The sequence below is a fragment of the Macaca fascicularis genome, chromosome 12, assembly GCF_037993035.2.
Source record: "Macaca fascicularis isolate 582-1 chromosome 12, T2T-MFA8v1.1".
NCBI classification, from domain to species: Eukaryota; Metazoa; Chordata; class Mammalia; order Primates; family Cercopithecidae; genus Macaca; species Macaca fascicularis.
The window spans coordinates 127,649,290-127,792,992 of record NC_088386.1 but is presented as its reverse complement, the minus strand read 5'-3'; the positions used below and the strand labels follow the sequence as shown (position 1 = coordinate 127,792,992).

The window sequence follows — 143,703 nt, the reverse complement described above, 5'->3', positions numbered from 1 at the left end:
GATAGAGTTTCACTCCTGTTGCCCAGGCTAGAGTACAGTGGCATACTCTCAGCTCACTGCAACCTCCACCTCCCGGGTTCAAGCCATTCTCCCACCTCAGCCTCCTGGAGTAGCTGGGACTACAGGCACGTCCCACCACACCTGGTTAATTTTTTTTTTGTATTTTTTTATAGAGACGGGGTTTTACCACGTTGTCCACACTAGTCTCGAATTCCTGGGCTCAAGCGACCTGCCCACCTCGGCCTCCCAAAGTGCTGGGATTACAGGCTTGAGCCACGGCGCCTGGCCTCATAACTTATCTTTTGTTTTCTAACATTTATATCTCAATTTCCTTTTTCTTATCTAATTTTATTGCCTGTAACATCTAGAGCTATTGGATAGTTGAAAGTGATAGTGGGCATGCCTGTTTTGTTCTTGATTTAATAAAGTTATCTATTTTTCCTTGATGAAGTACAACATTGGCTGTTGGTTTCTAATACATACTTTTAATCATGCTAAGAAATCACCCTCCTTTTTGGGGGGTTCTGAGTATTTTGGTCAGAAACGAATGCTGAATTGTGTCCAGTGTCTTTTCACCGCTTACCTAGATCAGTGGCTCTCAATACTGGCTTCACACTAGAATCACCTGGAATCTTTAAAAAATACTGTTGTCTGGATGCCCCTTCACCCAGATACTGATTTAATTGGTCTGAGGGGAGCCTAGGCACCAGTACTTTTTTTTAAGCCCTTCTGGTAATTATAACAGCTACCCAGCGTTAAGAATTGTTGAGCTAGATCATTGCTTCTGGAACTTTGATGTGCATGAGTCACGTGGGGATCTTACTAAATGAAGAATGTGGTTCAGTAGGGTCTGGGGTGGCTGGGGTGTGAGATTCTGCATTTCTTGCTACTAAAACTGAGATCCTTAAATCAGCAGCATTGGTATCAACCAGGAGCCTTTTAGAAATGCACACACTCGGCCAGGCATGGTGGCTCATGCCTGTAATCCCAGCACTTTGGGAGGCCAAGGTGGGTGGATCACTTGAGGTCAGGAGTTCAAGACCAGCCTGGCCAACATGGTGAAACTCTGTCTCTGTCGCCTGTAATCCCAGCTACTCGGGAGGCTGAGGCAGGAGAATCACTTGAATTATCCTTGAAGCCAGGAGGCAGAGGTTGCAGTGAGCCAAGATTATACCACTGCTCTCCAGCCTGGGCAACAAGGACGAAACTGTGTCTCAAAAAAAAAAGAGAGAGAAAGAAATGCACACACTCAACCCTGTCTCAGACGTAATGATTTCGAATATGCAATTTTTTTTTTTTTTTTTTTTGAGATGGAGTCTTGCTTTGTTGCCAGGACTGGAGTGCATTGGCGCGATCTCGGCTCGCTGCAACCCTCACCTCCTGGCTTCAGGTAGTTCTCCTGCCTCAGCCTGCCAAGTAGCTGGGACTACAAGCGTGCGCCACCACACCTGGCTAATTTTACTTTATTTATTTATTTATTTATTTTGAGAGAGAGTTTTGCTCCTGTTGCCCAGGCTGGAGTGCAGTGCCACAATCTCAGCTCACCACAACCTCCGCCTCCCAGGTTCAAGCGATTCTCCTGCCTCAGCCTCCCGAGTAGCTGGAATTACAGGCATGCACCACACGCCCAGCTAATTTTGTATTTTTAGTAGAGATGGGGTTTCTCCATGTTGGTCAGGCTGGTCCCAAACTCCCGACCTCAGTTGATCCACCCACCTTGGCCTCCCAAAGTGCTGGGATTACAGGCGTGAGACACCGCGCCTGGCTAATTTTGTATTTTTAATAGAGACGGGGTTTCGTCATGTTGGCAAGGCTGGTCTCAAACTCCTGACCCCAAGTGATCCACCAGCCTCGACCTCCCAAATGCTGGGATTACAGGCGTGAGTCACTGAGCCCTGCCATGAATATGCATTTTTTTATTCTTATATGCATCAAAGGATCCTTACATAATGCTTATATACATCAAAGTCTGAGAAGCATTGAAAATAATTATATTTTTTATAACCTTTTTCCTATTAATGCAGTAAATTACAGGACCAAATTTTCCAAATTTTTAACTTCTCTTACACTTCTGTGATAAAACTATGGCTTAAATATTGATGAATAGAATTTGCTAATATTTTATTTAGGATTTTTGTATCAATATTCAAAAGAAAGATTGATCTGGCTGGGAGGCCAGTAATCCCAACACTTTGGGAGGCCAAGGTGGGGAGACCGCTTGAGCACAGGAGTTTGAGACCTGTCTGGGCAACAAAATGAGATCCTGTCTCAACAAAAAATAAAAAATTTAGCTGAGCATGGTTGTGTACCTGCAGTCCCAGCTATTCAGGAGGCTGAGCTGGGAGGATCAATTTATCCCATAAGGTTGAGGCTGCAGTGAGAGGTTATAATATCACTGCACTCCAGCCTGGGTGACAGAGCAAGACCCTGTCTCCAGAAAAAAAAAAAAGAAGAAGAAGAAGAAAGAAAAGAAAAGAGGCCGGACATGATGGCTCATGCCTGTAGTCCCAGCACTTTGGGAGGCCGAGGTAGGTGGATCACCTGAGGTCAGGAGTTCAAGACCAGCCTGACCAACATGGTGAAACCCTGTCTCTATGAAATACAAAAAATTAGCTGTGCATGGTGGTGGGTGCCTGTAATCCCAACTACTTGGGAGGCTGAGGCAGGAGACTTGCTTGAACCCAAGAGGTGGAGGTTGCAGTGAGCCAAGATCGTGCCACTGCTCTCCAGCCTGGGCGACAGGAGCGAGACTCTGTCTCAAAAAAAAGAAAAGAGATCGATCTGTCTAATTTTTTGTGCTGACTTGTCAGGTTCTGGTACCAGGGGTTATTTCTCATTCCCAATTGTCTACACTTTTTCATGGTAAAACTTGTCAGGTTTCATATAATAGTATTGGTTTTTTTCAAGGAACGAGCTTCCTTTTCCCTTTTATTGTATGTTGACTTCCTATGTATCTTAAAGTCTATTTTAAAAAAAAATCTATTAGAACTGCTCCTTTTTTAATCACTTCACACTGTTTCAACTATTGTAGCTCTATGAAATATTTTATTATTTGTTACCAGGAGATTTTGGTAAATCCACTAAGCCTTCTAAAATGTCCTTTTTCTTTCCAGCTCCCTACAGGATACTGGTAGAACGTCAGGAGAAAATGACATCACCTTGGAAAGTTCTCCCTTTGTGCCGCTCAGTGGACCGGTGGCTGCTTGCTGTGTAGGTATGCGGGCTCCAATCTGACGGGCCTGAAACACACTTACCTTCGCAAATGTCTTTACCACATGCTAAGCGCTCCTGAAAAGGAGCCTGGGATTCTGGGATCAGTGCAGCCAAGAACACTCTGTCCCATCTTCCATCTTAATTACGAAATGCTGACTGTCTGCTAAAAGATGCACAATTTATTTTAAATATATGAGTAGGATGATTGTTTAAAAAGAGTTCCAGCTGGTTAAATTTAGGTTCCTGCAATAAAACTCTCCTCCGGCATTCTCTGGCTTCGGGCCTCGAAGGGTTGCAGGCCCTCTGCTCTGAATTGTGAACTGCGATCTTGCGTGTTCAGGTTTTCCGGTAGTGGCTTTGCTGTTCTAAGTCAAGGCGTCAGTGACTAGCTTGGCCTCAAGAGGACTTCTTCCATTATTTGAGCAATCTGCTTCTAGACCATTCTTGCCAGTTAGGAAAAGTTTTATTCAGTAAAATATTTTCAGTGAACCACTGGACAAAAACCAGGTGGCTGCTTTTCTTTGATCAGAGAGGTCCTCACTCCCTGTATGAGTCTGTTCTCACACTGCTATAAAGAACTACCTGAGACCGGATAATCTGTAAAGAAAAAGAGGTTTAATTGGCTCATGGTTCTGCAGGCTGTATAGGAAGCATGAGGTTGGCATCTGCTCGGCTTCCGGGAGGCCTCAGGAAACCTACAATCATGGCAGAAGGCAAAGGGGAAGCGAGCACTTCACATGGCTGGAGCAGGAGCGAGAGAGACAGCGGGGAGGTGCCACCCACTTTTAAATGAGATCTCACAAGAATGCACTCACTATCACGAGAACAGCACCAAGAGGGAAATCCACCCCCATGATCCAACCACCTCCCACCAGGCCCCACCTCTAACACTGGGGATTACAATTCAACGGGAGATCTGGCAGGACACAGATTCAAACCATATCTTTCCCCCTGTCCTTTGAATGTATTCGTTTCTCGACATCCACCTGCCAGGGGAGAATGGCCTTCAGGAGCGCGAAGCGGCCACAGGTGTCAAGTCAGGGCTTTCCCAGGCCTCCTTCGGCAGCTTCTCAAGTTCATTAACAAACGTGGCCTGGCCTGCAGGTCAGTCTCCATGAACACCTCAAGGCTGCCTGGACTCTTCTCTGTCTTTGTTGCCCCTGCAAGGAAATGTTCCCTCAGCTTCCAACATCCCCCTTTGTGCCAGGAGTCACCTGGGTCCTGCTAACATGAAGGTGGACCAGGGAGGGTGCCCAGAGCTGACATGGGGTGACAAAGGGCACCAGGACTGCATGTCAGAGAGATCTGGATAAGAAGCAGGTAGGTACCACATCCTACTTCTAATCCAGAGGGATGGAGTGGAGTAGGGCGAAGGCACCAGAGTGACGGAGAGGTGTGAGTGAAGCAGGGGTGGGCCCCGTTCCTCTCTGACAGCCTGTGTTAAGAGAAGCGGGAGATGAATGGGACGGCTGGTTGTCTTCATGAAGTTTAGGAGTTAGGTGGAGAAAAGCGGTCAGGAGCAGAAATGTACACATGGTTTCAGTATGGCTGCAATGGAAGATTTTTGTATTTGTTTTTGTTTTGGGTTTTTTATTTTTGTTTTTGTTTTTTTGAGCCAGGATCTCACTCTGTCATCCAGGCTGCAGTGTAGTAGTGTCATCATGGCTCACTGCAGCCTCGACATCCCAGGCTCAAGTGATCCTCCCAACTCATCCTCCCGAGTAGCTGGGACTACAGGCATGTGCCACCAGGCCTGGCTAATTTTTGTATTATTATTTGTAGAGAGAAGGTCTCATTTTGTTGCCCACATTGGTCTCGAACTCCTGGGCTCGAGTCCTCCCGCCTCAGCTTTCCAAAGTGTTGGGATTACAGATGTGAGCCACTGCTCCTGGGATGGAAAATTTGCTAAGGGAGGAGGGGACAGGTGAGGAAAATTTGGTTGCAATTCAAGTGAGAAGAGCCTTCACTGCAGAGCAAAGGAGAGTGGACTTAAGTATACAGGCAGCGGGGGAAGGCGTGATGTTAGAAGTTTATTCGGACAGCAGCTTATCGGATGTCTGGAACCAGGTACTCTGCTGTTCATGCTGTGATCACCTTGAGCCTAAAAACATTGTATCCACCAGGTTTCTGCTGTTATCCTACTGGATAACAAACTCCACAATCCCCGTGGCTTAGAGCAGCAATTATCTATATCACCCTCACCAATGTGCCTGCTGGCCAGAGCAGCTCTCCTTAGGCCCTGGGTTGCATTTAGTTCTCTTCATGTGTCTCTTTTTCTGAGGCCAGTGGCTACCTGGGGTATGGTCTTCCCAAGGTGAAAAGCAGAAAGTGCAAGAGGGGTGGGTGGCAGCATTGATGCTCTTTGGAACTCACATACTGTCACTCTGCCCACACTCCAATGACCAAAGCACGTCGTACAGCCAAGCCCCACATCCATGGAGCAGAGAAATACATTCTGCCTACTCCAGTAGGAGACACTTTATCGTCTTGCAGCAAAGCACGTGCACATAAAATTGGAAATAGATTGAAAGGCAACAGTTCATAGAATTCCTTTCAGCCATGATGCTTGGGAGAAGCAAAGACCCACAGACAGATGCCAGTAGGGATGCCTGCATGCCCCCAGACCAGGCAGCTCCAGGAAATTCCTTTTCATGCCTTTCTCTGGAATGGACAAAATGTCTAGGGTTGTTATCCAATAAAAATGCAACTCCTTTCTATCCTCTACTTCCCTGTAAAAGTAGCTAATATGTATTAAGCAGTTACCATGTGCCAGCCACTACAGTAATTAACATAAATCATCTCCTTTAACCCTCACAACAAGTCTGTTAGGTGGTTACTGTTCTTTTTTTGTTTTTTATTTTTCTGAGACGGAGTCTTGCTCTGTCGCCAGGCTGGAGTGCAGTGGCCTTATCTCGGCTCACTCCAACCTCCGACCCCCTGGTTCAAGCGATTCTCCTGCCTCAGCTTTCCGAGTAGCTGGAATTACAGGCACGCGCCACCACACCCAGCTAATTTTTGTATTTTTAGTGGAGACAGGGTTTCACCATGTTGGCCAGGCTGGTCTCGATCTCCTGACCTCGTGATCCGCCCGCCTCAGCCTCCCAAAGTGCTGGGATTACAGGTGTGAGCCACTGTACCCAGCCAGGTGGTTACTATTCTTATCCCCACTTTGCAAATGAAACCAAGGCATAGAATCTGGATCACACAGCTAGTAAAAATGAGAACAGGATTCAGACCCAAGTAGTCTTGGTTGGAATTTCCTCTATGAACCTCTTTTCATGGAGGAGGTTGGGGTACAGAGCTCTCCAACAGAACTTAGGGCAAATACTTAGGGGTCTTAATTAGGGGAAATTGGGACTATTGTGCAGGTGCCTGGAACAGGAAGTAACCATGAGACTAGAGGAAGAGAAAGAGGTTGGGAGAAGGCAGTTTTTAAAAACAAAATAAACCAAAGGAGCAGAAAGCTTTAAAAGCCCTTGAGGATTTCTCTGAAGTACTGAACTATGGAGTTTGAAGAGCTGCTAATATCATTGCATTCCTACTTCAGCCTCTACCTGGCGAGGGACTTGCATTTCCTGTGGGTTCTGGGATGGTTTTTATCCCATTCCCGGCTCATCTCTCATGCGGACGAGGCCGCGTGTGGAGCCAGGTGTGGAGCCGGAGCACAGCTGGCTCTAATTTGAGGGGCCTTCTGCCTTTTAAGATGACCTCACTCCATTCCCTTGACTTTATAAAGTGCAATTCATGCCACTTTTCCAAAATTTGGGTAATGATTTATTGGCTTTCTTTCCTGTATTATCCTGTAGCATGAGGGATTTTTGTTTAGGGGCTTAATAACTTCTTGATAGAAGGTTTGTAAATGTATCTTCTATAGAAGTGATCAAAAATAATACTTTTTTATTTCCACCATCTGGCCATATTTCAGTCTTGGCCAAAGAATTTCTTTCCACCCTCCTGTGTCTCCTACATCTTGCTCTGAAAGGCCAATGTAGAATAAAGGACAGATGGGTAAGGGCCTTTGGCGTCAACAGACCAAGACTTGAAACTTGCCTCTGACCCTTAACAGCCGTATGACTTTGGGCAAAATAGGTAGACGGTACTACTCGGTCCTTTCCAGGAGCAGCAAGGAATCTCACTCTGAGGGGAGCACTCACCCACTCAGCCCTTGGTGGAAGAAGCAGCGTCAGGTTGTTGCTAGTGAGGGCGGCCATGTTCCCTACTCCCCGGCCACCGCTGATTGGTCACAGCGGGAATCTGACCTCTGCGTGCCTGATATGAAAGGGGAGTGGGAACTGATTGGCCAGTCAGGTTCTTTCTCAGAAATCTGAACTGAGGAAAAGAAGGCGAGAGACACAGACAGTAGAGAGTTTATCAGGTCCTGGGATCAGGGTCCAGCCTATGCTGAAGTCCGAGGGGAGTGGGTGGATAGGCAGAAAGAAGACTTGGAGGGCCGTAGGCAGGTGAATATGGTTTTATTCAGCAGCAGCTCTCTTACACGGCTTACTCAAACTAGCTCTTTTACACTGTCTGCCCTGTCTCAGCTGCTTAGTCCTGTAGTTCCCATGCACACCTGTGCGGCCAGCTCTCCACTGCCTTCAGGGTCAGCAGCTTAACTCTTTCTCTCTCTGGGCATGAGAGAGCCAAGCTATGTCTTGGCTCCCTCCTGTCCATCTGTAAGACAGACAGCTTTGGCTCTCTAGCTCTTTCTCTGGGAGTCAGCACACCTGCACAAGAGCCATGTCCAGCCATGTTGAGCCAAGCCGAGCCTCAAGAGCCCCTGTACAGCATTAGCAGGGTAATTATACCTTCTACAGACAATAGTGGCTCAGAGCCAAGTATGAACTTACGCAAACGGGTTATATAACAAGTAGAGGTGTGCACCTGCGCGCCAAACTCATGGAGTCATGCGGACCTGGATATCCGCCTCCGCCTATTCCTTGACCAAAGCACATCCATGTACCTTACAGGGGTAGACCAGGGTCCAGGCCCTAGTGAGTACCTGGGTCTCGGTAGGTAGTAATGGAGCTGTTTTACTACAAAGATTCTTAGAGTCTTAACAATTTCCTAGGTCTCCATCACTAGAAACTTCCTCCTGCAGCTTCCTGAATATGTTCCATACCCCAACACGCCCTGCTTCCTTTTTTTTTTTTTTTTTCTTTTAGACAGAGTCTCGTTCTGTTGCCCAGGCTGGAGAGCAGTGGTGCAATCTTGGCTCACTGCAACCTCTGCCTCCTGGGTTCAAGTGATTCTCCTGCCTCAGCCTCCCAAGTAGCTGGGATTACAGGCATGTGCCACCATGCCCAGCTAATTTTTGTATTTTAAGTAGAGACAGGGTTTTGCCATGTTGGCCAGGCTGGTCTTGAACTCCTGATCTCAGGTGATCTGCCCACCTTGGCCTCCCAGAGTGCTGGAATTACAGGTGTGAGCCACTGCGCCTGCTCCCTGCTGTCAATTTTGAGGTCCTCCCTATGCCCCCTTCAAACTCAGCATCCTGGTGTGCTGAACAATGTGGCCCTCCCCGCACTGGCTTCCAGGCCTCCCTGGGCAACCCCCAAAATTCAAAAACATGCTCTGCTGAACAGAGATTTCCCCATTTCCACCTTTTGGAAGTACCAAAGAGCTTCCAGAGACTTCCAGGCTCCCCTGCTTTCCTTTCTCACTTCCCCACAAGCCCCCATGAGGGGAGGAGAGCTATATAAAGATGTATTTCCAGTCAGGCGCAGTGGCTCACACCTGTAATCCCAGCACTTTGGGAGGCCGGACGGGTGGATCACAAAGTTAAGAGATTGAGACCATCCTGGCCAACATGGTGAAACCCCGTCTCTACTAAAAATACAAAAATTAGCCGGGCGTGGTGGCATGCACCTGTAGTACCACCTACTCAGGAGGCTGAGGCAGGAGAATTGCTTGAACCCGGGAGGCAGATGTTGTAGTGAGCTGAGATCGTGCCACTGCACTCCAGCCTGGTGACAGAGCGAGACTCCGTCTCAAAAAATAATAATAATAATAAAAAGGTGTACTTCCCCGGTGATATGAAATGGGTGGCCTCCTTCGTTCCCCTCCCCATCCCAGGCACAAGTGGCTACAGTTACCTGTTTTCTTTTACTTCCTCTGTGGTAAAATATACATAACATTTACCACCTTAACCATTTTATTTATTCTTTTTTATTTTAGACGGAGTCTTGCTCTGTCCCCAGGCTGGAGTGCAGTGGTGAGATCTCGGCTCACTGCAACCTCCGCCTCCCAGGTTCAAGTGATTCTCCTGCCTCAGCCTCCCAAGTAGCTGGGACTACAGATGCCTGCCAGCACGCCAGGCTAATTTTTGTATTTTTAGTAGAGACGGGGTTTCACCGTGTTGGCCAGGCTGGTCTCTAATTCCTGTCCTCAAGTGATCCACTCACCTCAGCCTTCCCAAGTGCTGGGATTACAGGTGTGAGCCCTTAACCATTTAAATTGTACACCGGCCCTTAATCATTTTAAATTGTACAGTTCAGTGGCATTAGATTCATAATGTTGTGTAACCAGCACCACCATCCACCTCCATAACCCTTTAATATTGTAAAACTGAAACTCTACGTCTACTAAATAGTAAGTCCCCATTCTCCCCATCCCCCAACCTGTGGCAACACCATTCTACTCTCTCTCTTTATGATTTTGACTACTGTAAGTTCTTCAGATAAATGCAATCACAGAGGATTTGTCTTGTTTTGTTGTTGTTGCAGAGACAGGCCCACACTCTGTTGCCCAGGCTGGAGTGCAATGCCACAATCACAGCTCGCTGCAGCCTTGAACTCCTGGACTCAAGCAATCCTCCCACTTCAGACTCCCAGTAACTAGGACTACAGGCACCCGCCACCACGCCTGGCTAAATTAGTTGTCCTTTGGTGACTGTCTTATTTCATTTAGCATATGTCCTCAAAGTTCATTCATGTTGTAACAAGTGCCAGAATTTCCTTCCTTTTGTAGACTGACCAGTGTTTCCTTTTATATATAATCACAATTTGCTTTATTCACCCATCAATGGACAGCTGAGTTGCTTCCACGTGTTAGCTGTTGTGCATAATGCTGCTCTGAACACAGGTGTGCAAATATCTCTTCAAGACCCTGTTTTCAATTTGAGTATATACCCAGAAGTGATGACAATTCTCTTTAATTTTTTGAAGACCCTCTATACTATCTTCCACAGTAGATGCAGCATTTTCTTTTCTTTTCTTTTCTTTTTGAGATGAAGTCTCAATCTGTCGCCCAGGCTGGAGTACAATGGCACCATCTCGGCTCACTGCAACATCGGCCTCCCGGGTTCAGGTGATTCTCCTACCTCAGCCTCCCGAGTAGATGGGATTACAGGCACCCACCACCATGCCCAGCTTATTTTTTTTTTTTTTTTTTTTTTTTTTTTTTTGTATTTTTAGTAGAGACAGGGTTTCGCCATGTTGGCCAGGCTGGTCTCAAACTCCTGACCTCAGGTGATCCACCCGCCTCAGCCTGCCAAAGTGCTGGGATTACAGGCGTGAGCCACCATATTTTTTATTTTTTACCTTTCTCCCTAGACTATTCAGCAGAATGTACCATTTTACATCCCTACCAACAACACACAAGTGTTCCAATTTCTCCACATCCTCACGGACACTTGTTATTTTCTGAAGTTTTTGTTTAATGGTAGCCATACTAATGAATGGGAGGTGATATCTCATGGTAGTTTTGATTTGCATTTGTCTTTTCATTATCTGACACCGTTAGTAAAATAGCACAAAATAGCCATTTACAAAATGCCCCAGAAGCCAGAGAACCTGGGGGTTTCTGGACCACTCAAATAGACCCCCATCGGAGCCGAAAGAGTCTACTGCAGAGCCCTGCCCTGCAGGTGGCTACTAGAACGGGGGATCTAAAGCCTAATGAGTGCCAGCACAGTGCCCAGACACTGGATGCTGATCAGTACGGACGCTGGAGCAGCCACGAGGCAGAGCATGCAGCAAATGAGGAAACAAAGAAAGTACTTCTTATTGAGATGAACAAAAAGCACCCTTGTTGGTCCAGGGGTTGAGAGGGCACATGTATTTGTCAGGAGAAAATAAGATGACCGTGAAGGAGTCACTTCAGCTGTAACAAACACCGACATCACCCTCTCAGCATGGCCTTCAATGCCTTGGACACCAAAGCAGCATGAATGCGATGTCACCGGGTAGATGACACTTGTGGGGTTGTGAAGGATCCCCAGAACAATGGTTCCAAGGTAAGGGTTACAGAATGTGTCACTGTGCTCCTTGGCACAAACTCTCAGAACGACTAAGATAGAAAGGCTACCAAGAAAGACAGGCCAGGCCCAGTGGCTCACGCCTGTAATCCCAGCACTTTGGGAGGCCGAGGCAGGTGGATCACCTGAGATCAGGAGTTCAAGACCAGCCTGACCAACATGGTGAAACCCCATGTCTACTAAAAATACAAAATTATCCAGATGTGGCATCAGGTGCCTGTAATCCCAGCTACTCAGGAGGCTGAGGCAGGAGAATCGCTTGAACCCAAGAGGTGGAGGTTTCAGTGAGCTGAGATCACACCACTGCACTCCAGCCTAGATAACAGAGCGAAATTCGCTTTGAAAAAAAAAAAGGCTGTCAAGGAAGAGAGTCTGGTCCAAAGATCAGAATCATACATTCCCTCCCCTTCAACAGAAGTGTGCTTTTCACTTATTCATTCAACAAGCATGTTCAAGGACTGTGACATTTCCATGCTGAACTTGACATTTCCAATTCAACGTTTGCGAAGGGCACTCTGGGTCTCTTGTGATAATCAGTGTGATAGCTGGGGCATGAGGGAATCAGTAAATGCCACCCTCAAATGTGCCACTTTGGCATAAGAATTATTTTGTGACAAAGTCATTTGAGTTCCTGAAATCCCTTGTCTGCCTAAAAGCAGAAGTTCCCAAAAGAACTCAATTGCCATAAATCTCCTCCCCAGGAGTACCTCTAATCTTCCCTTCTCAGAGACAAGACTCAGCACCACACCCAGGCAGACACTGGTACAAACTATTCCATCTCACATTTATTCTCCTAAGGGCTCACTTATATTTCCAAAATGTCATTTGCTTTTCCCTAAGTGCCCCTTCCCTCCCTCTCTTTCTCCTGCTAAGTTGGATATAGTATCTAGACTCCAACTTCTACCCCTTTGAGTTACTCATCTCCAAATGCTCCCATGTGCATGCATGATACACATGCTAATAAACTTTTTTTTTTCTGCCTATTAATCTGTCTTCCATTAGTCTAATTTACAGAGCTCTAGCCAGAGAACCTGGAAGAGTAGAAGAAAAAGATTTATTTTCCTTCCCTACAGGCACAAACTGTTATCTGTTCACCAACCAATTTCCTCTTCTTCCCAGGCATTGCAGGACTTCATTTCCCAGCCTCCTCTGCAGTTAAGTGTGGCCATATGACTGAGTTCCAGCCAATGGAACATGAGCAGAAGCAACCCGTGCTACTTCCCAGCACATGAAAAGTTTGTGTGTGTGTATGTGTGTGTATGTTCATTCCTCCATGTTCTTCACCCTCAGACAGCTTGATGTGAACAAACATGGTGACCCTGGAAGCAACATGCTGAAGATAACAGAGCCATAAGATGGCAGGATCCTGGGTCCAAGAATCAGTGCTGAGAGCCACAGTATGTGGCCACAGCTGGCCACAGTATGCACTTTGAACTCCCTATCATGTATAAACAGGATATACTTTGAGGTTTATTTGTTACAGAAGCTAACATTGCCTTAAGTAAAGCCCTTTAGAAGATATATTTAACCACTACAAGAAAATATAATTCTGGCCAGACATGGTGACTCATGCCTGTAATCCCAGCCCTTTGGGAGGCAGAGGCAGGTGAAACACTTGAGCCTAGGAGTTCAAGACCAGCCTGGACAACATGGCAAAAACCCCATCTGTACATAAAATACAAAAATTAGCTGGTATGGTGGCATGTGCCTGTGGTTCTAGCTACTCAGAAGGCTGAGGTGGGAGGATTGCTTGAGCCTGGGAGGTAGAAGTTGCAGTAAGCCAAGATGGCGCCACTGCACTCCAGCCCTGGGCGACAGAGAACCTGTCTCAAAAAAAAAAAAAAGGTAATTCTGTCACCCAGGCTGGAGTGCAGTGGTATAATCTCGGCTCACTACAACTTCCACCTCCCGAATTCAAGTGATTCTCCTGCCTCAACCTCCCAAATAGCTAGAATTATAGGCACCCACCACCACACCCAGCTAATTTTTGTATTTTAAGTAGAGACAGGGTTTCACCATATTGGCCAGGCTGGTCTCCAACCCCTGACCTCAGATGATCCACCCACCTTGGCCTCCCAAAGTGCTGGGATTACAGGTGTCAGCCACCGCGCCCGGCCCTGTTTCTTTTCTTAAAGCTACCCAGACTAACTTGATTTTGCCAAGTGCTGAAAATTAACATACTGCTAAGTGCATGGAGAAGAACAGTAAACTGCTTCACCTGCTTAGCATACAAAGGAATCACATCTCTGAATGTCCAATCACATGTCTGTAAGCTTCTGTTACCAAGAAGGTCAGTGCTTCCAACCAACTTGAGTCCTCCCCACACCAGGCAGGTAGATTCCGCTGCCATCTTTGCCTCTACTGCTGCCCCCCAGTGTCACTGCTGAAAATTCGTCCCAAAGTCTGCAGGACACCTGTGGACTATTGCGGTGATGCCCCTGCTGTTCATACCTCAATGGTAGCCCTCATTTGGGTTCCCAGACCTCAGTTTCCTTAGGTCACCTTCGCAGACTTGGGAGTCTCCCCAAACCTCCATACCAGCTGGGTGGGCGAGCCCTGGAACTGCCAGCCTCAGCTCACATTGTGCCAGGAGTGGTGCAGCCCTTTCAGCCAGGAGACCTTGGCCAGAGCCCTCCCACAAATCTCCTGACTTCAGATCTTGACCTGGAAGAGACGAATAGGGTCTTCATTCTTCCCTTCCAGGAGACTCTAGTTTGCTTGTGCCAGAACTCAGCTCACCAGGGAGCCAGTGCCTGCTAAGCCGTTTTGACACTGACTCCCACCTGGAAAATGGGAGCTGATTCCCTTTCTCTTGTAAAACAAAGAGGCCATCCAGCGATTATAAGCAGAAACCAGATCGATGCCAAGATGTCCTTCTGTCCTTCTGTTTGTTCAGAAACACAGCTGGGAGCTTTGTCTTCTCTATTAAAAACAATTGCTGCACATTACATTGAGTTGAGAGGAATAGATGTCGAGCCCCTGGGAAGATAACAATTTCCATTTGGTTACAAAAACATACAAGCAGACTGCTGAGAAGCTGATTCCCTCATTTTGCTTGTAAGACATTTTGTATTAGTTCATTCCTTTTTCAGAGTGTATTAATTTGCATTTGCTTCTTTTTAGAATTTGGCTAATGGCTTATGAATTTTTTAAAGACCAAGTGTAAGGGAGTTTTCCCTTTAAAAAAAAAAAAAAAAACAGCATTGTGTTATTTCTAGACCATCTCAGATGAATGAAAAATAAACATAGCTTTAAATCCTCCAAGCAACCACCCCAAAAAGTAGTTGGGGGCCCAGCATAACCAGTCTTCCCACACTAGCCACCTGTGCCCTCTTCCACCCTCCCTCATCCCCAAATGTTCTGGCCTGAGGGCAAACAAAACCAACAACTTGCCTTTTTCTCCATCAGGGTGGAATTCTGAAAAGAAATTTGAAGACAAGACAGAGGGAAACAAGGACCCTCTAAGTAGCATGAGACCAGATGGATTTACAAAGTATGATGTGAGGCCCCTATGCGGCACACTCACTGCTCACCCCAGCTTAGCACCTTTTTCTCTCTGGAGGCCGCAACTGCTCGGATGCATTCCTGATTTTGGGCATTCTCTACCCCACCCAAGTATTTCCAGAGTACTGGTTCCAGCAAATACTCCCCTCAGAAGTCCGTGGCCAGTGGGTGGGCCATGGGTTCAACAGAGCCTCCTGCCTCAAACCCACCCACCTTCCGGTACATGATGAGAAGGAAGAGCCAGGCTGCCTGGAAGGACCTGTTCCCACTTCTCCATGCGGTCCCACCCTGGCCTGCTCTGCAGAAGGGCCATTTCCTCCCATGTGCTACTGATTAAGTTTATCAATTATCTCTTCTTCCTACATTTTGTTTAGATTTATTACTTCCTTTTTCTCCATTCTCTTGGTTCATAGCTTAAAGGGAACAAAGTTCATTAGGTATCAGCTTGATTTATTGTTTCTCGTTTCTGCCTCTTTAATATAAGCACTGGGAGCCATAAATCTCCTCTAAGTACTGCATTGGCAGCATCCCAGAAGTCGAGGTGTGTCACTTTCATGGTTTTGTTCTTTAAATATTCTGCGGAGTCCTGAATGTCTTCCCTAATGAAAGGTTTATTTAAGAGAAGATCTGCTTTGCTGAATGCAATAAGGAACAGCTGAAAAAGACATACAACTCGAGGAAGAAAAGGGAAAGAGAGAAAATTACCATTTGTCGATAATGCAGTTTTATAGCCCTGATAACCAATGAAAAATTCTTAGAATTATTAAGAGTGAAATTAGATAAAATGAATAGATACAAAAGAAACATTCACAAATCACTTCCTTTCCTCTATACCAACAATTAGAAAATAAAAAAGGAGGGGAAAGACCCCCCTCCACACACACACACACAATAGCAACTGTAAAAATCAAACACCCTAGAACTAAGCTGAACAATAAATACGCAGAAACTCTGAAAACTACAGAATTTTACTGAGGGTTTTAAAGGAAGAAAAGAGAAGTGTGCTCATGGTGAGAAGCCTCAATGTTGTAACAATGTCTTTTCTTTTTAAATGGAGGTGCACATTTAATGTGGTGTCCACCAAAATTTCAGTGGAACTTTTTGGGAAACAAGCCCAAATAATTCTGAAGCTCATCTGGAGAATAAAGAGACAATGAGACAATCTTCCCCTCCTTTCCCCCTGGGAAGGTGGCTGGAGCCGGCAGAGGAGGCCTGGGGTGTCGGGGAGACAGACGGGGGGCAGAGGACTGACTGGCCACCACCCCAGCCCGGTGGTCCCATTTTGGAAGTGGTCCTGGAGCAACTCCTGGACAAGACTTTGGGGGCCTCCCATTGAGGAGGATGTGAGTCGATTTCACTCGTTCACCAAATACTCAGGCACGATTGTAGGAGCTAGGGCTGGGGCAGTGAAGAGGACAAAGTCCCTGCCCAGGGGGATCTTAGGTTCTGGTTGGGGAGGCCGATAAAAGATTAATAAATATGAAATTTCACATCAAGGATGCTGTGAGGAAAACTAAAGCAGAGTACAGGAACAGAGGGTTGCTAGTTTAGCAGAGTGGGTAGGCAGGCGAACCACTCTCAGGAGACGGCAGAAGCCCCTTCGTGATGGGATGGGAGCAGTGGATCATGCAGGTGAGGGCACCTTTAGAACTGGATCCATGGGACGAAGTGGGAGGACCCGGTGGGAGCAGCTGCACCCTAGACACATTACTGCCTCCTTCAGAATGTCCTATAAGGTGTGGCTCCACGTGGCTCCATGCAGTCCCACCTGATTCGTGAAACCCCTGCCCGGAGCCAAGTCAGGCAATTCCTCTCTCTAATAATTTGAAATTCAGGCCGGGCACAGTGGTTCATGCCTGTAATCCCAGCACTTTGAGAGGCTGAGGCAGGCAGATCACCTGAGGTCAGGAGCTCAAGACCAGCCTGGCCAACATAGCAAAACCCCATCTCCACTAAAAATACAAAAATTAGCCAGGTGTGGTAGCACAAGCCTGTAGTCCTAGATACTCCGAGGCAGGAGAATCACTTGAACCGAGGAGGTTGAGGTTGCTGTGAGCTGAGATTGCACCACTGAACTCCAGCCTGGGCGACAAAGGGAGACTCTGAAATTCGGACACAGGCCTGAGTGGAGTCCTTCAGTAAACAGGGCACTGAGTGGCAGGGTAGGGGCACTTAGGCTCTGAGGGGGAATGGGTAGGCAGGACACCCTGGCCAGTTGAAGAATGGGGCAACGGAAGACAGGAGCTGGTGTGCAGAGAGGAGCTGCAGCACGGGAGGGGCTGAGGAGAGACAGACGAAGAGACAGAGCAAGACACCAAGAGAGACAGACAGACAGAGGAAGATAGCGACATAGACAGAGACAGACAGAGAGGGACAGAGACAGACAGAGAGGGACAGAGAGATACAGGGAGACAGAGACAGAGTCTGAGACAGACACACATCCAGAGAGAGAGAAGCTACCCATGGCTTTCTTAGGGCAAGTCAGTGGTGGGTTTCACAATAAATTCCATGAGAATCCATCTTTTATCAATTTGTCACTAAATGACCAACTCACTAAGCCTAGTCAGTACACCGATTTTCCAGTCACCATTTTAGGGAATATGCTTTTAACATATTTAATATTATTCTTTACTATCTTATTGACATTTTAAGAAATGTTTAAATTGTTGAGAACTAGAGGGTCAACTTAACTTTTTTCTGATCACACTCTTTATATAATGATATTCCAAATTCGTAATATTTTTGATATAAGAATCTTTCAGTTTATACTGATTTCTCTTGAATTCTTTTAAAAGTCATTTTCTGTTTTGCCAACATTTCGTGTTTTTAGAATTCTTTTTACCAGTTTCTCTGAATGACCAATTTGATGAATTTAGCAAATGGACAGCCGATTCATTGCTTCTCGCTATTTATAAAGTTGACAAGCAATTTATATTTTATGTAATGGTTTTAAAAGAATTTGAAAGCGGTTTTGATTTTGTCTTCAGATGGCATTTGAAGGAATGTTCAGTTCTGTCCCAGAGCTACAGAGAGAGGGGAGAAAACAGGAGAATCAGCACCCAGCACATTTGGGCTGCAGATTTCAGAAAGGGAGGCCGGGGCAGAGAGAGGGAGAGCGGGCTTTGTTAGCTAGGAAGAAAGAGGCAACGGACCTTGGGTCTTGGCCACACGAAGGCTGTCAGGAACAAATGAAGGTTAGAGCAGATACACAAAGAAAGGGGAGTAGTTGTGGGGTGAGACCTGCAGGAAGGCCCTGGAGGAAGGAGAGAGACCCCAGGTGACTTGGTCTGGGCAGCTTTCCTGTCTCAGGCTTGGCATCCTAGCAACGAGTCCTACGTGAGTCATTCTTCCTTGCAATGGGAAAAAACCAAGTACAGCACAGGTAATTAAATAGTTACCAAACCCCATGCACAGATACGATTCGATTGTTTCTGCTTTTATCCCCCTCTATAACAGTGTTATAAGTTGGGCATGGTGGCTCCTGTCTGTAATCCCAGCACTTTGGGAGGCCAAGGCAGGTGGATCATTTGAGGTCAGGAGTTCGAGACCAGTCTGGTTGACATGGTGAAACCCTCTCTATTAAAAATATAAAAATTAGCTGGGCATGATGGCACACACCTGTAGTCCCAGCTACTTGGGAGACTGAGGCAGGAGAGTCACTTGAACCCGGGATGCAGAGATTTCAGTGAGCTGAGATTGCACCATTGCACTCCAGCCTGGGTGACAGAGCAAGACTCTAACTCAAAAAAAAAAAAAAAAAGAAAAGAAAAGAAAAGTTATATTGAAAATAATTGGGCATTGAGCTTTTACCATGTTTAGAATTATTTTCTTAGGATAGAATTCCTAGAAATTAATGGGTCAAAAAGTTAAAACATCAGCGTTCATGCCAAATGGCTTCCCCATTTCGGGGAAAGGAATTTTACCAGTTGATCCCAGCAATGTCTGAGAGAGCCCATTGGCCTATACCCTCAATGCCCACTGAGTGTTTGCTCCTTAAGAAAATCCTGTGGTTGGCCAGGCACGGTGGCTCACACCTGTAATCCCAGCACTTTGGGAGGCCGAGGCGGGTGGATCACGAGGTCAGGAGATCGAGACCATCCTGGCTAACACGGTGAAACCCTGTCTCTACTAAAAATACAAAAAATTAGCCAGTCATGGTGGCAGGCGCCTGTAGTCCCAGCTACTTGGGAGGCTGAGGCAGGAGAATGGCGTGAACCCAGGAGGCAGAGCTTGCAGTGAGCCGAGATTGTGCCACTGCACTCCAGTCTGGCTGACAGAGCAAGACTCCATCTCAAAAAAAAAAAAAAAAGAAAATCCTATGGTTGGCTGGGCATGGTGCCTCATGCCTGTAATCCCAGCACTTTGGGAGGCAGAGGCAGGCGGATCATGAGGTCAGGAGATCAAGACCATCCTGGCCAACACAGTGAAACCCCGTCTCTACTAAAAATACAAAAAATTAGCCGGGTGTGGTGGTGGGTGCCTGTAGTCCCAGCTACTCGGGAGGCTGAGACAGGAGAATGGTGTGAACCTGGGAGGCGGAGCTTGCAGTGAGCTGATATTGTGCCACTGCACTCCAGCCTGGGCAACAGAGCGAGACTCCATCGAAAGGAAGGAAGGAAGGAAGGAAGGAAGGAAGGAAGGAAGGAAGGAGGGAGGGAGGGAGGGAGGGAGGGAGGGAGGGAGGGAGGGAGGGAGGGAGGGAGGGAAGGAAGGAAGGAAGGAAGGAAGGAAGGAAGGAAGGAAGGAAGGAAGGAAGGAAGGGGGGAGGGAGGGAGGGAGGGAGGTTTAGTGATCTATAGCTGAGAACTATGGAGGATAGTTTTCATTTCGCTCTTGAAACATATATCAAGCCCTTCTGCCAACACAGTCTTTCCTGTCACATATCTCACTGATTCCAACTCAGGGAGGGAGCTAGGTCTTCTGGCTGGCAGCATTACTGCATTTGAATCTCTTCTCTTTGAAATCCAATCTCCAATCGCTAAACCTGGAGATCAACATCAGAAAAAAAAAAAAAAGGCAGTGACTATCATAATTGTATGCAGTTAACATTCTCAGGAGGTAGACTGACCGGGAAAGGAGCTCCTATCATGAAAGGAAATAATCGTGGGAGAAGCCTGGAGTATATTTTCTTTTTTTCGAAACAGAGTCTAGCTCTGTCACCCAGGCTGGAGTTCAGTGGCACAATCTCAGCTCATTGTAATCTCTGCCTCCCGGGTTCAAGCAATTCTCCTGCCTCAGCCTCCCAAGTAGCTGGGATTACAGGTGCCCACTACCACGCCTGCCTAATTTTTGTATTTTTAGTAGAGACGAGGTTTTTCCGTGTTGGCCAGGCTGGTCTCCAACTCCTGACCTCGGGTGATCCACCTGCCTCAACCTCCCAAAGTGCTGAGATTACAGACGTGAGCCACCACGCTTGGCCAGTCCAGAGTATATTTTCTAAAGTGGGAAGCCTGGGAGGGGAATTACAACAAAATCCTTAGGCACATTGATTTTTAAAGTGACGAAAGTGGATGAGAGACCTTTGAGTCACCTCCCATCTCTTGATTCTACTGTCTCTCTTCTGCACCAAAGAGGAACAGGTGTGTATGTCGGTTAAGGGGTTGGTGGTGGCCTGAATGGGGTCAAGAGGGTGGGGCAGGGCAGGACCTCGTGTGGATCCTGATGTCTTGGTACAAGTGACTGTCCTCAGCCAACAAGGGACGAGTTCAGAAACTAAGTCTCAGTCTAAAAAGCCACATTGTTTCCTGCTTTGAAATGCTCTTAATTTAATAATCTAATTTAAAGACAGGGCAGGGCATCGGGGCTCACATCTGGAATCCCAGCACTTCGGGAAGCTGAGGTGGGAGGATCACTGGAGCCCAGGAGTTGAAGACCAGCCTGGTCAACATAGTGAGACCCCCATCTCTACACAAAAAGTACAAACAAATTAGCAGAGTGTGATGGCACACGCTATGGTCCCAGCTATTCGGGAGGCTGAGGTGGGAAGCACTTGAGTCTGGAATGTCGAGGTGGCAGTGAGCTGTGACTGCGCCACTGCACTCTAGCCTCTAGCCTCAAAAGAGGGCAAAACCCTGTCGGAAAAAAAAAAAGTGTGTCAGTGCACATGAGTGTGTGCCTATTCCAATCGTGCACCTGTGCACCTGTGAGTGCAGGGGCTTAAGTTACAAATTCAGCATTGTCACTCAGTTACCAAAACACCCTCACACTCATTGCCCCTCTCAGCAGAAGAAAATACTCTAGGGAAAGCTTTTGCCTTCACGCTGGTACAGACTGAGAAAGCACTGTCAATATCTGGGTGGAAAATCCCAACATTCCTAGGCCTGGAGCAGGTCTCTGCTGGAATCCTGAGAACAGGCTTTGTTCCTGCATCTGGCCGGCTGCCCAAACACTGACAGTCTACTATTCTAAAATCCTCAGGTATCGCGAGGCTCTGGGTGATCAGCAGGAGTGCTCTCAGAGTTTGATATCCCCAAAAAGGGGGCAATAAGGTCTCTTTGCAGGGCCCAGACCTGAGCACCCAGGATCCCACCAGGGCCTCCAGGCTCTCTGCTCATCCAATCCGGGCTCCACCTCCACCCTAATAGGGGAGGGCTCCTTCCCATCTCCTGGAGGTCCTGTTGCCTCCTGGTCTTACCTGCCCTCTGGCAGAGTCCTGGAGGAAAAGCCAGGAGCAGCAGTTGGGGAGGCCGAGTGCCTCCGCAGAAAACTGCAGTTGGCCTGGCGCGGTGGCTCACTCCTATAATCCCAGCACTTTGGGAGGCCAAGGCGGGTGGATCACCTGAGGTCAGGAGTTCAAGGCCAGCCTGACCAACATGGTGAAACCCTGTCTGTACCAAAAATACAAAAATTAGCCGGGCGTGGTGGTGGACGCCTGTAGTCCCAGCTATTCAGGAGACTGAGGCAGGAGAATCGCTTGAACCCAGAAGGTAGAGGTTGCAGTGGGCCAAGATAGCACCATTGTACTCCAGCTTGGGCAACAAGACCGAGACTCTGTCTCAAACAAACAAACAAACAAACAAACAAAAAACTGCAGTCATAGCAGGCAGCACCAGGAGCTGGTAGTTTGTTCCTTAAACCCAGGCAGCTCAGGGGAAGTCTGGCTCTCCAAAAGGAAGGGATTCAACATTCATTCATTCTTCCATTCTTTAATTCATTGAACACCTACTGTGTGCCAGATACTCTGGTAGCTGCTTGTATAACAGTAAATACAATTTTTTTTTTTTAATGTAAAATTGGCCAAGCTCAGTGGCTCAAGCCTGTAATCCCCACACTTTGGGAGGCTGAGGCAGGCAAATCACCTGAGGTCAGGAATTTGAGACAAGCCTGGCCAACATGATGAAACCCTGTTTCTATTGAAAATACAAAAAATTAGCCGGGTATGGTGACGGGTGCCTGTAATCCCAGCTACTCTGGAGTCTGAGGCAGGAAATCTCTTGAACCCGAGAGGCAGAGGTTGCAGTGAGCCAAGATCGCACCATTGCATTCCAGCCTGGGCAACAAGAGTGAAACTGTCTCAAAAAAAAAAAAAAATTAAAATTTTCCCTGATACCAAAAGTGAAAGAGAACTTTCCTCTAGAAAACATGAAATTTTTTTCCTCTAAAAAACATGTAATTTCAGCATTTTGGGAGGCTGAACCAGGTAGATCCCTTGATACTAGGTGTTCGAGACCAACCTGGGCATCAAGATGAAACACTGTCGCTGCAAAAATTAGCCTGGTTTGGTGGTGCATACCTGTAATCCCAGCTACTCAGGAGGCTAAAGTTGGAGGACAGATCGAGCCTCAGAGGTTGAGGCTGCAGTGAGGCAAGATCGCACCACTGCACTCCAGCCTGGGCAACAGAGTGTGAGACCTTGTCTCCAGAAAAGAAAAAAAAAAAAAAAAAAGCCAGGTACGGTGACTCATGCCTGTAATTCCAGCACTTTAGGAGGCCGAAGCCGGTGGATCACGAGGTCAGGAGTTCAAGACTAGCCTGACCAACATGGTGAAACCCTGTCTCTACTAAAAATACAAAAATTAGCCAGGTGTGGTGGCGCATGCCTATTATCCCAGCTACTCAGGAGGCTGAGGCAGGGAAATCGCTTGAACCCGGGAGGTGGAGGTTGCAGTGAGCCAAGATTGCGCCACTGCATTCCAGCCTGGGTGACAGAACGAGACTCTGTGTCAAAAAAAAAAAAAAGTAAAGAAACACGATTGGAATGCTTTCTCTGTCTCTTTGAGGTGCAGGTAAATCTCTTTTATTTTATTTTATTTTATTTTACTTTGAGATGGAGTATTGCTGTTGCCCAGGCTGGAGTGCAGTGGCGCGATCTTGGCTCACTTCAACCTCTACCTCCCGGGTTCAAGCGAATCTCGTTCCTCAGCCTCCTGAGTAGCTGGGATTATAGGTGTGCCCTACCATGTCCAGCTAATTTTTTTGTATTTTTAGTAGAGATGGGGTATCACCATGTTGACCATGCTGTTCTCAAATTCCTGGCCTCAAGTGATCTGCCTGCATCAGCCTCCCAAAGTGCTGGGGTTACAGGCATGAGCCACAGTGCCCAGTCTTTGTAAATCTTTTTAAAAGCCAAAAATGTAGGCCGGGCACGGTGTCTCATGCCTGTAATCCCAGCACTTTGGGAGGCTGAGGCAGGTAGAAAACACGGTGCTTTCTACCTTGCTATCTAACGTGTAGAATAACTTTATCAAAAACAGAATTTGGCTTCTGACTTCACAATTCCTTTGCCCATTCTTTAATTGGGTTGTCTTTTTATTACTGAATTTAAAGAGTTCATTACATATTCTAGATTCTGGTCCCTTATCACATATATAATTTTCAAATATTTTCTCCCACCAGTTGGTTGTTTTTTCCTTTCTTGTTGGTATCATGAATGCTTTTAATTTGATAAAGTCCAATTTACCTATTTTTTCTTTGGTTGCTTGTGCTTTTGGTATCATACCTAAGAAACCACTCCCAAATCCAAGGTGGCAAAGATTTACCTCTAAGGTTTTTTTTTTTCCCCTAAGAATTTGTTTTAGGCCAGGTGTGGTGGTTCATGTCTGTGATCCCAGCACTTTGGGAGGCCGAAGTGGGTGGATCACTTAGGTTAGGAGTTTGAGACCGGCCTGGCCAACATGGTGAAACTCCGTCTCTACTAAAAATACAAAAATTGGCCAGGCAGGGTGGCGGGCACCTGTAATTCCAGTTACTCAGGAGGCTGAGGCAGGAGAATTGCTTGAGCCCGGGAGGCAGAGGTTGCAGTGAGCCAAGATGGCACCATTGCACTCTGGCCTGGGTGACAGAGCGAGATGCTGTCTCAAAAAAAAAAAAAAAAGAATTTGTTTTAGCTCTTACATTTTGGTCTATAATAGCTCTTACAATTAGCTTTTTGAGCTAATTTTTGTAGATGGTATGAGGAAGGTATACAACTTTATTATTATATTTTACATGTAGATATCCAGTTGTCCCAGTGCCATCTGTTGAAAAAACTATTCTTTCCCTCGCTGTTTTGGAACCCTTATCAAAAATCAATGAACTGTAAATGTGAGGGTTGATTTCTGGGTTCTTCCGTTCGATTCCACTGATCTTTATGTCCAACCTTATGCCACTACCACAATTTTGCTTACTGTTGCTTTTTAGTAAGTTTTGAAATCAGGAAGTGTGACTCCTCCAACTGTCTTCTTCTTCAGGATTGTTTTGGCTGCTGGATTATTTGATTGCTGTTGGTAACTCTGGGGACCTTGAGTTTCCACATGCATTTTAGGAGCAGCTTGTCTATTTCTGCAAAGAACCCAGCCAGAATTCTGACGGGGACTGCACTGAATCTGTAGATCAGTTTGGGGAGTCTTTCCATTTTAACGATAGTTAGGTCTTCTGATCTATGAACATAAGGTGTCTTTCCATTTATTTACATCTTTTAAATGTCCACAATATTTTGTAGTTTTAAGAGCATACATTTTTCACCTCTGTTTTTAAATTTATTCCTAGGCTTTTTTTTTTCTTTTTTTGAGATGGAGTCTCGCTCTGTCGCCCAGGATGGAGTGCAGTGAGTGGCGTGATCTCGGCTCACTGCAACCTTTGCCTCTGCCTCCCAGGTTCAAGTGATTCTCCTGCCTCAGCCTCCCAAGTAGCTGGGATTACAGGTGCCCGCCACCACACCTGGCTAATTTTTGTATTTTTAGTAGAGACAGGGTTTCACCATGTTGGCCAGGCTGGTCTCGGCATTTTATTTTTTTCTTGCTATAAATGAAATCACTTGCATAATTTCATTTTCAGATTTTAGATCACAGGTGTGTAGAAATATAACTGATTTTGTATACTGATCCTGCAACTTTGCATCCTTTCACCTTGCTGAGCATGTTTTTTAGTTCTAAGAGTGTGCCATGTGTTTTTAACACTATGTATATAGAGAAGCACTGTGAGGTTGAGAAAGCTTTCTCAACCCACTTCATTCTGAAAGTTCAAGAAAATGAATTTTGTATAAAAAATGGGGAATACAAAGTACCAACATCAAATCACATCCAAGTGTCTGTGAGAATGAAAGAAAATATAGAGCAGAATAACATCCATACAATGAGTAAAACTATACTAACGATTTCAAATAAAGAAAAAAGACCTTAAAAGTATCAGAACTGGAAAAACGAAGAAATGAGATGATGGCAGCTGGGACAGATTTTGAAATAAAATGAAAAATGATTTCAGATATAAATATTAAATTAGAAGACACATAAGTGATTCAAATGATGCTTCATGAGAAACAGAATGTGAAAAGGGGGAAATTTTTTAAATAAAAAAGAAATGAACACACATAAGGAATTCAAGAAAAAAATGACAAATACTGGAAATGGTCAAAGAAAATCCAACACGTAGATAACAGGAGTCCCTGAAAATGAAAATCAAAGCAAGAGAACAGGAAAAAAAAATACTAAAAGCTATCATTTTAGGAAACTCTCTTGAAATTAAAAGGAGAAATTTTAAAAAATTTTGATACCACATTGCATTACTCAGGATCTATTCAGGAGAGAGAAACCACAAAGTAATTTGAAAGATGAATGTTTAATATAAAGAATTACTGCCAGGTACAGTGGCTTATGCCTATAATCCCAGCACTTTGGGAAGCCGAAACAGGTGGATCACCTGAGGTCAGGAGTTCGAGACCAGCCTGACCAACATGGTGAAATCCTGTCTCTACTAAAAAGAATACAAAAATTAGCCAGGCATGGTGGTACACGCCTATAATTCCAGCTACTTGGGAGGAGAATCACTTGAATCTGGGAGGCAGAGGTTGCAGTGAGCTGAGATCACCCCACTGCACTTCAGCCTGGGTGACATATCGAGACTCTGTCTAAAAAAAAAAAAAGAGAGAGAGAGAGAAAAGAACAGAACAGAACAGTATGATGAATTCATGGTTATTCTGTCTATCATTCTATGTTTGTTATTTCTGTCCACTGAAAAGGCTTCGAAACAATGACCAACCCAGTAACAGTGAGCATCCCTGGAGTTCACATGTGGTCATGAAATGTCCTTTCCACTGACAGGGCTGCAGGAAAAAACATACAAAAGGAGCTTGGAACATCTTGATTACATGATGGCACAGGAACCATCATTCTCTACTGGGCTTCTGTCAAAAGAGACAACCCAAAGAGGAGCCGGGCTTGGTGGCTCATGCCTGTAATCATGGCTCAGCATGTCAGGAGGCTGAGGCAGGTGGACCACTTGAGGTCAGGAGTTTGAGACCAGCCTGGCTAACATGGTGAAACCCCATCCCTACCAAAAAATATAAAAATTAGCCAGGCATGGTGGTATGTGCCTGTGGTCCCAGCTACTTGGGAGGCTGAGGCAGAGGAATTGCTTGAACCCAGGAGGTGGAGGTTGCAGTGAGCTGAGATCTCACCACTGGACTCCAGCCTGGGCAATAGAGTGAGACCCTGTCTCAAAAAAAAAAAAAAAAAAAAAAAAAAGCCAACCCAAAGAGGCTTCCATTGACCAAAGACAGGACAATTTGAGCTCTGAAACAAACTGAAATCAAATATACTTAAATACATGAGTTCATAATGATATTTAGAAAAATGAATTGGTTGCCTCCAGAGGATTATAAAGAGCCAGTATATTATTTTGCAAGCTGGTAAATGTAGGGACAGAAGGAGGCATTTATCCTGCCTCTCCTATGTGAGCAGTACCACTGTGCAATCTCATTGATGAAAAGAAGCATCTGTTTATAAAGAATTCCAGCAAATAAATGAAAAAAAAAAATGGAACTAAAATATCATCATTTGGTAGTGGTGGCGGCTGCAGCTCTTTCCATTACCTTATGTAAAACACTGGAGCCATCTCACTAATGTTGCCATCATCTGTCTAGCACCCGTAGTCTATTTTCTCAGTCTATTTACTTACAAATTGTGTGGAATGACAAAATTAAGAAGCAATAAAATCTGAATCATGGCACAATGAAAAAAAATATGTCACTATTTTGCAACTCCCAGTAAATTAATGGACCTAGGTATTGAGCATTGATAGTGAGAACACCACAAAAAGAAAAGCAGCTGGAAATTATGCCTCCTCAGTGAAGGAACACGTCACCACCCAGAGCTTGGCCAAAGACGTGGAAGCGGAGTCTGATCAAGCTTCTAGATCCAGCTGACACGAGCAGGAAATACAGAGAAAGGAGCATAAGTGGGCGTGAGTGGGCAGTCAGCAAAATACAGCAGAAACACCACAGTCAAATGGCCCAGGTTCTTCAATAGATAAACTGAAAGGAAAAGAAAACAATGAAGGGAGAACCCGTGGATTAACAGAGAGGTAAAAGATATATTTTCAATGGGAGGCTGAGGCGGACGGATCACCTGAGGTCAAGAGTTCGAGATCAGCCTGGCCAACATAGTGAAACCCTATCTCTACTAAAAATGCAAAAATCAGCCAGGTGGGATGGCGGGTGCCTGTAGTCCCAGCTGCCGGGGAGGCTAAGGCAGAAGAATTGCTTGAACCTGGGAGGCGGAGGTTGCAGTGAGCCGAGATTGCACCACTGTATTCCAACCTGGGCGACAGAGCGAGACTCCTTCCAAAAAAAAAAAAGATATATTTTCTATATTTTCAACGTGGCAAGACTGAACTAGAGTATCTAGGGATGCCCACTTGGGTGATGAAACACAAGTAAGGAAGTGGTTACCGTGTCAGCCAGGCAGTAGTTGCTTTTGCAGGGAGGGAGGAGGCTGTGATGGGGACAAAGAACTCTCTGGCTCTTGGGCTTGGGGTGTTTGCCTTGTAATATTTATACTACTACTTTCAGCATTACATCTTCTGTATGTTTTCTGTCTTTATTTTATAATAAAAATATTTTTTAAATAAGAAATGCTTAAAAATATATATATAAATTAATGTACACTTATACATGTCTATTAAAAGAAACTATGTCACATACCACAGTAATACACATGGCATACTTTGAGTAACATTGACCTTTTCCTACACCTGAGTATCATAGGACACTAGAAGTCACCTTGGCCCAGTTCTCTCTACAGAAACCTCTGTGCCCACCTGGAATGGAAGAACTTCATGGTGGGAGTAGGGAACAGTGTGGGAATAAACTGATGTCTGTGCTGGACAGCTTGAGGACACAAGCCGGTGGGCATGGGTAGGTACAGGGCTCCTGTATAAGTACATTCTAAGCCCTACCCAGTGTATGCAGCTGCAACCCAGGAGGCTGCTTCAACCACAGCATTTCCTTGGCCGACCCCTGGGCCCCCTACAGACATGCACCAGGCCAGTAAAGACGGCTAGAGAAGCATGACCAGCTGAATGGTCTGAGGCACCTGGCAATCACAGCAGCACAGTGTCTTGGAGCCACAAACCGTTAACAGCAGTGGTGGAGACATCCTGAGATATCTGTCCAGCCATCATTACCCTCATGTGAGAACTGCACCCCCATTCCAGTAGACTTGCCTGTACTACACGATCCTGCCCTTCTTGTCGCAGCTGATTTGTTCAGCAAGGGACATATGCTGGAAAGGATACCTGTGGTTTGCCGTCCAACATCTATTTCCCCTCCATTCTGCTAATAGTACCTCAAATTTCTTTTCGGAAGCCTCCCCTCTCTCACGTGGTCAGAGTGGGACAACCCCACCTCCAGCCTGAGAGTATGCCAACAAATTACCCCTGCCGCCTGAAGTTCCTGGAGAGGTTGGGAGTCCAGACATGTGTCAATCAAAGTATCTCACTTTGTCTGTGATTGGTTGAGAGATGGGCACTTGACCCAGGCTGGTCCAATCACAGTGAAACTCAGGACTCCTCTAAGGAAGAACGAGAGCCCCTCCCCCGCTCCCTCTCTTGTTCTGTGGTATGTGGAGTGAAGGTGAAAGGTCCCGAATTGCCATAGTAAGTGTTGGGATCTTGAGGGAAGGGAGACCCTGAGGATAGAGTCAAAACTCAGAGGCAGGCAGAGCCATGGAAACTGCAGAGAAATGGAGCACATTCTCTGATGACCTCCTAAGCCCCTGGGGTCAGTCTGGTCATGCCTCCGAATTTTATAACATGAACCAGTCTTCCTTCCCCTCCTTTTTTATTTAAAATTGATCCAGTTTGCATTTGGTCTCTGCTCCTTGCAACTGGGTTATGTTAGGAATGTTATGGCTACAAGTAACAGAAAATCCAACTAATGATGATTTAAACAACATGAGTACACTTTTTGCTCAAACAAGAAGTCCAAAAGACGATGCCCAGGACTGCTCACATAGCTTAGCAGTATCAATAAGGATGCTAGCACTTTCCATTCTTTCACTCTACCATCCTCAACATGTTGGCTTCTTGTCCCTATGGTTGTCACGTTGTAATGTCATAGCTGCTGTAGCTCCAGAAATCACATCTGATATTAAGAAACTGAGACCTTTTCCAGGAGGCCCCCAGTAGGAACACACTGATGCCTCCTTTACCAGGACCGAATCACACAGTTGCACGGAGGCTGTGGAATCAAGTATCTGGCAAAAACAATAGAAAATAAGATTGTCTTAGACCATCACAGTCAATCACCTGGGGTGGGGCACACTGGTTGGCACCTGAAACAAAACTGGAGTTTTTCTTGACAAGAACGAAGGGGCAGGTGACTTTTAAGCAGGCAACCAGGACTGTCTGCCAGTTAGATTCTCTCTCCCAAAAATGTGGAATTGGGACTCAAGGACACTAGTCAGTGGTGCAGTTAAATGCCTCTGACAAGCCCAAGGCTGGTGTCCCAGTGAAGTTAGCTTTAGGCTTGGCAGCCTGTGCCTGGAGAAGCTGGGAAGGGACCTACAGAGAGAGAAAGAGAAGACGCAGATGGACAGGAAACTGAGAGGGAAGAATAAATGGCCTCCAAGAGAATGCAAGAGACCGAGATACTTCAGTTCTGAGGTCCACCACCCCAGTTACTGGTCCTAGCCCTAGGAGGACTGCTGCACACTATGCGTAGGAGTTTCATGGGACGCGTCTGTATCCTCCAAATCCTCCTCTCCCCTGCCACTCTGCCACAACTCCTCCCCTACTTTTTTTTCTCACATTAGTTGTAGAGGGTCTTGTCAATGGCAACCAAAAGTGCTTTGAGGCCAGACGCAGTGGCTCACACCTATAATCCCGGCACTTTGGGAGGCCGAGGCTGGTGGATCACTTAAGGTCAGGAGTTCGAGACCAGCCTGGCCAACATGGTGAAACCCAGTCTCTACTAAAAATACAAAAACTAGCTGGGCACGGTGGCAGATGCCTATAATCCCAGCTACTCAAGAGGCTGAGGCAGGGGAATCGCTTGAACCCAAAGGTGGAGGTTGCAGTGAGCCAAGATCACGCCACTGCACTCCAGCCTGGGTAACAGAGTGAGACTCCATCACACACACACACAAAAAAAGGCCAGGCGCGGTGGCTCATGCCTATAATCCCAGCACTTTGGGAGGCCGAGGAGGGCAGATAACCTGAGGTCGGGAGTTCGGGACCAGCCTGACCAACATGGAGAAACCCAGTCTCTACTAAAAATACAAAATTAGCTGGGCGTGGTGGCACATGCCTGTAATCCCAGCTACTTGGGAGGCTGAGGCAGGAGAATCACTTGAACCTGGCGGAGGTTGCGGTGAGCTGAGATCGCATCATTGCACTCCAGCCTGGGCAACAAGAGTGAAAATCTGTCTCAAAAAAAAAAAAAAAAAGTGTTTTGAATAAGACAATGATGTCCTGAGATGCAAGGAGATCTCCAGGATAGGTCCCAGAACTATGGGGAGACCACAGACCCTGACTCTGACTCCCTTGGGAGATAGGAACCCTGAAACTCAGATCTCCCCCAGCAGATCTGCAGAGCCATATTTTTCCTGGACAAAAGCTAATGAAGATGATTCCAGGCCACACATGGCTTCAGCTCTGGTGCCTGGCCCCCACTCCATCAGGTCTGATCACGAGTTCTAGGTCAAGTCCCAGTTTCAGCACACTCAATTCAAGGCCTTCATGTGCAAATCCACTCGTCTGCTGCCCACCCCCTTAGACCAGTGTAATCAGATACGGAACCCACAGGGCTGCCTGATCTTCAGCCAGGATACCAGGGTCACCTGACTTCCAGGGGTGTTCACTGTAAGTAACCATGGATTGCGGTACCATTATTAGAATAATAGCAGCTAGCATTTATTTAGTACTTAGTATGTGCTATGTACTATGCTGATATGGTCAAATTGTGTCCCCCTCCTAACCCCCCTACCTCAGAATGTAACCTTATTTGGAGATAGAGTCCTTACACAGGTGATCAAGTAAAAGTGGGGTCATTAGGGTGGGCTCTAATCCAGTCTGATGGGGTCCTTATAAAAGGGGACAATCTGGACACAGAGGAAAGACGAAATGAAGATACAGGGGGAAAACCATGTGAGCATAAAGACAGCCATCCACAGGCCAGCAAGAGGCCTCCAACAGATCCTTCCCTCCAGCTCTCACAAGGAACTGACCCTCACAACACCCTGATTTTTGACTTCTAATCTCCAGAACTGTGAGACGGTAAGGTTATTTTAAGCCATCCATTTGGTGGTACAGTAAGTCCTCATTTATCGTCAGTGGGTCTTATAAACTGTGACTTCAAGTGAAACAACTTATAACGAAACCAATTTTACCACAGGCTAACTGATACAAACAAGAATTAAGTTCCCACAGCATATTTCTGGTCACAAAAGCATCACCAAACTTCAAAATAAAGACCCCAGGCACTTCTAATATTAAAAACAGAGATAGGCTGGGTGCCTTGGCTCACACCTGTAATTCCAGCACTTTGGGAGGCCAAAGGCGTGTGGATCACCTGAGGTCAGGAGTTCGAGACCAGCTTGACCAACATGGTGAAACCCCATCTCTACTAAAAATACAACATTATGCCCAGTGTGATGGCTCACACCTGTAATCCTAGCACTTTGGGAGGCCGAGGAGGACAGACCACCTGAGGTCAGGAGTTCAAGATCAGCCTGGTCAACATGGTGAAACATTATCTCTACTAAAACTACAAAAATTAGCCAGGAGGGCCGGGCACGGTGGCTCATGCCTTTAATCCCAGCACTTTGGGAGACCAAGGCGGGCGTGTAATGAGGTCAGGAGATCGAGACCATCCTGGCTAACAAGATGAAACCCCATCTTTACTAAAAATACAAAGTATTAGCTGAGCGTGGTGGCAGGCACCTGTAGTCCCAGCTACTCGGGAGGCTGAGGCAGAAGAATGGCGTGAACCCGGGAGGCGGAGTTTGCAGTGAGCTGAGATCTTGACACTGCACTCCAGCCAGGGCGACAGAGCGAGACTCTGTCTCAGGAAAAAAAAAAAAAAAAAAAAAATTAGTCAGGAGTGGTGGCATGCACCTGTAGTCCCAGTTACTCAGGAGGCTGAGGCAGGAGAACCGCTTGAACCTGGGAGGTGGAGGTTGCAGTGAGCCAAGATCACGCCACGGCACTCCAGCCTGGGCTACAGAGCAAGACTCTGTCTCAAAAAATAAATAAAGAAAGAAAGAAGAAAAGAAAAAGACAAAAGAAAATTAGCTGGGCATGGCTCACGTCTGTAATCCCAGCACTTTGGGAAGCCGAGGCGGGCGGATCATGAGGTCAGGAGATCGAGATCATCCTGGCTAACATGGCGAAACCCCATCTCCACTAAAAATACATAAAACAAATTAGCCGGGCGTGGTGGCGGGCGCCTGTAGTCCCGGTTACTCAGGAGGCTGAGGCAGGAGAATGGTGTGAACCCGGGAGGCGGAGCTTGCAGTGAGCCGAGATCGCACCACTGCACTCCAGCCTGGGCAACAGAGCGAGACTCTGTCTCAAAAAAAAAAAAAAATTAGCTGGGCGTGGTGGTGTGCACCTGTAATCCGAGATACTCAGGAGGCTGAGGCAGGAGAATTGCTCGAACCCAGGAAGCAGAGGTTGCAGTGAGCCGAGACTGTACCATTGCACTCCAGCCTGGGCGACAGGAGTGAAACTCTGTCTCAAAAAATAAAATAAAATAAATGTGAGCCACACATATCTTTAAGAAAAATTAATGAAAACAAGTAAGACAATTTTCCCGTTTCTGGTTAGTCAGTGAGTGATGGTGGTCCCAGTCATGCGGGTTAAATCAAGGAATAAATGTCTGCAAAGCAAACATTGGAAGGAGCACCTCCTATCACCATGTAGTTCAGAAACAAACAATCCTGTACACCGTGAGCTCAATGGGCCCTTTCCTACCGCATCTGCTATGGCAGTGCATCTCTATGATTATTGCAGATTTTATTAATTGTTTTCTTGAGACGGAGTCGCGCTCTGTTGCCCAGACTGGAGTGCAGTGGCATGATCTAGGCGCACCGCAATCTCCACCTCCTGGGTTCAAGCGATTCTCCTGCCTCAGCCTCCCAAGTAGCTGGGATTACAGACACACACCACTACACCCAGGTAATTATTGTTTTTATTATAGAGACAAGGTTTCACCATGTTGGCCAGGCTGGCCTCAAATTCCTGGCCTCAAGTGATCCACCCACCTCAGCCTCCCAAAGTGCTGGGATTACAGGTGTCAGCCACTGTACCTGGACGATTTTATTAATTTTTATTTCACAATCAGTTGCATTCATTCATCCTTTCACCTTCCGACCTGCTGATTCTTGTTCAAGGTCTCAGGTGGCTGCAGCCTCTCCCAGCAGCTGAGGACACAGGGCAGGAACTAGCCCTGGACAGGATGCCATCCCATTTCAGGGCCATTCACACACACCCACACTCACTCAGACCGGGGCCATATAGACACGCCCATTCACAGCTTTTGGGGTGTGGGAGGAAAGTGGAAACCCAGAGAAAACCCATGCAGACAGGGGAGGAATGGAGGTTTCTCCCCCTCATTGACATTGTAACGCAGTGACATACAGTGAAGTGACGCCCCTCAGGGACCTGCGTGCTTTGTTATGGCAGCCCTAGCAAACTAAGACACATGCTAAAGTACTTTCATTCATCATCTTAATCTTTACAATGAATCCTTACATCCTGCAGTACTATTATTATGCCCATTTAACAGATATGTGAGCTGACGTTCAGAGAGGTGAAGTAATTTGTCCAAGGTCATGTGGCACATAAATGGTAGAGCCCAGATTTGAACTGCTCTTGACCATTCTACCACCCTACTTTCCAAGACAGCATCTGTCCAGCCAACCCAGAGTAAGCAAACTTTTCTCCTAGCCATGACCTTCCTAAAAAGTCCCCTAAGGAAGTCTGTGTCAGCCAGGTATGGTGGCTCACACCTGTAATCCCCGCACTTTGGAAGGGTGAGGTGGAGGGCCACTTAGGCAAGGAGTTTGAAACCAGCCTAGGCAACACAGTGAGACCCTGTCTCTTCCCTGCCTTATAAACATATCCAGGCCTCGTGGTGCACACAGTCCTAGCTACTCAGGAGGCTGAGGCAGGAGGATCACTTGAGCCCAGGAGTTCAGGGTTACAATGAGCCATGATCACACCACTGCATTCCAGCCTAGGCAACAGAGCAGATCACTTGAGCCCAGGAGTTTGGGGTTACAGTGAGCCATTATCATACCACTGCACTCCAGTCTGGGCAACAGAGCAAGACCCTGTCTCAAAAAAAAATTAGAAAAAGGAAGTTTGTACAGAGGAGATACAGTGGGATAAAATGAAGATTTCTCTTCCCATCACAGTCTTTACTCCACATCATGGGGAGCTGGGCAGGGCCCCCAGGAGGGCTCTCATTGCTGAATGTGGCAGGCCACAGGGAGGGGACCCAAATGAGGCCGAGTCTGCATTCCACTGTGTCTAAAGTTGGGGTGCTTTGGTCACTGGTAAAAGACCCAATGCTGGCCAACTTAAGCAAGAGGAAGATTGGGAGGATCCTGGGGACTCCCAGAATTGATGGCTTGAAATTGAGCAAGAAATGAGTGTATCCTGGGCTAGGGTGGGGAAGCCTGGGCCACAGCCTAAGTCCAGGGACACATGGCCACCAAGGTGGTGGCTCTGCATTAGGTCTAAGCCCCACAAGAGCTGTCGAGATGACAGCTCTGTGGCCTCCCTGCCCCATGGGGTGGGCCGAGATGGGTCTGGCTCCTAAGTTTTCAGGCTTTTGCAGCTGGAATTACCCCCTGCAAGAATATATAGATGGAAGAGAGGTAATCCCTGCAGAGGAAAATGGGGTAATGATAGAAAAAGGAGATGTGGGCCTCAGAGCCTACGGCCATGAATGGCCACACAGACTCCAACAGGAAAACTGGGAAGAGACCCATTTTTCCCACCTCAACAAGAGAGGAGCCCAGATAACAGGCAGACAGAAAGAAAAACCATCCCAGTGCACACCACAGCGCTGGTCCCCAACTCCAGCCCCAGGCCTTTCTTTTGGGGAGAGGAAGTGAAGTACCCTAAGGCTCATGCCACCTGGTTATACAGGAGAGGAGAGGACAACCAAAAGGCACGAGGTGGAGGCAGGAAGTGGTGACAGGGACTAAGGGAGATCGGCCTGGCTTTCTCCAAAAAGTGCCCCAACTCATGTGCAGAACTTTGACCAAATTTAGTGAGACATCCACCACTGATTAGTAGCCAAAAAATGTCCAGTGCCAACCATCTACCACTGTCGGCCAACTCTACTACCTTCCCATGATAATTCCATCTGCTTTCCCCACACACACATACTTACTGGACCACCAAGTACGGTCATGACTTGGGAAGCCACTTAGCATTTACAGGAAGTTGGTGCCACCAGGACACCAGCAGGCCACCCTCTGGCAAGCCATGGCTCAGCCATCCTGGCCAGCAAGCTCCCTTGCCAGAAGCACCCAAAGGTCTGGTGCTCGCCTAGTCACATCTGCAGCTCCCAAACCTCCTGCTGGCTCAAGGACTGGTTTCTGGACCTGCCTGGGTTTCTGTGACCAGCCAAGACCTTCCATGCAGACGCATCTCCCATTTCATCACTCCCGTGAAAGCAGAGGGGCGCAAAGAGAACCAGGTTCACTCCTGCTCTGCCACTTGCTGCCGTGTGGCCTCGGGCAGGTTACTTAACATCTTTGAGCCATTGGTGCCTGACACATAGTAATCATTCAACAGAGGCTGATTATGATTTCCTTACACCCAGAGAACACCTGGCACTGCTTGGCAAGAGAATAGGATCTGCTGCTGTTCAGCTTCTTGTAGAATTCACGCCACGCTCCTGCAATCTCAGCACTTTACTGTGGATGCCTTTGAGAATATGATGTGGGCTGTGGATCCCTTGTAAAAATACATATAGGGCCGGGCGTGGTGGCTCACGCCTGTAATCTCAGCACTTTGGGAGGCCGAGGCGGGCAGATCACTGGAGGTCAGGAGTTCAAGACCTACCTGGCCAACGTGGTGAAACCCCATCTCTAATAAAAATACAAAAATTAGCTGTGCGTGGTGGCACACACTTGTAATCCCAGCTACTTGGGAGGCTGAGGCAGGAGAATGGAACCTGGGAGGCAGTGGAGGTTGCGGTGAGCCGAGATCATGCCATTGCACTCTAGTCAGGGCAACAAGAGCAAAACTCCATTTCAAAAACAAAAAACAAACAAACAAAAAAAACCATACAGGTCTGGGCGCAGTGGCTCATACTTGTAATCCCAGCATTTTGGGAGGCTGAGACAGGCAGATCACTTGAGCTCAGGAATTTGAGATCCAGCCTGGCCAACATGGTGAAACCCCATCTCTATAAAAAATTTTTAAAATTAGTTGGGCGTGGTGGTGCACACCTATGGTCCTAGCTACTTGGGAGGCTGATGTGGGAGGATCACTCTAGCCTGGGAGGTTGAGGTTGCAGTGAGCCGAGATCACGCCACTGCACTTCAGCCTGGGCAACAGAGTGAGACCCTATCTCAAAAAAAAAAAAAAAAATATATATATATATATATATATATATAACATTCTTGAAATGACAAGATAATAAGGACAGAGAAGAGATTAGTGATTGCTAGGGGCAGGGACAGGGTGGGGAGGCAAGGGTGGGTGTAAATATTAATATAAAAGGGTAGCATGAGGGATCTTTGGGGTGATGGAACAGTTCTGTATCTTGATTGTTGTGGGAGTTACACAAATCTATACATGTGATAAAACTGCATAGAACTATATGCACACACACACACATAGTGTGTGTAAAACTCTCTAAGTTCAAATAAGGCCTGGATCATACCAATGTCAATTTCCTGGTTTACCTATTGTACTTAAGTAATGTAGATGTTACCATTGGGGGGAACTGGTCAAAAGGCACACAGAGCCTTGCTACTATTTTTACAACTTCTTGTGAATCTATAATTATTTCAAAATTAGTAGTTTTTAAAATAAGCTATATAAGTGCATGCACAATTCTGCATCTGACCCCAGGGACTTCAGAACTCCCCAAGGTTCCTCTGGCTTCCTAGGGTGAAAGGAGGCCCGGGGCTGCATTCTCAGGCCCTTTGCCCACCATAGTCCACATTCCTGCATCACCACCCATGCCCTTTTTATTCAGCTGCCTCAGGTCCCCAGTAAGATGGAGAACTAGACAGCTCTAAGAGAGAGCGTGGCATACAGGAAAGATGATTCAGCTGCTTTTCTGGAGGGCGGGGTAGACATTTGTGCATGCACACACACACTCTCACTGTGTTCTGGGGGGGTGGGCGTTTGTACACACACACACACTCACACTCACCATGCTCTGGCGGATGGACATTTGCACGCACGCACACACACACATACACACACACACCCTCTCATCATGCTCTGGCAATAGCCTGGGACTCGTGTGGTGCCCTGTATCTAAGCACTCTCGGAGGTCTCCCCTCAGTCAGACTTCCTCCATGCACTGGGACCACCAGTCTTGACTTTCCCAAGTCTTTTTTTTTTTTTTTTTTTTTTTTTGAGATGGAGTCTTGCTCCGTTGCCCAGGCTGGAGTGCAGTGGCACAATCTCGGCTCACTGCAACCTCTGCCTCCCGGGTTCAAGCGATTATCCTGCCTCAGCATCCTGAGTGGCTGAGATTACAGGCGCACACCACCACACTCAGCTGATTTTTATATTTTTAATACAGATGGGGTTTCACTATGTTGGCCAGGCTGGTCTCGAACTCCTGACCTCAGGTGATCTGTCCACCTTGGCCTCCCAAAGTGCTGGGATTACAGGCGTGAGCCACTGCGCCTGGCCCCAAGTCATCTTCTTATTCCTAGTCCACACCATAGACTTTCAGACAACTAACTCCAATTTGGAGAGAAAACTAACCACCTTGTCTGTGTTCTAAATTCCTCCTGAGTCCACTGATGCCAGTGCCCCAGGGCCCAGGCTCTGCCTTTGCCCAGAACATACCACGAAGCCTAAGGTTCCAGCGTCATTCCTTCAGCACGCTAATGTACTGCTGCCACCTGCTGGTCATCTCAGGATAGTACTTAGAAATCAGTATTAGGCCGGGCACGGTGGTTCAAGCCTGTAATCCCAGCACTTTGGAAGACCAAGGCAGGTGGATCACCTGATGTCAGGAGCTGGAGACTAGCCTGGCCAACATGGTGAAACCCCATCGCTATTAAAAATACCAAAAATTAGCCGGGCGTGGTGGCGGGCGCCTGTAATCCCAGCTACTTGGGAGGCTGGGGCAGGAGAATTGCTTGAACCGGGGAGGAAGAGGTTGCAGTGAGCTAAGATTGTGCCACTGCAGTCCAGACTGTCTCAAAAGGAGAGGAGAGGACAGGGGAAGGACAGGGGAAGGACAGGGGAAGGAGAGGGGAAGGACAGGGGAAGGAGAGGGGAAGGAGAGGGGAAGGAGAGGGGAAGGAGAGGGGAAGGAGAGGGGAAGGAGAGGAGAAGGAGAGGAGAAGGAAGGAAAAGGAAGGGAAATCAGTATTAAAAAGCCACTGAAGCCAGGCTCACACAATGGCTCACACCTGTAATCCCAACACTTTGGGAGGCCAAGGTGGGCGGATCACTTGAGGTCAGGAGTTTGAGACTAGCCTGGCCAACATGGTGAAACCCCATCCCTACTAAAAATACAAAAATGAGTCGGGTGTAGTAGCAGGCACCTGTAATCCCAGTTACTGGGAGGCTGAGGCAGGAGGATCGCTTGAACCTGGGAGGCGGAGGTTGCAGTGAGCCGAGATCGCACACACACACACACACACACACAAAAGCCATTGGCCCTAGTGGAAAAATGAGTAAGGGCAAGAACAAGAAAGCCACAAAAGAAGAAATGTAATGGGATAATCAGCACATTAAAAATAATTACCTTCATCAGGAATTTAAAAATTGCAAACTAAAACACCAAGGAAATGCTATTCCCCCTAAATCAGACTGATGAGACAGAAAAGAATGACAATGTCTAGTGCTGTCCTGGGCTGGGGACACATGACCTGTCACAATAGGGCACACAGAGAATGAACACCCAGCAGGGTACCATGGGGTCAATATGAGCCAGTTTCTATGGCCCTGGAGCAAAAAGGAACAACGCTCTTGGCACCTGGAACCCATTGGGGTCCTGACACCCCATTGTGGAAGCTCTGGCTTGCACAGCTGAGGGTAATGTAAGTTGTCTAGGCCTTTTGGAAGAGTAGTTTGGTTCTGTGTACCAACAGCCTTAAAAATTCTAATTAGTTTGACTTTCAAACATTCCATTTTTAGAAACTTTTCCTAAAGAGGTTACCAGACCATTGCAATCAGAGAATGAAATCTTCATACTGCCATCTTCTCAGGCAAGGTATCCCCGTTCTGCTCCCAGAAGCCAACCAAGCAGCCATTTCAAAATCTAAGACAATGCAGACCTGTGTGTAGCCAGAAGCTGACTTGCTTCAAACCCTTTCCCCGCTCCCCTCCACACTCCTAGCAATGGGGCCAGTTTTCAACCATTTTACTCTTCTGTTTTTCTATCTCCCCACTCAAACAAAAGCTCTACAAAGTCAGAGATGGCATCTGTTTTGTTCACGGTGTTTAGAACAGTGCCTGACATTGTAGGCACACAATACTTATTGAATGAATGAATGAATGAGCCTATGGGCTTTAGGCATGGTCTTGAGGCAAGAGGGTGAGTGAGTGATTTGCTGCTCTACATAACAATGGCAGTTGCCATCCATCCTGGAACTCTGTTGGGTTTAGGGGAGTATTTTTCTTTAGTAACAGATCTTGAAACCAACCTAACAGTCGCATAGACAGGGGTCCCAAACCCCCAGGCTGTGGACGGGTAGTGGTCTGTGACCTTTAGAAACTGGGCCGCACTGCCGGACCAGTGGCTCATGCCTATAATCCCAGCACTTTGGAAGGCTGAGGCGGGTGCATCACTTAAGGTCAGGAGTTTGAGATCAGCCTGGCCAATACTGTGAAACCCTGTCTCTACTAAAAATACAAAAATTAGCTGGGCATGGTGGCACACGCCTTTAATCCTAGCTACTCAGGAGGCTGAGGCAGAAGAATCGCTTGAACCCGGGAGGCAGAGGTTGCAGTGAGCTGAGATCGTGCCACTGCACTCCAGCCTAGGTGACAGAGCGAGACTCTGTCTCAGAAAAAAAGAAAGAAAGAAACTGGGCCGCACAAAAGGTGAGCGGAGGGAGGGTAAGTGACCATTACTGCCTGAGCTCCACCTGCTGTCAGATCAGTGGTGCATTTGACTCTCATAGGAGTACCAACTCTATTGTCAAACTGTGCATGTGAGGTTGTGTGCTCCTTATGAGAATCTAATGCCTGATGATCTGATGGAATAGTTTCATCCCGAATCATCACCTCCCACCCCATCTGTGGAAAAATTGTTTTCCAACAGTCCATGGTGGCAAAAACGTTGGGGACTGCTGCCATAGAGAGTTCTTTTGGATAAACATAGAAATGGGCCCTTCTGGTCTTAAAGCTTGAAACTTACATTTGTTTTCTCTGAGTTCCTTCCTTAGGAAAGGACCAGTAGACCTCTCAAAAAGCATCAAAGAAGTGAAACTCACCAGATCATGGCATCCAGACAATGAGATGCCAGACCCCCGATTTTGTTTCCTTACTCCTCCCTAGGTCCTATTTTCCAATACATTGTTACATTTCTTCTCTACTATGTAAACCCCTAAGTTTAGTTAGTCAGGGAGATGGGTTTGAGACTGATCTCCCATCTCCTCTGCTGCAGCACCCAAATAAACAAAGCCTTCTTCCTTGGCAATACTCATCCTCTCAATCCCTGGCTTTCTGTGCCGCAAGCAGCAGACCTCACCCGAACCCCCGGTGTTTCAGTAACAATTTTAGGGAGGCAGTGCTGCAGATCAGGTGAGAGCAGAGACCACTTTCTAGCTGTGTCACCTTGGAAAAATCATGTCATCTCTGACCTTCAGTTTCCTCATCGTAAAAGACAGAGAATGATACATGTTTCCAAGGGTTACTGTGAGAACTGAAGGAAGTGATCCATGTCAAGTGTGAAGCGTGATGCCCTAAACAGAAAAGGCATTCAATGTTAGTTGCTAGTGTGGGAGTGTGTATACAGTTAAAAGAAAAAACTTTCTCCACTCACAATACTTCTGACCCAAATGTGTGGATTTTCTATGCCATAACAATTTTCCAGTTCTTGGTGGAAATCCCAACTGGGTGTCTTACAACTTAATTCAATGCTGACACTAACTACCTGGAGTTAACACAGCTCCTACAGGTTAAGGGCTCAGCCCTACAAAATTGACCCAACTTCAGATGTCAATTGTAAGTAGTGCATCCCCACATTATCCACACTTCCACATCTGACCTAGCTACAAATTGGGAGCTTCCATATCCCCCTCATTAGGTTTGAAAATTTGCCATAACAGCTCATCTGTGAGCTCAGAGAAACACTTTACTATTACCAGTTTACTAGAAAGGATTTTTTTTTTCTTTTAGTGACAGGGTCTTGCTCTGTTGCCCAAGCTGGTGTGAAGTGGCATGATCATAGTTCACTGCAGCCTTGAAGTCCTGGGCTCCAGCGATCCTCCCACCCGCGCCTCCCACCCAGCAAGTAGCTGGGACTACAGGTGTGCACCACCACACCTGTAGGATATTATAAAGGATATAAATGAACAGCCAGATGAAGAGGTACACAGAGAGAAGAGTGCAGGGGTCCCTAAACAGCAGCTTTTGTCTCCGTGGAGCTGGGGTGCCCACCTTCCCAGCATGTGAATGTACTCACCAATTCAGAAGCTTTCTGAATCCCATCAGTTGGGGGTTTTATGGAGGTTCATTCCATTACACAGACATGATTGATTAAACCTCTGGCCAATGATTAACTCAATTCCCGGCCCCTCTCCCCTCCCTGGAGGCAGGAAAGCTGAAAGTTCCTAATCACATAGTTGATTGCTCTGGTGGCCAATCACCATCCAGAGGTGATTGAAGAGCCACTTTATTAGCATCAACTCAGGTATGTTAGCAAGGGGCTTATAATGAATACAAAAGATGCTCCTTTCACTGCTATTATTCAGGAAAGCCCAAAGGTTTTAGGAACTGTATGCCAGGAACTGGGGATGAAGACTAAATATATATTTCTTACTGTGTCACAATATTACAACAGCTGAGAGTAATAAAGGGGCTCTGCACCTCACCCAGGTAGAAGGACCTCTGAGAAGATGTAGTGTGCGGAGAGCCCTCCAGCCTGGGTCCCCTCAGGATGTCAATCTACAGCAGGGTTTCTCACCCTGGACACTATTTCTATTTTGGAGCAGATTATTCTCTGATGTGGCAGCTGGCCTGTACACTGTAGGGTTTCTAGAGCAGGGTTTCCAGAGCCTGTACACTGTAGGGTTTCTAGAGCAAGGTTTCTCACCCTGGGCACTATTTCTATTTTGGAGAAGATTATTCTCTGATGTGGTGGCTGGCCTGTACACTGTAGGATGTTTAGCAGCATTCCTGGCCTCTACCCACTAGGTGCCAGTAGCAGACCTCTTCCCACCCACCCCATGGTGATAAACAAGTATGTCTCCAGATCTGATAAAGGAATAGTACCCAGAATATATAAAGAACTCTCAAAACTCAACAGTAAATAAACAATCCAATTAGAAAATGAACAAAAGACATAAAGAGTTATTTGACCAAAGACGATTATTTCACCAAAGAGATGACAAATAGGGACATAAGATATTCAACATCATTAGCTACTAGGGAAATGCACATTAAAACTTTAATGAGGTTTTGTGATAGGTACACACCTATCAGACGAGATGTGATATGTTCAAGGTGGTATGGCTGAAGACTACACACCTATCAAATGGCTAAAATACAAAACAGTGATAACACCCAATGCCGGCAAGATGTGGAGAAACGGGATCATTCCTACACAGCTGATGGAAATGTAAGATGACAGTCACTCTGGAAAAGTTGGCAGTTCTTTTTTTTTTTTGAGACGGAGTCTCGCTCTGTCACCCAGGCTGGAGTGCAGTGGCGCGATCTCGGCTCACTACAAGCTCCGCCTCCCGGGTTCACGCCATTCTCCTGCCTCAGCCTCCCGAGTAGCTGAGACTACAGGCGCCCACAACCGCACCCGGCTAATTTTTTGTATTTTTAGTAGAGACGGGGTTTCACCGTGGTCTCGATCTCCTGACCTTGTGATCCGCCCGTCTCGGCCTCCCAAAGTGCTGGGATTACAGGCGTGAGCCACCGCGCCCGGCGGCAGTTCTTACAAAACTAAACATACAACTACCATACGACCCAGCAATTGCTCGCCTGGGCAATTCTCTCAGAGAAATGAAGACTGTGTTCACACCAAAACCTACACACATGTTTATTGCAGCTTTATTAATAGCCTTAAACTGGAAACCATCCAGATGTCCTTTAACAGGTGAATGGTTAAACACACTGTGGTACATCCATACTGTGGACTACTACTCGGCAACGAAAAGGAGTGAACTACTGATACACACAACCTGGATGAATCTCCAGGGAATTATGCTGAGTGAAAAAAGACAATTCCCAAAGGTGACATGTTGTATAATTCTATTTTTTTTTTTTTTAATTTTTTGAGATGGAGTCTTGCTCTGTCCCCCAGGCTGTAATGCAGTGGCATCATCTCTGCTCACTGCAAGCTCCGCCTCCCGGGTTCACGCCATTCTCCTGCCTCAGCCTCCCGAGTAGCTGGGACTACAGGCGCCCGCCACCTCGCCCGGCTAGTTTTTTGTATTTCTTAATAGAGACGGGGTTTCACCGTGTTAGCCAGGATGGTCTCGATCTCCTGACCTCGTGATCCGCCCGTCTCGGCCTCCCAAAGTGCTGGGATTACAGGCTTGAGCCACCGCGCCCAGCCGTATAATTCTATTTATATCATAATGGTGGAATGAAAAAGTCACAGAAATGGACAACTGTTTCGTGGTTGCCAGGATTATGGAGGGGGTGAGGGCAGGAGAGAAGTGGCTGTAGCTATTAAAGAGCAACAAGAGGGAGCCTTGTGGTGATGGGAATGTTCAGTATCTTGACTGTGGCGGAAGCACAAACCTGTGCAGGTGGTAAGATTGCACAGAACTTAACACACATGCACACATACACAAATAAACTAGTATCCTTGTTGTCATATGCTAGTTTTGCAAAATGTTACCATTAAGAGAAACTGAACAAAGTATACAAGGGATCCCTCTGTGTTATTTCTTACTACTGCATATGAATCTACAATTATCTCAATAAAAATTACCAATAAAAAAGTCTCCAAATATTGCCAAAGGTCCCCGCGGCAAAACCGTCCCTGGTTGAAAGCTACTGTTCTAGGCCGGGCATGGTGGCTCACACCTGTAATCCCAGCACTTTGGGAGGCTGAGGCAGGCAGATCACTTGAGATCAGGAGTTCAAGACCAGCCTGGCCAACAGAGTAGTCTCTGCTAAAAATACAAAAATCAGCTGGGTGTGGTGACAGGCACCTGTAATCCCAGCTACTCAGGAGACTGAAGCAGGAGACTCACTTGAATCCAGGAGGCGGAGGTTGCAGTGGAAGTTGCAGTGAGCCAAGATCGTGCCACTACACTCCAGCCTGGGCAAGAGCAAGAGCCCGTTTCAAAAAAAAAAAAAGAAAGAAAGAAAAGCTAGCTACTACTCTAGAGAGTAATCAGACTTTAACCCAGGTCAGGGAAGAGGCTGACCCAGGGTGAAGAGTACTGCACCGAAGAAGACAGTGGTCCAGCAGTTCCAAGGAGTGCCCAGTAGGAGGGGAGTGAGCTGGGGCCTGGAGGGTCCAGGACACTGCTGAGGAGCTGCAGTGCAGAGCTGACCAGCAGTGGACGTGAAACAAGGCTCTGCCCTCCCAACTATGCCAGAGGAAGGTAATAACCCTCAAAACAGTAGGCTGACAACTGGGTTACACATGTGGTAACGTTTATGTGAATTGAGATACTTTTCTCAGGGTTAGGAGAATGGCTGTACAAACTGACACATCCACATGATGGTATTAAAGAGGTAGCACCATTCTTATTGATATCAATTCTAGTTATCTCATGCAGTGTGATAAACTACTCCAAAACGTGTAGCATAAATCAGTAGCAGCGTTTATTTTCCTAAACAATCTGCAATCTGGCGGAGGGGTGGCTGGGCAGGGTTCTTCTCTGTTGTGTTTGACATCATCCTCTATGGCTGGGGCTGGAGTCGCCTGCAGGCCCGCTCACTCCCACTTGGCACCTGTACTGTGAAGATTCCTTGGGCATCTCTCCTCCCCAGCCCAACTGGACTTCTCACAAGTCAGCTCAGGGATCCCAAGTCTGGTCTCGAACTCCTAGCCTCCACTGATCCGCCTGCCTCAGCCTCACAAAGTTCTGGGATTACAGGCGTGAGCCACCCCACCCAACCTACTTTTCTTAAACTTTCTTAAGCTGTATATTTTTTAAACTTCTTTGGCTGCATCCCTAGCATATAATGTGCATGCAAAGAGTGTACTGGGCCAGGCACAGTGGCTCACGCCTGTAATCCCAACACTTTGGGAGGCAGAGGTGGATCACTTGAATCCAGGAGTTTGACCCCATCCCTGCAAAAAGTAAAAAATTAGCGCCGGGCATGGTGGCTCATGCCTGTAATCCCAGCACTTTGGGAGGCAGAGGCGGGCAGATCACCTGGGGTTGGGAGTTCAAGACCACCCTGACCAACATGGAGAAACTCCGTCTCTAATAAAAATACAAAATTAGCCGGGAGTGGTGGTGCATGCCTGTAATCCCAGCTACTCAGGAGGCTGAGGCAGGATAATTGCTGGAATCCGGGAGGCAGAGGTTGCCGTGAGCGGAGATTGCACCACTGCACTCTAGCCTAGGCAACAAAAGCGAAATTCTGTCTCAAAAAAAATTTTTTTAATTAAAAATTAGCTGGGTTTGGTGATGTGTGCCTGTATTCTTAGCTTCTTGGGAGGCTGAGGTAGGAGGACTGCTTGAGCCTGGAAGGTCGAGGGGCTGCAGCAAGCTATGATCCCACCATTGCACTCCAGCCTGGGCAACAGAGCGAGATCCTGTCTCAAAAGATAAATAAAAATAAAAAGTGTACTGAATGAATAAATTGTCAAATGCTTGAGGTGGCAGAGGAGATGGAAAAAGGATGGGTTCAAACAATAATAAAATACATACACAGCTTGTTTTATTGTGCATCACTTTATTGCCTTTTGCAGATACTGCACTCTACAAATTGAAGGTTTGTGGCAACCCTTAGTCAAGCGAGTCTGTCAGCACCATTTTCCCAACAGCATGTGCTCACTTCATGTCTGTGTCACATTCTGGTAATTCTTGCAATATTTTAAACTTTTTCATTATATCTGTTATGGTGACCATGATCTTTGATGTTACTACAGTAATTGCTTTGGGATGCCTGAACCACCCTACATACGACTGCAAATTTAATCAATAAATGTATGTTTGTTCTGACTGTTCCACCAACCAGCTGTTCCATCTCTCTCCCTCTCCTTGGGTCTCTCTATTCCCTGGGACACAATATTGAAACTAGGCCACTGAATATTGAAACTAGGCCTGCAATGCTTCTACATGTTCAAGCAAAAGGAAGAGTCGCACAACTCTCACTTCAAATCAGAAACTAGAATGATTATCTGCTTAGTGAGGAAGCCTGCTGAAAGCCGAGACAGGCGAAAGCCAGGCCTCTTGCACCAGTTAGCCAAGTTGTGAATATAAAAGTTCCTGAAGTTAATTAGAAGACTACTCCAGTGAACACATGAGTAAGAGAGCAAAACAGTCTTATTGCTGATATGGAGAACGTTTCAGTGGGTCTGGATAGAAGATTAAACTACCCGCAACACTCCCTTAAGCCAAAGCCTAATCTAGGGCAAGACCTTAACTCTCTTTTATTCTACTGAAGGCTGAGAGAGGTGAGGAAGGTACAGAAGAAAAGTCCGAGACTAGTAGAGGTTTAGTTCACGGGGTTTAAGGAAAGAAGCGATCTCTGCAACATAAACAACAGACTTTCAATGGAGATGAAACAGCCTTCTACTAGAAGACAACGCCACTTAGGGCTTTCATCGCTAGAGAGAAGTCAACACTTGGCTTCAAAGCTTCAAAGGACAGGCTGATTCTCTTGTTAGGGGTTAATGCAGCTGGTGACTTTAAGTTGAGGCCAATGCTCATTCATCATTCTGAACATCCTAGGGCTCCTAAGAATTACACTAAATCTCCCCTGCCTGTGCTCTGTGAATGAAACAATAAAGCCTGAATGACAGCACATCTGTTTATAGCATGTTTTACTGAATATTTTAAGACTGCTGTTGAGAACTACTGCTCAGAAAAAGATTCCTTTCAAAATATTACTGGTCACTGACAATGCATCTGGTCATCCAAGAGCTCTGATGGAGATGTACAAAGAGATTAATGTTTTATTTATTTATTTATTCAGACAGTCTCACTCTGTCCCCCCAGGCTGGAGTGCAGTGGCGTGATCTCAGCTCACTGCAACCTCCACTTCCTGGGTTCAAGTGATTCTCGTGCCTCAGCCTCCCAAGTAGTTCGGACTACAGATGCGCACCACCATGCCTGGCTAATTTTTTGTTTTAGTAGAGACAGGGTTTCACCATCTTGCCCAGGCTGGTCTACAACTCCTGAGCTCAAGCAATCCACCCACCTCAGCCTCCCAAAGTGCTAGGATTACAGGTGTGAGCCAAACCATGCCTGGCCAGATTAATGTCTTTATGCCTGCTAATACAACACCCATTCTGCAGCCCATGGGTTAAGGAGTAATTTGGACTTTCAAAAGTCTTATTATTAAGAAATATATTTCAAAGGCTACCGTTGCCATAGTAATTCCTCTGATTAATCTGCACAAAGTAAACTGAACAGCCTTCTGGAAAGGATTCACCATTCTAGATGTCATTAGAAACATTCTTGATTCACAGAAGGAGATAAAAATATAAACATTGGGCCGGACACGGTGGCTCAAGCCTGTAATCCCAGCACTTTGGGAGGCCGAGACGGGTGGATCACGAGGTCAGGAGATCGAGACCATCCTGGCTAACACAGTGAAACCCCGTCTCTACTAAAAAAAAAAAAAAATACAAAAAACTAGCCGGGCGAGGTGGTGGGCGCCTGTAGTCCCAGCTACTTGGGAGGCTGAGACAGGAGAATGGCATAAACCCGGGAGGCGGAGCTTGCAGTGAGCTGAGATCCAGCCACTACACTCCAGCCTGGGCGACAGAGCGAGACTCTGTCTCAACAACAACAACAACAACAAAAATAAACATTAACAGGAGTTTGAAGGAAACTGATTTCAACTCTCATGGATAACTTCGAACGGTTCAAGACTTTAGTGGAAGTAGTAAACGCAGATATGGTGGAAACAGCAAGAGAACTAGAAGTGGAGCCTGAAGATGTGATTGAATTACTGTAATCTCATGACAAAATTTTAGCAGATGAGGAGTGCTTCTTATGGATGAGCAAAGAAAGTGGTTTCTGGCCTGTCGCAGTGGCTCGTGCCTGTACTCCTAGTACTTTGGGAGACCAAGATGTGCGGATCACTTGAGGTCAAGAGTTTGAGACCAGCCTGGCCAACAGGGTGAAACCCCCTCTCTACTAAAAATACAAAAATTAGTCAGGCATGGTAGTGGGTGCCTGTAATCCAGGCTACTTGGGAGGCTGAGGCAGGAGAATCGCTGAAACCCAGGAGGCAGAGGTTGCAGTGAACCGAGATGGTGCCACTGCACCTCAGCCTGGGTGACAAGAGCAAAACTCCATCTCAAAAAAAAAAAAAAAGTAGTTTCTTAAGATGGGATCTACTCCTGGTGAAGATGCTGTGAACACTGTTGAAATGACAGCAAAGGATTTAGAATATTATACAAACTTAGTTGATAAAGCAGCAGCAGGGTTTGAGAAGACTCCAATTTTGAAATAAGTTCTACTGTGGGTAAAATGCATCAAACAGCATTACATGCTACAGAGAAATCTTTTGTGAAAGGAAGAGTCAATTAATGTGGCAAACTTCATCACTATCTTATTTTGAGAAATTGCCTCAGTCATCCTTGTCTTCAGCAACCACCACCCTGACTGGTCAGCAGATATCAACATTGAGGCAAGATCCTCCACCAGCAAAAAGATTATGACATGTTGAAGGCTCGTTCGTTAGCATTTTTTAGCAGTAAAGCATTTTCAGTTAACGTACGTACTTTTTTTATATATATAATGCTATTGGGTACTTAATAGGCTACAGTATAAACACAGCTTTTATATGCACTGGGAAATCAAAAACTTCATGTGACTTACTTTACAACACTATTTGCTTTATTGCAGTGGTCTGGAACCAAATCCACAGTATCTCCAAGGTATGCCTGTAGAATGGTCAAGATGTGGTGAATCAGATACACGACAGAGGAGTTAAGGATGAAACCCCAGTTCTTGCTCAGGCAAATGGCTGTTATGAACTGAACTGTCTCTCTCCCAAAACTCACTGTTCAAGTCCTAACCCCCAATGTGACTGTATTTAGTGACAGGGCCTTTAAAGAGGCAATTCAGGTTAAATGAGGTCCTAAGGGTGGGGCCCTAATCCAATAGGACCAATGTCCTTATAAGCCGAAGAGACACCAGACGGATGTGTGCAGAGTGAAGAGGCCTGGCCTGGTGCAGTGGCTCATGCCTATAATCCCAGCACTTTGGGAGGCCAAGGCAGGCAGATTGCTTGAGCTCAGGAGTTCCAAACCAGCCTGGGCAACATGGTGAAACCCCATCTCTACCAAAAATACAAAAAATTAGCCAGGCATGATGGCATGCACCTGTAGTCCCAGCTACTTGAGAGGCTGAGCTGGAAGGAATCGCTTGAGCCCAGGAGGTTGAGGGGGCAGTGAGCTGTCATTGTGCCACTGCACTCCAGCCTGGGTGACAGAGCAAGACCCCGTCTCACAAAAAAAAAAAAAAAGAGAGAGAGAGAGAGAAAAGGCCATGTGAGGACACAGCAAGACAGCCATCTGCGAGCCAAGGAGAGAGGCCTCAGGAGAAATCAAACCTCCTGACACTGTGATCTTAGACTTCAAGCCTCTAGAACTGTGAGAAAAGAAATTTCTGTTGCTTTGGCCTAGTCTGTGGCATCTTGTTATGGTAGACTTAGCAAACTAATATACTTGGTGAATGGTGGGCACCGATTACTGACTACAGGAGTGGACCTGGGAGATGGCAAGCAGAAATGTCCAGGTGGCTGCTGACTATTCATGTTGGCAGAATAAGCCAGAGGTAGAGATTTGGGCATTATAAATGAAAGTGAAACCATGGCAGTGAATCATATAACTTCTGGAGATCTATAAAAGTAAAATGAGAAGGTCACAACGGAACCGTAGAAACACCTCTGACTCCAAAGGAAGAGATGCCCCTGAAGAAATTTTAAAATAGGCCAAGGAAGACAGGAAAATCCGGAGAGACTGGAGCCATGAAAACTAAGAGAACACTTAAAGAAGTGGGCCCAACAGTGCCAAGTGTAACACAAAGATCAAGCCAGATAAAAACTAAGGATAGCAAGTCGGAGATTAATGGTCCCCTTGACAAGAAAATGATCAGCGGCTGGGTAGCAGTAGACGTCACATGTCAGTGAAGGAGAAGAGAGGGACAGAAAGGGTAGACAATTCTCAAGAAGCATGGTCATTAAAGATGAAAAAGGCAGTGGCTGGAAAGGGACATGAGGTTCAGGGAGGGTCCCTTTAAGTGTGAAATTATTCATCACCTACATCCATTAGAGGAGAGGCTAAAGACACATAAGTGAAAACTTTGGGGAGAAAAGGGTAGACTGAAAAACAGAAAACGAAATGGCACAGGGGAATGACTGATACTCACATGGAAGGACAGACGTCTTTTTCTCCCTGAGGAGGTAAGGACAGATGCAGATGAGTCTGTAGGTGGAAGATGACAAACTGAGGGTTTCTGCTTTCACCAGGAAGAAAGGACAGTCATCCAGTGAACACGAGAGGGTATGATACGGCAAACTATTTTAAGAAAATAGTGAAACTTTTTAAATGTTTTTGTTACGTTTTGGTTTTTTTTCAGCAAGTCAAACCAGAGAAAATGATGAAACTTTTAACAGTGACAGCTGACTCGAGACAGATGGCCCTACAGCTGAGGACCCAGGTCAGGTTAGATGATGAATGTGTAGCGGCACCACTCCGCAGCTCTGAAACTTCTCCAGAAGTTGTTCGAGGAGGAAAGAGAAGTCATTAGAGCAGCCCACAGCGGTGTCTGCTGAGGTAAAGTCGCAGACCAATGCAAGGATGGCATAAACAACCCCAAGAAGAGCTGGGCTGCCGCCTGTCTCTGCATTCCCATCACTTCTTTCCTTGTTGGTTTCATCCTTAACCACGAAGAGCAGTTCTCACCCTTAATACTAACTCAACACTTCCTTTTGATAATAAATACTTGCTTAGCATCTACCTTTACTGCCCGACAAGTCACAGACAATCTACTTAACAGACATAAGTTTAAAAGACCCACTGAATGCTCTAAGGGTAATATAAGCTAGATATAAAATGAAATTTACAATAAAATATGCGTTTCCATCTGCATATCCCAAGCATAACTGCAAGAAACATGGAATGAAGCAGTGAGATGCTCCTGGCTATGTGCAGAATCCAGGAAGAAACAGGTACAATCACAGACTACTCAAGCCATGCTAGACTTGAAACTCAGATACCACGGGTAGTGTGATAGGTCCTTCGGGACCACCAAAAGTCAGCCAATTGCCACATTTTTAAAAAAGTGAAGTCTCAGTCTGCCAGAAAAACAACTTTAGTACACAAACCAAAACACTCTGGTTTCAGGCAACCCAGCACCTCAGAGGTGGAGAAAACAACAAACATGTACACATATCACCAGCAGTTTATCACTTGAGCTTGTTTGGTCGCCACCCCATTTCCTGTGACTGAAGTGGGGAGAAGAGAATCTTACTATCAATGATGACCATCTTGGATTAGGACCACAGGAACGGGCTGTCCTGGGGGCTTTGACCACCTCCCTAATGTTACCCAAATAGGAACCATAACGCCTCTCATCTGAACAGAAAGAGCAAAAAGGGTTGGAGGAGGCAGAAAGCTCAAAGGTAAAGAATGTGGCTTAAGCAAGCCCACAGGCACTGCCATCGAGGTAATTCTCTTTAATACTGTGGTGTCTCCTTCCCTAAGATGTCTCACTGTTGATGAGGACATCTCTTTGGAATGTTCTAGTTATGTATAAAACACTTCTGCACATTTTAGACCTGAGCCCAGCTGCCAGGATGCCAGACAGGAAACTGCAGAGCTTGAAGGCCAAGCCTCCCACCAGAGTCCCAGCAGAGCAATGAATATCTGGCTGGGCCACTATTCCCACAATTTCTGGAGGTCTCTATCCTATACTCTCTGCTTCCTTATTAAGTGGCTGGGTAGGTTTGGCAAGTAGAAATGAGGTGTGTGAAAAGCGAGATGGCTGCAGGGACTGGGCCCTGGCACGTCAGGTTCCAAGTTGGGGTTCTATCTGCAGCAAGAGCGCCCCCACTACAACCTCCATCACTGCCTTCACCACCTCCAAAGGGGGCCGAGTCCTAGATGTTGGCTTCGGCATGGCCACAAGAACATGGAAGGTGCAGGAGGTCTCCAACCAGGAACACTGGATCATGGAGTACAATGACAGCGTCTTCCAGTGGCTCCAAGACTGGGCCGAGCAGCAGACACACAAGGTCATCCCCTTGAAAGTCCTGTGGAAGGAGGTGGCACTCACCCTGCCAGGTGGTCGCTTTGATGGGATCCTGTATGACGTGTACCCACTGTAGAAGGAGACCTGGCACACACACCAGCTCAACTTCATCGAGAACCACACTTTTCACCTGCTGAAGCTGAAAGGGGTATTGTCCTCACCTACTGCTACCTCACCTCCTAGGGGCAGCTGATGAAGTCCAAGTACTCAGATGTCACCACCATCCGAGAAGCAGGTGTCTGTGCTATTGGAGGCAGACTTCCGGGGGAAGAACATTCTCAGGGCAGTGATGGCATTGGTCCTGCATATGATTATGTTGTCCCTGGTCACCAAGCCTTCAGACCACCCAGACCTGGCCAAACAACCCTCTGCCACCCCTCCTTAGTGGCTGGGAGCCCCGGCTCTGGCCTGTCACGGCTCCATGACTGATCCTGGCTGTGTCACTGTGCAGCTTTTCTGGCCTCTACAATGGGAACACTGCTGCTTCCCTGCCAGGGTCCTTGAGAGCAAAATCAACACTAACACTGGTCTTGCCCCTCCCTCCCTCAAAATAAGGGCAAGATGAACTCTCAGAGGAACAGCAGTAGGTAGAGGGGTAGCAAGGGTCAAGTGTGGATAGCAGACTGTAGATGAGAATGTAACAGAGCAGATGACAGGATGTGCAAGTCACGAGATCTAAGAGTTCTCATTTTGCCACTTACCACCGCGACACTTCAAATCTTTGGGACTGTCTTCTCATATGCAAAGCGAGGATGGTTGCCCTTACCCACCTTAGAAGACTGTTTGGGTGGAAGGGACTGAATGATTTATTGTATGCAAACATACTTTGTAAAGCACTTTAGAGACAAGTTACTATTGTTGCCATCATTATTTTTAAGGAAGCTGAATCATGGAGAGGACCCTTAGGGCCTTGGGGCAATCAAATAAGGAATGGCCACAGACTTCATACAAGTCAAACCATGTCTCCTAGTCTACTTGCCAGTGGGAAAAACAAGGATGAAAGAAAACTTGCTGAGAGTGACTGTGCCTGTTTGAAGTCTAGAAAGAATAGCTGGGAAAACCTGTAAGGTTGAAAGGTGTTTCGCTTCTCTTAGGGTTTTTATCTTTCTCTTAGGGTTTTTATCTGTAGCAGAGACGGGATCTCACTATGTTGTGTGGGCTGGCCACAAATTCTCGGGCTCAAACGATCCTCCCACCTCAGCTTCCCAAAGTGCTGGGATTATGGGCATGAGTCACTGCGCCCAGCGCTCTTAGGCTTTTTAGGAAATATGCTTTCCCCAAAATTTTCCTAAGATTTGTTCCACCCAGATATCACCCAAAAGGATTTGGTGGTGAAATCGGTATGGGTACAGGCTTCTTCACCAAGGAATGCTTGGACACCTGAGTAATGAATTTCCAATGAGGACATGGGATGCAGGAAGTGCCATATTTATTTCATAACAGAACCCCTTTTCCACAGAGTATCTGACAGGAGGTTTCATGAAACATATTTTGGAAATTAAAGTGAACTCTCCACTTGGGCATAATGTTATATGGGCACATGGATTGGCTTAAAAAGGAAACAAGAATACTTCAACATTTGATCAACAGTAGGCAGTTGCTGGACATTTTAGAAAAAGGAGAAATCCATTGTTTGACCATGGCTAAACATGGGGAAACAGTATCACATTTTCCTGAACCACCCTAATCCCAGCCCTTCAAGATCTTATGCACCCCAAACCCCAGTCACATACATTAAATCTACACTTTATTTGTTTGTTGTAAAATGTGCTTTTTCCTCAATGAACTTTAATTTCAGTCCAGGATCTCCACCTCCCCTTACACACACACACACACACACACGCACGCACGCACGCACGCACGCACGCACGCACGCACGCGCCACCCTCCAACCATGTGAAAAATCCCCGGCGATTAGTCTATAACAAATATTGACACGAGGAGGGACAAAACCATGTTGAAATGTATTAGAATCAGAACCTGTACAAAAAAAAAAATTAAAATATAACCTGAAACTGTTCAAGTTCAGAAGTCTAGTTAAGTCCTTTTCTCTTGCCAGGAGAATGCCATCATCAGAGGGCTCTGGGTCATCAGCCAAGGAGGGGTGAAAAGACAGAAGCAGCAACAGGTCCTTCAGCAGACAGAGGGGCATCGGTGCCACCATCCCTACCCAGGTGCAGCCAGGAGGAGTTAAAGATCTCGGGAGAGCAAGCATTAGCCAGCAGTTCCAGTGGGCAGCTGGGGCCTACACACCGAAAACAAGGCTGAGTAGTCAGAGGCAGCAGGAGGAGCGGCCAGAAGAGAACGCCACGCTGGAAGGAACCATTTCTGCCACCCAGCAGACCCACAGCACCCTCTGTCTGTGCTCAGATACCAGAGGTTAGTCAACCCAGCGCTCCCAACTAATTGGAGATCGGAGCTGGGCTTAAGAGGCTGAAAACCCGTGGGTTTAGTAAACATAGCCCAGCATCACGTCCCTCCACGGCCTGAACTGGAGCTGCCAAAAAGGGATGAGGCAAGAGACGGAAAGCAGCGCATCTTGACGCCTGGCTAGAGATCGCTGCACCATCGTGAGGACTGTGGTACGAGGGGCTGGAGAGGAGCGCCCCCTCCTCACAAGGGGAGGGGCCTCCTTCACAATCATCCCTGGGGGCTGGTTAAAGCTGCCTCCAGCTTATAACCAGCCTGACAAAATGACATGGAGCAAAAGAAAAACTGGGAGGGACACAAGCCCTTACACAGAGACAAGAACCTCCTGGAGGGAAGCTGGGCAGTGTCTGACCCTGTTGGGATGGCATCGGTGGAGCCCCTGAGTCTGAAGGGAACAACTGGGGAAGGAGGGAGTGGGTGAGGGGGAGTTAACAGTTTTTCTGGAACAGTACCAACAGGGTGGGGAGGCGCTGGTGAGGGGACGGGCAGGTCTGGAACTCACTGTAGGTAGAGAGGGGAGGAAATGGGCCCTTGGTGTCCCCTCCCCACCTGACCCAGGCCTGGTGAGTGCCAGCTGCCCCAGCCGGCCCTAGTGGCGGCTGGAGACCAGACCTTTCACTTTGGACATCTTCTTGGTGGGCTGCCTCTGCTCAGCGTGAGGCGGACACTCCCGTTCAGCCAGCTGCTGCTCCATCTCCTGAGCCGAGGAGGATGCGGTGGCTTTGAGTGTCTTCTTGATGTTGGTAACCTGGTGGGGAGACAGAGAATTGGAGTGCTCAGCCTGTATGTGCTCACCAAAACTTGTTCTCACTATGTCTTCACTTCAGACAGGAACCTAAAATCCTCTACAAGAAAACCTGAAATTCTCTTCAGAAATCCAGATGAGGAGAAACAAGCCTGGGCTACTCACAGCAGATCTGTGGAAATGAATCAAGCAAAAAAGTGGGACTAATGCTCTCCTGGTTGAAACAAATGGAAGGGGACCATTTAGCAAAGAGGCACAATACCAACAGTGAAACAAAGTCATGATTAAAATGTCCTCAGAAAAAGAAAGAGAGACCCAAGAATTCTGCACTCCGCTGTTATTCATGTATAAAACCACAAATAGTTTCATAAAAACTTTGGGAATACAGCTCCATGAACCCTTCTTGAATAAACCAGTAGAGGATGAACTTCAGCCAACTAAGCGAGAAATGAAGAAAATGTAATAAAAGTACTAGCAAAATGCTATGACACTACTGTGTGCAGTATACGTATCTTTCACTTAACGAAGTACAGACTGGAAATACTTAAGCAGCTCTTGAACATTTTTCCACGTCAGAACAGATATCCTCTGTGACATGTGAATCCTATTCTACTGGGAGGGTTCTCCAGTTTTTTGAATTGGTTCCTAGTTTGGGTTTCAGTGCTACTCTGAACAGCCCTCTATGTTTACGTTTGCATACTTCTGTGAACATCTATGGAAGATACTCCTAGAAGTGAGCTTTCCAGATCAAAGTGGATTTACATTTTACATTTGAATCAGTACTGCTATATTGCCTGCTGAAAGGTGACTGCTCCAAACCGTTGCTCCTCAGTTCGTTGAGAGGAAGAAACAGCAGGAAGAGGATGGTGGTGGTAGGGAAGAACTGTGCAGTCAAATAAGTAATAGCTGTTTTAGTCTTTTTTTTTTTTTTTTTTTTTTTTTGGAGACAGAGTCTTACACCGTTGTTCTGGATGGAGTATGGTGGCTCAATCACAGCTCACTGTAGCCTCAACTGCCCTGCTTAAGTGATCCTCCCACCTCAGCCTCCTGAGCAGCTTGGACCACAGGTGCTTGCCACCATGCCTGGCTAATTTTTAAAAAATTATTTGTAGAGACAAGGTTTCACCATGTTGTCCAGGCTGTTCTCGAACTCCCAGGGTCAACTGACCCTCCTACCTCAGCCTCCCAAAGTGCTGGGGTTACAGGCATGAGCCACCACACCCAGCCAGTTTTCCACACAGTGAAAAGGAGCTGTCAGGGTCAAAACTTCTGAACAGTCAGAATATCTCATGAGCTTGAGAGTAAGAGACAGCCCAAATGGAAAGACAAAACAATGCTATGAGAGTGAGACAAAAATTGGGTTCCTGGAGGAGAGCCATCATCTACAGAATCCACCTTAACTAGATCATAAATTATTTTCTGTTGTCACTATTTGGAGACGGGGGGAAGAGCCATGCCCCAAACTTCTGTAACCTCAATCAACACTGTAGCCTTTCTGAAGAGAGAGTGACAGAGGACTGTGGGCTGGAACAGTCATTACAGAGGGCAGGCTGGGCATGGTGGCTCACACCTATACTCCTAGCACTTTGGGAGGCTGAGCAAAGAGGATTGCTCAAGAGCAGGTGTTCAAGACCAGCCTGGGCAACATAGTGGGACCCTTAAAAAAAATATATATATATATACACACACACACACACACACACACACACACACACACACACACACACATATATAATTAGCTAGGTATGGTGGCATGCACCTGTAGTCCCAGCTACTCAAGTGGCTGAGGCAGGAGGATCGCTTAAGCCCAGGAGGTAGAGGCCACAGTGAGCCATGTCTGCACCACTGCACTCCAGCCTAGGTGACATTCAAGTGAGACCTTATATCAACAACAACAAAAACAAATTAAAGACAAAAACAATTAGCCTGGTGTGGTGGCACACGCTTATAGTCCTAACTATTCAGCAGGCTGAGGCAGGAGGATCACTTACATCCAGGAGTTTGAGGCTGCAGTGAGCTATGATTACACCACTGTACTCCAGCCTGGGTAACACAGCAAGACCCAGTGCCTAGAAATAAATATATATATAAAATAAACAGAGAGGGGAGTCATCTCTGGGTTTATCCAGTGTCCTGCCAGACAAGAAAACACCATCTGGGAACCCAGAATCTGAGGCATCTCGCCCTCCCAGCGGCTCACTGCTGCTTTGGTGTATCTTATTCAGTGAGTCACCTGGCAAGGTGGTGAGTGAATGATCTGGAGCAAGTCAATGGCTTATCTCTTTCTCTGATAAAAGAGATATTATTTGTTTTACTTTAAGGCATTTTTTTTTAATAGAAATAGGATCTTGCTATGTTGCCCAGGCCGGCCTCAAACTTCTGGGCTCAACCAATTTGCCTGCCTCAGCCTCCTAAGTAGCTGGGACTACAGACACATACTGTCATCCCAGCTAAGGCATATTTTTATGACATTGGAGGAAAAATTAAGAAATCTGATTTCTCAGGAAACACCACTTTATAAAATAACATTCTAAGGCTTCTTCAATTTGATATATTTTCGAAATATCCAGAAGATTATACGAGGTTAAAAAGGGCGTGACTTGACTTTATTTGCATGTCAGTTACCTGTGCCTTCCAAAGAAGATCCTGCAATTTAACATTACCGAGGGAATGTGTTTTAAGGTTTCCCCAAAAGCTGACAAAATTTTAATCAAGACAGACATTAGAAAACTAACAAGTTTTTATTTCAAGGACTGTATTTCCAAAACGGTATCTTTCCAAGCAAATAATTACCTTTCCCATTTGGCAAAACAGCTTTATTAGAAATTTAAAAACAAAACCAAAAAAAATTCCTAATTTCATCTTGGCTGATAAACACTATTTAGCCTTATTTCCTCAAGTTATTTGTATAATAATTTTTACTAAACAATCAGCTTATACTACAAATAGTTTTCTACATTATTTAACATGTCTTAGATTTACTGACAGTCTCATAACCCCTGCATGAGTAAGGAAAAGACATTAATCCCCAAATAATGGTTATATTTTCAATCTGCTTCACCTGTGTTTTTGTAGCATAAAGTCATTACCGGTCTATCAGAAAGTAACACCGGCATTTATTTCTCTCTTTAGAGTGGCCCAAGGTGATCTGGACTAGGTTTGGACTCAGAGTATCTATGGCTGGGCTGAGTGATGAGTCCCTGACCTGCCAGCCAAGGAGCAAACTCTGCCTGTGGCACATTCACCAAAGGCAATGCTCCGCTGCCAGCCTCTCAGCAACTGACCAGTTCAACCGACCCCCAAAGGCTTTGCTGTTTTACTCTTTTTCTTTTCAAAGCTCGACACTTCCAATGCCTCTCCTTCACAAAGCCACGAACTCACCATTCTCACTCTGGTCCCGAGGGAGCCTGCGCATCACCCTTCTGCAGTCACAGAAGGGTAAGCCTTCTTCTTTTCTGTACTGCCACTCCTTACCATAACGCAGCCTCCCTCTCTCATGGTGACTCGATTCTGTTTAAAAGCCTTTGAGATTCAAGATCCTGTCAAAAGCTTTTGAGCAAATAAGTAGACAGAAGCATGGACGCTTTCCCCTGTCATTCAGATGCCTATTTACTTCCTCAAGCAATTTTGTCCTGTACAAACTGCTCTCTCATTCAGCTTTTTTAGGTGTCAGTAACCCTGATATGCAATAAAAAGAAATAAGACTTGGCTCAGGGAAAAACTCGGTTTTTTCTCCAATTCTGAAATACCAAGATCAGGTACCTTCCTTCCTACTCCTCAACACATGCCCCGCACTCAAGCCATCTCAGCCACACTCGTCCCCCACACCACACTTGGAAGCAGTCATTCCCCCTATGCCCTTCTGTTTTTATGTACCCTGTGGGGGGTGTTCTGCTCCTCCCCAGGTCGCCCCTCTGATCCTGCCTGGAGAGTTGAGCACCAGGTCCACACAACCTGCCCTGACTGCTGCAGCCCACACTGATCTGCCACCCTTCAACCTGTACTTGCCTGGCAGTGCCTCTCACTCTTCAATGGCCTCCCACACCACTGCATCTCCTTCGTGTTTCAGATGCATACACCTCATTCCTCCAATAAGACTGCTGACAAATCTAAGTCCTCTACAGTTGTTACCACTTTGAGGCAAAATGTAAACATCCTGCAGAGGAAAGGAGGGCTTCTTGGGCAAGTCTCTAAGCCTAGGAAATGAGCCCTTTATCCTCCACAAAGGCCCGGCCTGGGCCGGGGCAGGGCCATGGCCCTCACACTGGGATCCATTACAGAGACACTTTGCTCAAGTCAGCTTTACCGCTGCATTTATAACACACAACTCATAAATGAGACTTCTGAAGCACTGACAGACTCTCCTAGTGAAAGGGGATCTTAAAAGTCAACTAGCTTCGGGCCGGGCGCGGTGGCTCACGCCTGTAATCCCAGCACTTTGGGAGATGGGCGGATCACGAAGTCAGGAGATCGAGACCATCCTGGCTAACACGGTGAAACCCCGTCTCTACTAAAAATACAAAAAATTAGCCGGGTGCAGTGGCGGGCGCCTGTAGTCCCAGCTACATGGGAGGCTGAGGCAGGAGAATGGCGTGAACCTGGGAGGCGGAGCTTGCAGTCAGCCGAGATTGCGCCACTGCACTCCAGCCTGGGCGACAGAATGAAGACTCCGTCTCAAACACACAAAAAAAAACAAAAAACAACAACAAAAAAAAGTCAACTAGTTTCTTCCAGTAGCTGGGCAGTTGTAAGTGCAGACAGCTCCTTCTAGGACTCCAAATTGGCCACTCCGGTAGGTCAACCAATTAAACGCATTTTGGCCTTGTGGACTTTCTTAAGAATTCCAATTCCTCTTCCACAGAGCCACCCTTCAACTGACAACAAATATCATCCCCACAGACTTGTCTTCTTTTATCTAAATTTGGTAGAGTCCTTAATGACTTTCTTCCTCCAGTGGCCTAGCTTACAGGCTCCTCAAAACATGAACCTCAGAAATTTTCAAGTAGGATTGCACTGCTAGCAAAAATGCAGCCTAGTTCCATCAGAGACCTTAAATATTTAGGCAAAAGGAGAAAGAGGTTCCTGTGACAGGAAACCTTCCTTCAGTTGAGGCACAAAGAAAGGCAGATGAGAGGAAATGCAGTGCACAGTTGGAAAAGTGCTACAAAGAAAAAGAGAACTGGGTGATGGAGAGAGCATCCCTCTCCAAGAGGCACCAGGAAGCATACTTTTGGTGCACTGTATAAACCTCAAGATTGTCACTAACTCCTAGGGGATTTTCTACATAATGGAAAACAGAGCTTACTTTGTCCAGTTACACTTTACAAACTCCATGACTGGAATATAGCCTACTTTGTAAACGTAGCAATAGTTATAAATTAACATTCCATATAACATCAGACATAGGCACATCCAAATATAAAGAAAAATGAGGCCGGGCGCGGTGGCTCACGCCTGTAATCCCTGCACTTTGGGAGGCCGAGGCGGGCGGATCACGAGGTCAGGAGATCGAGACCATCCTGGCTAACACGGTGAAACCCCGTCTCTACTAAAATACAAAAAATTAGCCGGGCGCGGTGGCGGGCGCCTGTAGTCCCAGCTACTCGGGAGGCTGAGGCAGGAGAATGGCGCGAACCTGGGAGGCGGAGCTTGCAGTGAGCCGAGATGGTGCCACTGCACTCCAGCCTGGGCGACAGAGTGAAGACTCCGCCTCAAAAAAAAAAAAAAAGAAAGAAAAAGAAAAATGAGGCCGGGTGCAGTGGTTCAGGCCTGTAATCCCAGCACTTTGGGAAGCCAAGGCAGGCAGATCACTTGAGGTCAGGAAATTAAGAACAACCTGGCCAACATGGCGAAACGCTGTCTCTACTAAAAATACAAAAATTAGCTGGGCGTGGTGGCAGGTGCCTGTAATCCCAGCTACTCAGGAGGCTGAGGCACGAGAATTGCTTGAACCCAGGAGATGGAGGTTGCAGTAGTGAGCCAAGATCACGCCACTACACTCCACCCTAGGCAACAGAGTGAAACTCCATCTCAAAAAAAAAAAAAGAAAAGTGGGTTTGGCATGGTGGCTCACGCCTGTAATCCCAACAAAGAGGGAGCCAGAGGTCGGAGGATAGTTTGAGGTGAGGCGTTCAAGACCAGCCTGAACAACACAGCAAAACCCAGTTCTCCATAAAAAAAAAAGAAAAGAAAAGAAAAGAAAAATATCAGCCAGGTGTGGTAGCATACACCTGTAGTCCTAGCAACTTGGGAAGCTGAGGTGGAAAGACTGCTTGAGCCCAGGAGGTTGAGGGTGCGGCGAGCTGTGTGTGCACCACTGCACTCCAAGCACTCCAGCCTGGGTGATAGACTGAGACAGTCTCTCAAAAAGAAAATACTTTCCAAAATCAAATTTAAATGTGGAAGTGCTTTGTAATGTTCTAAGTATTACCTCCCCACCACAGTGCTTTCTCAGAAATAATGAAACAGCTCATAATGGTCCCCCAGGTATGCTGGAACTAGAACTAACATGGGTTTCCACAAAAGCCTAAACGGAGAGAATATTCTTCCACAGTCTGCAATAGGGCTGACTTCAGTAAGGAGGGCTCTTAAAGCTACAACTCACCAGAAGAAAGCTGTTGTTATAAGATTCAGGAGGGGGACTTCACGTTTTTCCCTCTGAAAACAAGCAATCTAATTTAACGACAAATAAAGAAAAGATCACCAATCAGTTGACAAAATCGGCTTTTAAAAGTTAGGCCAAGGGTAACAGAAGCATAAATACAAACAGAATACGACAGAATCACCCTGGTGCTTCGTAGACTTCTTTTTCTTTCAAGTCAGTAGCTATTTGGTGAGTACCTTCCGTGTGCCTCAAGTAGGTGGCAAGCAGCCTCCACCACTTAGCAGCGAGATCATGCATTTGCTAAATGGGAAAAATGACAAGGCCCTAAGCTTTGGCCATGCTCAGGGAACAGACCATACTGGTCTGGTTCAGATTTTCTAAAAGATTATTACGTCAATAGATTGTTTTAATTGGTGGTGGAGGTGGCCTTGGCCTTTTCCTCAGATTTCTTTTTCTCAAACTTAAATCCTTACCGCCACCTGCTAGCAGCACCAGGCTCTGCTAGTGCACACACCCATCCTCTGTGTTTAAATAACCAAAATTTAAAGAGTCTACACTGTTGTGTAACTACATGGTGTGCCTCAAACTTTAGTCAGTGTCTCAAACTTTAGCCAAGTGTCTACAATAGCTCTGTGCACACCCACCTTTCTTTTGTTGGATGCTATTTATCATGAAAATAAACGTGAACAGTTCACATTCTAAAACTAGTATCATTCACCTTCGTTAATGACCTTGATACCAAATATTCGGTAGTGTGGTTAGCCTCCCAACCTCACTTTGTACAGAGTTTGATTTATAGGGAAGAATAAACAGAAAGGAGAGAGTGGTCAGCCCTTCCTACTTTGTTCAGACCTCAATCCCAAGAGAAAAGGCCACCATCATCAAGAGGGTGGCTGCACAGCTTATTAGAAAAACAGCAGGCTGATTTTCCTAATTGTCTTAGCTTTGGGCTGTTAAATGTAGTTCATACTTCCTTGCCCAGGCTGGTCTCGAACTCCTGGACTCAAGCAATCCTTCCTCCTCGGTCTCTCAAAGTGTTGGGATTACAGGTGTGAGTTACTACACCCAGCCTCATACTTCCTTGGCCAGTAGGATTAAACATGGTCTATGAATTGAACATCCACAGAGTATACGTATATAGGGTGGTGTGTGTGTGTATTCAAAAAAATTAGCTCAAGTTCATGAAAAGCAGAGTGCAGCAGTCCACTGACACACTTTCATGGTGTGCCAGAAATAGTCAGTTGAACATCTGAGTACCTACTATGGGTTAGGCATGGGACCAGAAGCTCGCCTTACAAATAGGATACAGGTTTTATTTTCAAGAAGTGCATATAACAGTACAGGGAATCACTCCAAATTTCACAAATCCCCCTTTGAAAGGCACATCTACTCATCTCTTATGCTTCCTAGCTGCAATTTCGGGTCCCACTCTGCCATACTCTTAGACACCTGATTTTCAAAATTCATTAAGCATCATTAATACTTCAAACCCCATCCACCCTAGAAAAGAACTTCCAATGCTACGGAAAATCAGTGCTTCTGATCTTCAGGGCTCCAAATAAATTCTGAAGTGAGGTCACTTCATGTGTCAGGTTACACGTACACAAATGCCCATAACGCAAAGGCTGGGGCCTACATCTGTCCAAGAAGCTAAAAGTTTCCTCAACAGCCAGGTGTCATAAAACCACGCTTACATCCTTTTAACTTCACTTGCAGCTCATCTGCCAAATTTTATCCCTTTCTTCTTTCCATATGAAATATGTCACGCATTTTACACATTTATAATATATATGTACAGTTCAGACAAAAAGAATAAAATGAAACTAGGTGCCCACCACGCAACTTAAGAAGCAGAACATTCCCAGGGCCTTGAAGCCCCACATGCCCCTGCCCAGCTGTACCCCTCCCTCCACTCTACCTGGTAACTTATCACCATCCTTCTATCCATTTTTAAGATCCATCCCCAAACTCATTTTCTTTTGCTCTACAGCTGCAAAGTACATGTGTACTGAAACTACAACATTCTCTGTTCTCAAAGCCTGATCGATCACCCTATGCTGACCAGGAATCGGAAAAAACAGAGAACACCAAGAGTAGGAGCCGTGTCACACTCATCCCTGTACCCCAGCACCTAACCCAGGCCCATTTGTTGGCGACTGCTCGTTTCATCTACAACAAGACTCGCAAAACAAAAACATAAACACTGCAAAGGAATAAACAGGTATGCCCTGGAGAGAGAAACAAACGTTCCTTTCCTTCCTTACCTCTGCTTCTACCTGCTGCTGAGTTCGGTTATGGTTCTCTTTGTACTGGTTGGCTCTCAGAACTTGCTGCTCGATGCCCAGCAGAACTGCTTCACAGCCATCACACCTACAACGGAGAACACCAGCCCTGAGCTGCAGAATGGCCTGGGAAGTCTCTTCCAGGCTCCGAAATCTTCCTCCCCAATAGCTCTCCCCAGTATCTTACAGGGACCTCCTTTAATACTCCCTCTGCCACATCTCTTGCCCATTCACACGTGCCCAAAGACAAGTACTTCTAAATACATAATGCAGGACATTAGGAGACAAATATGATAGTCTGGGGCTAGTTTCTTAGAATACAGTTTTAATTCTCAACTGTGTATCTCATGGAAGATGGCTGTGTAGCACATACGATTAAAGAAGGTAGGACAGGCCGGGGGTAGTGGCTCCCACCTGTAATCCCAGCACTTTGGGAGGCCAGCGGAGGCGGGGGAGTGGATCACCAGGTCAGGAGTTCAAGACCAGCCTGGCCAACACAGTGAAGCCCCGTCTCTACTAAAAATACAAAAATCAGCCAGGTGTGGTGGCAGGCGCCTGTAATCCCAGCTACTTGGGAGGCTGAGGCGGGAAAATCGCTTGAACCCAGGAGGCAGAGGTTGCAGTGAGCCAAGACCACACCACTACCACACTCCGGCCTGAGTGACAGAGTGAAACGCCATCTCAAAAAAAAAAAAAAAAGGTAGAATAGATTTTATAGATGGCACTGAGTAGTCCTTTTCTCAACAGTTTTCTCAACAGAAAAAAAAGATTTTCTAAAAACATCCTGTTTTGAAGTTTCCTCCTTTTCTCAGAAGTTGCTTCCTAATTGCCATAACCCTATTTTATCTTCTCCACTATTAATTTTTTTAAAAACGAAAAAGTTGAAAGACTACAATGAATATCCCCATTCCCTCCACTTAAGATCCAACAGTGTGAGCATTTTGCCATATATGTGGTACCCCTCAGCCTATCAATTTTGTTTCAATCTACCTCCAGCGCCTAAACATGAGTTGTAAGAGTCTCTACTAGTAAACATCCTGTGGTAACCAGTTAGTCTGGCACCTCCATGTTAAACATTTTGGGGGCTTAAAAACAGGAAACCAGACTATGGACATAAAAAGCTGTGTCAGCCATGTCAAAAACAGAATAGGACAGCCAATTTTTTGGCAGGTTCAGAAACTAGATTTCGTGTGCCAGACCATTTTCGTGTTGGGGTATTTCTAAGTTTATTTCTTATTTATCCTAAGTTTTGTAACCTATTGAAAACTTCCGCTTGTGTCAGATGTTGTACAGAGGTGTTTGGGGCTACACTTGAGACAGAAATTGGGGTGAGGAGTGAGCAACACATGTCCTGGGGTGTAAGAGTAGCTGAAGTGAGGGAAACTCAGGGGGCATCAGGCCCCAAGGAGTCAAAGTGGCACTGCTCCTCTCTGGATATGCTTCCTCGGGGATAAGCAGAGATTCTCTCTCTCCCAAACCTGTGCATGAAGCTCGCTGGCTCTGCTTCACAGCTCCCAACATGCCATGTGCATGCCTGGGAACACACTCTCCTCACCTCCAGGTATACTCTAACCCTGGTACTCCTTCAAAACTGAGCTAAAACTTCTCCAATCAGTCCATCTGACTTTATAAGCCCCAAATAATTTAAATCATTCCACAGTAAATCCTCATAGAACGTGTGACAGCTCTTGTAAATATCAAATTCCATTAAAACAGAGAAAACGCAAATGTCCCAATGCTTTTTATATACCAGAATATAGTTATCAAACATTCTTTGTATGAGTTGTATTCCAAGTTAAAATGACCTACTCCTTGTCTTCCATGTCCCTCATGGTGTTTCACAAACATTAGCCCAATATGTTATTGATTTTGAACATAAGTTCTTTTATCCAAAGAATCTTATAAACATGTTAACTTCAACAGGGATAGAAAAAATAATAATAAAAACAAAGAATTTTACAAACACTAGCCTTCCTGAGTTTGGTCAAACCTGAGTGTGAGTTTGGAAAGGGCAGGACTAGCCTCACACAGCTAGGACACACAGACTCCACCTGCTAACCCTGGGCGTTTTATAGCCCACTTTTAAATAGCTCCCAGTTGCATTTAAGGCAAGAACTATTTCACAACCAAGGCACCAGGAGGCCTGAAATGACTCCTGTTGTTGCACAGCTGTGATCACAAATGTAGCCCCACTCTCTGGCTCACTAAGCCCCAGCTCCCAGGTAGCCACAGGCCCACCCCAAACCCTCAGCTGACACCAGGAAATCACATTTTTGCAAGGAGAGGCACAAAAGACATGCTAGATATCTCCCTCCTCCTTTCAGCCTCACCATTCATGCAGGGTCTTGACAATATTATTGATATCCTTCTTTCGGATGTCACGGCCAATGCAGAAATCCACTTCCAGCAGCTGGTTTCGCTGGTCCAGCTTGCCCTGGATGATGTCAGTGTAGACAGCCTCAATGATGAGGTCTTCTAGTTCCCGAAGATTCCGCATTTCCAGGTCTTTCAGCAACACGGAGTAGGGGATACACTGTAGATAAGGCCATGTGATCATTATAAAAACCATCTGGCAAGCATTCGCGAAAATGCAGGTATTATTCACATAGCCAACAGCTGCCTCTAGGCTCGGGAAATGCAGACTAGTGGTAATTATTAATAGCTAGGGCAACAAGAGGTGGATAAATGAACCATGAGACCTAGAAGACCCAACGACATCTAAGAAAGCAACCTCCTGGTTCTCTGCCTCCTTGGCTTTCCCCAGCCTTCAGATTTCACATGCTGCAGCATACTTGCAGAGATCCTAAAAACTTGTACCAGTGGAGAGAAAGGGAACTACTGAGTATATGCCACTCTGCCACCTTCGGGAATCTTTCAGACTTTGTCAGATCACCATAAATCTCCAGCAGATCCCAGTCACTGGAAAGAACTGGCTACTTGCCCAGCAGAGTGCAAAAACAAAAAAAAAACTTGCAGGCCAGCACATCTACCTATAGGTGGCCAACAGGTACTGCCAGCTCAGACATCATCCTGAAGTTTGTATCTGTTTTCTCAGACACTTACAACCAATACGAATTCCCCAACAATAGTTCTTTATTGGGCTGTACCAACATTCTACATGACTCCAAGACTCCAGTTTTCTGCAAATCCTTTGCCACATCACTACTAGTTTGAACATTAACACAATGATCAAATCTGTAGAAACAAACACGAGGAAGATACATACAGAGAAGAGAGCAAATATACCTAGAAGGGTTTTCTATGGCTAAAGGCACAGATATCCATGGGCGGTGGGTGGACTTACAATGACAGGTTGCAGAAATGAGGAAAAGGGTCACTGTTACTTCTTTACTACACTTGAGAAGTCCACAATCAGGACAAGAAAAAAGGTCAGGTCCTCATTTCCCAACAAAATAGCCCTCCCACCTGAAATGCTAGGCTGAGAATCAGAAATGTGTCATTAGATCAGATAAAATGATTTCAGCAACCGAAATTGCAATCCAAGAACAAGACAGACCAAGTGCAGTGGCTCACACCTGTAATCCCAACACTTTGGGAGGCTGAGATGGGAGGATCACTTGAAGTCAGGAGTTTGATACCAGCCTAGGCAACATGGTGAGACCCGTGTCTCAATTTAAAAATTTTTTTTAAGTTAAAAAGGCTGGGTAGGTGGCTCATGCCTATAATCCCCACACTTTGGGAGGCCAAGGCAGGCAGATCACCTGAGGTCAGGAGTTTGAGACCAGCCTGGCCAATATAGTAAAACCCCGTCTCTACTAAAAATACAAAACTTAGCCGGGCATGGTGGCAGGTGCCTGTAATCCCAGCTACTCGGGAGGCTGAGGCAGAAGAATCGCCTGAACCCAGGAGGCAGAGGTTGCAGTGAGCCAAGATCACGCCACTGCACTCCAGCCTGGGTAATAAGAGCAAAACTCTGTCTTCCCAAAAAAAGAAAGAAAGAAAGAAAGAAATATATTTATCTCTGAAGCTCAATCATGGAGGGGAAATGCTAAAACCAAATTTTTTAAAAGGCATAGTCCCACAGAAACTTAGACACTTAGACTGGGATTAGGCAGAGAGCCAAAATCAACTATAAATTAACTAAATCTGGACCTTCATTGTTAATGGCTGTGAGCAGCTGGCTGCAAAGCTTCTTCTAAATCAACTGTGGGAGAGGACTTAAAGGTATAGGGGAGTGGTTGGTATCTCATACAAGGTTAGGGTCTAAAGTTAGCATATGAGGCAAAATTCCAATTAGTGTAATAAACCCTTGAAAATCCCAGAGAAAAGCAGTATATTAAAAATCTAACTGGGCATGGTGGCTCATGCTTGTAATCTCAGCACTTTGGGAGGCTGAAGTGGGTGGATCACCTGCAGTCAGGAGTTCAAGACCAGCCTGGCCAACGTGATGAAACCCTGACTCTACTAAAAAATATAAAAATTAGCTGGGCATGGTGGCAGGTGCCTGTAATTCCAGCTACTCGGGAGGCTGAGGCAGGAGAATTGCTTGAACCTGGGAGGTGTAGGCTGCAGTAAGCCTAGGTTGCACCACTGCCCTCCAGCACGGGTGACAGAGCAACACACTGTCTCAAAAAAAAAAAAAAAAAAAATTTAGCTGGGCAGGGTGGCCCATGCCTGTAATCCCAGCTACTTGGGGCTGAGTAGGGGAATTGTTCAAACCTGGGAGGCAGAGGTTGCAGTGAGCTGAGATCACGCCACCGCATTCCAGCCTGGGTGACAGAGTGAGACTCCATCTCAAAAAAAAAAAAAAAAAAAATTCTAGCTAGTCTAATATAGCAAGTTTTTCCTCCAGGATGGGCAGTTCACTGTGCACTGAGCAAGAGATAAAGTTATTAACTTGCCTTGAGATGCCTTGCTATTTGAAAAATGTATATCTTTACCAGCAGTCTCCCCTTAATATGGCAAAATGCTCATGCCACATGCAGCACCATAGCATGCCAGGACTGAGACCTGCTGAGTCAATCACTGCTGGGCATACTTTTCCTGTATGGAATGGAGAGTACTTGTCTACACTATTTTATCTTTTCCTCTGTTGAGCAAATCTTACGCATTTATGATGTGACTCTCCTATGTGCAGCTGGGACTTCCCTCATTGATGCCAATGAGACAGCTGACTTGGGATAAGGAGGAAGACAAGCGAGGGCTCAGGACCGTACCTTCATTCTTGATGCCAAGCTCACGATGGTAAGATGCTTCAGCTTGTTCTGCTGAGCTGTGCTCAGTTCTGGCAGGCTCTTCTTGTTGGCTGCTCAGTCCCACCCACCACAAAAATCAAGACACAAAATAAAATTAGGATTTCTTTTATGGAATAAGCTCAACAACTCCCCAAACCAAATCTACTACTGAATCACTATCATGACTTTGCACTTATTCATTTGGCAAATATTTCTGCCTTCTTTGGAAGATTATGTACTTCCAAAGAAGAAAAGACTCAGTTTCTACAAACACAGAGTTTAGTCTCCTAAAAAGCAAACAAGCAAAATGATGTGGCAATTATCTTAACGGAGTACTATTTGTGCCCCTTGTGACATTCAGCTAAGTTAAACATATCTTCATCGAGCATCTGTTGTGTGCATACTCTGTCCTGAGAAGAAGCAAGGATGAATAAGATGGGCTTTGCCAGTGTTGCTGCATGGCACAGCTCCAGGGCCACCAACCACCTAGAGGTGTGCAACTTCATGGCCCTGGACTTGTCCTCGGTCTTACAACCAGATGTTTCAATAGCTACAAATGCAAAGCAGAACTACCAGAAGAAAGGTACAAGCTACCAGAAGAAAGGAGAGGGAGGAGGTAGGGGTAAGAGAAAGAGATGAAAGGGGAGGGGGAGAGAGAAAGAGAACAGTATCATTTGGGAGGTACGGGAGATAGAATTCATGGACAAGATGGAGTTTGAGTTGAGCCTCGAGGAAGAGACAAAATTTCAATAGTAACCATAAATGATAGTAACAGCAAGGGCAGCAGCTGCAGCAGCTAACATAAATAGCAAGCTTTACATCTTATGGATCACATAGGTCCACACATACATACACACATCCAGTTCATCTTAACAACCACCCCACAAAATTCCAAGTGTCCTCAATTCCTTAACCATAATTCTGGATTCCAACAAACTAAATACAAACTGATTTTTTTTCCTTAAGCATGGTGCTGAAATTCACCTGGTGAGAATTTTGGACCTGAACGGAGACAGGCTTTTTATCCCACTTGTTTCCACGTTCCTCTGAAAATGTTACATAAAAAGGCATGCGCATATTACCTTTTTAAAGTCCCAAAAATTCTAAATTCTGAAACATGTAGCTTCGAGGAATGTAGGTAAGGAATAACGGACTTGTATTGTTACTCCCATTTTACAGACGAGGAAATTGAGCTGCATAAGGTTACTTAATTTGTCAACGAACACACAACTAGTAGAAGTGGAGCCAGGCTGGCTACACGCAGTCTGGTAACAGAGTTTGCAATGCTGCCTCTTTAGTAAGCGAGGACAGAAAAACAGAACACACTCCCTGGAACAAAGGGAAGGTCAGAAAAAAATGTGGTGTACCAGGAAGTGGCAAACTGTCTAGTCTGAGAGCCGCACAAAGTAGAAGTGACCAGGGAGAAAGAAGAAGTCAGGGATATCATAGAGAAGACCCTGAGTATCAGGCTACTGTCATACCATTAAAAAAGGGTAGGAAAGCCAGAAAAAAATGGTTTGGGTAGAAGGTAAGTTAGTGTTTGGACACACAAATACCTCATCCTAATATTTAAGATTCTAATTTAAAATGACTCAAATGCCCTACAACAGAAAATGGGCTAAGTAGATTATGAAATATTAGGTTGTGAAATATTAAAAATATTACAAAGACTTAAAATATGGATAAATGTCTATAAGTGGGAAACAAGCAAGACATAAAACTATATACATAGTTATACCTATGTAATACAAAACACAAACTTAAGGGGCACAAGAAAGTCCAGCATCCAAATGTCTGATGGAAATACAACTATGAGTGACATTTATTTATTTGTTTGTTTGACAGAGTCTTGCTCTGTTGCCCAGACTGGAGTACAGCGGTGCGATCTCAGCTTACCACAATCTCTGTCTCTCAGGTTCAAGTAATTCTGCTGCCTCAGCCTCCAGAGTGGCTGGGATTACAGGTGCCCACCACCACACCCAGCTAATTTTTGTATTTTTAGTAGAGACAGGGTTTCACCATGTTGGCCAGGCTGGTGTCAAACTCCTCACCTGAAGTGATCTGCCTGCCTCGGCCTCCCAAAGCGCTGGGACTACAGGCATGAGCCACCGCGTCCAGCCTATGAGTGACTTTTTAAAAATCTATTTTCCAAATTTTCTTCAATATGCTGGTATTATTTTGATAATATTTAAAATGTTGAAATATTCTACAGGTGGGTATTCTGACACTTCATGGCACTCCAAGAGCCCTACAAACACCAGTCCTCAAGAATCTCGTCTGGAAAATAAACAAGGGCTACATTTGTGGATGAGCACACACAGTCCCCATTTTACCCACTAGAATACAAAAGGTGAGAAGGAAAATTCCCTTTGTGAGGTCACCTACCAGGCACAGCAAAATGGGAGGCAGCCAGGTCAAGAAGTCTCCCCCCTACCCCATGCTTTATATCTCAAACCTTGATGGTCTTCCAAACTGAGCAACATAATTAAGACAAGTCTTTTGAAGGATCTTCACCAACTCACCTATGTAATCTGGGTATGTCCCATAGGCAAACAGGTTCAACAACTGCAAATAAGCAGCATTAGCTCCTTCCGCAAGCTGAGGAGGGAAAAAAAAGTTCACCACAGACCAAACTGTCTACCAATCACTGTAGTGTTCAAACAGAGGACGGGTGAGCATGTGTCAAAGATGCCATGGCTGTTTATTCTGTACTATTTGATTACTTGGCCCCTGGGGTCTCTCTTCCAACTCTGATTCTTTGGGAAAAAATAAACAAGATTATTAAAGCCCCAAATTTAATATCTCTCCCTCGGGAATGTTTTACTTTCTACACAGCATGCCCAAGGAACTGCTTTTCTCTCTCACACACATACAAAGCATTAAGCATTGGAAGGAGTTCAAATCTTCTCAAGATTCTATTTGCATTAAAACAAAGACTGCAGCAGCCATATCTACATACTAGCTTGGTAGGTATGGCATGAGCCACCACTAACCCAAAGTGAACAAAGCTCAGGGTTGCTTCCAAGTTTCAGGACTACATGTGGACTATGAACCCTGGGAGAGACCAGCACATCACAGGGCATGACAGAAAGCCAGGCTGGGACAGAAAACCAGTGTATCAGTCTGCTCCAAATCAAAATGTTCATTAAAATTACTTACTCTTCACTGATGCTGATGGCAAAAAGCCATGTGTAGAAGAAAAACGAAAGAGCCACTGTTCTGCCTGTAACTTCTCTGCTGTCAATTACGTTAACTGGTGAGTTTTTTGTTTTTTTTTTTAAATCACAAACGTGCTCCTGTTACCCTTCCAACTTACCAAGCCCAGTAACCTCTAAACAGGAATAGCGGTACTACTCAATTTTAGCCTTTAAAAAAATAAAGATTCCAAGAAATGCATCTATAATTTCAGATCACTGAAAGGCAACCAGCTTATTCTCAGCTCACATAAGGAAAAACGCAATGTATGGAGAGATAAAGGCGGTCTGCCAAGCACCCTATGGAGAACTCCAGCATCCTAATACCTCAGGCTACTTTCTCAGGTTACCACAAACCTCCTGAAGTCCCTGAATCAGAAGGGGAAGAAACCTGGTAAAGACCATCCAATCTAGCCCCCACTTTTCAGACACATAAAACTAGCCGGAAAAGAGTATTTTCTCCAGAGCAGATACTCCAACACTTCTCCCCCTGGCCTAAATCAATAAAGCCTTTCTGGCTTTACTTTCCAACCATCTCCTCTTAGCCAATCTTCCACAGTTACAAAACAACTACTTGGCATATTCATGCAGGCTTTTCATGAACCTGAAGGAACATATTACCCTTTGGTCATCTCTTGTGTTGAAAAACGAACCCAGTTCTCTCAAATTTTCTTCATAAAACTCATTTTCCACTTCTGGCAAATTAAATTTTTATTGAAAACCTACTGTGTGTCAGGCTATGTATTCAGCTCTAAAGAAACAATGTTGAGCACTACAGACCTCCTCACAGAGATTACAGTTTGGCAAGCAAGCCTGAAATTAAATAAAAATTTACAATGAAAAAGTAAAAGTGGCTCTTCTCATCTCTGACCATCACAGGTAGAGGAGTCATAAGTGGGCACCTGAAATGGCTGCGCTGTGGGGAACTGCTGCAGTTTCCCCATCAAGAGGAACAGGAGGACACACAGCTCCGAATCCAACAACCTGAAGGCCGGCAACTCCTTTTGTTAAAACTGACTGTGGATGTGGAGCCAACAGCAAAGGTGTTGTAGTGGTCACGAAGGTGATAAACTGCCTAACAAAAGCAAACCACCTCCTATATGCAAATCGCCACCACCAAGAACTGCAGGGCCACTCTCAACAGCATCCGGCACATGCTCCACAAGAGGTACCACCACCCAGATCGGTGCGTGGCAGCCTTCCACAGAGCCAGCACCAGCCTGCAAAGCCAGAAGCCTGTGAGGATGAAGAGGAAGGGGACCTGCCCCACCGATCCACCAAAAGCTCCTGAGTATGACCCTCCACCCTACAAAGCAATAAAGATGCTCACAGACTTTTCTCAAGTAAGTGAATATAAACAAATAAAAATGTTCAAAGTGGGAAGTAGAGGTGGAGAAGTATAGATTGCTTTACATCTCTTTGTTCCTTCTGTTCAATGGATCTTCTCATTTTTGAGGCACAATGACCAAAACTGGATACCCAAGGTTTTAATAACAAGCAAGCAAACACGTAAAATGAACTACGTCCTAGCTTTTCATGTCATATCTAACACATTTAGCATAGCACTGTCCTTTTCCACAAGAAAAATACACTCCTATTCATGTCCATTTTATGTTCAATAGCAGTAAGTTTCTGCTGTGTGTCCCTGACCAATCCTCCTTATCGATAATGCACTGGAGGTTTCTGGTCCCTAAGAATGCCTGAATCTACCCCTATTAAACATCAGCCCATGCTTATAGCACTTTTCTAATTTATCAGGATCAACTTGACTTTTTTACTATCTTTTAGATTATTATTAGCAACAATCTAATTTTACCCAAGTTGAGATAAAAATACTGGATAAAAGGACCCAAGGATATCCTCTCAATCTCTTCCTCTGCCCCACCAATTCCCATCCCTCTCTCAATAGGGTACCTCACAGGTTCACAATACTTCAGCATTGAAATTCTTTGGAAACCTGGAGAATTACAGAGAGTCTCAGAACAAAGACAGAGAAATTGTTTGAAAACCGTTCTTACCTCCTGCACGTTGGCCAGCTCCAGAAGTTCTCCAAAGACATACACTCCAGGAGCCTCTAAGACCTGGCTTATGAGAGCAGTGAGGGCTGAGCCACTGGTACCTTTGGCTAATAAAATAAACTGCTCCAGGAGGTTACTTGAGGGTTTCTGTTCCCCTGCCATTCTCTGGCCTTGAAATCTGTCCAAAAGAAAATTGTGTCATTCTTCCTTCTCCTTTGCAAAGTCTATGCCTATTTAGTGCTGAATCAAACACCAGAATACTTTAATTTTATAGTGTTGATAAAGAAAAACCAGGCCAGGTGCAATGGCTCATGCCTGTAATTCCAACACTTTGGGCGGCTGAGGTGGGTGGATCACCTGAGGTGAGGAGTTCGAGACCAACATGGCCAACATGGCAAAACCCCATCTCTACTAAAAATACAAAAATTAGCCAGGCTGGTGGCAGATGCCTGTAGTCCCAGTTACCCGGGAGGCTGCGGCACAAGAATTGCTTGAACCCAGGAGGTGGAGGTTGCAGTGAGCCAAGATCGCGCCACTGCACTCCAGACTGGGCAATAGAGCGAGACTGTCTTTTAAAAAACAAAACAAAACAAAACAAAAAAACAGTTCCTGAGTCCAGATGCAATTACCACCTTGGGAGATGGGTGGAGTTCAACCTGGAGTTAAAAGGATCTTTTACTAAATTCTGGTGTTTGAAACACACTCTGTAAAAGTCATTTCACTTCCACCTGCCCCTCCTCCAGAGGCAACACCTTCTAAGTCCTTAAACCTGACCAGGAGCTAAAGAAAAACACAGGAGTTTCTCAGCAGCTGTTTTATATCCACCTCGTTTACATATTCTGGTTAAGAAATAAAGGATACTGCCTATACCCAGAGGCACCAGACGTAAGCAAAAGCAATCAGTTACAGCTCCCACTGTGTCATCAGAATCCCATCTACAGCCAGAGAGATAAGGAAAACAAAAAACCAAACAAGAAAGATGTCTCATTTAATCAAGTCAGGTAAGCACAGGTAGAGGGAGACATCATTTTGAAAGAAAAACAGCGACATACCCAAACTAAGAACATGCATGCTGTGTAAGACCATGGGGGAAAATCCCTGTATTCGGCCTCCTCCTGATACGACATTTTAACCAAACGTGACTTCAGAATGTGTAAAAAGAACTCAAGAAAACAATAAAAAGATTTGGGAAAACAGTGAAAATATTCTATAAGCGCTCCGAAGACATTAAGTACAGGAGGGTCCCTCAACTGTGTAATCTAATTACAAGCTGAGTGTACAGGAGTTCCAGGTAAGATTTCTCCTCTAAGAATGATACATATTACAGCAGCGTGACAAAATGAACGAAAGACGGTATAGTAGAGTGGAGCAAAGAACAATTCGAAGAATAGTTTGGTGAAAGAGAAACTAAGTTTTGTGTTGGCAGGCACACATAATAGTTAACCTTCCACAGTATTACAGAAACAAGTATGTCGCCTCACTCAGGGTTACCTAAGAAGGTCCGGTCAGACACAGAAAAAAAAAGTGACGTGCTGGGGAACAACGGGTTTTGAGGAGGGAAGGGAAAGGGAAAAGAGAAGAGGAGAGGATATGAGGCAGAAGGGAAGGAATAGGTAAGAAAGGAGGGTCGGTGATGGTCAAGAGAGGAGGAGCGAAAAGGTCCTTCCAGGAGGACCCGTGTGAAGAGACAGATAGGGATCTCTGCCAAGAGACTGAATGTTAGGAGGTGGGGGTGGAGAGCGGGTAGGGAAATGGAGAGAAACTTGTCCCTTCAAAAGCTCTCGGCTTAAGGAGCAAAGCCTGTGGGCGCAGAGAATGTAAAGAGATGGAGACAGTCGCTTTCTTCTGGAGTGGGAGGGCCAGAGGCTAGGCACAGAGCGGAGATAAATTCCCGTCAGGGGAGGGCGCTATTTGGATGGACCGGAGTGGGGCAAACGGGCAGCCTTTGGGGATGGGAAAGCGAAGACAGCCACAGCACTGATGCTGAGGGTCGCAAGCTGCAGCAGACCTCGCCGCGGGCGGTATGCTCCAAGCAGGGCCGCAGGCGTGGAGTGAGGAGCCGCGGGGCGCGCTCCTCAAGGCGGGGGCGGGGCGGGCACGGCCGCGGGCTTCCTTGGCGGCGGGCACTAAGCCGGATCGTCGGGCCGAGCCTGGAGCGCCGGCCCCGCTCGGCCCACCCTCTCGCTAGCTCCTACCTGTCCGAGCCACCTCTCGGTCCTCTTAGTCGCTGGCTCGGCCTGCCGGCGAATGCCCGCAGGTTGTCAAGCGTCCATGATCACCCCGGCGTCCGGCGCTTTTCTGCCTCCGCCGACCCGTCGCCCGTGCAGCTCCCCCGGAAGCCTCCCACCGCTGCACTCGCGTTCCGCCCACACAAGGTTCCACCCGCCGCGTTTACCCCCTTAGACCTCCGGTGGGGAAGTGGGGGTGAGGGGGCGGAGAAGAGGCTGCAGCCCGGGAACCAGGCGGGGACGGGGTGGCTAGGCGCCCGAGGAGACGAATGCGGCCTAGTCGATACTGCAGCCCAACCGTCGCCATCGCCCTCCCGGGCCCCAAATCCTCCCCTTAGGCTGCGTTTTGTCTCTCAGGAGCTCCCCATGGTTATTGCGCTACACCTGGGCACGGAGATACATTAAGTCTACTAACTACCACTTATTGAGCGTTTTTCCATGTGCCAGGTGCAGTACATGCATTATCTCGTTGAATTCTCATAACTATGGCTTGTATTATTGTTCCCATTTTTCAGGTGAATTAACTACGTCCTAAAGTCAGAAAGTGACAAAGCTTGCTTTGGAACCCAGGCTATTTGAGGCCGAAGACCATGTTCTTTACCTCTATTCAGAAAATGTTTTAAAATAAGCAAGAGATGGGTTAAGCCAACAAGGTTCTATGACCAAAATGTTATTGATAGCGTTGCATCTGGTGCTTACCAACTCCCCGGGGAAGATGGCTAAGAAATGCCACATCATTGAACACTTAAACTGATTCCTGTATACATTCCAGTCTTTCAGGTCTTGAAAATGAGAGAGAAAAACAGCCCTATTTGCCTGTCGTGCATTAGAATGCAGAAATTAGGACAAAAGCAAAGGAGCCTAGCACCAACTAATTCATTCATTTATTCAAAAACATTTCTTTAGCACCTATTATGTCCTGGAAAGTTATATGAAGATAAAACGAAGTTCTTCCCCTCAAAAGCTCCAATGTGTTAAATGCTATGAGGAAGATATGACAACACTTTGGAAGCACAGAAGACAAGAGGTTGGGGAGGAAAAAACAGGCAAAAAGGGGAGTAGTGCCCATTGTCACAGAGGTTTGCACTGTGCAGCATATACTGATGTCAAAAAGAAACCCAGAGTGGTTTGACCCCAGGGTTTTCAAGAGTGAGAAATGATGGGTACAGAGCTGGAGTCAGATCATCAAGGGTCTTGGAATCCACATGCCAGGTACTGGGGAACTACTTAGGCTTTTTAAGCTAAGAAGAGGTATGAATAATTAATTGCCTTTTTAGAGTGATCATGCTAGGTGCTTTAGGAATGGATTGGATGTGGAGAGAATTGGAGGCAGGGAAAACCTCCAGTGAGGGGACCGATTTATTCTAGATAAGACATTGTGAGATCTCGAACAAACGTAGTGGCAATTGCTGGGCGCGGTGGCTCACGCCTGTAATCCCAGCACTTTGGGAGGCCAAAGCGGGCAGATCACCTGAGGTCAGGAGTTCGAGACCAGTCTGGCCAACATGGCGAAACTCCGTCTCTACTAAAAATACAAAAATTAGCCGGGCATGGTGATGCACTACTAATCTCAGCTACTCTGGAGGCTGAGGCATGAGAATTGCTTGAACCCAGGAGGCAGAGGTTGCAGTGAGCCGAAATTGTGCCACTGCACTCCAGCCTGGGTGACAGATTGAGACTCTATCTCAAAAAGACAAACAAAAACAAAGGGAGTAGCAATTGGGGTTGAAAAAGAAGGGACACTGTTGGAGACATTTAGACTGTAGAATTTATAAGACTTGGTGACCAGCTGAATATAAGGAGAGGGAGGGAGCATAACACCCAGGATTCTGTCCTGGGAGACCAGAGCTGTCTGGAACTGGTGTTAAGTGAACAGGGCTATGGACGAGGAGGGACAAATATGGGATTGAGAGGAAGACAACAGAGTTTAGTTTGACTTCATAGAAATTCCAGCAATGCCTCTACTTCCTCCAGAATAATGTCCAGACTCCATGGCTGCAATTTGGACTTAGTATTTTGGGTTTTTTCCCTTAAGAGACGGAGTCTTACTCTGTCACCCAGGCTGGAGTGCAGTGGCACTATCATAGCTCACCTCAGCCTTGAACTTCTGGGCTCAATGGGATCCTACCACCTCCACCTTCCAAGTAGCTAGGACTACAGGTGCAGGCCACCACACCTGGCAAATTTATTCTTTTTTTTTTTTTTTTTAGAGATGGGGTCTCTCTATGTTGCTGAAGCTGCTCTTCCCTGATCTCAAGTGATCCTCCCACCTTGGCTCCCAGAATGCTGGGATTACAGGTGTGAGCCACCACACCCAGCCCATGGCTGCAGTGAAAGCCCTTCCAAGTGTGCCTCCCTCCTAAGTCCTCTAGCTTTGTCGCACCCCACCCCCTTCACAGTCCAAACTCCCATGCCCGGCACAACTTATACCATCCCTCTCAGACACCAGGCCTATGCTCAAGCTTGCTCTTTTTTGGAATGCTCTTTTATTAGCCTGTAAAAAACCTACCAACTCTAAAAGCAAGGATTTCTGAAATCCAATGCAAAAAACACTAACCATAATAGAAAACATGGAACTATTGCACTATGTTAAAATTAAGAATTTCTGCTTGGCAGATGCAGTGGAGTACACCTAAAGTCTTACTATAGCTACTTGGGAGGCGGAGACAGGAGGATCACTTGATCCCAGGAGTTCGAGGTTGTAGTGGGCAATGCTGGTGCCTGTGAATAGCCACTGCATTCCAGCCTGGGCAACATAGCAGAGACCCCATCCCTCAAAAATATAATTTGTTTCAAAAGTCACCAGTAAGAGAGTGAAAAGACAAGCCACGCCTTGGAAAAGATATCTGCAAAGCATGTATCAAGGAACTCTATATCCAGACTGTAAAGAACTACAAATCAATAAGAAGACAGCCCAATTTTTTAAAGTTGGGAAAAGAATAGGCACTTCAGGAAAGACAACGTTCAACTAGCCAACAAGCATATTGAAAGGCGCTCAACATAAGGAAAAATGTAAATAAATACCTTAATGAGATACCACATTCAGCCAGAATGGCTACAATTAAGAAGAATGACAACAAAAATCCTGTGTTGACAAGGATAAGAGGCACCTAGAACTCTTTCATATTGCTGGCAAAGGCGTAAATTGGTACAATCATTTTGAAAAATTGGCAATGTCTACTATCACTGATCATGTTCATAACCTCCCTACACACCGGCAATTCCTCTCCTAGAAATGGGTGCAAGTGTCTACAAAAAGAAACATGTAAGAATGCTCACTACAGCTTTGCTAGTAATAGTCCAAAAAATAGCAACGCAAATGCCCACCAACAGTGGAAAGGTAAATTGTGGTATATATATACAACAGAATACTATTCAGCAGTTAAAAGGCTACACACAACATGGATGAATTTCACAAAAATATTGATAAAGTAAAAAAGCCAGACACATACTGTACATACTGTATTATTACATTTAACTGGAATTCAAGAACAGACAAAACTGATCTATGGTGATACAGTCAGAAGAGTGATTATCTCAATATGTAAGGAGGTAATACTGATTGGGAAGGAGCACTAGGCGTGCTAGAAATGTTCCATATCTTGATTTGGGTAGTGGGGACAAGGGTGTATACCTATGCAAAAATTGTTCCCATACTGTATGTCACATCTCATTTAAAAAAAAAAAAAAAAAAACTTTTTTAACACGGAAAAAAACTTCAAGTCCAAATGCCACCTTCTCCATTAAAGTTTTGCCAGCTGCAATTAACCTTTTCATCAGGGCCTCCTTAGCATTCTGATGTCGTTTCTTTTATGCCATTTTATCACACTCCATCTTGAATCTCAGTGGAGTCTCCTTATTTCCCTAAATAGATGTTTATCTTCCTGGTGGCAGTGACCATGTCCTTCACCTTTTACCCACTCAGTGCCTGACAAATAACAGGCTGAAAAGATATTTATTGAATTACATGGAAGAAAAAATTGGGTGAGTTCCCAGATGGGTGAAAGAGGGGACAGGCAGAGGAAGGAAGGCCAAGAGAAGGACAGAGGAGGTTTCCAAGGAAACCGTGGCTCACACTGCAATTTTACCTACTTCCTGAAATCACATTAAATGTCACCTTGAGTGGCAAAAAACAAAACACCAAGTCCTACCTAGGCTGAAAAAAAATATCACACTCCCTCACTTGAAAGAAATCCACCAAATAAATGCTACCTAATTCTGGGTGTTTCAACACTGGATAGGAAAACTGTTCAAGGAGAATAATTCACATTGCTATGCTGCTAAAAATATCACCTCCTTAGTGTGGTGCAAAGAGTCCAGACTGCAAGTCAGCCGACTTAGGGCTGAATTCTAACTCTGCCCGAATTTGCTGTGATCTGTGGCCAATCCCTTCGCCTCTCTGGGCCTCAATTTCCTCATACGTAACAACGGGGTAGATTAGCAAAGTCCCTTTATGTTTTGATATTCTGAGTATACAATCCATAGCTCTCCCGGTCCAAAGCAGGAATACAGCAAAACCCCCTGAAAAACACGTAAAAGGCGCCTCAGACCAACAAGCACGATTTGAAGAAGTCATTTTGTTATCTTTCACGGTTTAATCAGTGTTTTTGTTTGTTGTTAGCAGCCTTACCATGATTTGCAGAAGATGTCTGAGTTCCATGTAAACAGAAGTTAACTCTCTGCGGGCTGTCATCTTCTTTTGACGGTGAGAAGGGTCTTCCCGCTGGGTTTCAAGTCTCGGGATTCCGAAACCACCAACTCAGCGGGCGGGTTTGTGAATTTGCGCACACTGCGCGGCACACTGGAGTCTAAGTTACAGAGGAACCGAGTGCAGAGGATGCTGGGATTTGTAGTCTCCGGACCTCTTTGTGGTGCGCTGGGATCTGTAGTCCCCCGAGTGCGCCGCTGGAATGCTGGGAAATGTAGTCTCTGTCGCGTAGCACAGTGCAACCAGCTGCCGTCTCGAATGGCTAGTGTGCTCAGCTGCGGGAGCAGGTCCCTAAAGCCTCTGCAGATCCGAAGCCAACACTCCGCTGGGACAAACTCTAGGCAATAACACCAGATGAATATTGTGTCCTATGGGACTTCCCGGGGAGGGCCCTTCCCATTGACGTTAACAGTCCCCCTGCGAAGGCGCAGCGCGCTCCTACTGGCTGGTTGGGATGCCAATCGCCAAAGCTGGCTTTCCATTGGTTCCAGGGGGGCACTGCGAGGCTAGGGGGAAGGAGAAGGGATCAGGAGCGGGAGCTGAGGGGAGAGAGAGGCCGGTCCTGGTCTGGCCGCTGCGGCTGCTCGCCCGAGGTCTCCAAGCCGGGCTGCGGCTCCATCCTCGGCTCCTGGGCACCGTCTGCGAGGCTCCGCCGACCAGAGTGAGAAAGCCGCGGGCGGCGAGCGCCGCATCATGTCAGCCAAGGACGAGCGGGCCAGGGAGATCCTGAGGGGCTTCAAACTGTATCCGCCCGGGAGCGGGGCGGGGCCGGGAGGACTTGGGAGGCGGCCGCTCACTGAGGAGACTGGCTGGGGGCGGGGGCCGCGCCAGGTGGGCCCCGCGGAAGAAGGGCTGCGGGAGAGGAGAGGAAAGGAAAAGCGTGCCGTGCACCCGGCGGGACCAGGCGCGAGAAGCGCCCCCAGGGGCGTCCTGAGGGAGGAAGGGGACGTTGACGGGAGCCCCAGGGGGTGGCGGGTGGGGACGGAAGAGCTTGGGGTACTGGGCTGCGAGAGGTGCCGGGCGTCGCAAACGCTGTCGGAGAGACCGGCTGGGTTCCAATCCCCGGCCGGGACCCAGAGGCCGGGAGGGGGCTGCGGCCCGCAGGGAAGGGCTGAGGGGGCGCGGTGGGCTGATCTTAAAGTCTAGAAGCCTCTTTGGCTATAAGCCTACCCGAGGAGCGGGGAACAGTGACTTGGAGCGGGCGACCTTGTGTGGGACAAATACCAGTGCTTTTAAAACTCTCTCAGGGCCCCCACCGCACCGCACCCCACCCCCGTCTGGTTTCCACAACTTCTCTTCCAAACTTGTGGCTTCTTCCAGGGCTAGAGTAGTTGGGGGAGGTGGGGAAAGAGAAGTCCAAGATCAACCTCGTCTTAACACTCTTGGTCTTCTGAGGCATTGGTCACTGCTTCCCCCTCAGCGCCTCAGTTTCCTTTCCAGCAACACGAGGACCATAGGCTTAGGTGTGGGGTGCCTCGCGCTGGGGCTCCTAGCCGAGGTGTCTTTGCTCGCTCCTGTTGGTGCGGTTAATGCCTAGCTGTGGTGGAGCTGTCCAGCAATAGTGTGATGTCGCCGGGGCCACGGTAGGATAGTGGGGTAGAGAAATCATTGCCTCGGGCCTGTTGTGATGCCGCTCTTGCAACCTCTCCTTAATGTGGTAAGGAAGCTTTGTGTTTTCGTGGAGTGTGTTAGTCTGTCACCATATGATGCAGATGAAAAAATGCAAACTTGTATATTCAAATTTTCCATTCTCCTGCCGGCTTTAATCTCTGCATACATCCTGTCTGTAATCTATAGTACGGAACGTTCTTAAATTGCTCCCTCAGTGAAAAGGTAGTCACCGCTTTAGGACTCCTCCCTTGGAGGTTTAGTAAAGCACTGTTTTCTTGATATTCTGTTGTGTTTTCACAATGTCCATGTCACCCTTGCAAAATTTAATTGCTTTGCTATAATCAGAAACCAAGTTGGTAATACATTTTAGACCACAGTGCAAAAAGGAAGTTTTGGATGTACAAGTGAGATTTTTCAAGTGAAAATTGATCTAGGCTTTTAAAAAAACCTAAAGGCTGTATCACCTTTGCATACTACCATTCAGGATAAAGTTTCAGTACTTTCATGTAGTGATTTAGTAGCAGCCTCTTTAGAGCTCCATGTGCCTTTCTGTGTTTCTCTCCATAATGGATCATATAGGTATATAGGGATGACTGAAGTGCTGGAAAAGCTATTACATGAATTTTATTTTTCCCTCAAGTAATTTGTATTATTACTTAACATATAACAATGTAATAATATTGTTACTTAACATGCTGTGTAAGCAGTAAACCAGAAACTATGGAGAACTGAGAGATTTCAGAAGCAACGTTTTCATCTGATTGGAAATACCATATTGCTGAAAAGAAGAAATACCTTTTTAATGGCTTTTGAACAAAGCAGAAAAGTTTGAGCTTCTCACCTTCAGTCTTGGCTCTTGAACCTGTTAAGAAAGAGGATAAGAGACAAATACGGAAAAGAGTTTCAGAAAGCAGAATCTGTGTCAGCCCACTAGAAGGAAAAGCGAATCAACCAATTCAGTGATGTTAGTGCATCCAGAAACAGGCTTTCGGGGAAAGCTTGACCTGAGCTGATTAAATCCTGAAGCACCAGGGAAGCAGCCACATCAAAAAGTTAGCATGAGAGCAGTGGCGTGCTCATCCTCTGGTAGCCTTTATTGGGCATTTGTGGAGTAAGAGGGAAAAGAAAAGCAGGAATGTTAAGATATGCTACTACCTTCAGGAAAAAGTAAAATTAATGTTTTAGTAAGAAACTGACTATTGTCTACCTTTTATTGGGTAAATAGATTTTCCGAACTTTCTTTCAGAGTATCTGTTTCTGTAAGAATAGTTTATCACTACAAAAAGAGCACCATTATGTTCTCCCACCAACAGTGTTGATAGTACTCAGTTTTCCACGTTGACTAGGTCGGTCTTTTTTGTTTGCCAGTTTAGATAACAAATGATATATTGTTTTAATTGGTATTCTCCTGGGATCCCTACATCCATGAAAAGGTAATGTAGCATAGTGGTTAAGAGCTATACTGGACTATGTCGCTATACTGCCTGCATTGGAATTCCAGCCCTGCACTCCTAGTTGTGTGTCCCTGAGCAACTGCTTTAACCTTGCCTCAATTTTCTTATCTGTAAAATGCAGAAAATAATAGTATACTACCTATCGCATGGGGCTTTGAGAGTAAATGAGTTGATATCTAAAGCATTTAGAAAAGCACCTGATCTACAGTAAGCATTATGCTTTAGCTAGTGTTATTCTTGTTGTTATTAGATAAGTTGCACATCTCCTCTATTTGGCCATTTCTTTTTCTTCTGTAAATTGTTAATTTTGTTTTTGCCCATTTTACTATTAAATTGTTTATTTTTCTTATTTGTAGATGTTCTTTACATATTGTAATATCAATCCTTTGCCTATTATATATTTTGCAAATATTTTCTTTCAATGTATTGTCTCCTTTTTTGTTGAACAGAATTCTAAAATTGTCATTTCAAATTTATTTTATTTGTTTGAGATGAAGTCTCGGTCTGTTGCCCACATTGGAGTGCAGTGGCACAATCTTGGCTCACTGCAACCTCCGCTTCCCAGGTTCAAGCAATTCTCCTGCCTCAGCCTCCTGAGTAGCTGGGATTACAGGCACATGCCACCATGCCCGGCTAATTTTTGTATTTTTAGTAGAGACGGGTTTCACCATGTTGGCAAAGCTGTCCTCAAACTCCTGACCTCGTGATCCGCCTGACCTCTGCTTCCCAAAGTGCTGGGACTATAGGCGTGAGCCACCATGCCTGGCCTCAAGTTTATTAATATTTGCCGTCTGGCTTTTGCATTTTGTATCTTGTTTAAAAAGATCTTTCTTATCCCAAGATTAACTAAATATCCTATCTTTTCTTCTCTTTTTAATGTTTAGCTCTTTAATCCACCTGGAACGTATTTATACATTTGGTATAGGGTGGATATCTAAGTACTTCTGCTGTTTGAATAGCCAGTAGTTCCAGTACTAAGTACTAAGTCCGTCTTTTCCTCACTGTTTTGAAATGCCATCCTTGTCATATACTAAATTTTCATAAGACGTAGGTTTATTTTTTGATTATTTCTCTTTCATTGATCTATTTGTCTCTTCTTGTGCCTATACACATTTGGTTGAATTATTATAGCTTTATGATGTGATTTAGTACAGTTTACAATAGGATTGGTCTGTGACTAACATAATATGTGTGTTTAAGGTCCCTATAAATATTTATGCCCCTTTTATTCACATAGAAGCTTGCCATATGCCCATAGTAGATAGAAACATGAGGACTTGGCTGGGCATGGTGCTCACACCTGTAATCCCAGCACTTTGGGAGGCCTAGGTGGGAGGATGGCTCAAGGCTAGGAGTTCAAGACCAACCTGGCCAACATAGTGAGACCCCCAACTCTAAAAAAAAAATAATTTAAAGATACTCCGTAAGAGTGATGCATAAATCAGGCATGGTCTGAGTGAATTCAGTATAAGCCTTTGTATTTGCCATCAGTTGTTTCAAAAACAAAATCTTACAAGATTTTATTCTCATATCACCTTCACCCCATCTCACCCTACCTCTTTCAGAGTATCTGTTTTTGTGAGAAGAGTTTATCACTACAAAAAGAGCACCATTATGATCTCCCACCAACAGTGTTGATAGTACTCAGTTTTCCACGTTGACTAGGTGAATCTTTTTTATTTTTGCCAGTTTGGACAACACATGATACCTTGTTTGAATTTGTATTTTCCTGGATCCCTAGATCCATAAAAGGTAATATAGCATAGTGGTTTAAGAGCTATACTGGACTGTGGCGCTATACTACCTCTCAAGAAATGCAAGGCTCTCATACACATTAAGAACCTTGCATTTCTTTCTTGTTTGTTAAAAGCATAACATTTCCTAATTGTAAATTAATGTTATGAATGAAATGTTACTTGGGGAACAATATGATTCTCCTGCAAATATTTTGGATTTGATTTTAAGCAGCTGACATAGAGATTGATATTTGTAAATCCCACGTTTCCCGTTTCTTTTCTTCAACAAAGGTCTGTTGGGTGACTGTTATGTATAGGGCACTCTACACTTGAAGGATACAAAAATGAATGACTTACAGTCCCTTCTTTCCAGAAGCTTAACCAGCTTTATGTCTGTGTAAAAGGAATATCTTCAAAAGCAATGCATTTTTTAAAATTCTATTTAATTTTCCTATTACAAACTCCAGCTACCTAGAGTCACTTTTGTAAGTATTATTTAATATAGCCTTCTAATGTAGCTAATTTTTAATGTGTTTTTTATAAAAACGGAATAGTAAATATCACTTTGTAACTTACTTTGTTCACTTAATAATAGATTTACCATGTTTATGATTTCCAAAGATAATTACTTTCAGTTATTTTCACTGACAGATTTGTCACCGTACTCTTTTTTTTTTTTTTTTTTTTTTTTTGAGATGGAGTCTCACTGTTGTTGCCCAGGCTGGAGTGCAATTTTAACTCAAAATGGACAAAGGATATGAACAAGCAGTTCCTAGAAGAAAAAAGCAGATGACCAATGAATAAATGAGGAAATGCTCAACCTTGTTAAAATAATAGACTATCTGCCAGGTGCAGTGGCTCATGCCTGTAATCCCAGCACTTTGGGAGGCCGAGGTGGCGGATAGCTTGAGCCTAGAAGTTTGAGACCAGCCTGGGCAACATGGCAAGAGCCTGCCTCTACAAAAAAAAAAAAAAAAAAAAGCGCACACAAAAATTAGCCAGGTGTGGTGGCGCATACTTGTGGTCCCAGCTACTGGGAGGCTGAGGTGAGGGGATCACCTGAGCCTGGGAGGTGGAGGTCTCAGTGAGCCAAGATTGTGCCCCACTGCATTCCAACCAGGGTAACAGAGTGAGACCTTGTCTAAAATAATAATAATAATAGACTATCTCTTTATTCCCAATTAATTGACACAAATTTAAAAGATTGATAATATATATATCCTGAGAGTGGCACTGTATGAAAATAAAATTAAAAAAAAAAAATAGGCCAGGCACAGTGGTTCATGCCTGTAATCCCAATACTTTTGGGAGGTCATGGTGGGCAGATCACTTGAGGCCGAGAGTTTGAGACCAGCCTGCCCAACATAGCAAAACCCCCTCTCTATTAAAAATACAAAAAATTAGCCAAACATAGTGGCACACGCCTGTAATCCCAGCTACTCAAGAGGCAGAGGCAAGACAATCGCTTGAACCCAGAAGGCAGGAGTTGCAGTGAGCTGAGATCACACCACTGTACTCCAGCCTGGGCTACAGAGTGAAACTGTCTCAAAAAAAAATACATAAAAATTTATTTAAAAAAAAAAGATGCCAGGCACAGTGGCTCACACCTGTAATCCCAGCACTTTGGGAGGCCAAGGTGGGCAGATTACTTGAGGTCAGGGGTTCGAGGCCAGCCTGGCCAATGTGAGGAAACCTCATCTCTACTAAAAATACAAAAAATAGCTGGGCATGGTGTGGACAGCTGTAATCCCAGCTATTAGGGTGTCTGAGGCAGAAGAATCACTTGAACCTGGGAGGCCAAGGTTGCAATGAGCCGAGATTGCACCACTGCACTCTAGCCTGGGTGACAGAGAGAGACTCAGTCTCAAAAAGAAAATAAATAAATAAGAATATTCAGTGTTCACAACATTGAAGGAAAAGGGCACTCTCATTTGGTTTATATGTGTGTATAGTGTCTATAGAACGTAATTGGTATCTATCAAATGTTTACACATAACTGCAGTAGAGCATATAGCATGATGGTTTAGAGTATGGGCTCACTTCCAAGGTTTAGACTCTGAGCCTCAGCATCTGTATCTCATATCATCAGAGGGTTGTTTTGAGAATTAAATGAAACTGCATAAAAAATGTTTGGTTCAGTGCCTGGCATATAGTAATATCTGCCGCCATTCATTTTATTAATAATTACTAATAATAATGACAGGCTGGGTATGGTGGCTTATGCCTGTAATCCCAGCTCTTTGGGAGGCTGAGGCGGGTGGATCACCTGAGTTTGGGCGTTCAAGACCAGGCTGGCCAACATGGTGAAATCCCGTCTCTACTAAAAATACAAAATTAGTCAGGCATAGTGGTGTGCACCTGTAATCCCAGCTACTCGGGAGGCTGAGGCAGGAGAATCGCTGGAACCTGGGAGGTGGAGGTTGCAGTGAGCCGAGATCACACCACTGCACTCCAGCCTGGGCAACAGAGACTCCATCTCAATAATAATAATAATAATGACAATAGTGTTAATATGATTGTAAAGCCACTTATTTCTCTGAGATATAACTGATGACTTCATTCTAGTTATATTTTCCTACTGAAAAAAACTATGGTATTCCCGTTTTGCCTCTGAATAAATGATTCAATAGACATTGATGTATACCTCGTGTTTATCTTGTCTAGAAAATGAATCTCATTCTAATTTATGGCAGGTTAGTAAAAAGAGTTTGGGCTCAGAAGGTTTCTGAAAGCACCTTTCACTTGTGTTCTTACATTTCTTCTCCCATAGTTGGGTCCTGGAATCCCTGTATCTTCTTTCTCATAGTACCTTGATCCTTGACTTTGCTTCCAACCAAAAACTAGTTGGCTTTACATCTTCTATTTACTCACTTAAAATAAAGAATAAGAATGGTCGACTTATTAAGAAAAGTCGACTGTAGAACTTCTCTTGAATGTCAGTATTCCCTAGTACAGTTGCCTGGGCCAAACATCAAAAATGAATTTGAGGTTTATTATTTCCCATAATATAGTTTTTGTCTATCAACCCAAAGTCTTGGAAAGCAACCAGATATACCACTCATATAGCCCAATTTCATGTAGATTGTGATTGGTAGCTTGTTTCCTCATGCATGGACTCTTGAGAGTTTGATTGTTATCTTGAATGGATTAAATGAATATAATGTCCTATTGATTATCTTAGGATTCTTTTTTTTGTGTGTGACAGGGTCTCACTGTCACCCAGGCTGGTGCTATCATAGCCCACTGCAGCCTTGACCTCCCAGACTCAGGTGATCCTCTGCCTCACCCTCCTGAGTATCTGGGACCACAGTTGTGCACCACTATACCCAGCTAATTTTCATATTTTTTCTTTGTAGAGAAAGGGTTTCACTACATTGCCCAGGCTGCTCTCGAACTTCTGGGATCAAGTGATCTGCCCACCTTGGCTTCCCAAAGTGCTAGGATTACAGACATGAGCCTCCATACCTGGTCTTACTTAGGATTCTTTTTTTTTTTTTTTTTTTTTTTTTTTTTTGAGATGGAGTCTCGCTCTGTTGCCCAACGTGGAGTGCAGCAGCGCGATCTAGGCTCACGCCACTCTCCTGCCTCAGCCTCCCGAGTAGCTGGGACTACAGGCACCCACCACCACACCCGGCTAATTTTGTGTGTGTGTGTATTTTTAATAGAGACAGGGTTTTACCATGTTGGCCAGGATAGTCTCAATCTCCTGACCTTGTGATCCACCCGCCTCGGCCTCCCAAAGTGCTGGGATTACAGGCATGAGCCACCGCACCCAGCCCTTAGGATTCTTAAACAGGCATTCCTGCTTTTGCTTTTTGGAAGGAAGTTAGAGTATAATTAGATATTTATGTAGTCTTCTACTGACCTTCTAAGTTTCTTCCCAGGGTTGTGTATATGGTTTATAATGAAACATTATGGTAACTTCTGGAGAAATGGGACAGAACACGGTAAAACTCTCATGAAGAATTCCAGTTGTAATTATCACTACATTTGATAAAGGACTAGCAGTGGTTCTGAGGCTTGGAAGCTCTAGGTTCTTACTAGGGTTGACCTCAGTTTTGCCTCCCAGGCCTCACTTGTCAGCATTCTGCATCCACAAATCCTCATGTTATGAGAGGATTTGACTTATAGATCTATCCCTCCCTATTCCTGAGCTAAAGCCTAGCATCATAAGAAGGAATTTTAAAGGCCATCTTCTCCAGCAGCCTGACTATTCTAATAATTGCTTGAATGCGTAAAACTCAAATTGTCAAAGTTTTGAGAGCAGCATTCTTTCTTGCTTTTGACCTGCTTATAATTTTGGAGCTGGGAAGAAAAGCAAATATATTTTCTTACAGTCCAGTATCCACAAAGATTTCAATGGATTGGATTAAAGCACACTGTTTATGGCAAAGAAGGTGATGGTCTCACTGTAGGACACATGGGAGCTTGTTTAGTCTATAGCAAAGGGAGGCAGGGAAAAGTGGAGCTGGTGCAAAGGAGGGCCACTTGAAACATGGCATACATTCAATAATGGGGGAACTGAAGGAAGTTTAACCTAAAGATGAAAAGAGTTGGACAAGGGACATGAGTGTTCTCTTCTAAAGTTAAAAAAAAAAAAAAAAAAAAAAAAAAAAAAAAAAAAAACTGTTCTAAAGATGAAGAATTAAATGTTGCTGTGTAGCTCTCAGAGGAAGTACAAGATTTGGAGGGTAGAAATTACAGGTGACAGAGTTTAGGCCAGTTTTTAACAATTAGTAGAGTTACCTGAAAAAAGATATTTTCCAGAAAGTGTTTTAAGCAGCAGATGGATGCCTGTCTGTCGAGCGTTGCAGAGGGAAATTTTGTATGTATCAAATGTGTATTACGGTAGATGATCTCCAGAAATACTCAAATCGTTTTCCAGCACTACAATTCTTTGATTTGGTGACAGCCTCTCTTACAAGTACTCTTTTCAACAAATGTTTATATTGAGATGTGTTCTACACCTAAAATAGGCAAAACGTTTTTTTGTTACCTGATTATTTCTTTTTTGTTTTTGACACAACTCTTAGACACTCAGTATTGAAGTGTTTGGTTTAGTGCATTGTGGATACAACTGATTCAGAATCAAGGAGAGCAATTATTGCCTTTGAATTTAGATAACATTTAGAGAATGAAACCTGAATAGCTCTAATATAAATTAACACTGTAAATATAGCCACAAGAAGCAAGGGGGTGGTCTAGTAATATCTCATAATTCTATACTGCTTTTCGGTTTTTAAAGAACTTTGATATATTACTGCGTTATCACAACAACCCTATTCATTGGTAGCCTCACTTTATAGATTAAGGAATTGAGGATCGATGAGGCAGTGACTTAAATGAAGGCAGAACCTTAATTTAAGCCTTGTTTTGTCTTTTAAAAGTCCATCTTTTCTACGGTATACCATGGTGCCTCTCTGGAGAATTTATTCTTTTGTTGTTGTATTATTAATTTTGAGTTTTAAATTTTTCTCAGCTTGGCTGAGTGAGGTGTCTTATGCCTGTAATCCCAGCACTTTGGGAGGCCTAGGTGGGCAGATCACTTGAGGTCAGGAGTTCAAGACCAGCCTGGCCAACATGGCAAACCCCACAGAAGCTATTTGGGAGGCTGAGGCACAAGAATCACTTGAACCCAGGAGGCAGAAGTTGTGCAAAAAAAAAAAAATTTCTCAGCTCACTGCAGCTTTAACCTCCTAGGCTCAAGTGATCCTCCCACCTCAGCCTCTCAGATAACTGGGACTACAGGCGCACACTATCATGCCTGGCTAATTTTTGTGGGTTTTTTTTTTTTTTTGAAACAAAGTCTCGCTCTTGTCACCCGGGCTGGAATGCAATGGCGCGATCTCAACTCACTGCAACCTCCGCCTCCCAGGTTCAAGCAATTCTCCTGCCTCAGCCTCCTGAGTACCTGGGATTACAGGCACCTGCCACCACACCCGGCTAATTTTTGTATTTTTAGTAGAGACGGGGTTTCACCATGTTGGCCAGACTGGTCTCAAACTCCTGACCTCAGGCAATCCACCCATCTCGGCTTTTCAAAGTGCTGGGATTACAGGAGTGAGCCACCACGCCCAGCCAATTTTTGTTATTTTTTTAGAGACCAGATTTTGCCATGTTGCCCAGGCTGGTCTTGAACTCTTGGGCTTAAGTGATCTGACTGCCTTGGCCTCCCAAAGTGCTGGAATTAACAGGCATAAGCCACCATGCCCAGCCCTTTTTCTCAGTGTTTAAGTCACAGCCACATTTATTTTTCAGTTGAAAATTATCCTCTTCTAATGTGGTCATGTCCCCTATATTATTTTTTTCCCTCAATTCACCAGACACAGGGGCCAGGGTTAAGCCCAAGATAATGAATTTTTTAACAATTAAGAGTTACCAGAGGAAAAAAATACATTTTCCAGAAAATACTTAAGCAGCAGGTGGATATATTCTTGTTTTCATATTTTTTTCATCTTAAGCACAGTCCTCTTAAACATCGGCCTCTGTAGTCAAGAGATGGCTACTCATAGGGGTCTGATTAGCAACTTCAGTGATGATCAAACATAGGAGGTTGTTACTCAAGTCTGATAAGCACAAGATTGTGTCCATATAGTTTTATCCCATAAAGTAACACAAAATTTATCCCATGGTGAAGTTGTTTTCAGATGAGCAATTCAGATAATCTCGTTAATAGAAAAAAAAAAAGTGAAAAAGTCTTGGATACTAACATGGATAAGCAAACATTTCCTGGCATTGTTCAGAATACACAAGGCTACCTTGTGACCAGCTTATTTCAGTTTCATCCTGAAACCTTTTCCTTAAACATCTGTGAAAAATATCAGGTGAAAGTATATTGTGGGTAGCTTATAGAACCAACTCGAGGATTCCTGTTACAGAGTGTTATTATGCATTAGGGTTTATTTAAAAGGTCCATTAAGTATTTGTGGATTGAGATAAGAATCTAACAGACCATTTCCTTTTCTGTGATTCTCTGTTAAAAAATGTGGTCCCATCTGTGGTCCCAGCTATTCAGGAGGCTGAGGCAGGAGGACCACTTGAGCTCAGGAATTTGAGGCTACAGTGAGCTATTATTGTGTCTCTTCATTCCAGCCTGGGCAACGGAGCAAGACCCCATCTCTACAAACTATATATATGTGTGTGTGTATGTGTGTGTGTGTATGTCTATATATACATATCTGTGTGTGTATATATGTATGTATCTGTGTGTATATATATGTGTGTGTGCGTGTGTGAAAGAGAGCAAATTGTAGGATAGTCATAACTATGCCATGTGTGGCACTGCTACCTACGTGACTACTCTTTGTGAAAAGTATAGTTCTTCACCAGGTCACTGATAAAGATTAAGAAAAAGGGACTAAATCTGAGATTCAGCATTTTCATGAAATAGGAAGTGAGAAATGTAACTGTAAGCCTTCATTTCTTTTGAGCCATCTTCTGCCTAAGAAGCAAAGACAAGGGAACCAGAAGAGCTGCGTTCTGGTCATAGTGCTGCCACTTGCCATTCATTCAGACATTTGTTAACAGAATCTGTACGTGGTATATCATCTGCTAAACCAAAGAGATAGAAAATAATAAACCAGGCCAGGCGCAGTGGCTTACGCCTGTAATCCCAGCATTTTGGGAGGCCAAGGCGGGTGGATCACCTGAGGTCAGGAGTTGGAGACCAGCCTGACCAATAGGATGAAACCCTGTCACCACTAAAAATACAAAAATGAGCCGGGCATGGTAGCATGTGCCTGTAATCCCAGCTACTCGGGAGGCTGAGACAGAATCGCTTAAACCCGGGAGGAAGAGGTTGCAGTGAGCTGAGATCATGCCATTGCACTCTAGCCTGGGCAACAAAAGTGAAACTCCATCTCAAAAAAAGAAAATGATAAACCAGTTTCCATGACCAAATAACTTATATAAGGGAGAGAGAAAGAGACCATAACAATCAGAATACAATGTGTGAAGTGCCTAGTAGTATCAAGTGCTGTGGAAACTCAGAGAAAGGATGACTACTACTAGGGGTGTTGTGGAAGACTTCAAGAATTATCACTTGAGGTTGGGCGCAGTGGCTCATGCCCGTAATCCCAGAACTTTGGGAGGCCGAGGCGGGCGGATCACTTGAAGTCAGGAGTTGGAAACCAGCCTGGCCAAAATGGTGAAACCGTGTCTCTACTAAAAATACAAAAATTGTCTGGGTGTGGTGTTGCACGCTTGTAATCCAAGCTACTCGAGAGGCTGAGGCAGGAAAATCGCTTGAACCCAGGTGGAGGTTGCAGTGAGCCGAGATCATGCCACCGCACTCCAGCGTGTACGACAGAGGGAGACTCCATCTCAACAACAACAACAAAGGATTATCACTTGAATAGGATCTTAAAAGATGAGGTGGTGCCTAGTTTAATCTTTATGATAGTACGGAGTAACAAAGAGGAAGGAAAGTATTTCAAGAGTGAGTTGGAGTCAGGAATAAGGAAGGATAAGGACCAAACAAATCCTTGGAATTCATCAAAATTTTATTCATTAATGATATTTAAGAATCAGCTGAGAGTCCTATGATACCTTATAGGTCATTGTGATCTTTTAACAATAATAGATAGTGGCAGGGTACAGTGGCTCACACCTGTAATCCCAACACTTTGGGAGGCTAAGGTGTATGGATCCCTTGAGCTCAGGAGTTTGAGACCAGCCTGGGCAACATAGTGAAACCCTGTCTCTACCAAAAATACAAAAATTAGCCAGGCATGCTAGCATGTGCCTGTAGTCCCACCTACTCGGGAGGCTGGGGTAGGAGTATCGTTTGAGCCCAGGAGGCAGAGGTTGCAGTGAGCCAAGATTGTGCCACTGGCTACTGCACTCCATCCTGGGCCACAGAGCAAGACCCTGTCTGGAAAAAAAAAAAAAGAATAAAGAAACAAAAGTATAATCTTTCAAGATTGGAAAATGAATAAAATATATGAGGAAATAAAGTCAGCAAGAATAGATTACTCTTTCAAGAAATCTGGTGACCTAAGAAAGCAGATATTAGGGGAGCAGCTTGAGTGGGTAGATAGAATTCATTACATAATGGAAATCACTTATTTAAGCCATCTAACTTTGTACAAGTCACTTAATAGCTGTAAAACAAGGATAATGCAGCCAGGCGCCGTGGCTCACGCCATAATCCCAGCACTTTGGGAGGCCAAGTAGGATGGATCATGAGGTCAGGAGACGGAAACCATCCTGGCTAACACGGTGAAACCCCGTCTCTACTAAAAATACAAAAAATTAGCCGAGCATGGTGGCGGGCGCCTGTAGTCCCAGCTACTCAGGAGGCTGAGGCAAGAGAATGGCGTGAACCTGGGAGGTGGAGCTTGCAGTGAGCCGAGATCGCATCACTGCACTCCAGCCTAGGCGACAGAGTGAGACTCCGTCTCAAAAAAAAAAGCAAGGATAATGCATGCTGTTTGATGGAGATGTTATGAAATTTGAATGAAATAATACATGCCAACTCAATTTAAAAAACCATAGCTCTTCAAATTCACTATGCTTGCTATTACATTATTACAATCATTATTTACCTTTGCTTTAAGGTTTAGCATTGCAATCTGTTTTGTAAATTTATAGATTTCATGTTTCAGGATATCAGAAAAGTCAGAGCCTTAGTGATTGTTTTTTACTTCAGCTTAGATACCTGAAAGCCCTTTTTCATAATTCTGGGAATTAATTGTGGCTCTTGGAGTGACAACAGAAGAAACCCCCCAGATGACACTTATTAGCTGGAAAACCAAAATCATCTTTGACTTTGCTTTTTTTTTTTTTTTTTTTTTTTTTGAGACGGAGTCTTGCTCTGTTGCCCAGGCTGGAGTAGTGCAGTGGCGTGATCTCGGCTCCCTGCAACCTCCACCTCCCGGATTCCAGCAATCTCCTGCCTCAGCCTCCCGAGTAGCTGGGATCACAGGCGTGTGCTACCACGCCCAACTGATTTTTGTATTTTTAGTAGAGACAGTGTTTCAGTTGGCCAAACTGGTCTCAAACTCCTGACCTCAGGTGATCTGCCCTTCTCGGCCTTCCAAAGTGCTGGGATTACAGGCATGAGCCACCCTGTCCAGCCAGCTTTTATTTTTTTAAGGGTTATAATTTGAAGGAGTTGAGTTTCTTCCCAATACTATAGCATTTTTTAAAAACTGGGTGAAATTCAGGCGTCTCTGGATGTAGATTTTGATAGGATTCAAGGCAATATCCCTGTGCCTCCAAATAACCTGAAAGAAACAGTGGCCCTTTTGAGAACATGCCCTTGGGAAAAGGCCTTGTATTATCTCTTCTTCAATCAGGAGGTGCTGGGAAGCAAATAAAAGTGCAAAGGGACCTCTAAGAATCTCTTTGGATATGTCTCTTCTAGCTTGCTTCTGACCAGTTCCAGGCACATAACTGTACATGTCAGTAGGATAATGGGCTGACTAAAAGAGAGGTTTGTTTTATTGTTTGACTTTGCTAGGGAGAAGACTGTGTTGTGTTTCATAATACTGATCTTTTTCTCATTACTAAATTACTTGCCTCCACTGTTTCCCAGGCCAGTTTGAATTTTGATGGTATACTTTCCAAGCACTGTAACTTTGCCAGCACAAGAGTATTATTTCACAGGGATACCACCACTGATTACAATGCTGCATATTATGTTTCAAGGATACTGAAACCTGGGTTCTCAGAGATCCATTTATATTTTCTCACCTTATCCCCCATAAATGGGAAAATCACTGGGAAATTATTGGGTGGAGAAATGCATTTAAATGGCCGTGAATTAGAATTGGTCATTAAGAAGGTACTAAAGGCAGAATGCTCTGTATAACCAACACTAAGGCAGAAGCATAAGAGGGCTCTGACTAAGTGGTATTTAAGAATTAATGAAGAAAGTGGGAGTAAGAGAAGGAAATGAGTTCAGAAAGGAAACAAGGAGGAGAGAGTTTGAGAAGGGAGAGATCATAAAGGCAGAGTGTGAAAAGATAGAGAACAGGAAGAAAAAAGCCACAACCAAAAACTATGAAAACAGAGTAAAGACAGACAGCCCTGTAATGAAAATGCTCAGGATACCACCAAATAGAAACTCCGTTTGTTTACTGCTAGTCATTGCAGCTGCTTCCACCCCAAAGTAATGAGAAGGGAGAGGTTTTTCTTTATGCCTGTGACCTTGATTTTGAAGCTTTGCCTCATATTGCTCTGGTCTGCCATAGTAGACATTAGCATATATCATTATATGCTTAGTCAGCCATTTTGTCTGAAAAATATACTTACCTTGAAATTACTCAGAGCCACATGCCCATATATAATTTATGAGTACTCTGTCAAGTCATGAATTCAAACTTAATGCAGAATGGGTTTTTAAATTCTAATATATTGTTACTTGCAATTCAGCTGACTGACTTAGTTGTTCTCCTTAGGGAGAGTGGAGGTTTTTTGGTTGGTTGGTGGGTTGGTTTTGCTTTTTTTTTTTCTTTCTGAGTTGCAGGTTTAAGTAGTTGCCCCCCTCCCACTTTTTTTTTTTTTTTTTTTTTTTTTTTTTGGAGATAGGATCTTGCTTTGCCACCCAGGCTGAAGTGCGGTGGTAAGATCATGGCTCACTGCAGCCTTGAAATCCTGGGCTCAAGCAGTCCTCCTGCCTCAGCTTTCCGAGTAGCTGGGACTACAGACACGCACCACAAATTATGGCTAATTTGTCTTTTCTTTTTTCTTTTTTTCCTTTGGTAGAGATGGAATCTCACTATGTTGCCCAGGCTGGTCTTGGATTCCTGGGCTCAAGCAGTCTTCCTGCTTTGGCCTCCCAAAGTGTTGGTGTTACAGGCATCTGCCACTGCGCCCCAGCCTAAATTGCCCTTTCTGCAGTCTACTAGACCCTTAAAGCATCTCTTCTGGTTGCTCAGCCTGAAGAGAATTCTTATGAGCTTGCCCTCTATTGCTTAGTGTGGTTCAACACATATTTGAGTGCCAGTTACATGCTGAGCACTGAGAAGAGAAAGATAAATAATATATTTATTTGACTTGCAACTTGTAGAATTTGACTTGCAAACTAATATATTCATGGTACTCTCCAAAAAGTACTATGACACAGGTATAAACAAGTGGCCATAGGAGGTGATGCTATAACAAACAACACTTTGGAGAATGGAATGTATGGCAGAGACTGGACTCAGTGTCTTCCTCCAGTAAGCCTTGATTTGCCCTCTTGACTTCTTCACCTGAGGCATATAGCAATTTGTTATACCTGCTGGCCTCCTGGTTGCCGGTTGATTTCCTGTTTATTAAACTATCCTTTCTGTTGACAGCCTTTCTTATCTCACCCTTCTCTGTTGTCCTTTTAACCTATTAATAGCTCATTAGAAAAAAAGTAATATTCCCCAGACCTATTTACAAAGCCTAAACTTTCTGTGTTCCTCAAAAATGTGTATGGGGATGGAAAGAGTTTTTGTTGTTGGAGGCAGGGTCTCACTCTGTTGCACAGGCTGTAGTGCGGTGGCACAGTCTTGCCCTCAGCCTCCCAAGTAGCTGGGATTAAAGGCACACACCACCACATGTAGCTAATTTTTGTTGTTGTTGTTGAGACACAGTCTCACTATATTGCCCAGGCTGGTATCAAACTCCTGGGTTCAAGCGATCCTCCTACCTTGGCCTCCTAAAGTGCTGGGATTACAAGCTTGAGCCACTACACCTGGCAAGACTTTTTATTGAACACTCACACAAGACTAAGACCTTGTCAAGAGCAAAAGTCTTATCTTACTCTTCCTGTTTCTTAGAACAATGATGCTTAAACTATAGCTGGCAAAGAATTGGGTTTTTACTTCTAATCCTTCATAGACCAATATTTTTGTAAAATATAGTGAGATTCATTATTAGAAAAATAACATAAAACCAGGCCTGTGTGGCTCAAGCTTGTAATCCCAGCACTTTGGGAGGCCAAAGTGGGAGGATCACTTGAGCCCAGGAATTCAGGACCAGCCTGAGCAACACAGACTCTGTCTCAACCAAAAAAAAAAAAAATTAAAAATTATCCAGGCATGGTGGCACATGCCTGTAGTCCCAGCTACTCAGGAGGCTGAAGCAGGAAGATCATTTGAGCCCAGGAGTATGGGGTTACAGTGAGCTGTGATCACATCACTGCACCCCAGCCTAGGCAACAGAGTGAGACCCTGTCTCTAAAAAAAAAAAAAAAAAAAGGTTTTAAAAAATGACATAAAAGTTTTTAAAAATTATTATTGAAATCAACAAATAAATTATTCTGCTGTATTGTTACTAAAAACTTTAAACACGTGTCACAGGCTGGTAGCAAATGGATTTACAGACCAGGACCAGTCTGTGGGCCACATTCTGAGTGGTACAGCTGTGGAATCCCCAATATTTGCACCCGATACACAGTACCTCAATACATGTTTGTGCAATAAATACGTGAATGAGACAATTGGAATGATTATAGTAGTAGGCAAGGAAAAAAGGAGAATAGAAGCTCTCTTTGGAGAGTTGTAGGGAAATGATTAAGTGAGAAACTCAAGATTACTGCAATAATGCTGTCCTCCACATAAAACAAACTTTTTGTCATCATTCACTGTGAATACTGTTCCTTTGGCTCCCTAGCAAGACAGATAAATACTAATAAATCCCCTGTCTGAATTTATGCAAAATATAGTTTTGATCATGCTGAATATGTAAAACTTGCTCTAAATGACTGCACAAAGATGTCAACCTATTTATTTAAACTAGCTCTCATGAGCAGATCTATAGTCAGCTAGGATTAATTTCAAATGTTGACAACTGCTCTTAGAACCAGTGCATTTTTCCATGTTGCGGTACGGACCATACCGCCAAATGCTTTCTCTGCCTGCGATTTTCTTTTTTCTTTTTTTTTTTTTTTTTTTTTTTAGTAGAGATGAGGTCTCACTACGTTTCGCAGTCTGGTCTTGAACTCCTGGGCTCAGGTGATCCTCCTAGCTTGGCCTCCCAAAGTGCTGGGATTACAGGTGTGAGCCACTGCACCTAAGATCTCTGTCTGAGATTTTCTTGTTTCCTCTGTGTCCTCTCAGAAGATTAGCTGAATAGGGTAAGAAATATTTTTATGAAAAACTTTGAAACAAGCCTTCTGTGTCCATTAAGATAAGTTTGGGTTGCTTACAACACTACAAGTCTTCAGTTCTTAAAACCAAATTGTTAGGCCAGGCGCGGTGGCTCACACCTGTAATCCCGGCACTTTGAGAGGCCAAGACAGGTGAATCACTTGAGGTCAGGAGTTCGAGACCAGCCTGGCCAACAGGGTGAAACCTTGTCCCTACTAAAAATACAAAAATTAGCTGGGCATGGTGGTGCCCACCTGTAATCCCAGCTATTCAGGAGGCTGAGGCAGGAGAATCACTTGAACCCAGGAGGCAGAGGTTGCAGTGAGCCGAGATTACACTATTGCACTCCAGCCTGGGCAACAGAGCAAGACTGTGTCTAAAAAGGAAAAAAAAAAAGTTAGTCCTTGAGTCTGCTTCAGATTAAAAAAAATATATCATAGTTTCATTCAAGGAATAGAAAAGAGGAGGTCTACTTTTTAATAGCCACACATATAGCTATACTCAATGGAGATCATTATTTTGAAATATTTAAGCTCACAACTTTTTTTTTTTTTTTTGAGACGGAGTCTCGCTGTGTCGCCCAGGCTGGAGTGCAGTGGTGCGATCTCGGCTCACTGCAAGCTTCGCCTCCCGGGTTCACGCCATTCTCCCGCCTCAGCCTCCGAGTAGCTGGGACAACAGGCGCCCGCCACCACACCCGGCTAGTTTTTTTTTTTTTTTTGTATTTTTAGTAGAGACGGGGTTTCACCATGTTAGCCAGGATGGTCTCGATCTCCTGACCTCGTGATCCACCTGCCTCGGCCTCCCAAAGTGCTGGGATTACAGGCTTGAGCCACTGCGCCCGGCAAGCTCACAATATTTAAGTGCAAGTTACAACAGGGAAGTTTTGTTGTAAATGGAATTTTGTTTTCAATGTGGATCAGTACAAAGTCAATAACTCAATACATCATCTTCCTTCTCTACTAAGCATATCCCCAAGAGAACATTGTTAGGAAGGGCAAAAGGGCCATTTCCATGGTATGTTTGAGGGAGTCTGCTTGTCTTTTTCACACTCTCATCAGTTCTCTCAGCTCTTCTAGCCCTGGAAGAATGTCGTCACAAAGGCACCCAGGACTCTGCAGTTCCCTGGAGCCTTTCTGTTCCCAAGGGTATGTAGTGTGAACAGACCTCTGCCTGAATGTTAGCTATATTATTTAGCAGCTGTGAATTCCTGAGAAAGATACTTGACTGCTGGGAGCACCACTATTTTATGTGGGTATGAGTATTAAATAAGATTGAAAAATAAAAAAGAGGGGCTGTTAGCACAGCACGTGACATATATATTGAAAGTGGGTACTCAAATATTAGCTCTTTTACCCCGCCTCTTCTTTCTTTGAGGACTACCTTTAAACTATGAATATAGCTAAATGCCAGATAAGGCTGGAAATATTGTTCACCTTTGCCCTGGCCTTATACTGTCTGCAGTTAAGTTAAACAAGACTGTTAGAAAGCTAGCCCTGAGAAATGCAAAATAGTTAAGACTTTATCTGTCTGCATTGATTATGAACCATAGGTTAAGAAGTATTGATTTATAGCCGTTGTTGGGCTAATACAATGAATGTGATTTCCCTTTAGCCTTTGGAGATTTTATAGAAATGGTCTCAGAAGAGAGACCACAACCTTAGTCTTAGACTCATTTCTGTCTCCATTCTAATGTATTCATGGACCAAGTTATCAGGCAACACTCTATCACTTGAATATGGAAGAGATCATTCTCTCAACTGATATTAGATCCATTAGCTGGACATTGTTATAGCTTTATCCCCTTTATTATATAAATTGATGTGGTTCAGTAATTTCTGGAAAACTTGCCTGAGCTAGAAAATAGTGTCAGTAGGCTTGCAGCATGTCCTTTTTATAAATATGCCTTTTAACCACTAAGGGTATATTAAAAAGTTTAAAAATCAAGGGCCCCAAAAGTATAGGGGTTTTGACCTGTGGAATACACTAGCAGCATAATCTGATCTGGCATCTTGTATCCTGGAGCATTTGGAAATGCCTTTCTAATCTCATGTCCTAGAGGAACTACTTGTCTTGTACCATAAGTGTAGGGATCATGACTTATTCATCTTATATCCCTCAGTCTCTCCCTGGTACAAATTGGTTATGCAGGATAGTTGGAGGTGTCATATAAAGTTAAAAATCATGGATGTTAGAATCAGGCAGTCAAAAACCAACTTGACCACTTATTGGCTTTGTGACCTTTGAGCAATGAAATGAAGCAAAAACTTACCATCCTCAAACCACAGATTCCTCATCCATGTAAGAGCTATAATAATAATGCCTATTTCATAGGGTTATGTGGATTAATTTATACGTGAATAATATCTAAATTATTAGGACAGTATCTAGTACTCAGTACATCTTAGCCATCATCATTGTACAGTAAATAGATACTGAATGTGAAGACTGCATACATTTCTGCCAGAGTTTCGTATACGTAAGTGATGTGTAACACAAATCATGTGACAACAGAATTCTTTCCATATCTTGGTAAAGTCTTTCCCTTACTTTCTTGTATTGATTTAAACAGAAATTTACTTGGATGTGACCCCTTTGATAAGGACTAGCTGATAAAGTATACCAGCTGATTCAAATAATTGCTCCAGCTAATTTACATGAAGGTTTTCCTGTTTTATTGTTCTTAGAAATTATTTTGAAGGTATGAAAGTCTGGTAGTGACTTATGAATATCTTTACATTAAATGTTTACCTTATTGTTCTAAGAAATACTAAACATTTCTCATTTCTACGTGAAGGCCCTCAGGAGAAAAACACTTTTTTCCCCTGTTTTGGGGGCTATATCTCTAGCCTGCCTGTAAGTTTAGAAATTCCCAGAAGGATATTGCCAAGAATCTGCAAAGGGATGCCATGTTTGAGCTTCTTGCCATTCTCATTGCTTACAAAGAGAAGCATTTGGGCAGTAATTCACTGTTTGTTGTTAGTTCCTAAAGCACTGCCAGGGGAGACTTATACTCCTGGGGTCTCTTCATGTCCCCAAGAGGGAGTTGATGGAAGTTGGTTATTAATCTACACCAACTTCAGTTTATTAGCTTTTCTGCTTCCCAAACATGTTTTTGGCAGAGAAGTAGATTCCACAGATCCCTTTATAGTGCTTCTCTATCCCTTTCCAGCACTGTAGCCAAGGGTTTAGTTTTTCCATAACAATTTTTTAGACATTTGATCTTTTTCTCTCACTGCCTACTCCTCTTCTCCCCCATGTTTGCTTGCTTTCCTTTGTACACACGAATACATAAGCTCCAATGGCTGTTTTTCCCCCTAAAAAATGTGTTGTTCCAAACCTTTCCAATCTCCAAAATCTTATTTCCTAGAAATATCTTTTTCCCTTTTTTTCCCTTTAAAATTGCTTTTTTTTTTTTTTTTTTCATTTTGAGACAGGGTCTCACTGTGTCGCCTAGGCTGGAATGCAGTGGCATGAACCCAGCTCACTGCAGCCTTGACAACTGGGCTCATGCAATCCTCCCACCTCAGTTTCCCGAGTAGCTGGGACTACAGGCATGCACCATCATGCGCAGCTAATTTTTTTTATTTTTATTTTTTTTAATAGAGATGAGGTCTCCCTATGTTACCCAGGCTGGTCTCGAACTCCTGGCCTCAAGCAGTCTTCCTGCCTCAGCCTCCCAAAGTGCTGGGACTACAAGCATGAGCCACCATGCCTGGCCTAGAAACATCTTTTAATTCCCAGCCTTAACCCTCTGTTCATCTATTGTGGACCACCCCTCCCTGTGTGCTTGTGTAGAGTATGGGCTTTAGTGGCTATAATTTTTTTTCTTTTCACTCTTTATGAGAGTTTTCTTTTCTAGTAGCCTAAAACTACTCAAAGGATGGTCCCTGGGGCAGTAGCATTGCCACCATCTGGGAGCTGGTTAGAAATGCAGAATCTCAGGTCCCAACCCAACCTACTGAACCAGAATCTGTGTTTTAACAAGATCTCCAGATGATTGGTATGCAAATAAAAATTTAAGAAATCCCTGTTGTAAATCACCTTTTGCTCAAGGGTCAGGGATTAGGGGACACTTTGTCAAGTAGTGGTTCTCCACCCTGGCTTCAGTGGAATCACTTGGGGAACTCTGAAAAATAGTGATGCCTGGGTTCCATCTCCCGAGATTCTAATTGGTCTGAAAGGTCAGGTCCGGGAATCAGGAGTTTTAGAAGTTCCCCCCAAGTGATTCTGATAGTCAGCCAAGGCTGAGAACCACTATTGTATGTGATTCTTATAATTTGCCCTAGCTTCTTAGAATACAAGGTATATATAAGTTGATGTGGCCAGATGCAGTGGCTCGTGCCTATAATCCCAGCACTTTGGGAGGCCAAGGTAGGGGCATCACTTGAGCCCAGGAGTTTGAGACCTGCCTAGGCAACATAGTGAGACCTTGTCTCTACAAAAAAAAAAAAAAAAAAAAAAAAAAAAAAAAATTAGCTGGGGGTGCCTGTAGTCCTAGCTACTCAGGGGGCCAAGCCAGGAGGATCCCTCGAACCCAACAGTTTGAAGCTACAGTAAGCCATGTGCACTACTGCACCGTCTACCTACCTATCTGTCTGTCTATCTAAGATGCCGTTTTAGACAGACAGACAGGTAGGTAGGTAGGTAGATAGGCAAAGCTAATAACTAAAAAACTCCTTTACAGTTACATTTATTGGGGAGAAGTATATTTGCATTAAAAATTAAAAATATGGCTGGGCACGGTGGCTCAAGCCTGTAATCCCAGCACTTTGGGAGGCCTAGACTGGCTTATCACGAGGTCGGGAGATCGAGACCATCCTGGCTAACATGATGAAACCCTGTCTGTACTAAAAAGTACAAAAAACTAGCCGGGCGAGGTGGCGGGCGCCTGTAGTCCCAGCTATTTGGGAGGCGGAGGCAGGAGAATGGCCTAAACCCAGGAGGCAGAGCCTGCAGTGAGCTGAGATCCGGCTACTGCACTCCAGCCTGGGCGACAGAGCGAGACTCCGTCTCAAAAAAAAAAAAAAAAAATTAGAAATATATACATCAAAATATTAAACCCAGTAATCTCTGGGTTATAAGATTACAGTTATTTCTGTTTTGTCCTTTGTTTTCTTTTTTTTAAGGGGCCATGCTTATCTTCTCTGTATCATGCCAATTTTAGTGTATGTGCTGCCCAAGCAAGCACTGTCCTCTATTTTCCAAACTTTCTATAACAGTCATTCCTTTGGTAAAGGAAATATATGTGTAAATATAATTTTTAATAACTGTGATCACATTATACATGTTTTGTAAACTGCTTTTTAATTAAAAAAGATTCTTCCTGTTCACATATCAATACATTATGAACATACCATTAAACATTATTAATTAGGCTTTTATATTGTTTAAAGTGAATCCTGACCCAGGATAACTGAATTTTTACCTTAATTTTATTTACATACTGATATGAGGTTTTTAAGAAATTGACTGTTTAGCCAGGAGCAGTGGCTCACACCTGTAACCCCAGTACTTTGGGAGGCTGAGGCGGGCAGATCACCTGAGGTCAGGAGTTCGAACTAGCCTGGCCAAGATGGTGAAACCCTGTCTCTACTAAAAATACAAAAATTAGCTGGGCGTGGTCGCACGCCCCCATAATGCCACCTACTGGGGAGGCTGAGGCAGGAGAATTGCTTGAACCTGGGAGGCGGAGGTTGCAGTGAGCCTAGATCATGCCATTTGTACTCCAGGAGCCTGGGCAACAAAAGCAAAACTCCATCTAAAGAAAAAAAAAATTGTTTAATTCTTGAAACTTTCAGTGTTTGGAAATTGTCCTGGTCCGCAGGAGGGGACATGTTTAAAAGGAGATGTCTGTTGGGAGGCCGAGTTGCTTGAGCCCAGGAGTTCAAAACCAGCCTGGGCAACATGGCGAAACCCTGTCTCTACTAAATATATAAAAAATTAGCCAGGTGTGGTGGTGCACATCTGTAGTCCCACATACTCAGGAGGCTGAGGTGGGAGGATCACCTGAGCCTAGGAAGTTGAGGTTGCAGTGAGCTGTGATCGTACCACTGTACTCCAACCTGGGCAATGGGAGTGAGACCCTGTCTCAAAAAAAGAAAAGATATCTGGAAGTGAGGTTAGATCAGCCCTTCTCTAAGGCTTTTACAACAATAGTAAATTGAATACTATCTTTTTTTTTTTTTTTTTTTTTTTTGAGCACTTAAACCTAACACACAAGCTTGACTTCACTTTCTCAGAAGATGCTTCACCACAGGGAATTCTTAATGATGTTTGGATTGCAACCTGTGGCTGGAATTATATTTCTAAACTTTCTCTTTAAATCTTTGGTTTAGGGCCAGGTGTGGTGGCTCATGCCTATAATCTCAACACTTTGGGAGGCCAAGGTAGGTGGATCACTTGAGGCCAGGAGATAAGAGATCAGCCTAGAACAACGGAGGGAGACCCTGTCTCTCAAAAAAACAAAACAAAAAAAAACAAGCTGGGTGTAGTAGTTTGCACCCGTGGTCCTAGCTTCCCAAGAAGCTGAGGTGGGAAGAATCGCTGGCACCCAGGAGTTCAAAGCTGCAGTGAGCTTCATTTGTGCCATTGCACTCCAGCCTGGGCGACAGAGTGAGACCCTGTCTTTAATAAATAAAGGAACCATTGATTTGGTTGGAATTGTACTTCAAGACACCAGTATATCTTTACAGTTTGAGTTTCCTCTGCATTAATATGTACATTATGATATGGAAAGCTGGAAAATCCTTAGAGCAACATCTTGTAAACCTCAGTGGTGTATGATGGCCAAGCTATGTTGTAATCAAATAAAGTCAAGTATATCTTCTTTCCCAAACCTTTGGGAATAAATACCACTCCAACAACTTCAACAAAAGAAATGATCTGCCCCCAAAACTGTTCTGTTCTTGCCCCAGTCTGCTTGCATTATAGGGGAAGAGAGTAATTTTGCTAATGGTCTCTTTATGATGAAAAGGAAAGAGAGATGTTCTTTAATTAGGGAACTTTTATAAAGATACACAGTGGCTTATTCTGCAGGAGAAAAGCTCTGTCGTCATATTTTTACCTCTTTTAAACGTTTCTCTACCAGAATCTGTATATAAAAGTTTCAGAAATGCACAGGTTTTATTTTCAGAGAAATAGGCTTTATATATGTTTTTTTTTTTGTTTTTTTTTGAGATGGAATTTTGCTCTTGTTGCCCAGGCTGGAGTGCAATGGCACGATCTCGGCTCACTGCAACCTCTGCCTCCCAGATTCAAGTGGTTCTCCTGCCTCAGCCTCCTGAGTAGCTGGGATTACAGGCATGCGCCACCAGCTGATTTTGTATTTTTAGTAGAGACGGGGTTTCTCCATGTTGGTCAGGCTGGTCTCAAACTCCCGACCTCAGGTGATCCACCCGCCTCAGCTTCCCAAAGTGCTGGGATTACAGGTGTGAGCCACCACACCGGGCCTAGGCCTAATATTTTATTTACAGAGTTGAATTCTAACTGAGCTTTTAAACTTAGCATTCTTGAGAAGAAAGATTACAAGGCACGTCATGACCTAAAGTCTTCAGAAGTTGTACCTATTGGTACCTAAAGGATGTAGGTTCCTTTGAGTAGTGTTTGATCTGAGTTTGTGCCTTAACCTGAGACTATGGCCCCATTGACTTTGGCTATCTTGTCTGGGTATGCAAATCGGGAAGAGATGAGACACCTGGGTGTGGCACAGTGCTGAAAAATGATATAAGTTAGTGAGTGGATATTCAGCTTCAGAAGCATGTTTTAGACACTGATATTTATCTTATCTCACAAGGCCTTCGCAAACTGAAGATGGTACTTTGTACAAGCCTGCATTATAGATAGTCCTTCTCATATTGCATTGCAATTATTCTTTTACCTGGTGGTTTCCCTACCTGGAGAAGAACTCCAGGGACCAGTGCAGGAACCGTGTCTTATTAATCATAGTATATCCTGGCCCTGAGCCTAACACTCATAAGTGTTCAGTAAATGTTGGGCAAATGAAATGTCCAATTCAGCTTTCTTATAATCTAAAACGGTCATATACAAATCCAGATTAATTTGACCTTTGTTTTTTCTTTTATACCAATTATGTGATGATCATTACTTAATATCAATAAGTCTTTACACTACTGTACTTAACTAGTCTTTTTTTAAAAGTGTAGAACAACTGTGAAGTTGGTAACTATTCTGCAGGAAAGATGGAGGAAAATAATTAAGAAACTTTAAACCTAAAATTATATCAAAATTTGAGGACTAGATTTTTTTTTTTTTTTTTTTTTTTGAGACAGGGTCTCATGCTGTGGCCCAGGCTGGAGTACAGTGGTGCATTCTCAGCTTCAGTCTTTGCCTCCTGGGCTCAAGCAGTCCTCCCACCTCAGCCTCCCAAGTAACTGGGACTACAAGCGCATGCTACTATGCCAGGCTAATTTTTGTGTTTTTTGTAGAGATGGAGTTTCATCATGTTGTCCAGGCTGGTCTTGAATTCCTGAGCTCAAGGAATTCACCCTCCTTGGCCTCCCAAAGTGCTGGAATGATAGGCATCAACCACCATGCCCAGCCAGATTTTTAAATTTTTTTTATTTTTAGAGACAGGGTCTCACTCTGCCACCCATACTGGTGGGCAGTGGCACTATCATAGCTCAGTGCAGCTGTGGAACTCTGAGACTCAAGCAATCCTTCCACCTCGGCCTTCCAAAGTGCTGGAATTACAGGCATAAACCACTGTACCTACCCAAGGATTAGATTTTTAGACTTGATTTATCTGACGATGTGTGTATACTATACTGCCTGTCAGGATAGTACCTTGACTCTTAAATAAGATATGAAAACACAAAATTAAAGAATATTTCTCGGGCTGGGCACAATGGCTCACACCTGAAATCCCAGCACTTTGGGAGGCTGAGCCAAGTGGATCACAAGGTCAAGAGTTTGAGACCAGCCGGGCCAACATGGTGAAACCCCATTTCTACTAAAAACACAAAAATTAGCTGGGCATGGTGGTGCATGCCTGTAATCCCAGCTACTCTGGAGGCTGAGGCAGGAGAGTCTCTTGAACCCAGGAGGCAGAGGTTGCAGTGAGCCAAGATCACACCATTGCACTCCAGCCTGGGCGACAGAGCAAGACTCCGTCTCAGAAAAAAAAATAATAATAATATGTCTCTGGGCCTGGTGTGGTGGCTCACACCTGTAATCCCAGCACTTTGGGAGGCCAGGACAGAGGATCCCTTGAGGTCAAGAGATCAAACCCAGCGTGGGAAACATAGCAAGACTCTCTGTTTTTTATATATATATATATATATATTTCACTGGCCACAAATGCTAATATATTCAGTAAATTAAATGAGTGAGATACATGTTTCATTTTTGGATACGTAGCAAAGTTATTGCCCTAGAGTTTTATTTTGGTTTCTTAACCATTAGTCAAAAACTATCTGTAGTTGTCAGCTTGGAATTTGTTCATCCTAAGTAATAGTTTTTTTATTTTTAAAAAGTGAGGCTGGGCAAGGTGGCCCATGCCTATAATTCCAATGCTTTGGGGAGGTCAAGGTAGGAGGATCGCTTTAGCCTAGGAGTTTGAGACCAGCCTGGACAACATAGTAAGATCCTGTCTCTACAACAAATTGGGTGCAGTAGCACATGCTTGTAGCCCCAGCTACTCAGGAGGCTAAGGTGGAAGATCGCTTGAGCCCAAGAGTCCAAGGCTGCAGTGAGCTGGGATCACACTACTGCACTCCAGCCTAGGTGACAGTGTGAGACCTGTCTCAAAAAATACATATGTATACGATTTAAGATTGGTCCAGAATATATACTACATTTCAGTATGTGCCAAATTGCTATTTAAAATGAGTTCCAGCCAGGCACCGTAGCTCCCGCCTATAATCCCAGCACTTTGGGAGACTGAGGCAGGTGAACTGCTTGAGCTCAGGAGTTTGCAACCAGCCTGGGCAACATGGCAAAGCCCCATCTCTACCAAAAAAAAAAAAACAAAAAAATTTTTTTTTAAGATGGAGTCTCGCTCTGTTGCCCAGGCTGGAGTGCAGTGGCACAATCTCAGCTCACTGCAACCTCCGCCTCCCGGGTTCAAGCAGTTCTTGTGCCTCAGCCTCCCAAGTAGCTTGGATCACAGGCATCTGCTACCACGCCCAGCTATTTTTGTATTTTTAGTAGAGATGGGGTTTCACCATGTTGATTAGGCTGGTCTCGAACTCCTGACCTCAGGTAATCCACCCGCCTCAGCCTCCCAAAGTGCTGGAATTACAGGCATGAGCCACTGCACCCAGCCAAAAAAAATTTTTTTAAAAGATCAAGGGGCCACACATGTCCAGGCTGGATATAATGGCTGACGCCTGTAATCCCAGCACTTCGGGAGGCCAAGACAGGTAGATCATCTGAGGTCAGGAGTTCAAGACCAGCCTGGCCAGCATGGCAAAACTCCATCTCTACCAAAAATACAAAAATGAGCTGGGCATGGTGGCAGGGGTTGTAATCCCACCTACTTAGGAGGCTGAGGCAGGAGAATCGCTTCAGCCTGGGAGGCAGAGGTTACAGTGAGCTGAGATCACACCACTGCATTCCAGCCTAGGTGACAGAGTGAGATTCCATCTCAAAAAAAAAAAAAAAAAAAACCAGCAGAAAAAAAAAAGTCAACCAAAAGTATTGCCTGCATCTTTATCCCACTATTTCCCAGCTCTTTAATATTAAGGTTTTTAATATCTGTAAAACTTAGTTTTCTCATCCAGAAAATGAAGTAATAGATGTAATGAGACCCAATTCACAGGATTTTATATATGTAAAGCCCCTATACAGGGCTTGGCACACTGACTGTAATGACATGAAGTCAAGTATGAGGAAACAACACCTAAATATTAAAAGTTTAAATGTAAGAGAAAAATAATAGTGCACAAAAGCTAGTAAGAAAGCCTATATAATCAGAGAAAAGAGTACATTTGGACAATATTAATACTAATCTAGTGAGTACTTACTGTGTTCCAGATGTTCTGTTATTTTTATACATGGCATCTTATTGAATCTTCACAAAAAATCATGTCTTTATTACATTACAGAGTTGAGGCAAACTAAGCCATAAGAAAGCCCACGACCACTTAACTGTTTTTTTGTTTTTTTGTTTTTTTGTTTTTTTGTTTTTTTTTTTGAGACGGAGTCTCGCTGTGTCTCCCAGACTGGAGTGCAGTGGCACGATCTCGGCTCACTGCAAGCTCCACATCCTGGGTTCACGCCATTCTCCTGCCTCAGCCTCCCGAGTAGCTGTGACTACAGGCGCCTGCCACCATGCCCGGCTAATTTTTTGTATTTTTAGTAGAGACGGGGTTTCACCGTGTTAGCAAGGATGGTCTCGATCTCCTGACCTCGTGATCCACCCGCCTCGGCCTCCCAAAGTGCTGGGATTACAGGCGTGAGCCACTGCACCCGGCCAATTTTGGTTTTTTAAGAGGTTCACTATCTAAATGGGGTATGATCTTTAGAAGCTATCACCTAACATGACTCAAACTCTTTCCTGTCACAATGAAGCCCCTGACCAATAATGGATGTGCTATACCTTAAAAATTCCAGTGAATAGCTGGGCTCGGTATCTCATGCCTGTAATCCCAGCACTTTGGGGAGGCTGAGGCAGGTGGATTGCTTGAGCTTAGGAGCTCAAGACCAGCCTCGACAACATGGTAAAACCCCATCTCTACAAAAAATACAAAAATTAGCTGGGTGTGATGGTGTGCGCCTGTAGTCCCAGCTACCTGGGAGGCTGAGGTGAGAGGATCACCTGAGCCTGGGGAGGTAGAGGCTGCAGTGAGCCCTGATGGTACCACTGCACACCAGCCTGGGTGACAGAGTGACCCTGTCTCAAAAAAAAAAAATTAAAGGAATTCCATGGCCGGGTGCAGTGGCTCATGCCTGTGGTTGATTTTTTTTCTTCTTCTTCTTTTTTTGGGATAGAGTCTCACTCTGTCGCCCAGGCTGGAGTGCAGTGGCATGATCTCAGCTCACTGCAACCTTTGCCTCCCTGGTTCAGGTGATTCTCCCACCTCAGCCTCCCGAGTAGCTGGGATTGCAGGCACCCACCATCATCATGCCTGGCTAATTTTTGTGTTTTCATAGAGATGGGGTTTCACCATGTTGACCAAGCTGATCTTGAACTCCTGACCTCAAGTGATCCCGCCCACCTCTGCCTCCCAAAGTGCTGGGATTGCAGACTGGGCGTGAATCACTTTCATAAGCATTCAGCTTCCCCAGAATTGGGAGCCTGTGACTGAAATCAGAATTGTCATTGGTTTGAGCACTTTGGTGCTTATAGAAGTGCTTAAGACTTAGTTTTTCTGGGTCTTTTTACAAATAAGTTGTTCTTTATTTCATTACCAAAAAAAAGCACTGTAATTTTTAAAATTTATAATAGCGATATCTTTGTCATTTCGGGCTGCTGTAACAAAGTGCCAAAGACTGGGTGGCTTATATACAACAGAAACATTTCTCACAGTTCTGGAGGTTAGAAGTCTGAGATCAGGGTACCAGCATGTTCAGGTTTTGGTGAGAGCCTTCTTCCAGGTTGCAGACTATTGTTTTCTCATATCCTCATGTGGTTCAAAGAGAAGAGAAAGCTCTCTAGGGTCCCTTTTGTAGGGCAGTGATCCCATTCATGAAGGTTCCACCCTCATGGCCTCATCACCTCCCAAAGCCCCACCTCCTAATACCATCACATTGGGGGTTAGGATTTCATGTATGAATTCGGAGGGGACATAAACATTTAATTCATTGTAAGAAATAAGGGTAAAATTTAGTCTTTGGAAGAAAGGATAAGGTGATAGCAGAGCAAAAAGAAGATTATCCTTTTATTGTTGCTCTGTAACCTTGGCCAGGGCACTTAACTAGTCTATTATCTTTCTCTTAGTCTCATTACACAATGAGAAACTGCCATTCTTTGGAATAAGTTTTGCTGCATGGCATTAATGGCGTTCTCATATGAAAAAAAGACAAAAGCAGGCTGGGCGTGGTGGCTCATGCCTGTGATGCCAACACTTTGGGAGGCCAAGGCAGGTGGATCATTTGAGGTCAGGAGTTCAAGACTAGCCTGGCCAACATGGTGAAACCCTGTCTCTACTAAAAATACCAAAAAAAAAAAAAAAAAGCCTGGCGTGGTGGCGGGTACCTGTAACCCCAGCCACTCAGGAGGCTGAGACAGGAGAATCACTTGAACTTGGGAGGCGGAGGTTGCAGTGAGCTGAGATCGCACCACTGCACTCCAGCCTGGGCAACACAGGGAGACTCTGTCTAAAAAAAAAAAAAACAAAAGCCGTTTTCTTCTCACAGCAATGGAAGTGAAGGCTATAGAGATGATGTATTTTAGAGAGATTCTCTTGGGGTGATATGGCTGGCTTTACTCTGCAGTTGGCACATCTGGGGCAATTGTAGCCAGCCTCTGAAAACAATAATTGCTCTCTTTGTTACTCCCATTTTCCTCTGTCATGGTTACCTCCACAGGGATCCTCTAAGTTAGGGAAAAGTTTATTCCTCCCTCCTTTATCATCTTTGCCTGATGTGGTCCTATGGTCATCATAACACTTGATTGGGTCCCTGAAAGGCCACTCAACTCTTTTGATGTTGCTGATGTTTGAAGCCTTATAAGAGGCTGGATTCACTGTGCCTGGTTGAGAATGGGTGTAGGAAGGTGTGTAAAACAGAAGGGGAAACGAGAGAGATCTTGAGCCACAATGTAAACTTTCAATACTAAGCTAAGAAGTTAGCACTTTTCTCTGAACAGTGAAAACCTATTGAAGGTTTTTGAAGAGGAGGTAATTTTATGATCCAGTTTGTATTTTAGGACTGGCACTCTTGTCACAGTGTATTAGATTGTAAAAGCCAGATTAGAGGGGTTTCTTAAGTTTTTTATTTGTTATTTAATGTATTTCCATGCAAAAGCTCATCTATGTGAAAGCTGGTGGTTTTTTATATTTTTATTTTTTATTATTTATTTTTTATTTATTTATTTTTGAGACAGAGTTTTCTCCCGCCTCAGCCTCCCAAGTAGCTGGGACTACAGGTGTGTGCCGCTACGTCCAACTAATTTTTTTTTTTTTTTTTTTTTTTTTTTTTTTTTTTTTAGTAGAGACGGGTGTCACTGTGTTAGCCAGGATGGTTTCGATCTCCTGACCTCATGATCCGCCCTCCTCGGCCTCCCAAAGTGCTGGGATTACAGGCGTGAGCCACCGCACCCGACCGAAACAGCATTTTTAACAAGGTCATGGAACCACCCTTTGAGAAACAATGGACCAGAGACTGAAGGAGAAAAATTAGTTGGGAGGCTGTTGGACCAATAATATAAAAGAGAAGGCTGGACGCGGTGGCTCACTCCTGTAATCCCAGCACTTTGGGAGGCCGAGGCGGGCGGATCACGAAGTCAGGAGATTCAGACCATCCTGGCTAACACAGTGAAACCCTGTCTCTACTCAAAATACAAAAAATTAGCCAGGCGTGGTGGCGGGTGCCTGTGGTCCCAGCTACTCGGGATGCTGAGGCAGGAGAATGGTGTGAACCAGGAGGTGAAGCTTGCAGGCGAAGCTTGCAGTGAGCTGAGATTGCCTCACTGCACTCCAGCCTGGGCGACAGAGTGAGACTCCGTCTCAAAAAAAAAAAAAAAAACAAAACTCAAATCTCTCAAATGCAATTTCTGCTCTGTATATATCTAATATTTAATATATATAATACAAGTATAAAAGTAGACTCAGGCCTTATCTCTAACACAGAATAGGATGAGCAAAGAGATGAAGATTAATATATGAGCAGCACAAAAGATTGCAGCAGGTTTTCCAGGAATTACAAGGTTTTGAGTGAATAAAACTCAAGTCAAACATTAATTAATACAAATAAGCTTTCAGTCGTGTTTTCCTTTTTGAAGATTTTAGATGAAGAATAAGATAATAATATATGCTTTTATTAGAGAATTTGAAGTTGTTCATAAAAAGTTACTTCCATAATTTGCCTCTTTCAATCCTGAAGAATTATGGTATAATAATGTCCTACACTTGCTTATATCATGTTTTATAATCTCTAAACCATTTTTGTAGGCATTTCATATAATCCTGGAACAACCGTAAGGCCTTCATATTATCTGTTGTTTACACATTAAATCTCAGGCAGGTTAAATGACTGATCTAAGATCACAGCTGCTACATGATAGAACTTGGACTCCAAAGCAGGTGTTCTGCTCTAAACCAACTGTATTTTCCCCTCTCGCAGCTTTTTCTTCTGACTATAAACTAACATGCTCTATGGTTTCTATCTTCCCCCATAACTCAAATGAATTCCTGAGATTTACATATAAGTATCTCAAATAAATATTTTTAAGCAGATTTCTTAGTGTTGAAATACTTTCATCTTGGCAATAAAAATTTAGGTATCAGAGCAGTCATTTTATTAAAAAAAAAACAGCTGGACTGATATAAATAAATGATTGAATAAAACAAATGCGGAGAGAAGATAAATCTCCAGTGTATAATTCCAAGTAATTCATATAGTTATTTATCCCTCAAGGAAGTAGAGCATAATTCACCACCCCTTAAGATGTGCCGGGCATAGTAACTCCCTTCCAAAGGGGACAGGGTGGAAAGGAGAGGAAAAGAGTAACTTCACAATGGAAGAAACTGACAAAGACTACCCTCACCCAGGTGATGAAGGTTAACGTCAGCATCTATCAGTCATGTTGATAGCATGTATCCTTGATATTGATGTGATAAAAATGATGCTACCTCTGTGGTCTTCCTCCCAAAAAACCCATAACTCCAATCTAATCATAAGAAAAACATCAAATACCAGTTTATGGATTTTCTACAGGATACCTGACCAGTTCTCAAAACTGTCAAGGTCATCAAAAACAAGGAAAGTCTGAGAATCTCTTACATCCAAGAGAAGCAATAACATCAATATTGGTTCATTAGTTGTGACAAATGTAAGATGTTAATAATAGAGTAAACTGGGTGTGCGATAAATGAGAACTCTACTATTTTGCAACTTTTCTATAAATCTGAAACTGTTCTTGCCTGGGCACAGTGCTCATGCCTGTAATCCCAGTATTTTGGGAAGCCAAGGTGGGAGGATCACTTGAGACCAGCCTGAACAACATAGTGAGGCCCCATCGCTACAAAAAATGTTTTTACAAAATTAGCCAGACAATGTGGTAAGTGCCTGTAGTACAGCTACTCAGGAGGCTGAAGTAGGAGGATCGACTGAGCCTGGAAGGTCAAGGCTGCAGTGAGCAGTGATTGCAACACTGCATTCCAGCCTGGGCAATGAAGCAAGACCCTGTCTCAAAAAAAAAAGAAAGAAAAAGAAAAAACTGTTCTAAAATAAAAGGTTTATTTAAAAAAAAAATAGAATAGAATTAACACCCGATAAAACAATTTATTTCTTGGTGAATTGTTATGAATTGAAATGTTTTAGATTTTCTATCCCTAGATTGGTAATGAGGATTTGGGGTAACATCATTAGAGGATTATCTCAGTATCATTAATAAGTGTCCAACTTGCATATGAACTGTTTTGAAGGAGATGAGTAAATAAGTTATTTGATTCTAACTGGAAGGAACCCATAAAATTATGAGAATAATGTCCATATATAAGGTAACCCTGAATATAATGCAATCTCTTATCTTTCCAGTGAAAAAATATTTTTAAAAAGTGATGTGAGGCCAGGCATGGTGGCTCACTCCTGTAATTCCAACACTTTGGAAGGCCAAGATGGGCAGATCACTTGAGCTCAGGAGTTCGAGACCAGCCTGGCCAACACAGTGAAACCCAGTCTGTGCTAAAAAAAAAAAAAAAAAAAAAAAAAAAAAAAAGGTTAGATGGTCATGGTGGCACATGCCTGTAATCCCAGCTGCTTGGGAGGCTGAGGCAGTAGAATCTCTTGAACCCGGGAGGAAGTTGCAGTGAGCTGAGATCACACTTCCACCTGCGCGACAGAGCAAGTGAGTGAGACAGAGTGAGTGAGACTCTAAAAAAAAAAAAAAAGTGATGTGGATGAAATAGATACATATTTTCACATATATAACTAAAACCATAAATTTTATCAAATAATATATGAATTTAAAAATATTGTCCCCTCTATACTACCTGTCATTTTAAGTGAAACATTGCCCAAAATTTTTAGATGCAACTTTGACATTAATACCGGTACATAGTAGGTTATATTAGTTTGTTTTAATGCTGCTGATAAAGACATACCTGAAACTGAGGGGAAAAAAGGTTTAATTGGACTTACAGTTCCACATGGCTGGGGTGGCCTCAGAATCATGGCGGGAGGCGAAAGGCTCTTACATGACAGCGGCAAGAGAAAATGAGGAAGAAGCAAAAGCAGAAACCCCTGATAATCCCATCAGATCTCGTGAGACTTATTCACTATCACAAAAATAGCATGGGAAAGACCAGCCCCCATGATTCAATTACCTCCCCCTAAATCCCTCCCACAACACATGGGAATTCTGGGAGATACAATTCAAGTTGAGATTTTGGTGGAGACATAGCCAAACCATATCATTCTGCCCCTGTCCTCTCCAAATCTCATGTCCTCATATTTCAAAACCAGTCATGCCTTTCCCATAGTCCCCCAAAGTCTTAACTCATTTCTACATTAACCCAAAGGTCCACAGTCCAAAGTCTCATCTGAGGCCAGGCATGGTGGCTCACACCTGTAATCCCAGCACTTTGAGAGGCCGAGGCAGGTGGATCACCTGAGGTCAGGAGTTTAAGACCAGCCTGCCCAATATGGCAAAACCCCATCTCTACTAAAAAATACAAAAAACTACCCGGGCGTGGTGGCAGGTGCCTGTAATCTCAGCTACTCGAGAGGCTGAGGCAGAAGAATCGCTTGAACCCGGGAGGCAGAGATTGCAGTGAGCTGAGATCACACCACTGCACTCCAGCCTGGGCAACAGAGTGAGACTCCATCTCAAAGAAAAAAAAAAAAAAAAAGTCTCTTCTGAGACTTTGCCTTGCCTTGGCAAGTCCCATCCACCTATGAGCCTGTAAAATCAAAAGCAAACTAATTACTTCCTAGATACAGTGGGGGTACAGGTATTGAGTAAATACAGCCATTCCAAATGGGAGAAATTGGCCAAAACAAAGGGGTTACAGGGCCCATGCAAGTCTGAAATCCAGCGGGGCAGTCAAATTTTAAAGCTCCAAAATGAGCTCCTTTGACTCCAAGTCTCACAAACAGGTCATGGTGATGCAAGAGGACAGGTTCCCATGGTCTTGGGCAGCTCCGCCCCTGTGGCTTTGCAGGGAACAGCCTCCCTCCTGGCTGCTTTCACCAGCTGGCGTTGAGTGTCTGTGGCTTTTCCAGGCACATGGTGCAAGTTGTCGGTGGATCTACCATTCTGGGGTCTGGAGGAGAGTGGACATCTTCTTGCAGCTCCACTAGGCAGTGCCCCAGTAGGTACTCTGTGTGGGGGCTCCGGCCCCACATTTCCCTTAATCACTGCCCTAGCAGAGGCTCTTTATGAGGGCCCTGCCCCTGCGGCAAACTTTTGTGTGGGCATCCAGGCGTTTCCATACATCTAAAATCTAGGCAGAGGTTCCCAAATCTCAATTCTTGACTTCTGTGCACCTGCATGCTCAACACCACATGGAAGCTGCCAAGGCTTGGGACTTCCACCCTTTGAAGCCACAGCCTGAACTGTACGTTTGCCCCTTTTATCCATGGCTGGAGCAGCTGGGACACAACACCAAGTGGCTGCACACAGCATGGGGAACCTGGGTCCAGCCCATGAAACCACATTTTCCTCCTGGGCCTCTGGGTCTTTGATGGGAGGGGCTGCAGGGACATTCTCTGATATGGCCTGGAGGCACTTTCCCCATGGTCTTGGGGTTTAACATTAGGCTCCTTGCTACTTATGCAAATTTCTGCAGCTGGCTTGAATTTCTCCCCAGAAAATTGGTTTTTCTTTTCTATCATATAGACTGCAAATTTTCCAAACTTTTATGCTCTGCTTTCCTTATAAAACTGAATGCCTTTAACAGCACCCAAGTTATCTCTTGAATGCTTTGCTGCTTAGAAATTTCTTTCACTAGGCCGGGCACGGTGGCTCAAGCCTGTAATCCCAGCACTTTGGGAGGCCGAGACGGGCGGATCAAGAGGTCTGGAGATCAAGACCATCCTGGCTAACACGGTGAAACCCCGTCTCTACTAAAAAAATTTTAAAAATAAAAAAAACTAGCCGGGCGAGGTGGCGGACCCCTGTAGTCCCAGCTACTCAGGAGGCTGAGGCAGGAGAATGGCGTAAACCCGGGAGGTGGAGCTTGCAGTGAGCTGAGATCCGGCCACTGCACTCCAGCCTGGGCAGCAGAGCAAGACTCCATCTCAAAAAAAAAAAAAAAAAAAATTCCTTTCACTAGATACCCGAAGCCTCTCTCAAGTTCAAAGTTCCAGAAATCTCTAGGCTAGGGCAGGGGCAAAATGCCACCAGTACCTTTGCTAAAACATAACGAGAGTCACCTTTGCTCCAGTTCCAACACATTCCTCATCTCCATCTGAATTTTATTGTCCATATTGCTATCAGCATTTTGGGCAAAGCCATTCAACAAGTCTCTAGGAAATTCCAAACTTTCCCACATTTTCCTATCTTCTTCTGAGCCCTTCAAACTGTTCCAACCTCTGCCTGTTACCCAGTTTCAAAGTTGCTTCCACATTTTCAGGTATCTTTTCAGCAATGCCCCAATCTACTGGTACCAATTTACTGCATTAGTTTGTTTTCACGCTGCTGATAAAGACATACCCGAAACTGGGAACAACAAAAAAAAGGTTTAATTGCACTTACAGTTCCACATGGTTGGGGAGGCCTCAGAATCATGGCGGGAGGTGAAAGCCTCTTCTTACATGATAGTGGCAAAAGAAAATGAGGAAGAAGCAGTAGTGGAAACCCCTGATAAGCCCATCAGATCTTGTGAGACTTATTCACTATCACAAGAATAGCATGGGAAAGACCAGCCCCCATGATTCAATTACCAACCCATAGGTCCCTCCCATAACACATGGGAATTCTGGGAGATACAATTCAAGTTGAGATTTTGGTGGGGACACAGCCAAACCATATCATAGGTTGTCAGTAAACATATATTAAATGAATGAATGATAGTTTGAGATCAGATAATGGAGGGCCCTGGATTAGTCTGTGAGGATCCACTGAAAGTCTTTTTTTTTTTTCTTACTTATTTCTATATTTTAAATTTCCTAGTGTATTTTTCAAAATACCCACTTGACATCAGAGAAAGTCTTTGACTAGGAAAGTAATATACCAAAGGTGAAGTAGAATTTAGCCTCTCCTCAGAAGAGACAGACATACCACAAATTTTCTGCCCGGGGGAGGATAGCCAAGTGTTGGCATGGAGGCACAGAAGGAGCCCCAACTTAGAAGTCAGGCAGATGTGTGCATTCAGAAACCATTGTGGACTCAGTGTTCCCAAGAACCTCTCAGGGGAGGTGCCACTGACACCAGGAACTGAGGCTGTGAAGAATAAGGTCAAGAGTATTCAGGCTTCTTGGCACAGGTGAGAAGAGGTATTAGTGTGTTAGAGAAAGACATAAGAGGCTTTTGTGCCTAGGGCATAGTGATTGAGGGGCCTTGTAGACCATGGAAAGAACTCAATTTTTTTAAGTGCAGAGGAAAGCCAGGGATTGACATCTAACTTACAGTTTTAAAAAACCCCTTCCTTCTATGAAGAGAATGGAGAAGGAGGCAAGAATGGAAGCAAGGAAACCCAGTCAGAATGCTAGATGGGAGATGATAAAGAATTAATTGTCATTGATGATAATAATGATAATATAATTATAATATAATTATAATACTGATAATAATATAATTGTCACTGATAATAATAATAATAGCTAACACATGGCTTACTAATGCTGAGGACTGTTCTAAGCACATTTTATGAGCCAGGTCATTTAAATGTGCTTTCCGGTTAGCACTCTCTTTCATTCTTAGTATCATAGGCCGGGTGTGGTGACTCACGCCTCTAATCCCAGCACTCTGGGAGGCTGAGTCAGGCGGATCACCTGAGGTCAGGAGTTCAAGACCAGTCTGGCCAACATGGTGAAACCCTGTCTCCACTAAAACAAAAATAGCCGGGTGAGGTGGTGCATGCCTGTAATCCCAGCTACTTGGGAGACTGAGACAGGAGAATCGCTTGAACCTGGGAGGCGGAGGTTGCAGTGAGCCGAGGTTGTACCACTGCACTCCCACCTGGGCAACAAAGAGCAAAACTCCATCTCAAAAAAAAAAAAAGAAAAGAAAGTATCATAGTTTGGATGATAAATTACACGAAACTATGAACCAGCCAATTAACATTTTCAGAGGAGCTTAACACTTGGAATGCTTAGTCTTCCTCCTGTGCTCATCAATTTCAAACTGTCTTATGAAACTCACTAACCCAGACAGCTATACAATATTAAAGTAGGAAGAAAACTGTATGGGATCTTATCTCCAAATTTTCGGAGACTCTTCCTTTTTGTTGCCTTCTGTCCTGGCTCTGTCTCTTGGTTCTCAGTTGTATGTGGGCCTTTCTGTGTTTTTTTCAGTCTTTTTTTCTCCTTCACTCTGTCCCTGTGTCTCTCCGTCTGTGTGTGTCCCCCGTGTTTCTTTTCTCTTTCCATTTTTTGTCTTCCCCATTCCCTCTCACTCTCTATTCTCTCAGCCTGATTTATCTTTTTTCCTCCTTCACCTGGCCAGTGAGGTATGGGCATGTAGTGTGGATCTGTTTATTATATAAAAAACGATGTTGGCCGGGCGCGGTGGCTCAAGCCTGTAATCCTAGCACTTTGGGAGGCCGAGACGGGCGGATCACAAGGTCAGCAGATCGAGACCATCCTGGTTAACACGGTGAAACCCCGTCTCTACTAAAAAATACAAAAAACTAGCCGGGCGAGGTGGCAGGCGCCTGTAGTCCCAGCTACTCGGGAGGCTGAGCCAGGAGAATGGCGTAAACCCGGGAGGCGGAGCTTGCAGTGAGCTGAGATCTGGCCACTGCACTCCAGCCTGGGCGACAGAGCTAGACTCCGACTCAAAAAAAAAAAAACAAACAAACAAAAAAAAAAAAACGATGTTGACTATTTCCATTTAAAACTAATCAAGACTCTCAGAACCAGTGTACTCATTCCAAAATACTCCTACATGATTGTTACAAACTAGTTTAACAGGGGTGTCCAATCTTTTGGCTTCCCTGGGCCACATTGGAAGAAGAATTATCTTGGACCACACGTAAAATACACAAACAGGCCAAGCCCTGTGGCTCACGCCTGTAATCCCAGCACTTTTGGGAGGCCGAGGCAGGTGGATTGCTTGAGGTCAGGAGTTCAAGACCAGCCTGGACAACATGGTGAAACCCCATCTCTACTAAAAATACAAAAAATTAGCCAGGCATGGGGGCAGGCACCTGTAATCCCAGCTACTCAGGATGCTGAGGCAGGAGAATTGCTTGAACCTGGAACGTGGAGGTTGCAGTAAGCCAAGATTACACTACTGCACTCCAGCCTGGGCAACAGAGTGAGACTCCGTCTCACAAATAAAATAAAATAAAATAAAATAAAGTAAAAATTAAAAAATAAAATACACTGACGATAGCTGATGAACTAAAAAAAAAAAAAAAGTTTGAAGAAAGTTTACAAATTTGTGTTGGGCCACATGCAGCCCGGAGGCCATGGGCTGGACAAGCTTGGTTCAAATCCTTTTATTATCCTGTTTTCTGCTTTTGCATCTCTCAGGGAAATTTACCTAGTACCCCATTCATCTACTGATTTCTTCTGATCCCCAATCCTTCCCTTCCCATTCTACCACCCACCTCCTTCACTGCCTTCTACACCTCAAGTCTGCCCCCAGCTCCTGCACCGGACTGCATCTAAATCACACCAGGTCACAACTGTTCTGTAAGACACAAGAGGATTTGTGTAACCCTGTGTTGAGCCAAGTGTCACCCATTCCTCTATAATATTTATGGAATATTTACTTCCTTTTTTACCTTTCCTAATGCTTAATACTTTGCAAACTATTGGTTTTGTTCTGAAGCTTATTTTTAAGATATTCTTTCTTTTTTTTTTTTTGTTTTGTTTTGTTTTTTTTTTTTTGAGACGGAGTCTCGCTCTGTCGCCCAGGCTGGAGTGCAGTGGTGCGATCTCGGCTCACTGCAAGCTCCGCCTCCTGGGTTTACGCCATTCTCCTGCCTCAGCCTCCTGAGTAGCTGGGACTACAGGCGCCCGCCACCGCGCCCGGCTAATTTTTTGTATTTTTAGTAGAGACGGGGTTTCACCGTGGTCTCGATCTCCTGACCTTGTGATCCGCCCGCCTCGGCCTCCCAAAGTGCTGGGATTACAGGCGTGAGCCACCGCGCCCGGCCAAGATATTCTTTCTTTTACATACGAGAGTGCTTCTTTATGTTTGCCTTGTTCCAAATGAGAGGGTACCAGGGCCCGATCTCCTCTAAGCAGGAGGCTTCCCATAGGAAAAGAGTGTTCCTTTATGCTCATCCTTCATATAAATCACCAGGGAGCTTTTAAATGAACAAAGACCTGGCTGACCCAGAGGGTAGAATTTATAAATAGTACTCCAGCCCCTCCTTTAAAGCCTGTCCACCTAATCCTCCTCTCAAGATTGGAAGTGACTTGACCTTTGAGTCTTTAAAACTTGGGCTCTTTTTCTCTAAAAAATCTGGTTAGCAATAAGCGTTAAAACACATATGTTTTTAGCCAGATGATGACCAATCATCAAAGCTTGCCTTTCATTTCTAGCATTTTTAGTCAAATGTTTCCTTTTTTTTTTTTTTTTTTTTTTTTTTTTTGGCTCCTCAGAAGTCAACTTGAAGTTTCCTCTTTTGAGGACCAGCTTTTCTTATTGTTATCATTGTAAGACACCTACCTTAATAACTTTTATTTCTCCTTACTAATTGACTATTATGGATTTCCATTTTATAAAGTTGTTCCCAAATTGCTGCATTTCTACCATAAACTAAGGGCTTCCTTTTCACCCCTAAAATTACAGAACTTAGAGGGACCCTCAATAGCCTCAATCCCAACATCCTTGGATGGAGCTGTCTTTGTATTTCTCTAATGCTGTATTGAGGATAAAATCTTACAAAATTTGTTAAGGATTAAAATGTTCAAGGATTATAAAATGAAGTACATGATATAGATACTGGTAGATAATTTTTCAGATTAGGGCACATGCAGGAAGTACATAGTTATTGAACTGGCCAAACATATAAATATATTTTACAGAATATATTTTTATGTGATTCCCAAAAAGGTAAGCAATTAGGGCTGGGCACGGTGGTTCACGCCTGTAATCCCAGCATTTTGGGAGGCTGAGGCGGGCAGATCACTTGAGGTTGGGAGTTCGAGACCAGCCTGACCAACATGGAGAAAGCCCGTCTCTACTAAAAATACAAAATTAGCCGAGTGTGGTGGCACATGCCTGTAATCCCAGCTACTCGGGAGGCTGAGGTAGGAGAATCACTTGAACCCAGGAGGCAGAGGTTATGGTGAGGGGAAATCCCGCCACTGCACTCCAGTTTGGGCAACAAAAGCGAAACTCTGTGTCCAAAAAAAAAAAAAAAGATAAGCAATTAAGTCCTTAACCTGATTATTTACAGAGAAAAGACACTCATGTTGTGGAAATCAACCATGTATTTTTAGCTACTTCTCTCCCTTGAAATAAGGGGAGCTTAAATTTACTATTCACTAAGTATCAGATAGAAGACTAATTTAAAATGTCTTTCTTTTTTATCATTTAATATATAGATTGAAGAGTAAGTCCTGGCCCCAGGCTTTGCTTTTCTGACCTCTGCCAGTCACTGTAGTGCTTCTTCTGGAAGTTCAGTCTGCTCTAGCCGCAGCTTTGTACAGGGACCCTCCGGGGCTTTTCTAGTTTTGCTAGAATGCCTCACCTGCCTGTGAGCCTGGAACCGTAGAAGTCATTTTAGTTTTGTTTAGTCTTATTGTTTAATTTAAGAAAGTCTGATGTCCATGTTGCCGTAGTGGGTACATAGGACACTGTCTGCTGTGAAAGAATGGAAAGCTTGTTCAGAGCAGGTCAAATGAGGACTATGTCTTCAGAAAACCTTGGGCTTAGCTGCCTGGGACAGTTTAGATCTTAGCTCAGAGGGGATTGATAGAGCAGTAGTATCTGTTGCTTTCCTTCTGCAGTTGGGAAACTTTCTGTTAATATATAGAGACGCTGGGAGGTGTGAGCATATTTATAGCAATTATAATCGTGAGACATGACCTAAGCAAGTATGTAAACTTGCTTTTGAATTTAGTTGTTTAAAAAAAAAAAAAAGTGGAGTATGAAAATATGAACCAGAGGAAGGCAGATCACATAGGTGGAGAGGAACAGCACTGTCTGGAAATGTATTGAGCATAGAAGGACAGTTTGTTAGGAATTGCACACCCTGAGAGGAGAGTAACACAACCAATGTGACCTGAAAGCGACAGTACATTCATGCAGGGGTGCCCACAAGCAGGTTGAGTGCACAGAAAGATCACAATGTGTGACTCCTCATCACATTGCAGGCACTCTGCTGAATAACACTTGGTTATATTTTGAGACTTTTCTTGTATAGCAACAAAACCTAGACAGAATCTCTCCAGAAGGTAAAATATAGTGTTATTACACACATGATGATTCCAGTCAACTATGTTGTTTAGGGTTCTCCCTAACATTGTTTGAATTGCAAGCTATTCAAACAATGGGAAAGGGTATCTGATCTGAGGCTTTTGGAACTGCCTGGAAGTTAAAGGACAGGGTCTGTAGCAAAGACCACACATTAGGAAAGGGCAGGTTGGCATGCCCCTGCTGCCCCAACCCTGAAGAACTTCCAGCTCCCTTGCAAGTCCTATAGCTTCAGGACCCCAGAACTGGGCAGCAAGTGTCCAAAGCTAGGCCTTCTTGTGCTCACCCCTAATTATACCAGGACTGGGAGAAAAGGATCTGGCTTTTCTAGCTGCTGTAGTGCAGAGCGGTCACTGCCTTCCACAAGGAAGAGAGACTATGGAGTGCTTTGGGAAGAGAGTCTGATTACAAGATAGCAAAAGAAGAAAACCAAAAAAAAGACACATGTAAACTATATCTATATTATACATATATTTTTCTGAAGCTCAGTCTCTTTGCAAATATTAACAATCGTTTGCAGACTTACCCTCTGTGCTTGCATAATATTTTCTTTTCCTTTAATGGTTTGTCAATTGTATTTTAAAACAAAACAAAACAAAAAAACTTAGCACTCTCTTCTTAAATTTAGTCTTTATTTTTATTAAGTTGTATGTGTTCATAATTTAAAGAATCACAGTCAGCCGGGCGAGGTGGCTCACACCTGTAATCCCAGCACTTTGGGAGACCAAGGCAAGCAGATCACCTGAGGTCAGGAGTTTGAGACCAGCCTGAACAACATGGAGAAACCCTGTCTCTAGTTAAAAATACAAAAATTAGCCAGGCCGTGGTGGTACATGCCTGTAATCCCAGCTACTCAGGAGGCTGAGGCAGGAGAATCACTTGAACCCAGGAGGTGGAGATTGCGGTGAGCCAAGATCGTGCCATTGCACTCTAGTCTGAGCAACAAGAGCGAAACTCCATCTCCAAAAAAAAAAAAAAAAGTCTGCCTAGTTTCTAATGAAGAGCACCACACCCTGTCCCCCTACTTTCTGCTCCCCAGAGAAAACTATTTTCAATTCTTTTTAGCTTATTTATTTGGTATTCATCTTGATATTTCTAAAAAGCATATTGTGGCTATGTCTTAATGTTTCCATTTTAGCATTATTTACCCACTTTCCACTGTGGAAAATGACAGTTTTGTTGTTTCTCAACATTTCATGCCTGACTATCCATACATACTCTTGTTCCCTCATCCTCCCAGGTAATTATACTGGGTATTGGATGTGCTTTCATTGTTATGACCATATCTGCACTACTTGCAATGAAGCCATGAGTTATACTATGACTACTTTTTTCTTCCAGTCCTACCTTAATTTTTCATGATGTCAGTACTTGAATTTTTGTCATTTGCTTAGGTTTTCTGTGCTTCTCATGAATTTGACCCCAAAATCTCCCTCTAATTATATAAATCTTCTTTCCATATAAACACACTAGGTATTCTATGAATTTCATCTTTTTAAGAGAAAATCTCTTTCTGAGCTTTGTGACCTGCTGTAGCCTGGACCCTGGACTAGTCACTCTCCAGACCTGCTAAAGAGCTATTTTCTTGGGATCTTCTTTCACTGTCACTCGGGACTCCCTTCATCTGTTTCTTGCTTGCTATATCCCATGTCATCTTGTCATCCCCTTTCTTGGTTTTTTCTGTCATTTTGATGAAGCCATATTTTCCTTAGTTTCTTAAGAAAGTAAATATTTTTGAGTTTGTTTCAGAAATTGTTTCCCTGAGAATTTTAAAGGCCCTGCTAAATTGTCTCCTATCCTACAGGATTCCTTTTGAATTTGATTTATTCTGATTTTTTTTTTTTCCCTATTCTGATTTGACCCTTTATATAATGACTTGTTGAACTTCTGGAAGCTTTTTGCTTTTCTTTATCTTTGATATTATGTAAATCCACTAATGATGTGACGGGCATTTGCTACATGCCTTTTTTTTTTTTTTTTTTTTTTTTTTTTTTTTTTTGAGACAGGGTTTCGTTCTTGTTGCCCAGGCTGGAGTGCAATGGTGCGATCTCCCGGGTTCAAGTGATTCTCCTGCCTCAGCCTCCTGAGTAGCTGGGACTACAGGCATGCACTGCCATGCCTGGCTAATTTTGTATTTTTAGTAGAGACGGGGTTTCTCCATGTTAGTCTGGCTGGTCTTGAACTCCCAGCTTCAGATGATCTGCCCGCCTCAGCCTCCCAAAGTGCTGGGATTACAGGTGTGAGTCACTGTGCCCAGCCTAGACACTTTCAATCTATGAAATTTTCTTGAATTAATTTATTGATGCAATCCTCCCCTCAGTTTTCTCTGTTCTACCTTTCTAGAACTTCTGTTAGTTAGACATTGGAACTCTTGGACTATTCTTGGACTGTAAGTTTTTGTACCTTTACTCTCCTTTTTTTTTGAGACAGGGTCTCCCTCTGTCACCCAGGCTGGAGTGCAATGGCATGATCTCGGCTCACTGCAGCATCAATTTTGTGGGCTCAGGCAATCCTCTCACCTCAGCCTCCAGGGTAGCTGGGACCACAGGCGTGAGCCACCATGACTGGTTAATTTTGTATTTTTGTAGAGATGAGGTTTCACCATGTTTCCCAGGCTAATCTCAAACTCCTGAGCTCAAGGAATCCACCTGCCTCAGCCTCCCAAAGTGCTGGAATTACAGGCGTTGAGCCACCACACTTGGCCTGCTCTCCTGTTCTCTATCCTTGCCTTTTTCATTCTGAAAGCTTTCTTCAATTTTTTCTTTGCATTGAGTTGTTTGGTTCTGCTATCAAAATATATGTGTTTCTAGAGTTCTTTTTTGTTCTCTGAATATTCTTTTTTAAATTGGTATTATTGACTCATTTAATGGATCAAACAATACAGAAACTAGAAAATATAAATACTTACGTTAGAAGGCATTTTCTGACAGAGAACATCAGTTGACCAGCTTCATAAGTTGTAACCTCAAACCAGAGAAATTCACCTAAAATATATAGAATTTGATTGTATTAATTTTTAGTGTCTGTAGAGGTTATGTCATATCTCTCTTTTTTTAATGCTCCTTTTTAAAACTTTATGTCTTTATCTGTAAGCCTCTTTATTCCTCTAAGTTACTTTTTTCTTTTAGTTTGTTTTGGTCTGTCTTTCATAATAAATGCTTTCTTGAATTTCTGGTGATACTTGGCTATCTTCTCATATTTAAAAACAGGGCACTCAGAGGCTGAGGCAGACAGATCACTTGAGGTCAGGAGTTCGAGACCAGCCTGGCCAACATGGTGAAACCCCATATCTATTAAAAATACAAAAATAAGCTGGGCATGATGACACGCTCCTGTAATTCCAGCTACTCAGGAGGCTGAGGCACAAGAATTGTTTGAACCCAGGAGGCAAAGGTTGTAGTGAGCCAAGATTGTGCCACTGCACTCCAGCCTGTGTGACAGAGTGAGACTCTGTCTCAAAAAAAAAAAAAAGAGGGGGGGCACTACAAAGCAATTTGAGAGTTCTGTGCTTGTGGGTGAAGTTTATGGGGCTGTGGCCTTCACTATAGAGTGATCTTCATGAGTTGTTTCCTTGGGGTACATCTGATATTTGTTTCTTTAGGTATTTTATCTTGGTTGGTTAGATCCTGTTGGTAAATTTTAAATTTTGCACTGTTCATTTTCTGTCCCTTTCTTGCAATTTCTAGGTGTGTGCAGTCTTAAGATTCTCATAGATAATAATGTCTTCTCAAGGTTTCTGCTGCTTCTTTTAGACGTCTTTTTGACTCTCCTACACATTCTTATCTGCTTCCATAGCAATGAGCAGTTTGACTTTTTAAAAAGTAAACAAGAGTTGGTGGGAGTAAACATGAGACACCTAGAGTACAAAGTGGGAGTCACTTTCAGTGCCGTATTTTTCCTTAGTCATATTTGATCAGAAATTGGATGAACCTTCGGGATGCTGAAACAGGGAAGATACTCTGGCAAGGAACAGAAGACCTGTCTGTCCCTGGTGTGGAACATGAAGGTACTTTCCAACCCTTTGTCTACACAGGGCTGTGACCAATGCCAGACTAGCCCCTGAGCATAAGAGAGCTAAGTTAACACATACTTAATAGGCGGGTGAGCCCCTGAAGACACAGCATGTTAATTCATGTGTTGTTGACATGTTGACAGTTTCAATTACAATTATTTTTTTTTTATTTGAGACATAGTCTTGCTCTGTCACCCAGGCTGGAGTGCAGTGGTGCGATCTCGGCTCACTGCAACCTCCACTTCCCAGGTTCCAGCAATTCTCATGTCTCAGCCTCCCGAGTAGCTGGGATTATAGTCGCGTGCCGCCACACCCATCTAATTTTTATATTTTGAGTAGAGGCAGGGTTTCACCATGTTGGCCACCCTGGTCTTGAACTCCTGACCTCAAGTGATCTGCCCGCCTCAGCCTCCCAAAGTGCTGGGATTACAGGTGTGAGCCACCACACCCAACCCAGTTGCTTTCTTAATGTTTCTTTCTCCCACTTCCCAAAACCCATTTTGTGCTGAAATTTTACCATTAGAACATACCCGAAGATAGAAACTGAGATCTCAACTTTTTTCTCCAAAAGAAAATTTGCGTTTTTATCTCCCTAAAGTAAAGAAGAAGTAAGGGGTTAAAATCACCAGAACAGAGTAGAGAGAAGGTACCCGTGCAGCCCCCTTCCTGATGAGAGTAGCTAGATGAGGCCCTTAGATGCACAAAACCTGGTGTTCCTTGAAGATCTAATATTTTTCAGATATGAGTGACCAATTAGAGTCCTCTGCTTTCAGCCACACAAAGTGTAGTGCACTTACCAAAGCATTATCCAAAATGTAATAAAGTGTTCTCTAAATCAGCTATAAGAAGCTCCCAGAAATTTGAAGCATCATAGTCATGTGGTTTTCATTTAGAATGGCTTCAACATTTGTTTTTCTCTTACCAGCCCGTGTTCCCAAGAAAATCCTCAAGTGCAAGGCCGTGTCTCGAGAACTCAATTTTTCTTCAACAGAACAAATGGAAAAATTCCGCCTGGAACAAAAAATTTACTTCAAAGGGCAATGCCTAGAAGGTATTCTGCTGCCTGCATGCCTGAAATCAGGGCTTAGGGGGACCAGGACAAAAGGCAACAATACCCAGTGAACTAAAGCAGTGCTTTGATAACATTCCTTTTACAACTCAGTTTGTGGTAGGATTCCTACACTCTGCAAGACTGTGAATCCCCAGTGAAAACAAACCAAAACAAAGCTGGCCACTGCAAGGGGCTTTGAGGTCTCTGACACTGGGAGCATGGATGGTGGTACCTGGTTTAGGCACTGACATTGTATTGTGATATGGTCATGGAGGAAGCTGCTATGAGCAGGGCCTAGTACAGTGCTCTACATACAGTATCATACAGATTTGACTGGCCACTCTGCATTGAATTCTCACCATGCAGTATAAGAGGGCACATAAGCCCCTTCAAGCTAGTCCAAGAGAATTGAGCTATGTATCTATGTATAGTTCACATCTAGCCTACCTCTAAGAAAATGCTGCTTATGTTGTGTCCTGGTCACTGGTCCTAGTCCTTTAGACCTCAAAGCATGAGAAGCAAGGCTTTGGTGTAGTTCAGAGGACAACCTGAGGAGCCTTCCCTGTCTTTTTTATGCCTCTGGTCTGAGAGGTTGCTGATAGCTTCCTTCGGTGGTTCTCAGGGTAGGAAGAGGCTCACTCTAGAGGAGGGAGACAAAGAGCCCTTAAACTTTATACTGGGGCACCTGCTCACCCCGGCTTTTCCTTCTTCCTTCAGAATGGTTCTTCGAGTTTGGCTTTGTGATCCCTAACTCCACAAATACCTGGCAGTCCTTGATAGAGGCAGCACCCGAGTCCCAGATGATGCCAGCAAGCGTCTTAACGTGAGTGAGCAGGTCTCAGGAAATTATGAAGTGTGTCTAGAAACAGGCATTCCAGGCAGGTGGGACTCCTGGTGCCATTGAGTGGGCAGAGAGCTCAGTTGAGAAATAGAGTAAAAGAGTATCCGAGGGCCGGGCGCGGTGGCTCACGCCTGTAATCCCAGCACTTTGGGAGGCCGAGGCGGGCGGATCACAAGGTCAGGAGATCGAGACCACGGTGAAACCCCGTCTCTACTAAAAATACAAAAAATTAGCCGGGCGCGGTTGTGGGCGCCTGTAGTCCCAGCTACTCGGGAGGCTGAGGCAGGAGAATGGCGTGAACCCGGGAGGCGGAGCTTGTAGTGAGCCGAGATCGCGCCACTGCACTCCAGCCTGGGCGACAGAGCGAGACTCCGTCTCAAAAAAAAAAAAAAAAAAAAAAAAAGAGTATCCGAGGGTGTCTAGGTTTCCAGGTTCCTGACCTTTTTCATATGAAAAAGACAGTATGATAGAGTGGAAAGAATAATTAAAAAAAAAAAAAGAAAAAAAAAAACTTTAGATTAGACCAGATTTAAATTCCTGATTCACACTGACTACCTGTGTCATCTTGGGCACTAATACACTTTATCTCTCTGAGCCTTAGTCTTTCATCTCTAAACACAGAAATTAATTCTCTCTTACAGAGGTGTAATGAAGATAAAATGCGATGGCATGGAAGGAGACTGGCATTTAATATATACCGAATCTATGTTAATTTGCTCCTATTCCTGACTACCATACTTCCAGTATCTCTGTATTTTGTTTAGATCACCTTTAACAGAATCTGGCAAAGTCCTATTAATAATTCTGTTTTCAAGGATACTTGGTTACAATTTTTTGGTGAATAGCTTACCATATTAATAGCTTTGGTTCCTGTTCAAAGAACAGTTTGTTTGTGCTTTGTCCAAAAACACTGTCAATAACTTCCCACCTCCCATTGTCTGTGGGAAAGGTGTTAGTCTCTCAAGTGTTATAGTAATAGTACCTTCTAAAGAGTTAGTCCCAGCCGGGCGCGGTGGTTCAAGCCTGTAATCCCAGCACTTTGGGAGGCTGAGACGGGCGGATCACGAGGTCAGGAGATCGAGACCATCTTGGCTAACACGGTGAAACCCCGTCTCTACTAAAAAATACAAAAAACTAGCCGGACGAGGTGGCGGCGCCTGTAGTCCCAGCTACTCGGGAGGCTGAGCCAGGAGAATGGCGGGAACCCGGGAGGCGGAGCTTGCAGTGAGCCGAGATCCGGCCACTGCACTCCAGCCTGGGCGACAGAGCGAGACTCTGTCTCAAAAAAAAAAAAAAAGAGTTAGTCCCAAATTAGCTGGGCATGGTGGCACACACCTGTAATCCCAGCTACTCAAGAGGCTGAGATAGGAGAATTGCTTGAATCAGGGAGGTGGAGGTTGCAGTGAGCCAAGATCATGCCACTGCATTCCAGCCTGGGTAACAGAGCAAGACTCTGTTTCAAAAAAAAAAAGAGTTAGTCCCACAGATAATTGTGTAATATTGGATCATCTCTTTCAACAGTTCCTTTATGAAAGCCATATTGAATTTGTTAAAAATTGAGGTTATTTACTTTTAGGTTTTTTGTTTGTTTTGGTTTTGGGTTTTATTTTATTTAAAAAAAAAAAAAAAAAAAAAAAAAAAAAAAAAAAACCAGGGTCTTGCCATGTTGCCCAGGCTGGACTCCAGCTCCTGGGCTCAAATGATCTTCCTGCCTCAGCCTCCTAAGTAGGTGAGACTACAGGCATGTGCCACTATGCCTGTCTCTACTTTTTAAGGTTTTTTTTTTTTTTTCTTTGAGACAGAGTCTCTCTCTGTTGCCCAGGCTGGAGTGCAGTGGCACAATATTGGCTCACTGCAACGTCTGCCTCCTGGGTTCAAGTGATTCTCCTGCCTCAGCCTCCTAAGTCACTGGGATTACTGGCACCCACCACCATACCCGGCTAATTTTTTGTATTTTTTAGTAGAGACGGGGTTTTGTCTTGTTGACCAGGCTAGTCTTGAGCTCCTGACCTCAGGTGATCCACTCGTCTTGGCCTCCCAAAGCGCTGAGATTACAGGCATGAGCCACCGTGCCCAGCCCCTTTTTAAGTTTTTAATAGTTTTTTTGCCGGGCGCGGTGGCTCACGCCTGTAATCCCAGCACTTTGGGAGGCCGAGGCGGGCGGATCACAAGGTCAGGAGATCGAGACCACGGTGAAACCCCGTCTCTACTAAAAATACAAAAAATTAGCCGGGCGCGGTTGTGGGCGCCTGTAGTCCCAGCTACTCGGGAGGCTGAGGCAGGAGAATGGCGGGAACCCGGGAGGCGGAGCTTGCAGTGAGCCGAGATCGCGCCACTGCACTCCAGCCTGGGCGACAGAGCGAGACTCCGTCTCAAAAAAAAAAAAAAAAGTTTTTAATAGTTTTTTTAAGAGCCAGGTGTGGTGACACTTGCCTATAATCCTAGCTACTTGGGAAGCTGATGGGGGAGGGTTGCTTGAGTCCAAGAGTTTGAGACTAGCTTGGGCAACATAGCAAGACCCCATCTAAATTTTGTAACAGAGGCTGGGCGTGATGGCTTACACCTGTAATCCCAGCACTTTGGGAGGCCGAGTTGAGTGGATCACAAGGTCAGGAAACTGAGACCATCCTGGCTAACACAGTAAAATCCCATTTCTACTAAAAATACAAAAAATAGGCCAAGCGCAGTGGCTCAAGCCTGTAATCCCAGCACTTTGGGAGGCCGAGACGGGCAGATCATGAGGTCAGGAGATCAAGACCATCCTGGCTAACACGGTGAAACCTCGTCTCCACTAAAAAAGATACAAAAAATTAGCCAGGTGTGGTGGTGGGCGCCTGTAGTCCCAGCTACTTGGGAGGCTGAGACAGGAGAATGATGTAAACCCGAGAGGCAGAGCTTGCAGTGAGCTGAGATCTTGCCACTGCACTCCAGCCTGGACAACAGAGTGAGACTCCCTGTCAAAAAAAAAAAAAATTAGCCAGGCATGGTGGCATGCGCCTGTAGTCCCAGCTACTCGGGAGGCTGAGGCAGGAGAATCACTTGAATCCAAGTGCTGGAGGTTGCAGTGAACCGAGATTGTGCCTCTGCACTCCAGCCTGGGCGACAAGGCAAGACTCCATCTCAAAAATAAATAAATAAATAAATACAAATTTGTAATGAATTTTTTAAAGTTTTAGTAGTTTTAAAAATAGATTTTTAATTACAATGGTAGCTATTTTTATATCCTATCAGCCAGTCAGATTTTGAGCACCTTATTTACCTGTTTTATAATTAATTACAAGCAGAAATTTATCTGCTGGTTATTAATTACCCTGGGAAAGTACAGAGTAGTTTAGGAAAGCAGGTTTTTTTTTTTTAGATTTTATTAAACTTCATTTGACTACTTCTTCACCAGGCCTGATTTTTTGTTGCTGTCTTTATTTCTTTTTTTTTTTTTTTTTTTTGAGACAGAGTCTCGATCTGTCTCAAACCTACCATAAGATGAAAATATCATAAGTCAAAAATGCATTTAATATCCCCATAAATCCACTAGAAAGTTGAAAGATCATAAGTTGATTCATTGTAAGTAGGGGACCAACTATACTTAACTTTTTAGAACCCCTAAAAACAGTTGCCCTAAACTCAGCTCAAGTGTGATTTGGTAAGGTCATGGTCTCTCCCATTTTACAAATGGGAGCACTGAGATACCCACCAAGAAAAATAAAATTCTTCCCTCACAATACAGGTGCATCATTTAGTGTTCTTTAGTTGTAAGTCATAGAAACAGGCTCTGGCTAATACAAGAGTTGAAAGACTACGGGGGAGGCCGGGCGCGGTGGCTCAAGCCTGTAATCCCAGCACTTTGGGAGGCCGAGACGGGCGGATCACAAGGTCAGGAGATCGAGACCATCCTGGCTAACACGGCGAAACCCCGTCTCTACTAAAAACACAAAAAATTAGCCGGGCGAGGTGGCGGCGCCTGTGGTCCCAGCTACTCGGGAGGCTGAGGCAGGAGAATGGCGGGAACCCGGGAGGCGGAGCTTGCAGTGAGCTGAGATCTGGCCACTGCACTCCAACCTGGGCGACAGAGCGAGACTCCGTCTCAAAAAAAAAAAAAAAAAAAAAAAAAAAAGAAAGACTACGGGGGAGACCTGGGGTGGTTTGAAAGATGCAGGTGGGCAGGAATCCCTGGATGGCTTCCTCAAGGAGAAGCTACAGGAAGGATCTTGCTCAAAGGAAAGAGTCTGATGGGCCTAAGTTACATCCTCTGTTCACCCTTTTGCCAGGTGAGTGAGGGGCCACTCACTTGGCACATGGACTGGAGGAAGGGTGGTTCCCAAATGAAGAGCAAGGTGCTGATACCCAAAGGCAGGAAAATAGGTGTGAGCCAGGCCAAAGCTCACCTTTCCACTATAGTGAGTACTGTAGGGAAGGATACTGCCCCTGAGGTCTTCAGGCTTCTATGTATAAACCAGCCAGAGGTGTCCATGAATGCGGTATCAGAAAGTCAGTCGGATCTATAAGCACCCTGTGTGCAGAGCACTCTACTAAAGGCTTTAGAGTGTACCAAGGAGTGGAGACATGCTCTCACTTCTGATTTGGGAGCTTGACAGGGATGAATCTAGCCACATAAATTAAATATCATGTTAGACTTGTAGCCCTATATAGACAAGGATTTTAATGGCCCCAAGCTAATACTCTGGGTGGGTACATGTCCTTTGGCCCAGGAATCCAGATGGAAACCACTTTGTGGAAATGAAATCTTCTGCCTAACATGCTCACTCTTTTGCCCTCTGTTTCTCTTCTTACTTACAGTGGGAACGTTATCATAGAAACAAAGTTTTTTGACGACGATCTTCTTGTAAGCACATCCAGAGTGAGACTTTTCTATGTTTGAAAGAAGAATGTGTGCGCATGTCAAGAATTTGGGTTTTTTGGAGGGAGGAGGAAACTGTGTTTACTTTTTTCCTCCACACTTTTGATTTTTGACACTTCCACCCCTAATTCCCTCAACAGCAGAACCTACCTGCAGCCACCAGGGGACCAGCTCTGTGTAGGTAACCAGATGGCTCTTTTTCCCAAGCTGCCATCTTCCAGCTGACCAGACTAAACTCCCAACCCCAGACCAGGGCAGGGGACAGGTCTCAAATCCTTCCCTCCCCACACAGGGAACAAACACATACCACAAACCGATAACTCTACCTATCACCCTCCTTGTCTCCTCCTTGGGCCCTGCAGACTACACATCTACCTTTGGCCCCTGGTTTTGGAAAAATTCCATGTTCCTGACCCATGTTTAGTTTTTTTCCTACCATTTCTATTTCATACATTCTCATACATTTAACTTGTAAAATAGACTGTGATATTATTACATAATGTAATTAAAAATATGAATTAAAATATTCCTACAGTCTTTAGCATGGCACTGCTTTTATCTCCTTTTTCTAGAAAGTGAACCTGGCTGCATAATGGAAAGAAACCAAATATAAGATCAAAACTGTATTTTACTCCAGGAATGGAACTGGTAGATCTTGTTCCCTAGTGCTGCAGTTACTGCTTTCCAAAGTTGTGCAACATACTTGAACCAAGCCCATGACCTTAACATTTGTCTTTTAGACACAATCTTTAATGGTTCTTTTCCACAACATACATGCACCCTTTGTTTGTTTATTATTGTTAATTGTTTCTATTTGCTTACAGTATTCATTTGTTCAAGAAGTTTCCAGAAAGGGCAGTTCTAAGTTGGTAGAGTAGGGACTCTTGTATTCCTAAATGAGACTAGAAGCTACAAAACGAAAAGATCTGCATGGACCTAACTGGAGAACGATGGGAAGGCATCTGGGCTGGGAGGAGGCTGGGAGGCCTTTAAGACTGCTGTCGTTGGAAGCCAGCATGGGAGAGAAGGGATTACAACTGGCAGTGCTTTCAGGTCTGACATAAAAGAGAACACCAAAAAGTGTTCTTACCTCTGAGCTACTAGTAGCCTTCAGTGTCTTTTTTTGTTGTTTTGTTCTGTGATAGAGTCTCATTCTTGTTGCCCAGGCTGGAGTGCAATGGCGCAATCTCAGCTCACTGCAACCTCTGCCTCCTGGGTTCAGGCAATTATCCTGCCTCAGCCTCCCGAGTAGCCTGCCACCACACCTAGCTAATTTTTTTGTAATTTTAGTAGAGACAGTGTTTCACCACGTTGGCCAGGCTGGTCTCAAACTTCTGACCTCAGGTGATCCGCCAGGCTCGGCCTCCCAAAGTGCTGGGATTACAGGCATAAGCCACCGCTCCTGGCCTGCCTTCACTGTCTTTTTTTTTTTTTTTTTTTTTTTTTTTGAGACAGAGTCTTGCTTTATCAAAGCCCAGGCTGGAGTGCAGTGGCGCGATCTCGGCTCACTGCAAGCCACTGTCTTTTATAAAATACCAACAATTACATGTTTTCAAGTTACCAAAGCAGTAAGGTCTGAGGCCAGAGGACAGAACACAACAAAGGTATGGCTCTCTTTGGTGTGGCTCTTGCTCTCACGATTCCTCTTTTCCTTTTCTCTCTATTACCTGAATCTCTTTGCATCGGCGGGTGGGGAGGAGAAACGGTACATTTTTAGTGTACTAGCACCATCTTTCAATGATGACTCAATTCCTCATATTAGATCTGTTGTCTTCAAAAGCTATTTTTTATTTTATTTTTTTTTTTTTTATTTTTTTGAGACAGAGTCTCGCTCTGTCACCCAGGCTGGAGTACAGTAACATGATCTCGGCTCACTGCAACCTCCACCTCCCAGGTTCAAGCAATTCTCCTGTCTCAGCCTCCCAAGTATCTGAGATTACAGGCGCGCACCACCATGCCAGTTAATTTTTTTTTTTTTTTTTTTTTTTTTTGTATTTTTCGTAGAGACAGGGTTTCACCATATTGGTCAGGCTGGTCTCGAACTGCTGACCTCAGGTGATCCACCTGCCTCAGCCTCCCAAAATGCTGGGATTACAGGTGTGAGCCACCGTGCCCAGCCCAAAAGCTATTTTTAAATACCAAAGTTTGGATGGAAAAACAAGTTGGTGTAACCCCAGCACTTTAGGAGGCCAAGGTGGAAGGATCGCTTGAGCCCGGGGGTTCAAGACCAACCTGGAGCAACAATGGTAAAACCCAGTCTCTACAAAAAAAAAAAAAAAAAAACATAGATTATCCAGGCATGGAGGTGTGTGCCTGTAGTCCCAACTATTCGGGAGGATGAAGCAGGAGGATTGCTAGAGCCCAGGAGGCAGAGGTTACAGTGGGTTGAGATCATGCTGCTGAACACTGGCGTGGGTGACAAAGCAAGACCCTGTTGGAAGGAAGGAAAAGAAGGAAGGAAGGAAGGAAGGAAGGAAGGAAGGAAGGAGGGAGGGAGGGAGGGAGGGAGGGAGGGAGGGAGGGAAGGAAGGAAGGAAGGAAGGAAGGAAGGAAGGAAGGAAGGAAGGAAGGAAGGAAGGACTAAACAAAATGTAAAGAAAAGAAAAAACAGCTGGGCATGGTGGCGGGTGCCTGTAGTCCCATCTACTCAGGAGGCTGAGGCAGGGAGAACTGCTTGAGCCGGGGAGATGGAGGTTGCAGTGAGCCGAGATCACGCCACTGCACTCCAGCCTGGGCAACAGAGCGAGAGTCCGTCTCAAAAACAAAAAAAAGAAAAGAAAAAAAATAAGCTGAAAATGAATTGCTTTATTGTTTATTTATCTATTTATTATTTTGAGAGACAAAGTCTCTCTCTCTGTCACCCAGGCTAGAGTGCAGTGGCATGATACTAGCTCACAAGAGCCTCAAACTCCTGGACTCAAGAGATCCTCTAACCTTAGCTTCCTGAGTAGCTGGGACTACACATGTGTGCCACCATGCCCAGCTAATTTTTTTTTTTTTTTTTTTTTTTTTGAGGCAGAGTCTCGCTCTGTCGCCCAGGCTGGAGTGCAGTGGCGCGATCTCGGCTCACTGCAAGCTCCGCCTCCCGGGTTCCCGCCATTCTCCTGCCTCAGCCTCCCGAGTAGCTGGGACTACAGGCGCCGCCACCACGCCCGGCTAATTTTTTTGTATTTTTAGTGGAGACGGGGTTTCATTGTGTTAGCCAGGATGGTCTCGATCTCCTGACCTCGTGATCCGCCCATCTCGGCCTCCCAAAGTGCTGGGATTACAGGCTTGAGCCACCGCGCCCGGCCAGCTAATTTTTTTAAACTCTTTTTTTTTTTTTTTTCTGAGACAGAGTTTTGTTCTGTCACCCAGGCTGGAGTGCAGTGGCGTGATCTCAACTCACTGCAACCTCTGCCTCCCAGATTCAAGCAATTCTCCTGCCTCAGGCTCCTGAGTAGCTAGGATTATAGACACATGCCACCATACCCAGCTAATTTTTGTATTTTTAGTAGAGACGGGATTTTACCATGTTGGTCAGGCTTGTCTCGAACTCCTGACCTCATGATCCACCCCCCCACCCCCAGCCTCCCAAAGTGCTGGGATTACAGGCATGAGCCACTGCACCCTGCCTTAAAAACTTTTTTACAGAGATGAGGGTCTCACTGTGTTGTCCAGGCTGGTCTCAAACTCCTGGTCTTGAGAAATTCCTGCCTCAGACCCCCAAAGCACTGGGATTACAGGTGTCAGCCACCGCACCCAGCCTGAATTACCTTCGTAAAATGCCATCTCTTTTTCTAAGAGTGAACCCATCTCCTTCTCTTTGCTAAACCGTATCTGCTCCCCATAATTCCATCAAGGAATGTTCTCATGGGACTGAACACACTGTAGTGGAGAAAGGACTTCTCAGAGAATGCTTCTCCACCCATTCGTCTGTCCAAAACAGTCAGACATGCTTCTTGCTAGCTGCTTTAAGAAAAATAGAAAATGTGTGCTTCAGGGACAGTACTGACTGGGGGCTCCAAGTAGTGTGGGTGGGATTTGAACTGGTGAGGAGGAAGGCTGAATGCTAGGAGGAGGAGGAGGGAATTGGTGCAGGCCTAAGTAAACACAAGCAAAAGGAGAGGACAGGGGAACTGTAGGGACTAGGACCCTTGTGAAGTCAAAGTCAGCTCTTGTATGGCAGGCCTTGATGCAGGGCCAGATGCCTGGAGAAGCAGCTTTTCCTGGATACACTGAAGGCCGCAGAATGTTCCTGGAAAGAGACTCATATAGACCAGGCCTGGCACAGTCTATGGTCACTGATTTTCAAACCAGCAATGGGCATCTCCCCGCCCCACCCAGCTCCCAGAGAGTCTGATCAGTAGGTGTGAGGCCCAGAAACCTGCACCTTAAAGCCGCCAGGTGATTCCGATGCAGGTGGTCTATGGACCATGCTTTGAGAAATACTGGTAGAAGCATTTAATATGTGTTAGAGACATAGATGTGTATATGAGGATGGCTGCAGGACAGACCGAGGTCTCCAAGCAGCTTGCTTAAGGAGCAGAGTCCCATCTCTGACCTGTACAAGCTGAGAGGGAGAGTTCAGCTGCTCAGGGCAATCAAGAGGGGCTTAAGAGTCTGTGTTGGGGAGGAGATGGGGGAAGAATCCCAGTCCACACAGCCTTGGAGAAGGAGACTTGCGAGAAAGAATACAGATTTCTAGTTAGAGAATTTTGGTTAAACTTTGCTGTGTAATATGCAATACACCCTCGCATCTGTACCGCCATTATGTTTCTTGCCAGTGTTTTGAGTATTGGGCTTTTGTGATGGGGAATGTGATGAAGTACTGAGTCTGACCCTAGTTAGACATGAAAGTCTTCCAAAGGGGATATAGCCACATTCAGGCCACACTTATAGGCCTATTATACCCACTAATAAGATGCTGTGCTAGGCACAAGCCTACCTTTACTGAGTTTGTCTCTAGAAGGAGGATACAATAAATAATTATCAGAAATGCCATATGAGGCCTGGAGCGGTGGCTCATGCCTGCAATCCCAGCACTTTGGGAGGCTGAGGCGGGTAGATCACATGAGGTCAGGAGTTTAAGACCAGCCTGGCCAATATGGTGAAACCCCATCTCTACGGAAAAAAAAAAAAAAAAAAAAAAAGCTGGGCGTGGTGGTGGACACCTATAATCCCAGCTGTTCAGGAGGCTGAGGCAGGAGAATTGCTTGAACCTGGGAGGTGGAGGTTGCAGTGAGCCAAGATCATACCACTGCACTCCAGCCTGGGTGACAAGAGTGAAACTTCATCTCAAAAAAAAAAAAAAAAAAAAAAAATGCTGGGTGCAGTGGCTCACGCCTGTAATCCCAACACTTTGGGAGGCCGAGGTGGGCAGATCACGAGGTCAGGAGTTCGAGACCAGCCTGGCCAACACAATGAAACCCCATCTCTACTAAAAATACAAAAAATTAGCTGGGCATGGTGGTGGGTGCCTATAATCCCAGCTACTTGGGAGGCTGAGACAGGAGAGTAGCTTGAACCCGGGAGGCGGAGGTTACAGTGAGCTGAGATTGTGCCACT

The 143,703-nt window shown here is 44.7% G+C and overlaps 2 protein-coding genes, 1 long non-coding RNA gene, 1 other non-coding gene and 1 pseudogene across 25 annotated transcripts; 2 read left to right on the top strand and 3 right to left on the bottom strand.

Annotated features, from left to right (window-relative positions):
• Positions 1 to 46,646: 46,646 nt before the first annotated feature.
• On the bottom strand, positions 46,647 to 51,731 carry LOC141408234 (uncharacterized). 2 transcript variants are annotated; one of them, XR_012421567.1, is made up of 3 exons: positions 51,583 to 51,731; positions 50,029 to 50,093; positions 46,647 to 46,787 (listed from the first exon to the last, which is right to left on the bottom strand). It is a non-coding gene; the product is annotated as an uncharacterized lncRNA (long non-coding RNA). The 2 variants fall into 2 exon arrangements; XR_012421568.1 differs by lacking the exon at positions 46,647 to 46,787 and adding an exon at positions 49,437 to 49,568.
• Positions 51,732 to 51,810: 79 nt separating this feature from the next.
• Positions 51,811 to 53,851, top strand: LOC123568031 (guanidinoacetate N-methyltransferase pseudogene; annotated as a pseudogene).
• Positions 53,852 to 54,878: 1,027 nt separating this feature from the next.
• Positions 54,879 to 82,948, bottom strand: COPS7B (COP9 signalosome subunit 7B). 19 transcript variants are annotated; one of them, XM_065526240.1, is made up of 8 exons: positions 82,793 to 82,948; positions 75,935 to 76,112; positions 73,245 to 73,320; positions 70,705 to 70,793; positions 67,858 to 68,060; positions 65,510 to 65,615; positions 63,246 to 63,313; positions 54,879 to 56,644 (listed from the first exon to the last, which is right to left on the bottom strand). In XM_065526240.1, exons 2-8 carry the CDS (start codon positions 76,094 to 76,096, stop codon positions 56,512 to 56,514), a joined length of 837 nt encoding a protein of 278 aa, XP_065382312.1. In that variant the 5' UTR covers positions 76,097 to 76,112; positions 82,793 to 82,948; the 3' UTR covers positions 54,879 to 56,511. The 19 variants fall into 19 exon arrangements, with proteins under 19 accessions (XP_065382312.1, XP_005574665.1, XP_065382313.1 ...); XM_005574608.4 differs by lacking the exon at positions 82,793 to 82,948 and adding an exon at positions 78,130 to 78,223; XM_065526241.1 differs by lacking the exon at positions 63,246 to 63,313.
• Positions 82,949 to 83,398: 450 nt separating this feature from the next.
• On the top strand, positions 83,399 to 138,697 carry PDE6D (phosphodiesterase 6D). 3 transcript variants are annotated; one of them, XM_005574606.4, is made up of 5 exons: positions 83,399 to 83,613; positions 131,315 to 131,403; positions 132,335 to 132,460; positions 133,178 to 133,283; positions 138,096 to 138,697. In XM_005574606.4, the coding sequence occupies exons 1-5, from the start codon at positions 83,564 to 83,566 to the stop codon at positions 138,175 to 138,177; spliced, it is 453 nt and encodes a 150-aa protein (XP_005574663.1). In that variant the 5' UTR covers positions 83,399 to 83,563; the 3' UTR covers positions 138,178 to 138,697. The 3 variants fall into 3 exon arrangements, with proteins under 3 accessions (XP_005574663.1, XP_065382317.1, XP_015288445.2); XM_065526245.2 differs by having other exon boundaries at positions 83,399 to 84,527; positions 131,301 to 131,403; XM_015432959.3 differs by lacking the exon at positions 133,178 to 133,283.
• LOC123568123 (U6 spliceosomal RNA) lies at positions 106,816 to 106,925 on the bottom strand. The gene has a single exon (XR_006691348.1). It is a non-coding gene; the product is annotated as a U6 spliceosomal RNA (small nuclear RNA).
• Positions 138,698 to 143,703: the final 5,006 nt, after the last annotated feature.

Excerpts from the sequence above, each read along its gene's own strand:
- COPS7B (XM_065526240.1), bottom strand. The coding sequence starts at position 76,096 with ATGGCAGGGGAACAGAAACCCTCAAGTAACCTCCTGGAGCAGTTTATT. Across the intron at positions 68,061-70,704 it reads GCTTGGCATCAAGAATGAAG|TGTATCCCCTACTCCGTGTT; the intron begins GTACGGTCCTGA and ends CCTTATCTACAG. Across the intron at positions 56,645-63,245 it reads ATAACAACAGCTTTCTTCTG|GTTACCAACATCAAGAAGAC; the intron begins GTGAGTTGTAGC and ends TCTCCCCACCAG.
- PDE6D (XM_005574606.4), top strand. The coding sequence starts at position 83,564 with ATGTCAGCCAAGGACGAGCGGGCCAGGGAGATCCTGAGGGGCTTCAAA. Across the intron at positions 83,614-131,314 it reads ATCCTGAGGGGCTTCAAACT|AAATTGGATGAACCTTCGGG; the intron begins GTATCCGCCCGG and ends ATATTTGATCAG. Across the intron at positions 131,404-132,334 it reads CCCTGGTGTGGAACATGAAG|CCCGTGTTCCCAAGAAAATC; the intron begins GTACTTTCCAAC and ends TTCTCTTACCAG.